This window comes from Dromaius novaehollandiae, chromosome 3 (genome assembly GCF_036370855.1).
Source record: "Dromaius novaehollandiae isolate bDroNov1 chromosome 3, bDroNov1.hap1, whole genome shotgun sequence".
In the NCBI taxonomy this organism is placed as follows: Eukaryota; Metazoa; Chordata; class Aves; order Casuariiformes; family Dromaiidae; genus Dromaius; species Dromaius novaehollandiae.
The window spans coordinates 39,060,484-39,204,662 of NC_088100.1; the positions used below are offsets into that span (position 1 = coordinate 39,060,484).

At 39.9% G+C, this 144,179-nt stretch overlaps 2 protein-coding genes across 9 annotated transcripts in view; one reads left to right on the forward strand and one right to left on the reverse strand.

Annotated features, from left to right (window-relative positions):
- MRAP2 (melanocortin 2 receptor accessory protein 2) overlaps positions 1-10,739 on the forward strand; it is a 23,668-nt gene extending 12,929 nt beyond the window's left edge. For both annotated transcript variants that reach the window (XM_064508740.1, XM_064508739.1), the window contains 2 exons: positions 3,500-3,599; positions 8,799-10,739. In XM_064508740.1, coding sequence (XP_064364810.1) covers positions 3,500-3,599; positions 8,799-9,192 — 494 coding nt within the window. In that variant the 3' untranslated portion in view covers positions 9,193-10,739. The remainder of the gene's footprint in view (positions 1-3,499; positions 3,600-8,798) is intronic.
- A 3,935-nt stretch (positions 10,740-14,674) lies between these two features.
- CEP162 (centrosomal protein 162) lies at positions 14,675-62,020 on the reverse strand. 7 transcript variants are annotated; one of them, XM_026121117.2, is made up of 28 exons: positions 61,955-62,020; positions 60,782-60,861; positions 59,851-59,953; positions 54,584-54,722; positions 45,868-46,020; positions 45,416-45,602; positions 44,434-44,486; positions 42,691-42,758; positions 42,053-42,080; positions 41,588-41,710; positions 40,848-41,039; positions 40,268-40,349; positions 39,097-39,364; positions 37,698-37,965; positions 35,971-36,113; positions 34,881-35,123; positions 34,080-34,217; positions 33,011-33,123; positions 32,071-32,176; positions 29,300-29,426; positions 28,246-28,409; positions 26,579-26,683; positions 25,072-25,296; positions 23,217-23,887; positions 22,269-22,410; positions 21,770-21,868; positions 19,009-19,143; positions 14,675-17,062 (listed from the first exon to the last, which is right to left on the reverse strand). In XM_026121117.2, exons 3-28 carry the CDS (start codon positions 59,908-59,910, stop codon positions 16,844-16,846), a joined length of 4,251 nt encoding a protein of 1,416 aa, XP_025976902.2. In that variant the 5' UTR covers positions 59,911-59,953; positions 60,782-60,861; positions 61,955-62,020; the 3' UTR covers positions 14,675-16,843. The 7 variants fall into 7 exon arrangements, with proteins under 7 accessions (XP_025976902.2, XP_025976901.2, XP_025976900.2 ...); XM_026121116.2 differs by lacking the exon at positions 61,955-62,020 and adding an exon at positions 61,723-61,948; XM_026121115.2 differs by lacking the exon at positions 61,955-62,020 and adding an exon at positions 61,612-61,948.
- Between the last annotated feature and the right edge of the window lie 82,159 nt (positions 62,021-144,179).

Sequence of the window (144,179 nt, forward strand, 5' to 3'; positions counted from 1 at the left end):
GGAAAGGAGATTGGATTGGGATTCCTTTGTAATGGAGACTTTCTGAATATTGACAGGTCTCCTTTTTTTTTTTTTTTTTTTTAAATCCATGTAAGACGTCTTTAATCTCATAGTCTTTGGCACAGCTGTAGCTAGACTGATTTTCAGCTTTTTTTAGCAAAAAGAATTTAAAGTTTTATAGAGACAAACATTGCAAATTGTAAGGTTGGGGCTTCGTATACTTATTCCCACTTAAAATTACTTTGTCCTCCTCAGCTGTGCTATTGTAATTGTTTTGTAGTAATGGCATAATTCAAATTAGTGACATGAACTGAGGCAAAAGCAATGAGAAGGGGTCTGTTTCAATGGTCTAGTTTATAGCATAAAGTTAAGGTGCCATTGGCTTGACTGTGCATTGTACAGTGAACTGTAATGACACAACATGGGGGAGCACTGTTTTGAACCATGAGGTAAGATGAATTCTGCAAGAGAAAGTTGGAGGCCACTTTGGGATGAATGCTGATTTAATTAACTATAGGCAAATGGAGATTCCTAGTAGTTTAACATATATACAAAGGAATTCAGAAGCCTGTCTTAGAAGCTGAAAAAAACTTATGCAAATTGATCTCTGAAGAAAAATTTTGACAAAACAATCCAATACACAACAATACACATTTAAAAAAAAAAAAAAAAGGCAGAGGGATGGGAGGGCCAGGTGTTTGAGTGCCATAGTGTCTCTTCTAATATATGACTGGAAAAAAAAAAAGTTGACTTTAAAGCCTGTTCTCCCAGAGGAGAAGTGATGGCAGGAACTAGAAATCGGAAAATCCAGAAAGGCAGACATTGGCTATTTTGTAAATTAAAACTTTAGAAAGTAAATAAACAAAGACAGTCAGGAAATATCTGTGATTGGCAGAGATATGAACGTGGATTAGAAACAGAAGAAACCCTGGTAACATTAAGGAAAGGTAAAATAGGTATGAATGACGAGGGGAGTCAGAAGTGTTGACAGGACGTTACAGGTCTGCGATAGGAAGGAAAGGGTGGCTGATGTTCTTGCAGCTTGGGAAAGTGAAGAAATACTTTCCCAGTACATTTGTAACTTGGGACAGTATTGTAAATGTCGTATGTATTATTTAGTTTGAATAAATGTAGTCTTACATATCATTTATTTTGAATACATGTTTGGGAATTGGTAGGTTTGGATAATTTGCACCTAAATGGATGAGGCCTAAATGAAATACTGAAGAGGTCTCTGGCCTACTGCTTTAGGTTTAAAGAAATCCCAAGAATGTCATTGATGTAGCAGACAGTTGGAAGTGTGTCAGCAGCCACAATAAGGCAAAGAAGGTGTAGTTTTAGGCCAAGTGAATGTAAGAGTCCTCAGTTAAGGGGGGGGAGGGGGAGACGGGACCCAAACCCCAACTCTGTGGCAGGCTTGTTATCCATGAATTATGTAACTGTACTTAATGCCAGCAGATGTGAGTTTATGGGGAGCAGTGATTTATCAGGCAGTCTTGGTTCCTCTTAATTGATGAGTTTACAGATTTTGTTGAAAGATGTAACCTGATATCTGTGTGCATATTTTGTATGTTTTAAAACATCTTACTTGATCAGACTGCATGTTCTGATTAGCACAGTTGCATATTATTGAAGCATGTCAGGCTAGTTGACAGGTAATAGTAATCGTAAGGGGCATATTTCTTCCTAGATAAAATTTGTAGGTAATGCAAAGTGGTAGGATGGTAAAAATGATGATCTGTTGTGTATTAATAAAGCTAAATGCACGATGCATCTTGAAACACTGAGTACAGGCTATGCTTACAGAACAAAGAATTGTGTTTTAGGAAGACAGTGATTCTGAAAAGAATTTAGGGCTCATAAGGCACAGAATTATAGGCATACACTCTTACCACTGTGCTTTAAGGAAAAGGGAGCGTTATGAAGTTTGGCCATATATGAGCGAGAGTAATTAGTCTCAACATTCCCCCCCCCCCCCCCCCCCCATCTTGGAGACCTCTGCTTGAACCCCCTATTTTTTTATAAAGGATGTTGAGATGTGGAAATGTGGTGGAAGAGAGAGAGAAAAAACCTTGCAGTGGGAGACCTGAAACTTAACCTCCTTAGCTCACCAGAAAAGGGATTAAAGAGTGACTTGATTGTGATAAAGGATTTTCACAGGGAGAAAATGTCAAGTTGCAGTAGGTACTTTGACTTCACAGAGAAAGAGCAAATGGTTTGAATTGATTTCCAGCTTCCAGATCTGCCTTTAATGTGGAAGATATTTCACAGCAGGAGTGTGATTAACCATTGGTGCCAAGTACCAGGCAGGATAGTTGATTCCTTGTTTTCTGGCATCTTTAGTCCTGTGCAAGACTGTGTGTTCAACATACTGGCCAAAGTCCTGCTCTCTGTCTGCCACAGAAGTCTGAGGGTCAGACAGATCATCAAGTAGCTTTAAAGCCAGTGAGGGTCTTTGAGGTTCAGGGGTGGCTGTGTAATGAGAGATTGAGAGTGTGAGGGTAGATTAGATACCTGTCCTGACCAAGACTTCCCCTTGCATGTTTGTCTATTAGCTATTTGAAATTCTACAGTGCAATTTTTGAGGATTTGCTTAAAAAATAATTAACTAAGAGGACTGATGAAAAAGCAGCTGTAAACTCTGGATCCTGGACCAGACAATGTGTTGGGCTGGTGTTCTGAAACTGGGGCATTCTTGTCAATTGGTCATTGTCTGGAAATATGTTTGTATCTCTTGTTTTTGTATTCTTACACCATCTCTTGTATTCTTATTCCATCTTTGGCCATTGCATTTGTGTGTTTTTATTTTAATTAGTTTTTTTTGTCAGAAATCATTTGGCTCCTGATACAGAAAACCACAACACAATAGTATGCAAAGTGTAAACCCTGATTAAAAATGAATTGAAAACATTTTACAGATGTTGGTTGTTGATATTTGTTGCAATAGCAAATGTTTTTTTCCTCTGGTTCCATCTATTTCAGAACCTTCTGTCTTACAATTGAAAACAAGCTAAATCTTTCCAAGCCTGCAGTGTCAAAGAAATCGATCAAAAACCAGAAACCTAATGAGCTCAGATAGAAATCATTCGCAATAATAGTTCAGTTCTGTAGTGACAGGGGTTTCTGCTAAACCAAATAACCCTCTCTTCCGAGTTCTGCTATTTCAGTTGTTTCCAAAGCAATTTGGACATAGATCAGGCATCATAGAGAGCTCCTCTCGTTTTACTAATCAAGAACATTTTGTCCGTTCCCTCCTTCAGTTAGTTTCTGGTTTGTCCATGCATCAGCAAAACTAGGATTGAAACTAACCACTCCTTCAATGGCAGCTGTTTAAAAACAGATGAGGATAAATCTGATCATTCTTACTCTTTGCCGTCTGTATTTTTGCCGTGAATAAGAGGCAGAGTCTTTAGGAGTTTGTAGTCATGCCGCATGTGGAAGGGAACTTCTTGCAGGTGCATGTGAAATACTGATCAGTTTGTTTGCTCTTTTTCACCAGATTCCATTGTGATTGGATTTTGGGTCGGTCTTGCAGTTTTTGTCATCTTCATGTTTTTTGTCCTGACCCTGCTGACAAAGACAGGAGCACCACATCAAGAGTGAGTCTGAAAACTATGCCATAACAAATCCAGCTTGCGAAGTTGAGCGTGTGTTGTTCTTCTCCAGCCCCTAAACAAGCAGTGACAGTGCTGATGCTGTATTGGCTCAGCGCTGTCTGCTCTACACTGTTCTTGTGAAAGGCTGCTGTGTGTCTTTATTTCAAATAATCTTTGTTCCAAGTGTTTCTAGGAAAGCAGTTTTGTCAAGTGTATATTAATGTGATCCCCATTCAGCAAACTGTCAGCAGGCATGCAGAAAGAAAAAGGACTGGCCAGTATGTACATGCTTTCATGCTAGAGGAAGTTGGCAGGTAGATCACCAAACACCAAATGGCTTTAGATTACTATTTCTTCAAATAAATGGGGTCGTGCTGGGCTCAGCTTATGATGGAATAGATCAGAGAAATGTGGGTGTTGACAAAGTAGATACAAATGCAAATAAAATTCAATGCAGAAATTAAGGTAAGGAAGTTGCAGTCGAGGGTTTTGGCAGTCTTTGCATGTTTATGTGTTCAAGTCCAAAATGTAGGTATCATAGTATTTAGAAAGTCCTCCCTTAACCCTGTAGTTTCACTAGTTTCTGCTGAGAAATTCCTGTTGGTGCACAAGTCCGTATCAGCTCCACACTTGATTAATATCAGAGTCCCCTGAGGGTCATAAAATAAGTCTTTCTCTGCTTCTGTCTGGCTGAGAAGTATGTACAGGCCATGCCTTGCCTCAGCCTTTTATGTGCAAGTATGGGAGTTAAACCATTGGCATAGCATGCAGGCTGTCGGGGTCTCTCCTCTGAGGGAGTTTGAACCCACTTCTCCTTTCAGGCTTGCTTCTCACAAACCAGAAGTGTAAAGATCCTCTCTGGGAGGTGAGATTGCTGTCTGCCTGCAAGCAATGATAAGAAGCTAATGGCAAAAGGCAATTGTTTGTGCTTATCGCTTCCTAAAGCAGCTTGCCTGTCTCTGCCTACTGCCTGCCCTTTACTAATTAGTCACATGTAAACCATGTCTGAAATTTCATGTAATAGCACATCCCTAGAGGCAGGGCTGTGTTAAGGCAAGACCTGCATATGTCATGAGCCCTTTCTTTGCTCCTAAGTTTTTGCTTCTATGGAAGCTTGTAAAGCTTCCAGTCTGTGGAATGCTTGTAACGGTGTACTTTTGCAGAGCGGAGGGCTGCCAGATACTTCCCGCTGTGTTCTTCATTAATATTCTTGGAACAGGTTGCTTAAAGGGTTTGTGAAACCTTCATCTTTGGACATGCAAGTCAACCAGACAAGGCTCATCTGACCTCATGTATCTTTGAAGTTGGCCTTGGTTTGAGCAGTGCATTGGACTAGAGACCTCCAGAGATCCCTTTTAACCTAAATTTTAATATGATTTTTCTTCAGGTGCTGAACAGACCTCAGTCATTTTTTTCTGTATTTATTTTAAACTTCCTTTGCAGCTTTGGGAACTGTGTCCTTGAATACCTGTTATGTATGCAGAATTGGCACATTTAACACATTTGAGTACTATTTTTTGATGTTTAATAACCCACTGGTTACACTACTGGAAATAGTGTATTCCTGGATGTTCTCTAAGGGCAGTGAAAACCATTGTTTCCTCTTATTTTTGATACATGTTTAAGAAACTGGAGAAGATCAATACCTACCTGTAAGAACAAGGCAGACTGTGGATTTAGTTTGCCTGTATCTTTTTTCTCTTTATGCCTGACTGGATTCTTCATGACTCATGGTTTCGTTAGCGCTGCAGCCCTCCTTTAGAAACAGATGTCTGTGTCCCCTAAGTCTTAGGAGAAAGCCAGCCTGATTGATAGACACATTTTTGACTTCAGTGAGCCAATTAGGCTGTTCTTCAAGGTGCCACTAATGTGACGGGGAAATGTAACTGGATTCCGAAGTAGAGTACTCTGATTTTTCTGATAGTATGTTCTTCTTTGCTCAATAGAAAGGGGTATGATGGCATGTTTTTTTTCTAAAATTGTACAAGATGTTCAGATCTCTGTACATCCTCACCATGGAAGAAAAGGGTCAGGATGTGGATGGGGAGAGGCGGAATTTTCATCATTTATGGAAATGATGTCTGTTGCACTTTTTCTTTTGTTTGCTTGCATATTAGTGTGTATAGAACATTAGCTTATGGATCAAAAAATATTGTTTACTTTTTTTCTGTATTTATGCTTGAAAATTATTTTGGCTTCTCATTCAGGAGAAGACGGGATGCTGGTTTTGTTTGTGCCTTTAAAAATGGCCTTAGGAAAACTGTATGTGCAACCCATGAGTCTGTTCATGTCGCCTATCTGTACAAAATGTTGGCCGATGTAATTACAAAGCTTCACAAAGCTATTGAGGCAGGTTAAATGAGTAAGTGCAGTAAAGGCGAAGTAACCTTTTTTTTTTTTTTTCTTTTTTCTTAATTAAATCATTGATTAAGGATTCTGGGGTGAAATCCACTTAGAAAAATGATGATTCACTGAAGCAGAAACTTCTACTACAGAGATATGGTTGTGTTTACTGAAAGCTTACTCAAGAAGGTTTCTCAGCTTCGAGGTAGAGTTTCTGGATTAATACTAAGGATTCGTCTACATCCCCAAGTTCCCTTTGGGATGCCAAACCCTGCTCGTCTTGGAGGGCTGTCTACTTATTCCCTTTCATGGTTTGCCTCTGTGCCCAACGTCACCCAAGGGAGTGCTAAGAGGAGGAGTGTTTAAGCTCTAGAGGAAACTGAAGTGTCAGCCCCAAACCAGTACGCCCCTCTTACAGGGTATACTGTGCAAAATGGTCTGTACCTCCACAATGCACCCAAGTCCAGTCGGCAGAGTCCAGAACTTAATATACAGTCTAGCAGACTGCAACCCAACATTGTAGTCTGGAAAACTCTGGTAAAAGGAAGCTTAGGTTAGTTCATTGGCAACTGTTTGTTTTGAGTAGTTTTCAGTATGTATGATGCTTTACAAGCAGGTTTTGGCTTCCTGCTCTTGTTGGAGGCTTCTAGGACTCTGAGAGTCCTGTTTGTCCAAGTATTGCAAAAGGGATTTGGTTGTCCAGGTAGCTGTGCTCCCTAGAGCAGTTCTCCAAATGTAGAACTGGGATTTCTGAGGCTGCTTTTCTTGTTTTATGGGTGTTGTGAAAAGATATAAACTGAGGTGTACCTGGATACAGTAATGAGCAAGACTATGCACATTTATAGTCCAGTTTAAAAAAGAAAAAAGCCTCCCCAAAACTCAGAAAGGTACTGTTTGTGAGTTTGAGTCTGAGAATATTACTGTGTGCTAGATCACGTGTTCCATACTCATCAACGCAGGAATATGCTCTGTCATACATCCTCAAAATCTTGGCGGTCATATCATTTCTTTGTATCTTCTATTCCATTTAAATTAGGTTGCCATTGTCAGTGTTCTGTGCCAATCTGGAAGATCTCCCATGCAGTAAGCCTTTGCTCCTTCATCGCTCCAGTTAGCACACAGTGGCTTATAAAGCACTTCACATACCCATGAACTAGTTTTATTTCTCTAATGGATACATTTTAAACTTTTTTCTTAAGTCATTCCTCCTAGACTTTTAATGGTTGTTTTTTATTTCCACGCTCATTCATCAGCTCCACTGTCCGTGCCACAATACTGTATAGAAACTCCTGATGACAGGTTTGTGAAACCATATACGCAACTTGCACTGGGTGGTGCTTTCTGTTGCAGTATAAATACGTAAATATGTCAGTCATCTGTTCTGAAGATTACCGTGGTAGTAGTCCATTCTGTTTGTCTTTTGGTGTATATACAGTAGATTATTACTTAGGTACTGGTCTGTCTTGCATCAGTTTAAATGTTGTGCTTCTACATGCTCCAATTCGAAATGCAGAACGAGCTGAATGTTGGCTGCGTTCCACCTTTTTTTACCTGCAGGGCTCTATGTAACAGGCATTAGCATTTGACATACTAGAGGCCTGTTATAATTTGAAGGCTATATGTCAGTAGCGTAACTGATTTTGTTAGGATATAGTCTTCGTATAATGTAATGAAAGTCAATTAGCATTTGAAAAGCAGAGATCATTATGATTAAAGATGGACTGAAAGACTGTAATTGTAAGTATCCTCTGAACTCAAAGCTTTTAGGGATTGATTTCTTTCAAAAGGCTTGTAGGCCCAAGAGTCATTGCCATTGCAGACGCATCTGAAAGGCAGTAAAGGCATTCTGAGATAAGTAGTGAAAAATGTGAACATACTTTCAGAATATAATAGTTTTGTTAGAGTAACTCACTCATACAATTTAAATGTGAACATGTAGCAAATGACTCTTGGGCCAGATATTGGACTCCTAAAGGCGCATACAACACCTACAGAGATTTGAGAGATGCATTATAACTTTGTTCCCTACAGCCTGCAATAGGAGTTAAGTGCCTACAAGTCTTTATATGCTGTCATCACAAAGCCAGCCTGACAAAGAATGCATTAGTACCTGTAAAACTTCTGTTGAGCTGGTTCTTGTCTCACCCCTAGTTGTTCATGCTTCATGCATGAGTCTGGGTAGACTGGGGCTCTTTTGAGCTAAGAGCTCTAGGAACCTCCAAAAATGTGTGTCAAGATGTCATTCCTGGGCTATGTTCCTGAATTCTTAATCCTCTCTGTCTTTATAGCAATTTTTTGTTCCAGCTCTCCTAACTTGGAAAAATGTTTGTCAGTGGAAAGGATGGCTTGATGTCTGGACAGCCAACCACTCAGACTATGCTTTTAGTGACAGCAGTGCTGCCCTGTGCCTTTAAAAGTTTTCTTCTATGAAAGATTTTTTTCAAAGTGTTCTACAAGCCTTTTTTTTTTTTTTTTTTTAACATTTTACTACTCTCTACGAGGAAATGCTGAACAATATTTCTGAGCTCATTCAGTGAGCTAAGGTGATTATTATTTTAAGGATACTGATTACTAGAAATCCCATTTAAGAGTGCTGGCATTGATAACTTATTCCCATGGCAAATTATCACTACGAATCTTGACTTATAATAGTTTCTAATAGTTCCAGCAGAAAATCTAAAATAGTATAGGCTTTTTAAGCCTATTGTAGATAAACTGTTGGTTTTCCTTTCTTCCTGACTATACTGGTCGCTAAAACTCTATTTGCTGTTAAGAACGCCAATAATTCTACTTTCATGCTTACTGTACATTTTTTTTTCTTTTTTTCTTTTTTTCTTTTCTTTTTTTTTTCCTGCCTAGCAATACAGAACCTTCTGAAAAAAGATTTCGTATGAATAGCTTTGTGGCAGATTTTGGAAGACCTCTAGAGTCAGAAAGAGTCTTTTCTCATCAAATAGCTGAAGAATCTCGGTCACTTTTCCATTTCTGCATTAATGAAGTGGAACATTTGGACAAAGGAAAACAAAGTCACAGAGGTATGGGCCTGGAGAGTAATACTCACTTCCAGGAAGTTCCCAGGAGCAGTGGAAGATTTGAGGAGGACCTGAACTGTCTCACGAAATTTAACATTCCTAATTTTGTAAATACTGAGCAGAACTCTTCACTAGGTGAGGATGAGCTTCTCATCTCGGAACGACCTATCATTTTAGAAAGCAAATCTGTCATGCAATCTTCCCATCGGATCCTTGACTGAGAAGTCTTTTACTTTAACATAAAAATTCCCATTATTGTCCAGTTGAAAGCCCTTCTCAGCCTTTTGGCTATTTGACAGAAGGTATTTCAGACCTGTGCTCTTTATTGTGAATACTGGCTGTGCTGACAGAACTCAGCTTAGACCAGAAGTAAAATACTGAATGCTTTATTCTGATGTCTTCTGTGGTTGGAGCCCCTTTCTCAGCATTGTTTTTGCTTCCTGTTTTTTGTTTTGAAATGACTGCTTATATCCAGCTTTCTTAATATCATAATGATTTGTGGTGACTGTGAAAGCTGGAGCCTGGCTCTGGGAGGGATGTGAAAACTCTCCTTGGCCAAGAAAGACTGAAGCAAGGAATAAACAGGCAGCCCTTGGGGGTGTTCTGCACCTTCTGCCACCCCCAAAAAGGATGACTGAAACTGTGAGCAGCACGGTGGTATCTGCCTGGCATTAATTTCTACTTCTGTTTCCTAACTGTTTTTAGATGCAGCTGAAACTCGGTTTACAAAGCATCCAAAGAGACTACCTTGCATATTAAATTGTACAGTTAGTGTTCACAAAATGCTACCACCATCTGCTGCTGAATAAAAGCAGATTGATGCCTGTAGTTATGGTACTTCAGATTGACATTCTGACAGTTGCACAGTGATGACCAGGAATTAGTGTTTTACACAAACATTAATTTGATTTTATTGCCTATATGAATGTCTGAGTTGGTAAGTGCAGGATTCAGTAGCAAAGTCATAGGAAATCAGATGAAAACTATTCTTTTTTTGCCAGTAGAATTACTGTATGCAAATAGTAGTGGTGTGTTAAGCTGTCATTACACTTTGCTTATGGACTGGGCCTCTGTATGCTTTTTGGCTCTAGAAACTGCCCTCTTTTGACCAGTGGTCCAGTGAAGGGCTATCAGGCCTTTGAGTTGTTTTGAGAGAGCCAGCTCCAAGAATGTGGTTGAGCTGTGCTTGCTCCGTCATCATCTTGTACTCAGTTGGGATGGTATTGCAAACACAGCTGCTCTCCTAGGGAGAGGTTTGCTAAGGAAATGAAGAAGTGGGTTTTTTTTAGTTCTTTTTGTTTGTTGTTTTTTGGGTATGTTTTTAAGACTAAAGTTCTGAACCTTAGCCAGTACTTAAAAGTACTTTTCAGCTTTTTGCTGAGCTGCATAGCTGATGCCCAAATGGTTTTACAGCAACTGCATGGGATGCAGAAAAACCAGGTTCAAAGCCTTTGCTGGATTTGGAGTAAGTGTGCTGCGGGAAGCTCCTAAAAAAACTCAAACTAGTGGATTCAAGATACTGTGCCTAATCTGGTTTTCTTGAAAGTAATCTGCTTTGTACGTAACATGTTTTGTGTTAGAGTGAAAATGTAGCAGTGACCTGCTGGTATGTGCTTTAGACACTTGTGAATTCTTCCTTATCCTTCACCTGACAAATAGAAGAAATAGCAAATGAGTTGTGTGTTTAAGGAATACAGGGGTGAGGAAAGAGTAACTCCTCACTTGTTTTAATGTCCTATGTCTTTATTATAAATGACTTATACCTACATTTTCTGTTTTCAAATGTAATTTCTTGCACCGCTTCCTTGTATTTAAAGTAATGGGATTATGGTTAAAGGAAAGCAGAGGCTATTTAAAAAGAGCAAATTACTGTTGAAAATACAGTTCCTGGGAGAAGGCTGAAGTGAAGCTTCATGGATTGCAATGCATGGCTCTGTATCCTTCTTAGAGTACAGAAAAGTTCCTCTTTAACAGTAAATAGTTAACAATGAGTAGAAAGGCTGTAGCTGCAGACTTTCCTTTTCTCTTCCCAGATTAATCCCTGTCTCTTTCCTTAGCACTTTCTTATCCTGTGTTTTGGCTTTTGTAAAACCTGTTGCAACACTTGCTCCCTTGGGCACTGTACTGAGAGCCTTAGTGCTTCCCTGGAGAGTCCGGAAAGCATCATGGCACTGGAATCATCTGTGCAGTCAAAAATCCATCTCACGCACCTACTCTTAAATAGTGTTTTCTGATGAAGTCAGAAAGTCTTCATCCTCCCCTTTGTGACATTCAGCAGATTATAGTTCTTTCACTCCCAAGCATTTTAAAATGCACTTTTGGAACAGACCGAAACTTTTTATTATAGCCTGTATGTGTTGTGTGAGGGGGAGTGATGACTCAACTTGCCACAACCATCTTAAAACCTAGGGCAGTTGTCTTTGTTGCTCCACAACAGTCCTAGGTGGCTCCAGCAGGTAACTCATCTTTGCTCAAGTGTTCAACTCGAGAGAAAAACATTGCCTTCTGAACATGGCAGCTGCTTCCTACCAAGGGTGCTCAAACAACTGTTAGTTGTCTCATGGTTAACCTTTTGCCTGAATTGAAGGTTGTGTGTGATAAATACTGTTCTCACACACAAGCTCTCTGTTACTTCTGCTAAATGCTGCTTTTACAGCCAGCTTCTGTGCAAGCAATGTGCATGCTGTGATGTTTGATTCCCCCCCCCCCCTTTCCTGTGGTTGAAAACAGAAATACTGCTTAAGTTGGAGAAAACATGTGCAGAACAACATCACTGGCTGTCTTTTGATATCAGGGAATGAAGCTTTTCATTTTTAAAGCATTCTTCCCTGTAGTCTAACCAAAAGCTTTGTTCCCCCATATTAAATCTTGATGGTTTTTCTTTAGGTGCATAACTACTACTTTTGGGGAGAATGCTGGTCACACTTAATGCCTAGATGAAAAGTACTTAAAATCATCAAGGGATAATACAAATTCAACTTACAACACATTCAAATTGCATTCTTAGTGTTCTTCTGAAGCCTGTGCTAAGCCTGCAATGGTACTTAAGTGTTCAATACCTGCTTCTTTTCTTCTCCCATGGATCTTAATTTCCTTTTTCATCTCTTCTCCTTTTTATCTTTACAAATTCCTTCAAGCTGTTTTTCGAAGAAAAATAACCTGGCAACCCCCACTTCCACACAGGTCCCCCAACACTTCAGAAGCCCTGTACCAGCAATACAGTCAAATTCAGATTTTGCTCTTCCTCTGCATTAGAACAGTAGTCAAAGGCAAATGCAGAAACTTTCTGCAATTTTCAAGAGCAGTTATATTTTAAAGCTGTACTTACCTCTTAGATTTTGTTCTTTATGCAAACTAAGATGCTTTGTCTTACAGGGGAGGGGGGCTGGTGGTTTGTATGACATAATTAAAAAAAACTTAAGCATCTTTTCCAAAGAAGCCACCAAGAGGCAAAGTAATGAAAAATGTTTTGACTGGGGTAATCCTTTAAAAGTAATAGTCAGAATTTAATAGTGTTCGTATCTTCACCCTTGAAAATGGAATTACTGCAAGTTTTCTTACAGTTTGGGCTGTCTGCTTCATAGTCTCTTCTCAGAATTCACTAGTTAATTATAAATACATCACCAGTGATAGATTTAATGCATTTAATACATAACTGCAACACCTGTGCCAGATTTAACTTCTGGGGGAGTTCCCCTTGTTCAGACTACAGCATGCTACTAAATTCAGCATATAGGATACCTAGTAATGTTTGTTTCCACAGGCATGTACTGCATTCCTTAGGTCAAGTTGTGTATTCCAGTTTTCAAAGATTTATATTTATTAAATGCTACTCTGTGTGAACAAGTTTTACCTGTGTACCTTAAAAGAAAAAAAAAAAAAGGGGAAGAGCCTGTAGAAGAGACAGGAAAGGGAATGGTTAAACTGTGAGCTTCTCTGTTAAAGGCTGGAGATGCATAGTCTGTGAGGTTAAAATGCAAAGTGATGTGTATTTATCATGCTATTTAGTATTTATGCATCTGAGCTGTAGAGCTTGAAGTGTTTTAATACTGACATTTTTTTCTACAGTGTGGTTAAAAACTTCACATAAAACCATACACCTGTGCCACAAGACAGTGGCAAAGGGAGAATTAAAGTGTGCTCTTCCTCCTTCTCCACTCAGCCCTAGCCCCTGGCAATGAAAGAGGACTAAGCTCAATAAATCAGCTAAATGGCATTGCAATCTCAGACTGAATTTACTCTGTAGCTGTGGTACTGACAAGCAGGAAGGACAGCACAGAGCTGGTGCCTTTCACCACGCACTCTGCAACAAGAGCAGGAATTTAAGGCCTGTGCTTTGTTTTTGATAGATATCTTTATGAAAGGCTAAACAATGTTACCATTCAAAGTTACTGGAGGAACTTTCTAAAATCTGTTAAGAGTCAATGCAGTGTTTGACCTATACCCCTTCCCTGCAAAATCTGAGCAACACTGGACTGGCACAGTTAGTACTGATATACAAAGCTCATCTCCTTTTTCAAGACAGTTAAATACTGGATTTAATGGCAAGCTTCAAAATGTAGTATATACTATCAAATAAAGCTTTCGTCTATGTTAACCTATTTAATTTGTTACATGAATAATTTTGATTGATAGGCATTTTGGCAAACCGGAAAGAGAGCACTGCCTCTGCTTCTCTGCCACAACTTCCATCATGAGGTCTGATGCTGTTCTGCAGACCCTGTTTTCCTCTTGAAGCAAATGCCTTCTCTGTAATCTAGGTCAATGAGTCACCACACTAGTGGTTGCTAGATTTCCTAAAAGCTTCAGATATGACAAATCAAATCATTACACCCCTAATGCTTATGATACTGTGTTTTAAACAAATGACTTCCAGCAAAATGCAGTAAGGCTGTGATTCAAAGGAATGATTTTTTTTTTTTTTAGTGTTCACAGTAATGCTCACTGGAAATGTATAATGGAATAGTACGGCATGACACAAGGGAAAAAAAAATTATGGATTTATAATAAAATGTATGCTTGTAAACACAACTGAATTTCAAGAGGGAATCTTCTGAAGAATCACACTGAAATCCTCAGTGGGGCAGAGTAAAAACCAGTGACCTGTTTTGTCAGCTTTTGCTCTGTTCCAGGCTATTTTCCCCTTTCTGTGCTCTTAAGATTGCTGTAGAGTCAAGGACTAATAATTCCCTTCTTTAGCAGCTAAGTTAAAATTAGGACTTTACTCTCTAAAAAGGATGTGCTGTTATTACTGCTGTTCCAAACAACTACAGTGACTCTATCATTGTGTAGAATGGCTACTTCATGGTGAGTGGCTTTTTAAAAAGCATGCCTCAGTGAATGTACAACTAAAAATGTGAGACACGGTATAGACCACATTCTGTATTCTTACAGTAAAGGTAAATTAGACATTATCCCTACTCAGTAAAATAGACTCAGAGAAAAAAATTCAGACTGTAAAATGTACCAGCATTTGCTGAGAACTGAATACAAGAATTGTAAAGAGTGTGCAAATGGAATATGCAAGCGGTAACACAACACTCTCTTGACTTAGGGATTAGCACACTTGAGAGACTTTAGAAATGACAGTTTGGAAGGATGAGAGTTTCCAGCACCCAGAAATGCTTCCACCAGGGCTAGACACTGCCCTAGCATACCTGCATCCAGGCCCTGCCTCCCTAAAGCCACACAATGTTGCAGTGGTTTAAAAAAATACAGCTTTTATTTCCACACTTTTATTAAATAAAGTGATGCATATACTGCAAACTGTAGAGGAAATAAATAAGTTGAAATCATGCAATTTTTACCTTTTCATTTGCAAAACAGTCCCAAATCTTTGTTCATTAAGAAAATACAGCATACTTGCTAATCGCTGATACTTCATATACAAAATATAATTGCATTTACATGCTTTATGAATATAGACTAATACTTCATTATTTGTGAACAGTCATCAAGCATACTGAAAATACCTGAATATGAAGCAACCACGATTACTCTATTAATCCCAAATTTACCATCATTTTATATATACACTATTCATATTTGTACATTTACTCTCAAAAAAAACCAAAACAAAACAAAACAAAAAAACCCTTGCAGTTAGCTACTCTCTGTACCTATATGGTATAATTTGGTATATTTTGTCCTTCATGCATGCTCAGTCACATGCTTATACATATATAAGCTAAAATGCATTTTTACTGCTGTTCCTTGAAGAGGCATGGCATATAGCTACATGTACACAGACCTGAACTGTAGTTCACTTTTGACTTAAATCTAAGCATCAAGTACAACAAATGATATAAAATATAGCGTAAACTGTACAAAATTGCAAGAAGAGAGGACCTCAGGAGTACATCTGTGCTTTATCTTTGCTTTATATAAGTATAGTTGATTGTGCTACAACATCAATATATGTTTTTCTGTAATTTTTAAGGCCATGCAGTGCCGAGACTTCAATCTAGTATTTGAGCTTAGTGTTTGTTAGAAAACCTGTCCTTTCAGCCACCAAATAGCTATACTGAATGTTCCCTACTATAATTTGACTTGTCCTCCTTCTGTCCTCTTAGCAGCAGGTTTTTCATGTAAGAAAACTAATTAATAGCCATCTTTTAATCTTCCTTCCCCAGTCTAGTCACTACAGCCGGGCAGCCCCAGTGTGTCCATATCCTTTTGAAACAAGGAAACAAATGCTTACCACACAGAGCTGCACCTTAGTGATCCATGAGCAATTCTTCCCAGGCTATTTAGTATTTTGCAGGCTATACTTAGGTGTATATGCACCAACAGAATATAGGAGGGGAGAGAGAAAACACGGTATCTCTAACATTCAGCTTAGCTGCTGTGATGCTAATCAATTCCTCAGCAGAAAGTTACATCCACATTCCAAGTCTGTGCAGTAGATTATTCCTGCTTAAGCACAGTAATTTCCCTTGCCCCTCCTGAAGCCTATCCTCTTTTTTTTTTTCCACACCCCTTCTTCAGTTTGCCCAGTATTTTAACTCTAAGTTTGCCCACCAATAAATATAGCCCTGCAGTCTGAGCTTCAACACAGTCTTCACATTTGATTGGCCTCTTCATTCTATCAGGATACTTTATGGAGATACTACTACTTGATCAGACCTAGAATTGCCAGTTGAAAGAAAAGAAAATACTCAATACATCCTTCTAATTTAAAAGGGTACTGATAACTGCTCTCACACTGTATTTTACAAACTTTTTTGTATCCATCCCATAACAGTTCAGCTAGACTGCTCTCCCATCATTCTTACCAGCAGAGTTGGGAATATCTACAGAGTAAACAAAAAATTGTTTGGCTTTGAACATCACCAGAGAACACCTGCTCTGCTCAAGCCCTTCAAGCATTTACAAACTTGAAGGGGATCTTTCTTTAAGATAAGGGAAGGAAAGTTTTATGAATTAGAGGGAGAGAAGCAAAATATTGGTAGAAAGAGGATTTCATGCCCTACAAAATGAAAAATACTGATAACACAATATATTAAAAATATTACCCAAACAGATCATATTACTTATATCATTCATAAAGGAACTAATACAACACAAAACTATAAAGAAAAGTTAAAAATATTCAAGCATGTTCTACAGTGTCTGAAAAGCATAAAATGGAATTTTTCAATGGTAATTGAGTTGGAGTAACTTCAATACTCATAATGTTTAAAATATATTTTTGCGCAGAACTTCATTACTAACAAAATAAAAGACATACAGTCTGACTTTGGACAAACAAGATTTCAGATGAAATTGGCATGTAATTCAATTTACAAGTATTATATAAAAGACTTTCAATAATATTTTCTATACATAACTTTGTATATTGAAATTCTGCTTCTCTAATCAACTCATATCTAATCATGTCTTCCAACAGCTGTCTATCATGCTGAATCCATTGGAATTAGGCGCTGGAATAACAACCCCTTGTCTCTGCAGTTCTCGTAAAACATCTAATATTGAATCCAATTCCACTCGAAATTTCTCCAGTTCTTGATTCTTCCGCTGTGCAAGTCTTCGCCACTTCTCAACTTCATGGGTTTGCCTTGCATCAGTAATATGTTGTGTTAGTTGTGTTGCCTGCAAATTACAAGCAAGTCAGTAAACAGCAGTATGCAACTTTTTAACCAATTATTCGCTCTTTAGTCAATGCAGTCCCCTTGCAAAAATATACCACTTCATTATATTTAATGCTCAGTCTCAAAAGCCCAGTGCTGATGTTAAATGGGAACAATTTGTTCAGAATTAGGAAAAAAAATTGTTTTGATAGTAGCTATAAATCTCTTTAAATATTTGCAGTAATGACAGCAGGGTAGAATTCATTACTAAGGAGCCTCAGGACAATTTGATTTATTCTTTCCAAAGCAGCAGTTAAAAGTTTGAATATGTAAGACAAAGTGGAGCATGTAACATGAAACCCTCTGTATTCAAATTTTGAATTTGCATTTAAATGTGTGAATTAAAAGAATACTCTGCAGCAGAAACAAACCAAATCTGAACTATATGTTCATGTGCAAAGGTCCTGTGCTATTACTGTGCTTTTAAAAACCACATGAATTCTATGAATGATCAGAAAATACCCTGTTGTGACAAAGGTCCTGGAGATATTGCTCATTCTAAATTGTTCTGTTCATTATCATTAATTTTGGGGAGTATTCAGTGCCCCACTGCAAATAATTAAAGATGAAAACTAGAACAAACAAAACCCAAAGCTTAATGCATAACAAAGCTACTATAACATCAGAAAGATGAAATTACTTAGTAGTAATTCTGTTGCTTAGAATTCTTTTTTTTTTTTTTTTTTTTTTAATACTTTACAAATCATCTTAGTAAATACAAGTCAGGCATAGATTTCAGTGGAGTTAGATCACAGGCTAGGCAGCTGCAGACACTTGATGGAAATGTTAAATCATCACATTATGCAAATGCAAATTAATAGCAAAAAAAGAGCAACTGTTTTACAGTTGTTTTAGCAGGACAGAATACTAACAAAGATAAAATCATCCATGGCAGCAGGGATTCATTCCTAATCCACAGACTTGTTTTATTCCCAGTTCTTTTGGGGGAAAAAATTAAATGTCTTATGTAAAAAGTTATTTCTGTATTAGAGTAAAACCTACTACCATCAATAACAATTCTGTGCAGAAAACTGAACTTCCTTGTGATTTAGTTCAAAACTGCAGAACAAGCTCCACAAACTAAGAATTGCTACAGGTTTGATCATCTCCCAGTCCGCTGCCCTTTTTTGACTTCTTCTATTTAAGTAAAACAGGAATTAAAACACAAATGGAAGACACTCAAATATTTGAGTGATGAAAGCCTTGAGAAAACCTGCTTGGAATACAAAACTGTCTCTAGATGATAGAAACTCCCCAGAGAAAAAAAATCAGGATGGAAGCTGCAGCAGAAGACATAAGAATTAATACAAAACTGTTTTACCCATTCAAGTGATACAACTGCTAGATACAAGAAGCTGCATCAAAATCCAACTCTCAAACAACCATTAGACAATTTTCTTATCCAAAATTTTTAGTTTATATGGGATAAAGCAGTTATTTTGTTTAGAGTGTTAAAAACAGCATGTGGCAAACTGCTGCAAGATGTCTGTCTAAATTTGATGCAGCTTTTCTGAATGGAGTTTCTAGGACTAGAAATTAAAATACAACTTAGGAAATTTACCATAGCTTAACAAAATAAGGTTAGAAGGGACTTCTAAAGGTCATCTAGTCCAATCCCCTGCTTAAAGCACAGCTTCTGTAGATCAGGGTGTGAGGGAAGTTGCAAGTTTGTAAACACCTGATCTGCAAGTCATGCACAAGTGATCTTAATTGCCACAGCAGGGAAGTGTTGATTAGGGCTGCATCTACATTCATTTGCATCAGAGAGCACCAAAAGAAAAGTGTGGCTTTATCAAAAAGTCTCTGGCCTCAAGTGTGGGCTGAATGAATCTGTGAAACGTACTGTAAAACTACAGTTCAGCCACTAAGTCATACTTGAGAAGTAAACGCACACGTGCTCTGGTTTACCTTCTGAAGTTCTTGTTCTCTTTCTGCATGTCTGGTCTCTATATGCTTGATTTTCTTTTCTAGGCACAAGAAGTGTTTCATTTCAGGACTCTGGCTCTCCTTAGCCTCTCTCAACTCTTCCAACAGCTTTGCCACCTAAAATTTGAGATAATTTATGAAAATACTGATTGTTATGTTAAGCAATGTATAAAACAGACTCCTTTCAAAGCATGTTTGTATTGTTCAATCATTCCATTCAGAAGCTACAGAAAGGGAGATGTAAAATGGAAACCTCCTATTTAAAAGCTTAACCAGGGGCTCATGGATTTGGATTAGGAACTTTCATTTGTAAAGAGTGACCTAACCTCTTATTTTCACCAGGTAACGAAGATACAAAAATCTAGTCCTTTTTATTAAATCTAATCCTGTTCATAATATATTATGAAGTGATTATTCATAGTCAATTTGTATACTTCTAAAACATACTCTAACTCATTGAGAATATTATAACTGATTGTTCTTAAACAATCTCTTCAAACACTGGATAAAGATCATCAAAAATGCGTCAGTGAGGCTCATTTCTAAGGAATAAATTAAGAAAAACATACTGCTAACACACATGATTACAAACTCCTTCAGTCTAATAATTTGCAGGTCAAATCAACTCAACAAGTGAATTATAATTGATTTTGTAATCCTCCAGAAATTCTTATAAAGTTCTACTGGTTTATTCTTATTCTTTGCATTTTTTAAATAAGATTTTAAATGAAGAAATATCAAGTTAACTCTTTTTTGACCAATTTCTTAGTGTGTATAAGTAAATTACATCAAAAGCTTTGGAATCTTTAATCCTTTACCACAGCCCTTGGCTCTCAAAATCCAGTATCTGATTACAGCTAACCCTCTTCAAGTCCTTAGCCATCCTTGGCTCTTTGCTGCTGAATTCAAGTAGCTGGAAGCATTGAGTCTTTGTAAGATGCTCTCACTTTTACTCAGAAATGACCCCAAGCTGGCTTACTATTATTTCCACTTTTAAACTTTGTTTTCTAAAATAATAAGGCCTGTGTTATTACGTTTTTGCCTCTTTGTTTCTCCAGCAGCTTTGAGCCCGTGGGCCAGTTCCAGTCACATTAGTCAAAGGAGCAGAAGTCTTAAGTCTTAATACTTGAAGTTTTGTGAGTTCAGTGAAAATAACTCACTGCTCCTTCTCTGCTAAGCTGCCCCACTGAAGGAAGAGACTACTGCATGAGCTCAACAACATAACTAGACACAAGAAAAATGTAAGACAGACATTATGAAGGAAAAAAGCCTCAGGAGAAACTGTGCTTCATATGTTCTGTTACCAACAGAATACAAAGCTGTCCTATGTGCAAGCTGAGATCTGTTATGTAAGTGTATAGTTAATGAAACACATCCATGAACAGCAGTTCTGAGATTAGTATTCAAATAACTGACCTCCAGTGAGCCACCCAAAAAAGTTTGCCTGTGCCATCATTAATAATCTGTAAAGCAAACAGGCATAGAAGAAACAGATCTGTTGAATAACACGTGTCTCATACTCTCACCCTGTTACCCCAGAAGGAAGTATACATACATAAAAGAATATACAAAGATCACTGGAGTGAAACAAGTTTTTTATGGAAAGGCAGCAGCATCTATCATTAGATTCATAATTTGAGTCTTTATTCAGCAAATACAGAGCTTATTTATTAAAAGATCTTCCTTCTCTCCTTGCAAACCCTGACTTTTCTGTAATGAATTTTCGCAGAGTTGGAATTTTGCATGGGTAAGAATAATACTGAATGGGCTTACTGAAATTCAGCTTAATGATATTAAGTATGTACTGAATGCATGCTGATGCCTCCTTCATTTGTTCTAAAGTTTTCTCATCTGAAGTTTTCTCAGTTGCTTACAGATAATAAGAATTCATTTTAGCAACACTGGGAGGTTAACCACTAAATTATAAAAATGAAGTTAAATTAGCAATATTCAGACATCAAGGAGATGGTAGATGAAACATGTACAATGCTAGTACAAGCTGTATGGTCCTCCTGAACAGCAAGCAATAAAAGTAAGATTGGCAGCACCTCAAGAATGAAACAAGCATAACCAATAGGTCAAAAAGCTTGAGCTAAAGACTCAGGAAATTTAATCAATATTAACCGCAAAATGAAAACATGAACAAGTGTAATTTTTAGATTATACACTATCAAAAGAGGAAGTAGAAAAATAGGAAAAAAAATAGATACCTGTTTTGAAAACAATAGAAGTGAATTTCAGAAGAACTGTGGCAATTAGCTTCTCTTCTTAAAAGACCAAGTTCCATAGACAAAGGACACAACCAAGAATATACTCACCCATATCAGTTTTGTAGCAATGAGGGATGGAAAAAAAAAAGATGACTTTGTTCTGAGTCTTTATGTTCAAATAATAATGAAATAAAATATCCTTTTATTAAAAGTCCTATGGTCTGTTTCCTACCCATCACAGCTCTCAAAGAGGCTGTGAATGTTTGAATTAACCTACTGATCAATTTTCACACATCAGATACTTTCATGAAAAATCAAAGGAGATCAAAGTACAATCTTTTGTGATCTGTGTTGCTTTCCTGTTCACAGTAGAAAAATATATTGCATTTTCATATTTAACTGATCTAGGAACAACTGGAAAAGATACTGTTTTTAAGACTTGTTTTACTGTGCAGTATTTGAAACTTTAAAAGGAAAAAAATGAAGAGGATTTCTGGCAGTATAAGGTACCCCCAACCCAAATTTTAATATACCTCTTTTTGTAGGAGTTCCTCTCTCATTTGTGAAACTAGAAGGGCTTCCTGATGTCTCTGTTGCTCACTGATTTGTTCTTGGAGATGTTTTATTAATATCTACAAGATTAAAAATATTCTTCATTAACAGAATACTCATGATAACATTTGGAAACCTATTCAGGAAAAATACACCAAAATATAATCAGTGCTGTAGGACTGCAGATATAAGCTGCGTATATATTAACAGCGCTACCTCTAAAGTTACCTGAATTGTTAAATAGCACACATTTATACATATAATATCTGTAGACAAGTCTCAACCTTCAATTTACTTTCCTCAGTTAAAGAACAAAAAAAGAAGAATCTGAATCCAGTAGCTCTCACAAACTTCATACTGTGCACATTTTCTCTCAAAATTCTAATGCACAAATATACAGTGGCACAAGCTCGTTTTTGAAACAATGCATTCTACTTTTAAGGATACCAGAGTATACTGAGTGTCATTACTGTATTTTACCTCTTGTGTTGAAATTCTGCTGTGTAGCTCAGCTACTTTAGAAGTAGAATGCTCCATTGCATGCTGACAAAGAATCTTCTCTATTTCCCTCTGATGGGAAGCTTTCAGAGATGCAATGTATTCTGCTGTGTCTTCCTGCATCCTGGACAGGAGGAGAAGAAAATAACATACAGTAAAGCAGGTACAGACAGTTCAGAAATGGCGAGAAGTTTCTCACCTGAACACATAAAATATCAGAAATGTTAAAGGTGCCGTATCTTGAAAATTTCATAACCACACCTTGCAAAATAACACTATCATTAGTTTTACTGCACTGGAGGGTCAACAGGGTGGGAAGACCACACTGGATTTGCATCTCACTTAACTAGAGGCAGCTAGCATACAGGTAACTCTGAGCCAATCACCTTTTTAGGCTCTCATTATGAAAATCAACAGAGATAAAATAGGTGCTTTTAAATCATAATTCAGCAGTTGTATTTCAGGTATCTATTTTAGGATAAAATGTGTTGCAGTCTGAAGATGTCCATTTCCTCTGCTTTGACTATAAGGGGAGTTACTAGAGACTAGGTGAAACAGAATTTCTACGTTTGGTCAAGTACATTCCAGGAAAGAACGTCCTTGTTTGAAAGAAGTTATGGATACCAAATATTAACGCCATATAACATGAACATAAAGCATCTAAGATGCATTATTTATACTGAGATCCTTTTACTCAAAACCATGACAATTTGTAGCATTGATAAAAAGGATTCATATAGGTCTGCCTGGGGGAAGAATTGTGATGGCACACTGCACTGAAAAGGGAAAGAGCAAAACCAAAGTTTATGGAGGCCACTGGCCACGTATAAGCTAGCTTCACACATGACTGATAGGTTAACATGTCTCATTACAATCCTGTATCAGCCAAAACTTCAACAAAGTTTTTAAAAGAACCCATCAAGCATTTACCTTCTTATATTATTTTCGGAATAAGCCAGTGTTGCTTGAGACTTTACCCTCTGCTGGCTCATTTCTAGAGACAATCTTTCCAGGTCATCTTTTAACTGTTTATTTTCTTGCAGAACTTCTGCGATATTAGTATCAGAAAAGGTATGTGGCTGGTATTCTTTATCGTCATTGAAAATGCCTGGCAACGGTTCTCTCTTGCTGGAATTCCTTGTATCTCTTGCTAAGGTATTCTTTTTCAAGATCTCTGTAGAGTTTTCCTTATTATCAGTTTTATTTCTGAAATTATCATCAGACAACATCATCATCCTTTCTTTTTGAAGTTTCTCTACAGTTTTTGTAAGGTTTTGTATTTCTCTATTTTTGGTGACCAGTTCTTGATTTAGTTTTAACAATCTCTCTTTTGTGTTAGCTTGTTTCACTTGAGAGTCTGCTGATTGCAAGTCTTTAGTATCCTTTTTACTTCCAAGCGTTAACTGTGAATTTTGACTTTTAAGGTTTTCAATTTCTGTCTGGAGGTTTTTAACAGTGATCTGATGGATCTCCTTTAGATTTTGAAGTTCCTGTTCCAGTTCTGTAAAACTGGCTTTATCACTGTTCAGTTTTGGTGATTCACTCATCAATTTATAGGCAAGTAGTTGCTCAAGCTCTACAAGTCTTTGTTCATACTGTACCTGGGAGAATGGAGAAGAAAGCACTTTCCTCAGCTGTACATTTATTACTACCTCTTTTTATTATTCTTTAAAGGCACTGCACACCTGAAGTAAGGTTTTATAACACAAGATACCTATCAGTATTACTAGCAACACTATGCTCAATCAGTTCAGAAACTAGTGAGTTTTAGTGAATAAATTACATTAAACAAACGTAAGTCAGCTGTAAAACAGAATTACTCAACACATTTACTATAAATTCATCCTCCACTCACAATGAAAACAGTAGCTATAGGAATGAAAATTAAATTAACAAGAAACCTTCCATTTCAATTTTTATATAATTTTGTCTGTTCAGATGTTAACAACTTAGGCATGCAAATTAGCATCTCATTTTAATATCAAAAGAAATATCAAAAGAAATCTTTGTTTAAAAGTGCCATTTTGTATTTGCCATGTGCCAGTTTTCAAATATTACTGTCACATGCTTCAAAATTACATTTTCTTTTTTAAAATCATCACAATAAGTTTTAACAGGACAGTTGGCTTTTTTTTCCTCCAAAAACAGAAGTATGAGTTCAGAGAGAAACAATCTTTCTCCCTAATGAGCTGAGGAAAAGCTAACAGGATTTTAACCTCTTATTAGCCTGGATAGCCTCTGGGGAAGGCATGGTAAGTTATTCACTTGGAAAGAAAAGAAAAACTCACCAATGCTTTCCTCTCCCGTTCATTACACACCTGTGTGGTTTACCTTTCCATAAAGTAAAATGCCAAATTTCAAGGCTTCACAACACAAATTTTAAGACCCGCTGTCATATAATTTTTGAATAGAACGATTAGTGCTCCTAGGCATTCCCCAGAGAAAAGTAAAGTCAGATGGCTTTTGAAATTACAACCTTTGATACAGCAAGGAATTAAGCAAGCAGCTTCTCTGATCCACAGGATGAAATCCATATGCCCTACTTGTAAGAATTAATGCCCCAGGAACATGTCCTCTCAGTTTCAATACTAAACTAACAATTTCAGTGCTATTTATATTTCAGATGCCCAAGCCATTAATATTCTGTTCATAAAATTTTTGAGCATTTTTCCCTTGCTATGGTCTTTGCCTTCAGTTTTCACCACTGTTCTGTGTTAGACTCCAGCAGCCTTACACCATTACTTGCGGAGTAGAGTATGCTACTCAACAAGCATCCAGTTTTTACCTTTATTTTCTGAAACTGTTGTTCCATAGCACGGAGACTTTTTTTAGCTTCATCATCTTTACCCTCAAGTTCTGTTTCTAACTTTTTTATTCTTTTCTCCAAAAAATCAACTGTGTTTGTTTTAGCTGAAAGATCATTACTTTTCTCAGCAGCAGCAGCAGCATAAATCAAAGCAGGCAAAGAATTTGGATACCTTCTTTTTAGAATCCCTTCCATTTCTTTGATCTATCAAAAAGAAAATTCTGATGAAAAGTGAACTGAAGTACAGTGACAGAATGTTAACAAATGTAATCCATTTAAAAACTAGGTGAAGAATGAGAAATAGAGATGCATATTTTAAGGCTTTTCTATATAATGCTTTTTCACATTGCTTACATTTACATTGTAAGAAGAGGACTTTAAGATTAACTTTTTAAACTAAAGTAAATGAAGGTTCAGAAGAGAGTGGTAAGACTAATCAGAGTTTCAGAAAGTGTCTTATGAACATAAGATTGAACAATCTGAGTTTGATCAACATAAAATAGACAAGTAAGAATTGCTATTTCTTACTGACTTTTACATCATCATCTATTTAAACAGAATATCGCTCTACTCTCTAGATTGTGTTACATCAAATGGTTCTTTTATTTACTTTTTTAGCATTAACAATATCAAGGGCCAAATAAGACTTGAAACATTTGCTGTTTCCTGGACTTACATTCACACTTCCACATTCCACTCTACTTTTCAACTATGTTACAGAGATTTTGTAACATTAATGTTTTGTTTTTTATTTCACTGAATGCTTTAAAATAAACAAGCATCCTGAGTGCAAGACTAAGAAAAGCTCTTTTATCTATGAATAAGATGTTTTCTACACTCTCCAGGTTAAAATACTGCAGAGGATCTTTCCCATTTGTCCTGCACCCCCACATCTCTCCCAACATAGCTCCCTGCTCATACTTGCTAACCATCCGATTAGGCAAGAATCAGTATGGATAATGAGAAGTTTGGAGTCAAGCTTTAACTGGCTGCCCTCTCTTGAAAATTCAGAATAGCACAGTTCCTCATCTTTTCATCAATAGCAACACAGATTTTAAGTTCTCTACTCTTCCAGTTTTCATGACTCTTGTAGGAACTCAGTGTAATTTAGACCCCTTACTCTTGAATCACACTTGGTTGAAGCTGACCATAAGGTTGAAGGGTTACTGAATACAGAGAGGGAAGGAGACTCAGAAGATAAACAGCAAGCTTCTGTGTGCTTTCTCCCTCACGCCTTCCAAGAAACTATATTTTACAGTATTTTAACATTCAATTAATTTAAAAGGGATAACAGTAAACATCTTATTAGAACACGGTAGCAGGAGGACCTTCGTAAAATAAATAATTGGCAAAAGTGTCCATAGTATAAAAGTTATTTTATCAGGGGGCTCCATTCAATGTCTCATCCTTACAAGAGATCTAGTAAATGTTGAGAGAATTTATCTGAAATAAAGGTTAAGCCATACAGAGTTATATTATTGCATACTTGTCGCTCAAGATCCTGAATTCTTTTAGCATCTGCTGCTCTGTCCCCCAAACTTTTCTTCTGTTGCACACACTGATTTCCGGCTTCAGTTCTGAGCTTCTCGACCTATCCAATTTATGAGAAAATACACAGAAATATATATTCAGAGACATTTTCCTGTAGTACAAAAGTTTCAAATAAACACAGTATAATGGAAGCATTCTACAACTTAAGAACTGGTAATAGTAATTTCTACGTTTATTTTTTCTTCAGGTTCCTAAACTAAGTTACAGCTTCTTAAGATCAAAGAAGCTGAAACTAGCCACAGGAACCCAGAAGGGAACTTCAGCTCAGGGGCACTCTTGTCTGAAAAACAAGAAGTCTTGTGGTTCTTTCTCCCATCCTCCCAGTACACAGGTTTGGTTAATACGAAATAATATAATGGACTACATTGGTCTTACATGAATACAGCATCGAGCAAGGAAACAGTTTGTGTTTTACAGGGCTATGCTCCATGATGAGATACAGAAACAGCCAAAAAACGACATTATGTTGTGCCTAAATAAATGCTGACTCTCAGGATTAGAGGAAGAAACTGGATAGCTGATGTTTCTGCTCTCCCATAAAATCTGGCCATGAAGACTCAAAGTTTGAATCTGAAATTGGATTTCCTACCTTTACCAGCCACTACTACTTTCGTTGTACAGGTATGTTACAGCTTTTATAATTGCAAGTATTCCTATCTTGGTTTCTCTCTGACCAATGCTATATTGGAAATGTGGGTATGAGCAACACTTTTATGCCAGCATAGAGTTTTTGACTCTTTTGATAGTTTCTATGAGAGTAAAGCTCTTTACTGTTTTTGAACACCAGTCCATCCCAGGAAAAATGCAACTATTTTCTCTCACACCAATGATATATTGTTAAGAGTTTAATGTGCACCAATCATATGCTGATAAAGAGATTGATGTGGTGGCCTTTAGTGATATCTTCTCCCTGGCTTCTCTTTCAGAAGCACCTCCTTTAATCTGATTTCACTAATAACATGCCATTAAGAAGCTTCCAAGATCAGTGATATTTTATCACTAGGTAAGATTCTTTATTTCTGTGAGCCTTAAGTCAACTCTACTAAACAGGCAATTCAAATCTCAGAACTATTAAAGATTAATGCACTAGTTTCACTTGCTTTGTATGTTGAGTGTTTTCTTCTTCTCCTCCCTCAACCAGAGATTGTTTACATTAGAAGGAACTTAGGACTGATACTTGAGAGAAGAAGAAATGTTGCCTATGCTATGATGAGTAAAGAGGAGGAAAGAATGACAAGAAGAGGGATGTTTGAAATTCTTAATGTAAAAGTGTACTTGCTCTTCTTGGCCAATGAATTTGCAAGCCGTAAGGAATCACATTACAGTTGTTTCCAGAAGCATCATCAAAACACCCAATGCAAGCAAAACAGTTCTAGGCATTGTGCACTTGCAATTCTGACTGCATATGCAATGAATATCCATTTTGAATATAAGGCCATGCATGCTTGATTTAAAGGTTATGAAGAATTCACATGCTTATTCTTGAAAAAGATGGGAGCATTGTCAAAGTTAAATTATACTCATCAATAGAACAGAAATAATTTTAAGTTCCAACTTCTAAAAAAAGAAAAAAAAGAAGAAAAAGAAGCTTGATATTATCACCTCTAGTTTTAGTTTCTCAATTTCTTCTCTCGCATCTTTAAGACGGGCTGCATCTTTATCCAAAAGATCCTGATTCTCTGCGTACCACTGAAGTCTTCTTTTTAAATGAGCAATTTCCTGTTTGTATGAGTCTTCCATAATTTTAAATTCATATGACTTCTCACCTACAAGATAAAGACACCGTCAGTATTGTTCTATTGAAGAATTTTTAGAAGCAATTAGTCAACACTATCCTTCTCAGGTACTTTTCATATATTTATTACTTTGACAATTCTATTAATAACATTTTAAGACCAGAGCAAAATTAGAATTTTTATGCAAGTGTATTTCAAAAAAACTTTTTCTCTCATATGTAATAGTATTCAGTGGTTCACAGTTTACCATAGAAGATATTTAAAACAGCATCCCAGATGAACTTATCCTTGATCAAGTTTTAGTAAACAAATTTTCATTAACAACATGGATGACAGAATACACACATAAGTATTAACCAGACTCCTTCCAGTTTAGGATCAAGCATTTTGAAAAAAGACAGGGAGGAAATCAATGCAACTTTTAGCACTTGTGATGCCTGATACTGGAAGCTGAAGGAGTCCAATTTCTGGCCGCCCTCTCATTAAGAAAGCTAAAGTCAAACTGGAGAGAGTTCAGAGAAAAACATCAAGAAGAGTTAGAAGGCATAAATTATAGGTAAAAACAGATAAAGTTGTGATGAGTAGATCTAAAGAGAAGGCTAACATGCAGAGTAAGTCTTCGTGTATGAATAAAGTTGTCATGTATATTGAATGGTCCACTGGGAGATGGGCAATAAATCAAACTCAGTAAGCAACAAAGAATTTGGCTAGTTACCAGAAAACGTTTTCTAACAGATTGCCGAGGATATACTATGGCATCTCCTTCGCCATATGTTTTTTAGAGGTGTAGACAGCATTTGGAAGTAGTCTAGATATATTTGCTCCTGGGTCATATTTTAATAAAAAGCAAGTTTTAATTACATATTATTTAAAGAAACACAGATGAGGCACAATTATTCAGCAAAATAAGGGTCCTTTACCTGCTTTGGAAGCAATCTGGACTTTGGCTAGATCTCTCTCTTTCTTTGCTTGTCCCAAGTCTACCTCGAGAGCTTGTTTGTCTTGTTTAAGCCGTTTTATCTCTTCGTGTAGTTTAGTTTCTTCCTTCTTAATTTTAGAGAAAATTTTAAGACAACAAAAACTAAACACATGGTTTTCATACAAAAAAATGAACATGCTTTTTCTCCATAAAAAAATTAAATCACAACTGTTGTGTTGGACCACGGCAGCAATGAGGTTTCAAGGTTTGGCATTATTCTCAGTGCTGGCTACAGTAGAGCACAGGAAAATTCAAGTTAGACACAGAAAAACCTGTCATCTCTTATACGTAAAGTCTTACATACCTCTTAGAAGTGGAAAACATTCCAGATCTCCCCTTTGAAAAGGTCAGTATAGAAGAAGTTTTGCTTATTTCTAGTACGAAAGACTACAACTTAAATGGTTGGATATACAGTCCACATTTATTGACAACATACAGTTCATCCCATCTGTCCAAGTTAATATATCAGTACTATCTTTTCACAAAGCTACAAATTAGATTAAAATGAAGCTTCTCTTTCCAAACTTTTTAATCTTTCCAAGACTATACAGAACAAATAAGTCTCAGAAGAGCTGTTGTCTTAACAGATTTCTGTCTGCTTGTCTTCTCCTACATCCACCACTATTCTTCGACTTTAAGTGATCCTTCTCACAAAATGAGAAGGTTTTGCCTTTAGAAATATGTGACCTTCTGAGCACAAGGCTCAGTTTTGTTCTTTTAACCGCTTAGCCCTGTAAAGACAGCCTAACTTAGCTTCTACAATTTCAAAGTGTAAGGAGAGATACCTCCTCACCTCTACCTTTATTTTAGGGAGAATATCTTTACCAGGCGATCAGGAGTGGCACTCCCACTGCGCACTACAGAAATAATTCCAGCTATTGATATGTAAAAATATCCTTACTCAGTTTACCAGGGAAGAACCATGAAAACAATCAGAGTAAGAAGGGAGTAAATAATGTCCATGCGAGATAAAAACAGGCACAATGTGAAGGTGTGCAGGCAGATGACCAGGTCTTGGCCTGAGCTTTAGCTAACAGAACAGAAAAGGACAGACTGGACATATAAAGTTAACAGTGAGAAGCTGACAAGGATACAGATAGCACCATAACCACCTGTAAAATCTAGTCATTTGTTAAGGAGAGCTATGTGAGAAAAAGCCAAACCTGCAGATAATTGGAGGGGATCTTCGGGACCTTTTGGGGAGTACAACCTTGCAAGGACAGCAGTACCTAGGTAACTGTGCTAGCAACAGTATACAAGACCAAGATGACCTAGGTAACATTATCAGAAATACCAAACTTGGGTATAGACATAGCAAAAGTGGAACCAATGGGAAAAAGTAATTTTGGGTGTGTTGTTTATGAGAGGAGATGTGAAAGGGATGAACCAAAGTGGCAGTGGAAGAATAAGCATGGGAAAATAGAGAGAAAGGGTGATAAAGGGGCCTGGTTGAATGCAAGTACACTGTTGGTCAGTATACTTGGCTGAGCCCTGTGCCTGATCACTGCAGTTTATCCTATCTTATTACACTCTATTTCTCAACATTTTTCTGTGCATGCTCTCTGTTCGGTGTATAGATGTATGACTGCTAGCAAACCTCAAGCCAGACTAGCTGGTGAGTAGGACAAGAGATCTGGGTGCGACTGTCTGGAGATAGGGGCCCTGGGTCATAGGAGTCCATAGGTCTAGCGACACTGGTCCTTAGGAAGGGACTGGGAGTTGGGGGCCAGCCACTAGATAGACCAAGTGTGCAGGGCTGGCTGGAGGCTGTGGAGGGATCCACATGTGTGCCTGCCTGCCTGTGACTGCTAGGGAACTCCCATCCCGATTGCTAAACAGGATCAGGCTGTCTGTGCTGTTTGTGCTTCTGCAGGTGTGAGCAAAGGCACTGCTCTCTGTGTTGTCCGATGTTTGACCATGTTAGTGTTGTCTGTGTGCATGTTTGGAATATGCCTCAGCCTCACTACTGGCTAGACCTAAAGACAGGGAATTGCAGCAGCAGCACGTACTGGGGAGGAACTGGGGAAGCCCGGGGGTCTTAGAGCCTAAAGTCAGCTCTTTCAGGCCAGGACAACTCCCCTGATCCCTGAAGCCCACTATATCTGGCTCCCTTTATCACACACCTTACCATTTAGAAACCAGCTTAGTTTCTGGCCTAACCATCAGAGAACCATGTGCCAGAACAGTCCCCGCTTACAGTAAGCAAAATAAAAATCTCCCCAAGCCCTTAATTTTACCACGGAGCTTACTAAACACTTTCCCTCAAAACAAACAACCCACCAACATGTGTAGGACTACAAAAAGAAATGACATGAGTGAACAACGATAGATTCTTTCCACTCCCATGTTCTTATCTAGAACCTATTTGGTAAAGAGTAGCAATAAGTACTCTTCAGGATCTCTCTTATCAGGTGGAAAGTTATAAATACCTGTGGATCATTACTTTTTGCAAGTTCTCACTAGACATTTCAGCACTGCCAATGAACATGGCAACAGCATACTTTCAGTGAATTTGTGACTTAGGGGATTACTTCTGAGAGTCCATTTGACAATAATTAAATATCACAGACGTCTTAAGTGTGGCAAATGATTGATATTGTAAAAATTGCAGTATGCTCCACCACTTTTTAAGTTTACATTATTGGTCTACTGTATTGATGGTTATGCATTGTTTATATGAACAAGTGAACGATGGGCTTGGCATACACCTACCTGTGCTGTTCGAAGCTCTGAAATCAGTTCTGTGAAACTCTGATTTCTGGCTGGTTCAGGACCCTGCACTACCCATGACTGGATATTAGTCGTATTCACCTTTTCTCTAAAAAAACAACAGCAAAGACAGTTATGCAACGTAGCAATTTGGCATACTACAGTTGTATACTAAAAAACAAACAAAAACCAAAATTGGTGCTACAAAGTCAATCTGTGCAGGCTCAAAACAAAGTAAGAAGCAACTTCACAGTACAATTTTAAGCAAACAAAAACCAAAGCATGATCAAAATATGTAAGGTGAAATCTGCTCACCTTACACCAGCTACCAAACTCGTCTGTTGTGACTACTTGAGGGCGGGAACCAAAACCCACTCAGCATCAGCAAAACTCATCTAGGGCTTCTCACAAGCAGAGCTCAATAAATTAGGAATAAAACAGTTGCTAGGGTTTTTTCTTCATCACTGGCATAGAATGCAAATCTTATGAGACCTAGAGCTCTCTGAAGTATCCTTTCATTCTTCAGTGTAGTGAACCTAGTGCTTCCTCCACTACCAGGACCTCTCCTGACTCCTGATCAACCTCATATCTTACAACAATATCAAAACATTTTTACATGTGAGCAGAGCTGTAATACCAGAATGAGTGCAATATACGTACTATACATTCTGATATTAATAGGAATATTTATATTTTGGCACTGGAATATTCTCCCTATGGAAGAACCTAGCCTTCCCACAGGTCTAAGATCAGCAGGAACACTAAGAATTAAGTGCCTGTAATCAACAGAATCATATCTCAAAAGAAAAAACAAACCCACAAAACCAAGAAACACTGAACAACAGCATATATGACAGACTCTGCAGTGATTCTTCATAAACTAACTAAATAAGCATGACTGAGAACTGTAGAGACTTTAGTTCAGATGTTTAAATAAGCCTACCTTAAGGCTATTAATTCAGACATTAAACATTGATTCTCCTTAAACATTTGTTCCTCATTTTTCTTGTTTTGAATTTGTAGCTCTTTCATTTGTTTGTATAACTTCTCATTTTCCTAAGATGAGACAGACAAAGAATGTTCATAAATTATCCTTTTACCCGTTCAAAAACCATCATCTGTGATTTCTACAGTTTGTCTTCTGAAACACTGGAGCAGTAGAAGCAAATACTAAATGTTCTATTACCACATTTCTAAAATGGGTATCTACTTTCATTAGCTTTTTCCTGAAGTACTATAAAGTGACCTCTGCAATCTAGGCTGAGTGTCTGCTCACTGTGGTGCTAAGAATTAGTAACAAGAAGTTGTTCTCCTAGGCCAGCTCTTCTGCAAAGCTATCTAACTATATTCTAAAAGCACATACATGGATGGGCGCAGACAGACCACAGCTCAGCTTGCCCATGCTCCAGTCCTGTGGACAAAAAGCATCACTGTTTTGGGACCTCTGCAGCCAAACTGGCAAGATTTTGTGCCTCTACTACTGAAAGCTGCTGAGCCCTACCCTGAAAGCCGGTTTAAACTAACCAATCTTATTTTACAGCTGCAAGTATTCAGAAGGGTCATTTAAGTTTGCATCGTCTATTTCTATATTTAACTGAATGAGTAATATATTAGGCATACTAATATGGTTCCTTACAATCAACTGCTCATATTATGTGGAATATATCTTAAAAATGGAACCCTCCAGAATTATAATATTGCTAAGAAATACTACATTTTTCTACATTTTGGACAAAAAGGTTTTGGTTCTTTATTGGCCATAAGCATCTTCCTGTTCTCACCTTATTTTCACAGTTTAGAACATTTATATGTAATTGGGGAAAAAAATCACCCCAAATTAGGCGATTGTAAAATATTTCTTAAACGTGCAATATATTTGTGCCCTTTGTACTTAAAATTTGTCAATGGTTACTACATTTCTGTTGAAAGCAGCTATCTTCATATCCACAGAGTGGAAGAAGTTTTGTTTTTGAAATTGGCTAGAACACAGCGCAATACGCTGTATCACATACCTGTTGATAACCTTGAATAATGACCTCTTGATCTTCAATTTCTTTTTTTATTTGTGTCAATTTTTCTTCAGTGATAGGAACTGTTGCTGTATCATGGATCCATCTCTTTCCTTTAGTCAGCTCTTCCATGCTTCTTAACTTTTGGAAAGAAATATACACACAATTAATAAGAAAGTTTTATTACCAATATAGAATTCTCTACAAGATCATACTTTAAATTCAGAGTATGTTATAAATAAGTCAATATACATTAAGGCATGAGCCAATAATAACACTGTCTCTTCGTTCTGCTTTCATGCAAAACAGGAACACGGTATACTAAGGTTGGGAAAAATTAATAAAATTATACCTCCCTCTTTTCTGTTCTTATGTATCTAGACAGGGAGGTATAGTGGAATAACCCTGGGAATGCAATTATGCTATATAGCCGAAACACAACATACAAAAATGCATCAAAATAACAAACTCAGTGTATAGTGCTTATCTACTTCTGTGTAACAAGTGGTATCTCTTAAACTGTTATTCATCTTTTACATAAAAATGTGTTAAATTTTTGCAAAAGCCTGCTGCAGAACTCTCAAAACAGCTAAATAAGAGAATCTGGGATAACACAGCTGTCTCTGTAGAAAAAAAGATCATGTCTTACAGGCAATAAGTGTAATAGTCAGTACACACATACATATTTATACATATATTGCAAGTTTGTATTTTCTTCTCATTACCAACTCATCTAAAATAATATCATTGAATATTCTGGACCAATGCCTCTCTGTTCTACAGTAGTAGAAGACAGCACCTTACTCTGTGATAGAGCACCTTACTCTGAAGAACATAATTTTCTTGACCCAGCTGAGAGCACTCTTTTTCATGCTGTGTTTTTAGTTCTATTATCTTTGTCTCCATTTCTTGCTCCTTTTGTGAAACTGTGCTGGTTAGCTGTTGAATCAAATCATTAGCTGTATTCAGCTCTTCCTCTGCAGCTTGTGCTCGTCTTAGCAAATACAGTTCTCTCTCACAGCTTTTGACAGGAGAAAATGATAAGTCCTGGTAAAGAGAAAATCAGGGAACCATTACACTGAGTGAGCCAAATGTTTACTGAGGATTCCCCCCCCCCCCAAACAATTTTATTTGACTGTCTTGTATGATTCTTGGCAACCACATAATGTGCTTGAGGGGAAAAAAACCCCCACCAAACCAACAAACCAACCAACCCCACCACCAACCATTCTAATAGCAAAATATCTTGCATGTTTTTTCCCTCTACTGAGCTACTTTCCCATTTCCTAAATGTGTGTGTGTGGGGGGGACAAATAACAAGAAATAAACACCCCTTGGAGATTATAGCCACTACACAGCTACCAGAGTTACTCAACTATACATCTTGTCTATTGAAAAGCAGCAATGATCTAGGAATTCATTAAGTAAATGTTTTAAAAATTGGTAAGGCAGAAGGAAAATCCATCACGGTACTGCCAATTCAGTCATCTTGGAGCTGTCAGAAGATTTTTTAAACATTCAGTGCAAAAGAAGCAGAAAAAACAAACAGAAGTACTATTTAACGTCCTTGACAGAATACTTCTACTTACGAGTTTCATTTAAAATTATGCCCCTCTCTATAAAAAGACAATCATTTTTAAGTTGTTAAACAAGCATTACAACTTTAAGTATACAGAACCAATGTAATAGAATTAGGCAAGCAACTGAAAAGCAGTATGATTATACTTGCACATTTTAAAAGCAAAAACCAGTAACTGATTAAAGGAAAGCCTTTGGCAAATGCTTCAGCATTTGCCAATCTTGTAATAATTAATTATTAAAAGATCTTGACAAAACAGGTTTGCAAACCAAGTTCTATGTACTGTAACTAGGAGCAACACTAATTATTACTTACATACTGATACTGTCTGCCAGAGTCCACAGTCTGCTGCACATGATTACTAACACCTGATTTGCCAGACTTAACTTTGTTAATAGCCTCCTTCGAAGTTGGTTCCTTTGTTGCAGATCTCATAATCCTAGCAGCAAATAAGCCTTCTTCATTTAGGCACGAAGTAAAATAGAACAAAATTATATCCAGAACTTTGCTCTTTATAATGTCCTTGTAAAAATATATTCACATGATCCATTCCTGTGATCCCTCCCTTGAGTGTGCAGCTAAAAAGTATTCTACAGCCAGGATTTTGAATTAAATATAGAAATTAAGAGCAATGAGACATCATGAAAAATGTAGCAGCCATCAATTACATACTAAAAACAAAACAAAAACAAATTAAAAGACAAGATAAAAGCAAAACTGAAGTGAGCAGGTGGGTAATAAATCCTTCATGAAACAAGATTCGTCAGCTGTCTGCTCTAAGAATGGCCAACTATTTAAGTATACAGAGACAATGGATTCCAAGCTATGGTGAGGATCAGACAGAGCAATTTTTGCAGTGGACTTTGCAGCGGAGATGGCATACGAAGAGATGGAACATTTACTTGTTGCATCAAGTAGCAACCTGAGTGGAATGTTAAAAAAAAAAAAAAAAAAAAGGGGGGGGGGGGGAGGAAATTCACCTTCAAGAGCAACTAACATACATGTAACTATTCATAGCTTAGTCTTCTGAAATATTCTGAAATAACTACAACTGCCGTTTCACTTCTGCCTGGAGCAATATGAGCTAAGACTTCCTGCTTAGGAATGCCTTACACAGAAAAAGCAGACAAACGATCATTTTCCAGATTTAATACTTTTTATATTTCTTACACTATCACCTCACAAAGGTGCTTCCTTAATACTGCCAGTTAGGACATCAGTTGTTTGCTTCAATCCCATTCCCTTCCTAGCCACAGGGAGTAGTCGTGCCCCTAGTTTGACAGCTGCCACTCTGAAGCATCTCCCTAGGAGGGGCATATAATCCTAAACTGGTTTTCCCAACACTGCTCACATGGCTTTTAAAAGCATTACGTTACACTGAAATGTGCTAAAGCCTCGGCACCTGGAGAGTTATTTTCCCACGCCTCAGAGATAGTAAACATGGTTCATGAATATGCTGAACTGAATTATCAAATACAGGCCTTAAGGCAAGAGGTAAGTAACCAAAAATCAAAAAAATTCATTTACTTGCAATTCAGCTTTCACAAGGCTAAAATGGTATTTTCCTTTCTTACTGTTACAACAACAGACATGAACATAAAGCTTTTTTCCATGCTTTCTTTGTATTCTAGGAAAACAGGTAAAAGGAAAAGGCTGAGAACAGGAATTACAGCATCACACAGAAGTGTTAACGTTATTCGCATTTACTAAAATGAAAAGTGTAATATGTAGATACTTATTCCTGAACAACAGCTTTTACTATTGTTTTGGTCCTACTGGCAAACAGCAAGAAAGTCTCATAGGTAGTGGCAACACACAACCGCAAGTCAAACAAGACTAGAGTGCAACAGCTTTGCTTAAAAAGCCTGCCCTCCAGCAACTTAATGCTGATACACTCACAGAAAAAAATCAATACCTCATTGTGTTTGTTCTTAATTTTCGCCAACATTTTGAATTTTTTATTTTTGTGTGCATAGGAAGCATGAACAGCAAAGATCTCTAGCTCCTAAAAGTAAAACTCAGACTTCTTAAGATAAAGTTACCTTTAGGTCTTGCTTTATCTGATGGACTTTTGGCTTTCACACTGGTCTTTTTGAAAGTTTCTTTCAGTGTTTTCTTTTCACTAGACGGAAAAGGCTGTTTGGAAAGTGAAGTGGGCTTCCCATATCCAGAACTCCTAACCAATCCATGAGGACTGCGTGGACATTTCTTTTTATGTAAAGGTGTTGTACTTCTGATACTCTTGTACAATGTTTCTTTAGTTGTCATTGATTCTAGTCTTTCATCCTTGAAGGAAAGAGACTGAAGCGCCTGTAACAGAGCATACTTTTTTTAACACAAATTTTAGTTTTGGGCGTGGTCCAAAGGTAACTTTCACTAATACAAGAGAATACAGAACCAGTTACTAGGATTACACAACAGTAAGAGCAGAAAAAATGAGGAAAAATTTATTTTTCATCAGATGAGCAATATGTTATTTTGCAGAATTTTTTATCCTTTCAAACTTCAGGAGTATGCATAATACAAACCAATACAAAATACTTGTTCGAATGTTCTGGGAAGCGGCATTCTACTATAGGATCATTAGTTGTCAGGTTACATGACTAAAGGCTAATCACAGTGAATACAGAGACACAGTGATGATCAGAAGAACAGCGAGAGGCAGAAGAAAAAACATCAGTGAAAACAGAGCACACAACTCTTAAGACTATCAAAGAAGGCGGCTTAGCCTGCTGTCCCTGGTGGGAAAGGCACTTAGTTGCATCAACTAAACAAGCATTCTCCCTGCAACGCCTTGCAAACTGACGGGGTGACTGCCTAAAGCGGCGTAGGGCTTATTACAGAATGCAGGGAGAAGAGAATTTGGGTATTGTGCAAGCCTGGTTATGGGTTGCTTTGAGAGGATTGCAGGAACGTGCAAAACTTATGGGACATTTAGGGAAAGGGAGGAACTAAGGCTGATCAGGACGGAACAACTGTGGGGAAACTGAAGGAAAAAGGGGATAAAAGAAACTTTTTACATGTAAATAGGTTGCTGGTCAGTACGCTTATCTGACTGAGCCCTACCCTTGATCGCTGCAGTCTATCCTATATTCGGATTGAATTCCACTGCTAACTATCCTCTGTGTGGGCGTGCTCTCCAGTCTGAGCCTCTGGCTGTTCGCACAAGCCCCTCTGCAATGGGAATACATGCTCAGCCTTGCTGCTGGCCTGAGCTGGGGACACAGAACTGCAGCAGACTCAAATGTACTGGGCTGGGGCAGGATGAATCCCTTTGATCCCACATTCCACTGGATTTGGCTACCTCTAACAGCAGCAAAGGTAACTTGAGGGTTTCAAGAAAAATACAAACAGTTTCTCAACTCCTACACATAGGAGTGTAATCTCCAAATGATAGGTGATCTGAAAATACATTTTAAAAATGTGTTTGACATTATTTACCTGATTATTTTTGCTGCCCTGTTGTGAAAGCAGAGAGTCTTGTACTAGCTTTTCTCTCAGTGAACCAGGCTGTATTTCATTGGTCTCAACTTCTTTCTCAGTCGTCCCCTGAAGGCTATCTTCATTCACAGCCGCCCAAGAAAAGATGCTCTCTTCTCTCTTAAATTTTTCAAGTAAGTTTGTCTCCCAAACTGTGTTATGCTGATACTCTTTAAATGGCAAGTGGTTGACAAGTTCATTTGCTGTGCTGCCTGGCAGTTTCACAGGACTACAAAAGAAAGGAATGAAGTCATGCATAACAAGACTTTCTTCCTTTACATTTCTATCACTCTAGAAAAAAAGGGCAATTTCCCATTGGTATGATCTGTAAAGACTACTTGAATTTGAAAGAGACACTAGCTACTTTTAAGAACAATATTCTATCTGATTCAGTTAAAAAGCAAAAGAGACTAGGCTAAAGATTCACTCCCATGATGCAGAAGGAGAACCATTTCCCAGCAGTGACTGCTTTGGTGGGTAATCAACTGGGTTACAAGGTGAACACCTGCAAGCATAGAATCAACACTAGTGAAACACTAAGTGGTAACTTCTGCTGGGTGCAACTGCATGTTAAACTCCCAAAACTCATTTGCGAAGCATAACCTATTCCTGATGGTTCCAGGGTCTGCACTTCATGCTCTGGACATAAGAGGTGGAGCAAAACAGGAGGGGGTATGGAGCACAGGTTAGCAGAGAGTCACAGTGAGTAGAGTAAGAGAAAGTGATGATTTCTCAGACTGCAGAAGTTGGAGAGCTTGGCTAGGATGTGGCCTGAATTCCAAATATGGGGAATCAGGCCCTGATAATCAGCAGAAGGCTGGGAATGCAGAGATCCTAGCTGCAGTAGGACAGTAGAGATGACACTCTTCCAAACGATTTGACAGACAAGACATTGCTGCCACCGTTGCTGCTTATCACACAAAGCTGTTTGGGAAAATCTGGTCTAGACAAATTAATACCATATATTCATCTTACAAGTCACCACAAGCACCACAATGTCAGTGTAAAATATAATGAAATTTCAGAATTTAGTAAGGTAAGACAGAAGAGTTATTTTCTAAGCTGTTGTTCACAAATAGTTAATGGACTCAAGTTATTACAATCCTTAAAACATATATTCTGAAATAAATACCTTTCAGGCTCCAAATCAAAACCTCTGGCATTACATGAATCTCCTTTAATAGGTTTCATCAATTCTTCTACAGTAGGTAAATCTAGTAAGTGCAAAATAATAAAACAAATTAAAAATCGTATAAAATAAACTTAAAGACTAATATTAAAATATTTAATAAATGGAATATTAAAGATATCACTCCTTCACTCATTTTATATCCTTGTATGATGGATGTCTTCCTTCTAACCATTCTGAGACTGTTATTGCTGAAATGTGCACTTATTTTACATGCTTATAAAATATATGCCATTTTTTTCAATTTTCATGTAATACAGAGAATGGAATCAATGTACTGAATATGAATGATTTGCTTGGTTTACTTTCAAGATTTTTTTGTTTGATACCCATTTCATCATCACACCTCCCCCATGTATAAAAGCTATATATTTTAAGTGAGAAAGCCAGATCTGAGCATGTTCCTACTTCTATCCTGCAGTTCCTTAGTAATCAGAAGTATTAGAGCTCTTTTTAACTTAGACAGAAGAATATCAGAAAATAGCTGGGAAATCACAGCTTTGTCTCCCTTTGAAACATTTACCTGATTCAGTAGTTGACATATTTTTTGAATACATGTCATTATTTTGTGAAACACTTTGCACTAAGCATTCTGAGACTGCCACTGCAGAAGCATGCACTTTTTGCTCATCGGTGTCTCCCAAAGACTGATCAATATGATGATATGCCTGGTGTAATGCTTCAATGTCACTCGTAGTTTGTCCATAGGAAGTGCCTGCAAAAAAATGCAGGCTCATAAGAGATACCACAGAATTTTCTGTTTTGGGAAGTAACCCACTGGAGCCCATATACCAGTTACTAGCTTTGACTATTATCAGGCGAGAAGGGCATTTTCAGTTCTGAGAAAAACAAAAAATCCTAGTTTCCGCCATAAAATTAAGCAGTTGTCTTGTTAATCAGAACATGCTACAGTACCTTAAATAGCCTCATCTACAACTTGTATGCATTTGTTTACAAATACATTCTCATTACTAAAGCTAACAGCATAAGAGACTACTATTTTAATAGATGCCATCAGAGTCATACTCTGGATGTAAATAGGGTACACTCTCAAATTACCAAGGGTAAAAACGCATCTTTCTGGTCGCCTACAGAAATACCGATCTTCCCTGAAGTATTTCCTCCTCAAGATTTGTTACTAAAAACTAAACGCTTCAAGTTCGCTGACAACCTAAAAATAAATGACCTTACTTCACATTGCTAATGCTCCAGAGCCATCTGTTGCTAAAGTACAGGTTTTTTTTCTAAAAAAAGCAACCTTACCCGTTTCATTCATTTCAATTCCAGTAACTTCCTGAGGCAGATAATGTTCACCTAGAGCTTCATCTGATGTTTCAGTGGCCTTTTGAATTTCTGTAGTTGAATCTTGTGAATCAAGTAATACAACTAAATGCAAGAAGAAAAACGTTAAACATTCTCTCATTTATACAGTGGAAGTAGGAACATATCAAAGCTCATCTTGATGCTCTAACCCTGGAAAAATTGTTATATACGTTATTCTGATGCTATTAATGGCAGTAACTCCAGCGGCGAGCATCAAAAACTGAATACTGACTAGATGTAATAAAACAAAAAACTACATTGACAATTACTGCAAAGTGCTGACATGTAGATTTATTTTTAATCACTTCAGTCCAATGGACTTGCAGTAGAACACAATAAAATCAGATAAGAAAGTTTCGATAAGGTACAATTAGTATTCTTCTACTGATTAAAGTTTGCATTTACCTTTAGCCAGCATGCCAGTGTTTGCTTCCTAAAGAAGAAAAAAAAGTAGTATTACTTTCTGAACTTCCAGAAAAAAAAAAAAAGTGCCTTCAACAAACTTTAAAAGTTGGCCCAAAAACTAAGAACTAATGAAGCTTTTAGTGCTCCAAGAATCTGCACTTCTCTAAAAAAACTGCTTGGAATGCCAACAGGTCCTCAACACGCTGTACTCTCACACCCCTCTCTTGATGTCTCTAGTCACCAAGGGGTGTCCACCTTGAAAGACCAGACTAAACTAGTCTGTGGTAATATCCCCAAAGCTCTCACAGTGTAAATATTAGGTCCTCTGCCCAACTCTTTCTCCCTACAAATCTGCTTCTATCAGACTGTATCAGTTTCTGGTACAGACAGCACCTCACTAGCTCCAAGTGAGAGATTAATCAGCCCCATCCCAAGGCTCCAATGAGAGCTCCTTCTTTCTGTGCTACCCTCTCCAGTTCTTAATGCAAAGGGTGAGTAAGCACACAGCCCTGTGAAGAATTTAATCCTTTCACTATCAGATCACCGGAAAGCGTATGCTCCTAATAGAACAATAGAGCCCCAGGAAAGTTATACCTATTTAAATTTAAATCAACTCCTGATTTCATGTTCTGATTTACCTGATTTTCTTCAGTTTTAAAGGCAGGATTAACATCTGTATCCTCTTCAAAATCTTCACTGTAGTTGCCTGAAGAGTAAAGCAAAGCATCAAATAAACTGAATATTTAAAGAAGATAAAGCAGTAAAAGGGAAAGCTACTTCCTCTTGTTCTCCAGTCCCTCCACTAAGAACAGCTACTGTTGCTACTACTCCTTTCACAAAGGCAACAGAAAGGTTTTGAGATTGTGCATGGTACAAAAAAAACCCACAGTAAAAGTCACACACAATATCTCCAAATTCAAATGACATTTGTCTTATGGTCAGATACACTGTACCTCAGAGCTTTCTCATACTGACTGAGACATACATGATGCTTATACCATTCCTGCACATGTATTTTTATTAATTTCACTCATAAATCATGAAATCACGGTTTAGTAAGGAAAAAAAACCCAAACAACCCCCCCTCCCCACCACCACCACACACACACACCCAGACCACACACAAAAACCAAGTTGGTCATTTCAGGTATTTAACAGAAACAAAAAAGTTTTCCTAAAAATCAAGAGTGTCAGTTTCACAGTACTGACTATAACCAACCTCAAGTCATTTCAACTGTTTCATTTAAAAGAAAGTTACTAAACTGTTGTGGTATTTCTGCTACAACTATTGGGATCACTTGTAATCTACACAGTGATCAGACTTTCAAGAAGAAAAGACTTCCTGTGATTAAGGTTTACAAATATAACCTTTTAATGTTCAGGAAATTCAAGACTGACAACAGGATTTCTTGAAAATTCAGCTTAATTTATGATTTTGAAATAATAATTTGTTGCTTAAAATTATAGGAATAAACTCTTTACCATACATTAAGAAGAAGGAGTGGAATAAAGAGATGAGAAATGAAAGACAAAGAAGGAGCATGAGAGGAGGGCAGCATGTGAACAGTACAGTGGAAAAAAAAGGACAAGGAAATTTGGGAAAAGAAGATCAGATAGAGTAATACTGCAGACTACAGAAGTTAAACCCAGGCATCAAAACAGGGAACAAAAATAAGAAAGATGACAGAGTTAAAATACTGGAAAACAGCCAAACATGAAGAGGTATTTCAACAACACGGTAATTTTTCTTCAGTTTTTGTTGGACAGCTTTTTTGCTGTTTGTCTTTTAGACATCAGTCAATAGATTAAAAATCCATTCCACAAAAAACAAAAATACCCCCCAAAACACAACCCTCTGTCTGCACACCAGCTGCACCGTCATAATACAAAAGCAGACAAAAAGTCTGATGTAAAAGCTGCAGATAAATGCAAAGTGAAAAACACATTAGCATTCAGACATGGTTTCACCCTCAATGGCCAAGGTGATATGGGAACAGAAGCCAACTAGTTTAGATACTACTCGGAACAGAAAATTTCAGAGAAATTAGAAGTTCAACAAGGATGCTGTACTGTTTTGTCAATCTGAAACCTAGGAAGAGTCAAGTTTCCAGACTAGTTTCAAAGGCAACATGGAGTAGAGAATAACCTATGAGACCATGGTATGATTTCCCCTTTCCAGGCCTTCATATTACACCCCACCACAGAGTATCCTCTAATGCCCTGCTGTGAAATTTTCTGAAGAGTCTGCACTTTGACTGGAGCACTGCTCCTCAGCTTTCATTTTTGTTATTCTGTTTAATGAAGTTCTTCCAATTCTTAGCATACACATGGTAGAAATAGGCAAGAATTTTCAAATGTATGATTCAGAAAGAGAGTATTACCAGATTTCTCTTCATTTGCAGATTCCTCTTCTCCTTTTTCATTTTTTTCATTTCTGAGAGAAAATAAAATTAAAATGTTAATGTCCCTTCTTAGACAGCAAATAAATATTTTTTAGCCCATAAAATTTGGTATTTCTTACAATTAGCAATAAAATAAAAAATTTGAATTGTTACATTATATCAAATCATAGGAAAAAAGGCAGGTAAACGTCAGCAGTGATTAAAAAAAGTACTGATGTCTTTACAACTGTCCATAGTTAAAATGGTCAAAGCAATTCCTAAAGCCACTCCCTTTTTGTGTTCTCCCTTACATCTACATTAGCTTCTCAAGGAAGCCTTTATCATAGGTTTGCTTCTGACCTTGTCATTCTGTTTCCAAAATCTCTCCTTTATCTCTCCTTTTCTAGAAAAGTTAAAATTTTTGTCCTTATTTAAAACTCTCCAGAACTCTGACCCTCTAAGTACTCTCATGTTGGAAGCTTCCTTTACACTTTTAGCCTTTTTTAGTGATGGCAGCCTGAACTGTCCATTTGTCCATTATTCTTACAGATATTTGAACATATTTACTGATTACACATGGATTGCTCTAGTCTATGAAGACTATTTTATACTGTTCTTCCAGATTCATTTGTTACACCATGCCTTAAGGGATACAGAATTCCTCCTGACCTAGTACCTAGTTATTACCAGTGGATAACTCTTTTATTTAGTTACACCTTATAATTAAAAATAAATGTTAAATCAACTTCACACTATTGAGTTGTGCACAATGCTATGTAGGTATGTACAGAGTCATGCTCTCACCTTACTCCTTTCTCTTATTTATTAAGCTCATTTCTGATCTGTGCTACAGAAAAAGTGGCTTTACCAATTGAAAGTATACAGGATCTCATCCCACAAAATCTCAGTGACCATGATATTCAGATGCCCAAGTCACACATGTCCATTAATGAGTCTATAGCTTTTCTTCTCTCTAAATTACCGTATAAATGGAGCTATTATTACAGAATCATTGGAATCCAGCTCTTTATTTAATCTTGAATAATCAATAGTAGATGATGCTTCTCGTTCAAGTTTGGCAAAGAACATTTCTTTTTCTTCTTGTTCTTCCAAGGTATCCAGTCCGACTCCCATTATACTTTGATTAGGCCCAGAAGCTACAATTGAATCTAAATTTCAAAACACAGAACAAAGTAATCATGACTGTACAGTACATCTACATAGAACAGTCAAAATAATTAACTCAGCTAGATACAGCTCATCATATATTAGTGGTATCAAGCATCACCAGCAAGCATCAGAAGCCATCAATTCACTAGATGGAACTGACAGAACTGAAGAATCCTGACTTGCAGCGTATTAATGAAAATGGTTTGTAATAAGACTTTGCCTAGGTCTAGCTAACCTCATGAAGTGGCTGCTCTCAGTTCTCACCGTTTGTCTCCAGGCTGTCTCGGCTTAAAGAGACAGAAACCCCATTACTTTTCTGAAACAGCATCTTTTCTGCATGCGTATTCTTATCAGCTTCCCCCACAGGCTGTGAAGTCTTCCGTAGCTTGACAAAGCTTCCATTGCTTCCAAACATTCCTAGAAAAACAGGTGCAATAGTGCTGACTGTACATCTTTGCAGCTGCAATATGCGATTAAGACTGAGGGCTCTGCAAGACAACTAAGAGACTGAAGTGTCATACAAATAGTTTTTAGATCACAATCTTACAAATCCCATTTGCCAAACTTTTGTTTCTCTTATGAGACACGTATAACCAGCTTAGCTATAGTCTTTTCAATTACTGTGTTACATACATTTTCTTTTCATCCTTCATATTTGCACACAAGCCTAAAGTTCAGCATGGGGCAAATATAACATTTGGGAAAACTGACTTGAGGACAGTCACACACAGAAACCCTGCACAGAAAATAATATTTCTTATTTGAATGCAAGTTAAATACTCTAAGGAAAAAAAAGTCACCAAAATTACAAACATACAACTTCAGCTCTTCCAAATTACAATGTGCAGCTGCTTCCTTGTTGCAAGAGTTCAATATTACTTTACTAAATAATAACTCTGTTTATGAATTTTACTCTCAATCAGAACACTGCCTTATATACTTCCTTTAGGAAAAACTACAAACCAAGTATTGCGCTAGTTAAATAAACACCACCAAGTCCCTTTTGCTTGCCCCTAAGACACACACTTTCAGGCCTGGATTCTTTAGAGGGGCTCTTAGGAGAATGGCTGGAAGAAAAGCTGTTCATGCATTTTATCCAAAGACTTGTATAAAATGATTTAACAGTTCTCACAGAATGGAGTAGAAACCATGTTTGTCTTCTCCAAGATGAATCTCCAGTCAGTAAAATAAACTCAGACTTGTACTTGCTCTCTGGCCAAGTGATGTTACATTGAAGCTGTGTCCTTGTGCAAAACATATCAGGAGGGGTTAAAGTACTGACAAAAAGCCCATTTCTTGGTGGCAAGGGACTGCAGGAGATGCACACATCAGTAAGCCCTAAGATGAAGAAAACTAACCAGTATTCCACATGCTGGTCAAGTGCTTTACCTCTAAGCTGTTATATACATGGAGCACAACTACTTTCTCTTCTATAATTAAGTCCAACTCAGTTCCTTTAAACAAATGCTTTACTTGCCCATATCTTAACAATGGAGAGCCCTCTCCTTGCAGTACTGAAAAGGTACCCACGGTAAGGGTAAAAGTCACAACACCACTTCTCCTTGTTTTTCTCTAATGGCCAATGCTTAGCATGTGCATTCCAATTTTAAAAGCATCCTTGTTAAGCAGCAGAATAGCTGGTTTCTTAACTTGCAATGCCTAAGTCCCTTACATGTTGTATTGGGAGCCTGGGTGCATAACATTTTACATTTTGTAAATGACTTGCACATTGCTGTATCTAACATTAGCTTCTCTCCCCCCCGCCCCCCACAATACAGAGCTTTTAACTCATCTATTATGCTAGAAGTAAATGTCAAAGACTTAAGTTCAAACTCCACATCTGTACAAAGTTAATGCCTAAACAAAAACACTCTGCTATTACACTGAAAACTATAAAATGAAAAGCTCAAAGTGCTGTATGAAGTGAAAAAGGGGAAGTAATTCATTTCTCTGATAGCTAAATGCACAAAATAATTTATCCAAATGGCACTCAAATCTCATTATTAAGAGAGCAAACAGGAGTCTGTTTTCAGCTGGGTGACACGCTTATTTCAGAACTTCAAATGAGCCAGAATCCTGCTGAACCTTCATCACACTATTTTTAAACAGGAATATATCAGTAGAGTGTAAGATAAGCTGGCACTGCCCTTCTACATAAGATTTACAAGAAAGCAGATGGGAATACAATTCAGTAACGAAGACATCTAGAAGTTCTGATAGAACAAATTTTTTTTTGGGGGGGGAGGAGGAGGGGAAACATTTTCTGAATTATTTTATTTAAATCAGCTCAAGCTCAGTGAGCTTTCTGACACTGGATTTCATTGATCTTGAAGGTTCCATGGGATTTATATGCTATCTAGTATTTTTAAATATTTTTTCCAGTGCAAACCAGACCAGAGCTTTTTAAAAAAAGCATCTCCCACAACAATATGAAAACGAAAAGTTGTTCTGCAGCCAGCTCAACCCAGCCACTCCTAATTCCCAGATACACTCTCCTAAACACACATTACAAGGGATACTACTGTTGCTAATGAAGGCAAGAATGATTTTTACCAGCCTTACTCAATCTGAACTTTGAGAAATCCATCTAACTTGGAAAAAATATCAAATTGGATGGATTGCAGAGTCTATATTTTCACTGTGTTTTTTGGCTATTAGAACAGTCCTACTGACTTGTGAGGGACTTACTAGAGTGGTTTATTTTACTAGGGTATTTGTTATTTGTTATGAAAACAAGTTCTTGAAGCAGCAGTCTCCTCGAGCTCCAAAAATTTCACTGCCCATATCTCCACATTGTCAACTCTTGCAATATTTTGTAAGGCTCAGCATATATGGTATTCTTCCTTAAAGTCCTGCCCCTTGAAATCAGTTAAAATAAGAGCCTGAGTTTCATTTAGAAAGATATTTCTAATCATCACAATTACAGAGAAAAGTTTAAGAATGTGAATACAAGAGAACGCAAACATTTAGATATGATGACAAATATGTATTTAAAAGGTAGCTTTTTTCCCCTTAACTTTACCAGGACCTTTAGAATTAAGCAATTTTCGATTTGTAATACTAAAAGAGACACAGTAAATTTGTTACCCTCAGAATTGTCTGGACTGTCAGAAGTGAGGTTTCCTTCTTCTTTGTTTAAATACGCATCTTTCTTGTCCATATGAAATTTCTCCAACATTTTGAATTTGGACAAAGCCTTGCTGCGAGATGTACTGGAAGAAGGTTTAGGGGGAACTACTTTTAAGTGTACACAAAACATTTATGAGTATTTATATACAATGGACAGGGAATAAAGAGAAAAATGAGATGTGAGAATTCAAATAATCACTTCTGAAAAAGTAATGCAATCCAGTTTCTTGAAAATTGAATTATCTACAATTTTGTAGCTATAACTAAAAATTAAGAGTTAAAAAATTATCCTCTGAAGTGACAATTATTTTTAAAGATAAATTACTTCTTACTCCATAAATACCTTGTGTACCGTGTTCAAATACATTGTTCTAGGAGCTCAATGTATTATCTGAAGACAAAGAAAACTAATACTGATACAACTACTTCGACAATAAAAAATTCTGTACTAAAATTTTTCAAAGAAAGCATCTAGGTCGGTTCAAATAAAATAGCATAAATAAAATAGCATAAATAAAAGCAGAAAAATTTAGGTAGATAAGATGTGAATTACCACTGTCTCTATCACTGTCATTCACAAGAACTGCATATCGCTTGCTTAAACTCTTGTTAGGGCTTGCTTAATTGCCACTGAAATCAAACACAGTCCATTCATATTAGTGGAATTTAATTCCAGATAACAGTACCTCTGCTGAAAACTGCTTTCTCATGGGACCTAGATGGTATTCACAGTATACACCTTACATACATTAGGCCAGCCAGCTGCACTGCATGAGGCTTTTCATTGTTCAAGCTTTAAAGTCAGGAAAAAAAAATGGCTTCTAAATTGGCCAATTCAGAGCAAGCTCTTAGTTATAGACCTTCTGAATTTGCCTTGACATGGGAGAGAGCAAAGGGTGTCCAGGGGACCTAGCCAAGTACTGCTGCTACTTACAAACAGGACAATGGGGAGATATGACCAGAAGCTAACACAGCTCAGAAACACACAAGATGACTAAGGAAGCTGATAAGCATATGGCAGATGCAAGCTGAAAGACAGAAAGAACAGCTATGAAATCCTTCCCAATCCATGTGTGCTTCATTCCCTTGACCAATGTCCAAGTCCACCAGTGAGGCGCTGCTCATGTGGGAGCCTTCTATTCTGCCACGTTTACTGGGAAACTAAAAAGGTTGACAGCTTGCCTTTCATTAAGAATAATGCAAACACCAGATTACCATTTTAAAACGGTAATTTGAAAGGTAATTTCCAAATTCCTCCTATTGCCCATATTCCAAATGTTAAGCCTAATTTGAGAAATAAACACTAAAACTGAATCTGTCTCCCAGACCGAGATGCTCTATTCTATGTGAACGAAGCTTATGAAAACAGGACAGCACATACTCTCTGGAAAGCTAACATAATGGAAATTTCTATAGGCTAAGGAGTCATCAACACTACTCTGAAGACCAAGCGCCAAATATTTCTTTGTCATAGCTCTCCAAAATTATTATTGGACCTACTCGACTTTGCAACCAAAGCCACAGTTAGCCTAATACCTACTAAGTTAGTAACATCAGTGATTAACACAAAAATATTTCATAGAGCATTTATAATTCTTATTTATACCCTGGGGTTTCTCTTCAGATAACAAAAAATGACTTCACCTACAACACTGAATCTAAAGCTGTATTAGCTAAAATCATCCTGCAGATTAGATAAAACAACTTAATTTGTTGTTATTACAAATACTTCATTGTTTCCATTCCAGGGCAGTATGCACAGAGCAACCTACTGCTCAGCACAGAGGGAAGAGAATCATTTCAATAAAATATACATAGAACATCCATCTGACTGGAGCCTTTGAGCTTATACAAATAGAACAAAAAACATTAATACTTCTTGAGTTTGAAATACAGAAAATGTAAGAGATTTTCTGTATAATAGTTTATTAACAATTTAGATTTTCACAGTTTTTCCCCCCACACTGGCTGACATTTAATACAGTCTATCCTCCTGCATCACTATAGGTAATGATGACAGAGCAAAAGTTTACATGGCTATTAGTTTCTTTTGGAAATGACAAATGAAGTAAGTGGCAGCTTGCCTTTGTAAGAACATTAGGGTTAAATGAACTATGTAAAAAGGATTTTCTACAGGAAACAGTAGTAATACCACACTGACATTAAATAAATTGAGCTAAACACATTTAATCAAATACCAGACTGGAAATCTGAATGGCGAATCTTTTGTTTATTATTTCCAACTATTTCACCGTGGCTTCCCATCATTTTCTTCTTTTTTCCCATTTTAACAAATCTCGTTTGACAATCTTGAGGAGTAAGACAAACAGCAAGAACAGATAAATAAGCAAGACAGGACAGGAATTCTTATTATCCAATTTCTTTTTATTATTTAAATGAAAAAAGCAAGTAGAAAGGATATTAGTTAGAGGTCAGTTTTTAACCTATCAAATATGGAAGACACCATCTTGAATCATAATTTACAAATCCTAATTTAACATTGAATAAACAAGAGTTCAAATGTGCCTAGAATGACAAGTTTAGTTATTTTAAAGTGTGCTTTATTCTTCTCAGCCAAATGGATGGAAATAGGCTACGCTGTTTACCATTAATCTACAAAACCAAGTGAAAACTGGCTTTATGTATAAATCTCAACTTTGGCAAGGAGATGCACTGGAAATAAGAATCAGATAACAAATGTATAGTATATATTTAGTCTTCCACTCATCTGTCTTATGCCATTGAAGAAAGCATGATACAGATACCAAAGTAGGTCAAAACGAGAACCTCAAATCAGAAACAACTCATCAGCATAGTGCACTGTTCAAGCTAATCAGCCAGACTTTGTACTGTTTTAATACAAAAACTGAAGTAGTATCTCCATACAGTGCAGTTCAAACACGTCAACTCATCTGGAGCTGGCTCAGGTGTATCTAATGCAGTGCTTCACTGGAGGTAGAGGTAAGACATACATTTACATGAGTTTGATTCATGATGACAAAACAGTTTGAAAATAATAATTCTGTTAGCTGAGAGCCTGCGGCACTAGAGGATTAATGTTGCAGATCTGACGCAGAGAGAGCTTCTGCAGGCTTTAACAAGAATTCTGTCTGCAGCTGACCTGAAGGGCCAGGCCTAGGCAGATAAAGGATCTGCACAGAATTTTAAAGAATGCTGATTTTAAACTTTTTAGAAATAAGTTTCGTTTATTCCCATATTTGTTACCACAGCAATATTATTTATTTTTCAGCAGGACACATTTAATAACCTTACCAAAAGCTACAAAACTAGATCACTTTATTTTTTTAATTCATCCCTACACTATCTTATATTGCAATGATGCCTTCATCCATTATTAACACATCGCAGCAATGTACTACGTAACATATATATGCTGAAGAATATTAGACCTAGCAAACTGTATTTTACAAAGTACTTACAAGCATGCAAAACAGAGAGAGACTCTCAGAGAGAGGAAAAAAGGGCAGTTCCTGAGGTACAGCTACAATGAATTACTTACAGTCACCTGAGCTCTCTTTCTAAAATACTGCAGGTATATCTACATGAACTTATATCATAGCAGTTTGCAGTGTGAAAACATGCATATACATACTCTCTTATGTGTGGGATTCATCATTCTCAATCATAGCCATATAAAAGTTATCTACTTTTATAACTACAGAGGGAAATTCAGTTTATACTGAAGAGACCAAGCTGGCCTCTGCAAATGGCTCTCCTGACTGTAAGTGAAGTTTCTGACAACTATGCTTTAGTTAGTAAAATGGCATTCATCATACTATTGGTGGCCTCTATACTACGTAATTCCTAATCTATCACTGTACAAGTTAATACAACCGGTAATTGCTTCCACTTATGAGTGACAAATACGTCCCTTTCCTCATGGGATCATGCAATCAGGAGCTCTGCTTCATACTGTAGAGTCATTCTCTTCTGCTAAGATTGCACCTGGAAAGCCCTCTGGGAAAACTTAATGGCCTCTCTGCTGTGCAGTTTTAGAGGTACTGGCATAAGATATGGCTCACTGTATATGTCACACAAGCGTGGAAGTCTACGTACATATGGGCAATGAACAGGGAAGCAGGTGAAATAAAACTAAATCTGGCTGGCCAAACAATGCTAGAACTGTGCTCTGAAGTTCTCCCGAGGACATTTGCTACTGACTTATTCTTAATGGTTACGGGTATTCTCAGTTTTATTATGTCAAACTGGCAAGACATAGCAGACATTTGATTCAAAAAGCTTTACACATAGGTTACTTTCAAATAAGTTCTAAAAATTATATCTATGAACAGGTTATCTGCTTTTGCAAGTAAATGGATTTCGATTTGGCAAAACTGAGTAGCCTCACCTCCTAAATACTTTCCAGTTAAAGGAGGAGGTCATTTAAAAAGAGACCTTAAAAAGTTCACTGAAACTGTTCTTATTTTATATGTCAATGAACTGCAGATCAAACATGTTTCACTTCTAATAGCTTTTTCTCTATGTGCCAGTCCTGGAATTTAACTATTCTTAGCTTTAAAAATAAAAGTGTTGGAACTGGTTTGGAAAGGAACAACCTGGAATGTTCACATAAACTCTTCCAATTCAGCTTTGCATTTATACTTAACTCATATGAGCACTGTGCTCTATAGTCTATTTACTCTGTCCTTTAAGTACCTATTTCAGTGTTTCCGGATAAAGTAGCATGAGATGTTTCAAAGGGCTTTATGGGTTGCCTCAAGCATCCCAGAAAAACCACAGAAGGATGCTGAACTTTTGAAATTCCCAGAAAATTTTCCTTGAATTCTCTCAAGCTTCCACCATTTCAAAATAAAATGAACAGAAATGAGGTCAGGCTAACTACTTAATACTCACACTTTGCCCAGCAAGAACATTCCGTCCTTCAGTATTTTGAAAAGCAGTAAGGAAACAGCATCTCATAACTACCTGGTATGTGAGCTGCACTATCTGATATGGACATCATGTCTAATGGAGTTTTCCAGCACCATCTTACAAGCCAGAGACAGATGAGCAGTCCAGACAATACCTAAATACCTTTCAAGTGCATGCCTACACGGCACAACTGCTGATTAAGATTTCACTCCTAACTATGACAACACTGATGGGGCAGAGCATGTCTTAAAGTCAGAGACTACCAGCAGTACCTCTAACGTGATCATATGAAAAGCTGATTTCTGAAACATAAACATGAAGTTTATGTAACTTCAACAAGTCATGAAAATAAGAGGCCACCAATTATTGTAAGAACAAGGGGGGACCACCCTGTGGAAAAAATAGCTGCTAAGTTACTAGCAAATAGGAAAACAGTGAGAAAACGGAGAACTGGAGGTAGAAAGCTTACAACCAATACCATATTTTCTTCCACAACCACACAACCAAGTAAAGTCAGACATATTTTTGAATCAACTGCTGTCGAAAGCGTTTTCTGTGCTTTCCCAACCTATTACAAATATTGTGATTAGCATAAGATTATATAAGTTGTCTCTAAGATTTTTTTTCTCTCCATTTTTTTAAAATGGATAAAACAGAGATTAGTTACAAAATACTTCTAATATTTCACTAGAATTTACAACTTACATTTTCTAAATATCTTATTATTTATAAGGTATTCACTTTAATAGCTTGAAGGCTACAGAAAAAAATAGCAGAAAGCTTGCTTACAGCTTGATCTCTTTTAAAAAAAGAGAACCACATTTGAGTTTTATAATTCACAAACTTGCAAAGCACTTTGCATGGCATTGATTTAACCTGAAAGCAAGTACGTATGAAGCAAAAGAAAGAACTAGTCTGACACCCTGTGGCCAAAAAATTGCAAAACTATAATATTTACCACCATCATCAGAATCTTCCTCAGATATCCACCACGGCACCGAATCTTTTTTCTTTGATTCTTTTTTCCTGGGCTCTCCCAATGTTTCAAGAATGCTGGATTTTTTCTTTGAACTTCCAAGTGAATCATCTGAAAGAGACTGAGTAAATTGCACACGAGATTAAAAACAGCCTTTACATTTTCACATTAACTGTCTTTTAGCCACTCTCTTCCAGACTTCTGAGTGAGAATGCCTGTCTTTATTCCCTACTGTCTGACTTACTTTGTACATTCATGACAAAGTTGTGCAAGAGACAATATCTGTATTTATATAATAATGCATACAATAACTCTGCTGCCTGAAGTTGGATGTGTTAGAAGTTAACCACCCAGTAGAGTGTATGTTCATTTGAAGGTATACTCTATTCTCTCAACTAGTTACAACATGTAACAAGGGATGTAGTCAGGATTTTGTCAAGTTAAAAGCACATAGTTGAGCAGAAACTGTTTTGTTTGGCCTGACTTTGTAGAGGGCAACATTATGAATATTCTAAAAGTAAAGCCTTACAAGCAACATTCTAGCTCCCAGAAAGTCAGAATTCAGAAATCCACTCTATATTTTGTGTTAACGGAAATTAATAGAAATGCCAGAGGCATTCCTCCCTGACTGTGCTTATTAAGCTTTCATATGTATGTTAGTCACCCATGCTTAAGCCATCAGTCAGAATCAACCATGGAGGAAAAAAAAAGTCTACAAGATCCTATCAACTTAAGTCACTGCAGAATAGCAGTAAGGAAAAGACTCATGGACACTTTGCATGACAACAGGGCTGTTTTGAAGCGACAAAAATCTTTTTTAAAAAAAGAACAAACAAAAAGATCGCTACTCCTCTCCTTCAATAAAGTTCTATGTCACTTACAGCAGGCTTAGGAGCAAAATTAGCTGTTCAGACACTGAATAAGGGAATATATTTATGTAGGAAATATATGTTAAGATCAAGGTACACAAGAAGCCTGACATTTCCAGTCCTTTTCTTTCCTTGGCAGGAACCTGCATTTTTTCTCTACCTTCACTACGATCATCCAAGAGACTACAAGTTTCATTATTAAAATTGATAAAGCTGGTGCTGTGCAGTTTTATGTACTACTTAACTTATTTCCTGTGTTTCATCTCAGTAAATATTGAGTTAAGGGGAGCAACTAACTTTTTGTTTTGTCCGAGCTTTTGAGCCATAATTGTTGAAATCAATTGTCCTAAAGCATCTTAAAGAACACGGTAATTAGCGTTAGCAAAAGCCATGAAGTGTAAGACTTTAGAAAGTGTTCACAAATGAGATGCATCATACTGGTAAACTTCAAAAACTTCACTTTTATAATAGCCACAAATAAGAAAATGTAACAGTATAATCAGAATACTAGTAACAACAGAACTGTGCGTACTTACTACGCAAAACCCTAAAGGATGTTTTATTAAAACAATACTCTGTAGTCCACCACCCGATTACTGTTACGTAACAATCATTAACGTAAAAGTCCACCTCTAGTTTTAATCTAAAGCTTAAATTTACATGGGCCTAACAGGAAAGCCCGTAAGTCGAATACGGATGACTGAAATTTACCATTCAGGAAAAGAATAATTCCAGGAAAATAATATTCTTGCTGATAGCTCTGACCAATAACATCTTCAGAGTTTATAGTTACACTTACAAAACTAAATCCCTCTGTCATAGAGCCTCAGAAAGAAAATTTAAGTGCTCTAAGCCTTTGAATTTAATAAAGCATAATTTTAGTAAATTATGAAGCTGCTAAACAACAGGATATACTGCAAGTTCTTTCTTCTAAGTTGGCTCACTAACACAGAAGAAAACAGTTTTACGTTTTTAATACACATTTGATAAATAACAATTTCCTCACTCTGCCTCTAGCTAGCTAAGAGTACTGACAGGTGCTTGACGCAAGTTCTGCTATCACTTGCTGCGCCTGTTATGACTAACGGCATCCCCTACTCAGCAAGCAGAACTTAGATGAGGCTCATACTCCTTAGAGTATCATAACTAAAGAAACTGAAACTCCCAGATGTTGCTCTCGAGTTCTGGAAACTTTTTACATCCAGCCATCTTGTCAACTGCAAACAATAAAGTTGCAGCAGCTGGGAAAAGAAATGCTGACACAAAAATACAAGCATGTTTTTCCAACAGGTCAATTGTCTCAACAGTAAAACTTGGATTTTTTTTTCTTAAAAAAATTTTATATTTTTGGCTTTTCAATGCCAGTAAGTGCCTCTTATTTCTTCCTTTCTCTCCCCCAGACAAGAGTCAGTCTTGCCTTTCAGGAATAGACAAAAATAAGGTGTCAATTATTTAATCTCCATTTAAACAAAAGCAAAAAGAGTCAGTTTTAAGGACTGAGACACCAACATGGCGCATAACCAGCCTACCATCTCCTATACATGAGAGAAGTCAAGGAAGTATATTAGCAAATGCAGGCCTGGATCTAAAACACAAAGACTTTCATGAATGGTTGTCCAAATCATTACATGAAACTACTAAATCTTTTTCAAGAAAACAAGCCTATTCCAAATTAGATCTCTTAGTGTGAAATAATATTTTAATATGCTTTGATCTTTAAATAAAAATAAACCACATTTGAACAATATTCTATTATGTAATATAATTAGAAAATCTGTAGAATAATACTTAAGATGGTATAGCCTTTCTTTTCAAAAGTCTGTCTTCTCACCTGTCCACGCATATCATGGGATAAAAGTCAGCAAGTAGACCAACGGAAGTCAGCCTAGCAGTCTAGAAATAGATAATGGCTTTTTCAAAACTATTTGCTGATTTTTATAGCACTTCACGCAAAGCAATTGGAGCACTGCACAACAGAAAGAACTCCTCACATAGCATCTCTCAAGGGAACTTCACAGCCAACACTCAGAATAATTGTATGAGCTATATAACATGTAAGATGATACTTAAGGGAAATTAATGGGGACAGTAGGGGAAGTACACCATGTTAAGTAGATTTGGGGGGTGGGAGTGGAAGGATCACAGCTATAAGGACAATAGAACAGGAAGAGAATTATGGATGACAACAGACTGTACTGGCAAGTGTTGGGGAGTAAGTGTAACCAGGTAGAATCATTAGAAGACCTAGTTTGTAGGTAGTAAGTGTTTCTACACAGAAGGAAACTCAGATTAGTAACAAGTAAGAGCTTAGAAAATCCTTTTCACTGACAGCTTCTAAAGTTCAACGCATATGTCAAAAGACTTCTTCCCTTTCATCCTCATACTAGACATCTAGTCTTTCATTTAACTTCATGTTTTCACCTCAAACATACATACAACCACCCCTCCCAAGCAACAGCAGTTTCACTAACAACAAGAATGACTTATTTAGAAGGAAAAACCACTCTGCTCCTTTTCTTCTCTAAAAGATTCACTTAAACAATAATAAGTGTTTCTCAAGTTATTAAAAAATGGTTTTTGCTAGCTTCCCCCATTATAGTCTCAACACAATCACGACCTACACAGTTATGCATTTCAAATAACAGAGCACACCAACTTGTCATCTTTCTAATGTTAAAAGGCTGCATAATTTCTATTAAAAACGAAAGCAAAAGGAGGGATATAATGGAAGATGGATGCATATAATGCAACATTGAGTAGATAATGTCATCATTATTTGGGTCTGTATCTAACCAGGAAATCAATTTCTTGAATTTTTTAAATGACCGGACTGACAGTATAAGCATTTACGTAAATTTAAGCACTTTACAAACAGTTTTTGTTTCAAATGATTTAAAAAAACCCCAACACATGGGTTATTAAAGCTACATTCTCTGAAACATGCCAAATGCTCCTTAGGATATTTCAGTATGGCTAATTTGATTACCCCCCCCTCCCCCAACTCAAGCGTTCTCAATTTGGCGACAATTGAGGAGGGAGCAGAGCATATCAAATGAAAACACAATACTAGAAGTGATCACATGCAGAGTTTTGTCAAATGCAAAAACTAAGTAAGTCAAAAGAATAGACCTCTCTTCTCCTCCCCAAAGCAACTGCCTTCAGAATAAGTAAAACACTTTGAGAGAAATGCAGAGCCAAGTGTTCCATTTTCACTTACATTAATAATTCCTGTGAATTCAACAACATTCTAATCAAGTACATCATCAACTTTAAGGCCTACCTCTACCTTTAAGTTATCAGTGTATCTTAAGTTTCATATGACATTGTTATTCTGTTCTCTCAGTTTAATATTGCTCAATGAAATTAGTTCTTCCATATCTGTAAAAACATCTCACTAGGTACATGTTCAAGGCAAAGATACAAACCTACCTGGGAAAGCTAAAAACTTCATAAAAAAGAAGCTTCAGGTTACCACAGTTCTCTACTACACAGTCGCAAACACAAAATGTTTATAAGAGTGCCTCTTGCACAAGTAATGAAATTGTAGTATAGTCTTCATAACCCCAAACTTTTAGCATGCATTAATACAGCAGAGACCCACCTATACTCTTTGGTATCTTTAGCTACACTTATACACCATAACAGCATCCAGTAAAGGTCCTAAATATGTGGTATTTATATCTTAGTCTTACTACACTGTGTATCTGATAGACCAGAGAGCAAATTCCAAAGTTACAGGTCTATATGCAAAGAAAAAAAAATTATGGCATTCTGGCCATTTCTGATAATTGCTAGCTTAAGTTTTCAGCCACTTATTTGGATGACTTTGCCTTTACACAAAAACATCATGCACCATCAGCAATAAAAACATTCAAATTAAATTTTTCCAATCATTACAGCAGACTCCATTTTGTTAAAATTAAAAGAAGAATTTTTACATAACAATTAAATTAGGTATTTCACAGAAAAATATGGAAGCTCTTAATGCAACTTGCAGCTACATAAGAAAAATGTTTTGATATCATTACTTCTGTTTTCAGTTATTAACTCAATTTGAAGTCTCTGCTACTGTTCCTAAGAAAAATACACATGCAGTTAAAACAAAATCAAGACAAAAGTGGTCTTCCTGAAGATGTAACCTAGCAGTAACAAAATATTCATATTTAATCACAGAACTGTCCTCCGGATTTCAATACAGCTAAAACTTACGTTTAGCAATTAAGTCATGACCTTGCAAAGACCCACACAGAAGTCAACTGTGTGAATTACATGACAAAAGCACAGCTTCATCTTCTATTTCATACTCTCCCATAGCCAATTTCTTCCTGTATTTTAATGAAGAAAAAGGGTGAGAAAACGTGACTTTCTTCTGAAACATACCTCTTTCAGAAACTGTTCAAACTGCTCATCTAATTCTTCTTTTGAAAGTTGATGGGCCATGATCTGTAACTGGATTTTACTTTCTGAACAACTGGTTTAAACACTGAGATTTAAAATAAAAACAAAGTTAATTAAAAGCATTCTGAAACTGGAGGCAGCCTAGAGATTTCCAGCTTCCACATACAAAACTATAAGAAAGATGCCAAATTTCAGCCCGTTCCCTGACCCCCCCCCCCCCCCAATCTATATTATTTATTGAAGGAGACAGTCAGTGTCTGTATTGTCTAGATTCCTTAGAATCAAAATACTAAATTCCAAAACAATAGTTTCAGCATTTAAACTTTTGGGGATAAGAACAGTATGAGTCTATTTACCATCTTTACATTTTCCATCAAAAGACAGCTCTTTCACCCATTAACAATTAAGAGTTTTGTCAATAATCAAACAAGAATACTGTAGTAATACTTCTGATTTATTTTATGGGCTCTTAATTCCTTTCTGTTTCTTCTCCTAAACTGTGAACATCTGGCACTATAAGTTTTGTCTCATTTTCTGTTGTGCTTAGGACTCAAAAACAGTGCATTAAAGTCTTTAGGAGTATAGAATTGTATTCAGGTTTGATCTGCACTGACAGAGAAAAAAGCCAATGGCCCTTGCCTTCTTCCCATTCCCAAAAGTCTGTATTGGTTATTCAGGTATAAAACACACCCCACATTCACAGTGGTACATGGCTTTTGCATATCACAGTGCTCAGCACATATGGCTACTTTCAAAAATGCATATGTACAGCAGCATTAAACTACTCCAGGATCTTCCAGGCTAAGAAGTGTTACATAAATATAAAAGGGCTAAACATTTACAGAAAGTTTTTACCATTAAATAAAACTTCTCCCAATATGGAGCCCTCTCAGTACATAGGACTGTTACCTACCTAGTAAATTGATTTTGATGGGCGAGTTGTGACAACTGCTTCCTGTTTTCACTCCTTACTCATCCACAAACCACTAGACACTTTGGCAGTACAAAAAAAAGAGAAAGAAAAGGTTATAGTAGACTACCTAGACTTTGAATTAAATAAGATATCCTTAGGTAAGTACTTGGAAAATATCTCAGAAAACATGGTAAGAAGATTAAGAATGTTACCTCTCATGACACATGTAATCCAATATCCTTTTATATTTTTACAATCAAAGAACACTGTAAGCACTGATAGGTTAAGGGTTTACTAGCCATGCCAACTACTTAAACAAATGGAGACCACTAATTCCAGGCTTGCCAGGAAAACAAAACTGATTTTCTTCTTACACACTTTTACTTAAATGTCTACTTCATAATCACAGCTCTTATAAAAATTAATAATATAAAGCTTTACATCTTTTCTTCAGAATAACAAGTGCATGTCATCTTATTTCTATAATAAAAGACCATGTATAAAGTCATCATTAATAAATATACTTTACAGGCACACCTTTAAAACAGAAAGCTTGCAAAAGACTTTTTAAGCTGTAAAATGAAGTCAGTTGCCTGAGTATATACATGCTATCATAGCGCAGAAAGCAGCAGTTTTGGAAAGGCTTGGCTAAACCATGGCAGTTAAGGCCAACTTATGCGGCCTTGCTGCAGTGTGGAACAGCTGGCATCTTTCGCGTGAGCTCTGAATCACCCCCGCCTCACGCACCAGCCCTAGGACCGGCCGTGACTCACCGCTCCGGCTAAACCACCACAGGGCTCGCACAAGGCGGCCGAGAGGGGCCGACCCACCTCAGCCACCACCACCGGGCTCCCCCGGGCCGCGGCGCCGGGTCCTGCCCTCCCGCCCCAGGCGTCCCTCTCCCCTGCGGGGGGAGAGGAGAGGCAACACCAACAGGGTACCGCGAGCCCGGCCTTGTCGGCAGGGCTCAGCTCCGGGGCCCCACGGGGCGGCGTCCTCGCTCCTACAGCCTCGGGGCACCGGGACGTACCCGGGCCGGGCCGGGCCTGGCTCAGCCGCCGTCTCGCCCGCACCCAGCAGCCGCGGTAGGTTGCCTAGCAAACCCGCGCGGCCACCGTACCGCCCGCCAAACAGTGACCGCTGGGGGGGGGTGGGGGGGAGGAGGGAAACCACCGCTGTCACGTGACGCCGCCAAACCCGCCGGCTCTTTACTCTCCTCCCCCGCTGCAGCCGACACGCGTGAAAGACACGTGACGGGGGGGCGGGGAAACGCTCTCCAGCGGCCATTGCTACCGTGGCAAAGGTCGCCCGGTTGGAGGCGGAAGGCCCCGCGGGGTCACGTGGGGCCGAGGCGCGGGCCACCGAGGCGGAGCGCCGGGTGCGTGCGCAGCGGCGCCACCTGCTGGGCGGCGGCGGCGGTGGCGGCGCGGCCCGAGGCGGTGGGCGCGGCCGCCGGAGGGCGCCGCTGCGCGCCGCCTCGCGCCGCCGCCGGGGCAGGTCACGCCGGGAGAGCGCCGCGGCTTCCCCCGCGGCTTAGCGGGGCAGCCCGCTTCGGCGCCGGGCCCTGCCGCGGGGAGGCCGGGGGTCCCGGTGCGAGGCCGCGGAGGCAGCTCGGCCGTTAGGCTGCCTCGGGGAGCGGGAGCCGAGCAGCGGGGACGCCGATACGCGGCGTCGGCTTCGCGTGTCGCTCCCCTAAGTAAAGAAACTTCCCTATTCTCTTCCCTATTCCCTATTTCTTCTTTTTTTGTTTTCTAGAGCCTCTGGGTAAAGGAGAGGAGCTGAAACGCACCGGCTGGTTTTCCCTCTGGTGGCAATGGCAGGTCCTCACCGGGGACCATCTTTGCTCCTGTTCACCTCGGCTTTTGGGGCTGCCAGGACTGCCGCCCCAAGCTGCCAGCCGGATTTCTGCGTTAGGTGAATTTTCTTCAGAAATCGTTCAGCCGATCGTGTGTGAAAGCAACATGGGAAGAGTTAGGAGTGTAACACAAATTCTGCAAAGGAAAGGACAAAACCAAACTATCCAGTCTCCCCCCCGCAGACAACCCCCCTTCCAGCCCTTTTTTGATGTTCCTGCTTTAGCTGCTGGCTGCTGCTGTGCTTTTAATGCATTTTAGCACATCTCTGGAAGTGGTTAAAATATGCAGAGAAATTAATGACCCCTGTTTCCCTGACCACTGTCTCTGCAAGAACCACAGAACAACTGCAGCCTGTGCTTGCATGTGCTCTCCAGCTAGGGGCTGTCGGTTGTGTGTGTTGTGAGAGTCACGTCGCTCCAGGAATTTTTATGCCAGCATTTAGTAAATGGCAAAATAAAACAAGCTCACTTAAGAATACAAATGAACATTGTTCACACACACGCATTGCCATTCTCTGTTGAGCAGACTTGGAGTGAAAAGATTTTGAAAGGAAGTTTTCTTCGGTGGGTATTGGATACTCATCGCAAGTGAGAAACTAGTTAAAATTCTGTTACTGTCTCTCATTTCCTGTTAGTTTGAGAGATAAAGACTGTGCTTCCAATATGGCCTTTATATATCCCAGATTGTTTTATATGAGAATAAATTACAGTTTAAATTAGAAGAAGCAAAGAAATATGGGCTCTCTGTAGTTTCCATTGAAGTCTATAGAAATTACTTTGCTAGAGGTGCTGCTGTACATCTTTGAATCAGCCCTTTTGTCTGCACATGGAGTATTATATTTCCATTTGCAAAGTGAGGGTCATTTATTTCATTTTATCTTTGTGTGTAACTCCTGCTGCTGTCTCTGGGAAATGTGGGAGCTGATCAAGGCCAGGATGCCCATATAAACTTATATACTAGAACAATTTGTTAAGCATGACAGCCTAATGCTGGTGAAAACATCATTTTCCAGCATTTGCTCTTTTCTCTTGTCTCATGAAAGAGCACAGAGTGAGACGTGAGCTTTTAAAGAGAAAAATGGAAATTAATTATGAGATGTCATTCTAATGCTGCATGCCTTGATCCTGTTCAGATTTAAGCCAATGCAAATTTTGCTATTAACTTCAAAGTGAAAACCATGACATCATTCATTGATCATGAGAATTGCTTCATATATGATCAAATGATCACATCAAGGGCTCGGTCCTGCAAGCTGCTAAAACGCTGTTGCAGATTGAAGCCTTTCTGTTTGCAGAAATACGTTCAAAGAGATTTGTACAAAATATAGAAAAACGTGCAGAGGGATCAATGCTGTTGGAAAGCTACATGCCCATATGGGGGGGAAGAAAACCCAAACCACTCTGGATGATTGTGGTGGAGAGAAGGCATTGCCTAGTGTTGAAATATCATCCAGTGCCTTCAGATGACATGCACAATAGCCACTTAAAAGATTTTCATTTCCTTCTAATGCCAACCAGTTGTAGCAGTTTTCTCAAGAGCTCCTAACAGTGGAATTTAAAAAAACTGAGAGCAGGGATAGCCATGAAGTTCAGCCAGGAGCGCGGCAATTGGTGTGTGGGTGCTAATGAACCAGAAGTGTCATTATAAATTCTGAAATAAATCCTGCTGAGTAGAGACCTTAATTTGAAGGTGAAATTCTGGCCCTACTGACATCAGTGGGAAGTCTTTCTTGACTTCTATGAAATCAGATTTTGCCACTGTAGACACTGGTTTCTTATTTAAATGTGTGGCATGTACATACTTAGACTTTTTTTTTTCTCCAGCTAGGGGAAAATAGAAAGCTTCACATATTAGTATAATTATTTCAAACTATTAATGGTAAAATTAAAAAGGATAAAATATCCATACTTTTGTTTTTGCATGTCTTATTTCAGATTCATGTTGTCCATAAATGTCATTGGGGAAAAAGACATCAAATAAAAAAGAAACAAAACGTCTGCCACATCCACTTTGGCTGAGGCATTGCATTAGATAGTATTTCAGTACTGAACTTGCAAATATGTGAAATATGAGATTATGATAATAAATATTTAGCCATATTCTTGGTTGTGTTTTTTAAAAGGTTAACAGTTTCATACTGAATGAAAAGCAAACAAACAGTGGTGAATTAAGAAGTTTCTTTAAACTGCATTCTCTGTTCATGCCCACTGTGATAATACTTCCTTACAAGACTATGCAATAAAAATACTGTTCAGTATATTCACCAAAAAAAGAAAAAGCCTTCCATAAAAGCACGAGTTACATAGAAAACAGAAAAATTACATGGAACTCTATTCTTGTGAGAGAAAAAGAGTCTAGCTTTATTAAATTAGGATTAGTTGTAAAATAGTTGACCTGGCTATAACTTCAGTTTAAAAGATCATTTTTAATGCTTACGCTTTTGTTTCACTGCAGATCTTATTTTACTCCACTGCTAATTAACCCTAGTCCTCATATCCCAAGGGCCAGATTTACGGAGGACTGCATTATTGTGGCTAGGCTGAACTCAGCTTAGTATCGCACCCACCAGATCTTTGCCATCATGCAGTTTCCCCACTAGTTAAGAAATAAATTCTATATGGTGTTTTTAAATTATTCTAGAAGCTTGGACTGACACTTAATCTTGTTCCTGCTTCATCCACACATCCCCTGAACTGAGTGACAAGTTCAGATGCTAATCCGTCATCTTGCCGGCTGTTAGGGACTTCTGTATATTGGCCATTTGTGGGTTCCCAAGTTTCTGAAAGTTAGCAGACATGGTCTACTGCACGGTTTCACAGACTTTTTGAAAGTGAATTGCCTTCTCAGATTATCTGTCTAAATGCTTAATTCCCTTAACACTGTGCGCTGCACTGCCAACATTGCGGTTCCTCTGGACCAGGGGGAGCGCAAAGCGCCTGCAATCACTGGCTGCAGGAATCAACATTTCCCCATCATGGAGGAAACAACACTACTGCCAGCAGTTATAAGCAGCTAAAAGTTCCTTCAGGAGACTAAACGTTTGCAGTCAGTAAAGATAGCTGCTTTTCACTCTCTCAACTTAAAAGAAGTGCATTTGCCAGCCTCTAACACTGCTTTTTCTACCATTTCCTGATTCTCCATAAGCCTGCTGGGAAACTTTGCTCTACTGGGTAATCTGGCCAACGGAGCGAGATCCCTCCTCCGTGAAAGCTTTCACTTTCAACAAATCCTGGGAAAATTATTTTACAAGGAGAGATAGAAACATGGTTCATTTGACCAACTGTAGCACCTTTAAACTAGGCTAACAATCCTGTCCTGTGCCTATTGCAGCTCCCTCTGCCAGTGAAAATTTTCAGTACTCAGCATCAGGCAAAACACCTAAGACTTATTATCCATGGGAACTAGAGAAACAACTTGTGTTATCTTCCCCGCAAAGTTGTTTGAACTGGGAACCCTCATCTATCATGAATATTCTCCTTTGTATACAGAAAGCTATAATAAATTCTTCCTTTTGCATGAAGACACACCACATATCTTTGGTTCAGTAAAAATTAAGGTAAATATTTTTATAATAAATTCTTAGTGGCTTAGCAAAGATTAAACTCAGAAAACTCAGTGAGGAAAAATTAAGTGTGCTCACTTATTCAAATTATTCAGATCTGCAAAATCTCTCGTTAATCCTGACAACATCTTGTCTTAGCACTGGCAAGACTATTAGCTTTGCATTTCAGATTTTCACTTGGTTATTTTTAGTTCTTCTGAAGCCTGGGAAATAAAGAAATGTAACCGCTTTGAACAGGCTGAAAGAGCCAACTCTAGCAGGGCCTCTGAATCTGATTAGATAAAACAACAAAGAGGTTCTGTTAGGGCAGCGGCAGGAAGAACTAAGGTGGGTGGCAATATCTGTCATAACTCAGGGGAAATGTAGCCTCAAAGCACTCAAAAGTGGGTGAAAAAATAACATAAGCAATAGACAACTTTCCCACATCTTAGGTCAGTCTCCAAATGCAGTTTGAAGAATTTTCTCCGTGCTCAACTTTTTTTGTGTTTTTAAAGTACAATAAACAGCACATGCATATGTGTTTATCTTAAAAAAGCTTATTTAGGGAACATCACTTCTCTGCAGATAAATATCTGAAAAGGCCCAACATGGCAAGTGCAACTACATTTATCAGTACAGAGACAGCATAAAATCTTAAGTGATATGTTGCAATTTTAAACATTCTCCTTTCAAAATAAGGTTGCTTTAGGATTACCACAGTAGATTTCTCCACAAAATATAACTCCTAATAATGTTACATTTTATCCTACTGCCTGAATAATGAGGAAACCATTGTGTTTAATGCAACTGGGAGGTCTTCAGGTTTTTCAGGCTTGATTTAAAAATGATCTGTTATTAGAGTGGTGGGAACCTGGAACACCCACTTGGCCAAGGAACTTATTTTCCTAGTTTCTACATGGGATGGTTATTTTAGGTCACCAGCTCTGCTGAGAGTCGGGTGCATCTTCTCAGTAAGATCAATCAAAACGTTTCCAAAGTCACTGAGCATCCACAACGGAGAGGTTTGTGTCAGCGAGGGGCCGGCACTGCTTCCCGTAGGCAAGCTGTGGTGGAGCATGCCTAGTGCCGTCAGCGACTTCAGCCAAAAAATATGGGGTTTTGCTCGGACCTGTTCTCTGCCTACTTGTAACTTCTGGCATTTCTGCCGTGACTCCAGGCCTATGTTTCCTGGAGCAGACGTGGAGCATGGTGGCAGGTGCAGATGTGCATAATAATTAATGCTACGGTGGCACCAGTTTGCCCTGTTCCAGTGGCTCTGCCCTGGCTGGGGATGTGCAGATATTGTGAGGCAAAGAGCTGCCACCCTGTGCAGAGCTTCCCCGACAGCGCGGCGGTCTCCCACGGCCAGCCCGTGTCTGGTCTTGAAAGGCCGGGTGGCGCTTTTGGATTGCCTGTGAGATAGAGTTAACGCTTTTTATTCCTTTTATAATGCTTCAAAGAAAATATCTCATTTGAAGGGCTGAATTTCAGAGCGCAGGGTACTTAGCGCCTTTCAGGTCCCTGTGCCTGGCTGAGGATTTTCAACACACTTGCGTGACTTTTTGTACTGATAGGGAAGAAGGTGAGCTGTGAGCACTGGAGTTCAAGCTTGGCTTCATTTGCCATTGAATCTAGTGGGTTGGCTGGCCTCGTGCAATCTGTGGCAAAAGGCTTGTTGAAACTACCCTAATGAGTTATTAATTTCATTATGCAGTTAGTTACTGGATGAGATTCTCTTCCGGATGGAAAGGTCGTTACTTTGTTAATGGATCGCTTGCTTTGCCGTGTGCTAGCATAGATTTTTAGGAAGAAAATTTGGAATGAACATGAATTTCTTTGCCAGGAGTTCGATTTAACTTTTTATGTATTCTGCAGTTTTCCTGACTTCGTGCCTGTTATAAACAGTATCTCTGTGAACAAACAGCTTGTTAGTGGTATTTCTATGTATTGGACAGGAGAGCTGAAGCATAAAAGTGATTCCAGCTCCCTTTTTGCTCAAGCTTTTTTTCTCATTATAATCCCGCCCTAAGTTAATCTGCTCCGCATATTTATTTGCTTTTAAACTATGCTGTGAGGTTCAATCTTGGGTTCCTGCACAGGGGATTTGGTATGAGTCTTAGAAGCTAAGGGCACAAAACCGGACCTTCGCAAGGAATCCTTGCCAGTCCAGGGTTGGCTCCACCAGCTCATGCCAGGCTGCCAATGTGAACGTGTAGGAGGCACTTGCCTCCAGTGAATGAGAAAAGGTGGATGAGTGCGTATGGATACCCCTTCTTTGCGGCCAGGGAAAGGGTGTAACAACCCCTTTGCATGTAATAACAAAAACCCTGCAATGTGTTTTTCAATATATATTGGGGAAAATGGTGACTGTGACAAGTCTGCTTGCTATAGAAAACAAGTTTAAGTGGTTGTCCGGGGAAGGTAACCACCTCACTAGATGTCCTGTCTGTCACGGGGATAGAGGCTGCATTTGTTTTCTCTCTTTTTTTTCTTTCTCCACACCTGAAAAAAAAATCTAAATTGAAATTCTATGTATGTTTTCTGTGTACAGAAAACAAAAGCCAGCCAAACGCATACTACTGAAAGAAAGCTCTCCATACTCTGAAACTCTCAAATATGGCCAGGCAAAAGATTTTTTTTTTCCCCTTAAACAGTGCTTTAGGTAGGGATATGACCTGTCATTCCTTAGAGATTTTGGGCAGCTGAACATTTCATGTCTGTCTGCCACCCACCTAGTACCAAAAATGCCACCAAGAAATCAGCTTGTTGAAGTGCTAAAATAGGCCTTAAAGCTTAGGCTCAAAGGACTATGACACCTGCTTTCCTGCATCTTTTCTTTCTCTCCATATCTATCCCACTAATCACCTCTCAGCTTGTAAGGTACAAGAAATAAACACCAGCAGCCCCGAGGTTCAGACAGTGTATATTAAGGCCTGTGAAAACTGCCTTTTGCAAGCATTTGTCTTGAAAATAATACCTAGCTTAAGGATTTAAAACCCAGTGAAGTTCTTTGTTGTTTCAGGCTTTTGGAAAGTGGTCGTTTTCTTAATGCGATAAGAAACTGAAATGTTTTCAAAGAAAGAAGAAATTTAGCTGTGTAGCCAGCATGGATTAGTAAGACTGGAAGCTGCTGTTACATGAATCCCTTAATTATGACAAACTTTCTCTGTTGAGCTGCTATATTTACTTAATAAAATATTAAGCTACTATTTTTACACGTATCATAAAGGTATTTAGGTGCCACTGTTTTCTTGCAGTCTAATAATATTTGATTTAATTTGATTTAATTCAAGTTTGGATGGGTTTGGACTTGCTGTTAATTTCCTCAATGCTGAGGGATAAAATAATGGGGCGCTAAAGCTTGTTGAGATTCACCAATATTGTTAAGTGTGGCATCTGCAACTAATAATAAGGACTACAAAACTCTGAATGAAAATATGTCTAATTATCATAGCACTAGGAGGATGGTTGACTCATCTTCAGCAGTTTGGGTTACATGTGTGGGATTGTGTTTTGGATGGAGCACTCCAGAATAGCAACACTACATCAAAAACACAGTCGTGCACCTGTACTCCAAATGGCTGAATAAGGCAAAACACATGTCCTGAGAGCACTGTGAATCAAATTAAAAAAAAAAAAAAAAAAAAAAAAGAAAGCTGGAAGAGAAATAAAGACAAGGACCATAACATTGGTGTGTGTGAAGACTTATTTCTCTAAAGCTCCCTGAGTGATTTATTTATCGCTAAACCTCTGTTCGCAAGCCATGTTTGATTTTGCTTGATGCTGATATAGACACTGCAACCGGATCTTATGGAAAGGGCTGCCAGCAGCGGTTTGATCCTGATAAATTACAATAACAGGCACAATTTACAATAAGAAGCTATAGCTGCTTCTGGCCCTAGTGCCTGATGAGGTTTAAAACATGGTGGACCAAAACGCTCTTACCCTGTGGCCCCCTCAGACCACTTACAGAAGAGCGTAAGAGAGCCACAGAGCAGGAGAAAATTACAGTCCCAACAGGAGTCAGGCGTTATTTTATATCTAAGGTGTGCATGCCTGTGTGCGTGTATGTACGTGGAGTGTATGTCTGTATGTATGTGGAGTGGAAGAGATGTTGCAGGGAAAAAAAAAGGTACAAGAAGAGTCTATAAGCCACGTGTTTGGAAACTTGTGTGTTAACCGAGCAGTCCATTCCCCTGGTTCCTTCTACACATGTGCTTGCACACACACACACACACACACACACACACACACACACACACACTCACACTCACACTCACATTCACACTCACACACAGCCATTTAGGCCTGCAAGACATATGTGTTGTGAATATTGAAGTTTTCTCTTTGGAAAATTAATTGGTGACTGGCTGCTTATTTGATCTTTGCAGTGTCGAGTTCAAAATGTAATAAGCTATAAAAAACACCCAGCAGTTGAACATGTAAGAGGTGCAAATTCAGAAAGGGATGTGAAGTGATATAAATTAGGCCCCTCTGTGTATTTTCTTTGCAGTAGCATTCCAGGACACCTGTCCCTGATTTCAGAAATGTATACAAGCCACAGCCCACGCCCGCAACAGTATGGCCAGATTTCTTAAGATATTGCATTGCCTAGAAGCTTTCGATAATCCCCCTAGATATTTCTCTGCCTTTTTCAGGGGCTTTGAGTCTAATTAGACTAAAATACACATCCTTACTGACGTGCTAAGAATTTGTTGTCTCGGAGGTCAATTGTTAATAACCCAAAAAGATGCAAATTAAAGAATGAAGTGGAATGAAGGGATGTCGCAGGGAAAAAAGGTACAAAAAAAAAGAGATATAATCTACATGTGTAGAAATTTGTGTGTTACCTGAGTGGTTCATTGTGCTGGTTCCTCCTATAGGAAAGTATACAAAGGCAGAAGTGACAATTTCATACATTTTTGTTAACAAGATGCCAAGAAGAACTGTACCGCTGGAAATTTGCTGAGAGAGGCTTCAGAGTCTCTAAAAGTGGTGGCAAAATCAGGAGTGGCTCAGGAATTATTTACTATTGCTTCTGAAAGACTGCCATGCACTTCTCCCACCACTGGATTTTAGCTTCCAGGAAGCGTTAAATGAACGAAGCACCTATAATAGCTCTTGCCTGACCTTCTGCTGATCGTCTCATCCAGCTGCTGCCAGTCTCATACAGACTGTGTCCAGAAAGCACCAGGAGAAGATTTCCTCTATTTCCAGCATGATTTTCCCTCACTTCCACATATATGCACACTTGTACATGAACAGCGGAAGCTGTCCCAATTTCTCCTGTACGAGAACATCCCCAGACTCAGTTAATAGGTGCCCTGTGCCCTATGCAGCATTTGAAAATTAGCCTTGCCACTCCTTTGCTTCTGCTCCCTCGTTCCCCATTTAAAAGTATGCATATATTGCACTAACCCTGCCTCTTCTCCTCTGAAGAAATGTAGATATACTTGCACCCACCACCCCATGTCTCTGTCTCTGCTCTTTTTTATAGTATCAGGATCTCCTGAGTGATCTGTTGGAGAGAGGGGTCGTGTGGGCAGGCACAGCTGCTGTCTGTGTGTGAAATGTGAGTGCCTGTGCATGCACATGCGTGTATCGGTGCGCCCCATTGCTGGGAGTGCATAGGGAGAAGGGAGCATGGAGCTGTGCCTCGGCAGCGCGTAGGCTGAGTGGAAGATCTTGGTGAGTATAAAATATAGGTCTTGAATGCCTAGAGAGGGGGTAGAGAGAAAAAAGATATATGTTTATGTAATTTTAAATGTAGACAAACATTTTATGCCAATGTCTGCCTTCTTCACGTGAAGAGGCAGATTATCTGAACAAAAAAGAGGGAGGACTATGAAAAAGGAGCGGAGAATCATTTCTTGAGAGCTGCTCATTTGTATTAACTGCTCTGTAGGAAACTGGAAAGCCAAAAATTAGGTTGGATAATTCCAGGCCAGATGCCTACTAAGAAGGCATATATTAGAAACTGGATTTAGCCATGACAAATAAATCATAGGGGAAAAAAGACTTGAAGTGAAAACTCTCTGACAGAGGAATTGGCCTGAAGTTGTGTTACTGGATGTAGAGAGTGGCTCAATTGGAAATGCCTTAAATGGGTCTTGTTTTCTGACAATGGCTACTCAAATTGCAGAAAATTAGCCTGATTTGAGATGGGTTTAGTTGGAAATTGTAAAACCAAAGTATTTCAACTAGCCACTTTTGCAACTGTATTCTAGAATTTTTTATTCTGCAGGCTTCTCCTGCACTTACACCAGGGAAGCGCTCAAGTTTCGTGATCACATGTAACTAGAAAGCCTAGGAAAATGCTCCTTTTCCTCCCCACAGAACAGCGTGGGAGTTCCTCACATCCTGCGGTGGGAGAGCAACCGTGATTGCCATCTTTCGACACTTTTGTGGAGCATAAGTGACATATCCCCAGGTCTGTGGATTGCCAGAATATAAGTGGTGAAGGATGACAGACTGTGTAGTCTGATCCGCTGTCAGCCAGAAGCCATTACTTTTATCCCTTATTGTGGCACTGGGACTGGTAACTTGTTTGACTGTGACCTGCCTTCAGGAAGGCAGCCACAAAGACATCACTTCCTCTGGTAACTAGCTCCACTCAGCAATAATGGTTAATCCTTTTGTTAAAAAACATCTAATTTATCATGGAAATGTGTTTGGCTTGAGCCTTCCACTGGTTAGACCTTCCTCTGCTAGATTAAGGAGCCCTGGAGTGCACTCGATTTTGTCTTAGTGAAAGTACTAATACGCTGAGGCCAAACCACTTCTTAATCTTCTTTTTGACCAGTTTTTGACGAAGCAAGCAGACATGCTTCATAAGACTACTCATTTCTGTTCAGCATTTTAAAACAGCATTTATGACAATATAAGAGCAGGATGTGCAAGGAAATGAAGTTTACATTTCCACCTGTTTGTTCTGACTCCAGGCAGCAAATACCAAGGATGAGAAAGCTGATGATCAGAGACAGTAGAGTTGGCCACATGCAGCCTCCCTTACATCAGCTTTGCTTCAGCTGCACTGGCATTGCTACGTGGGATTTCAGAAGTTTTAAGAGAGGTTTTCACATGTCCCTTCTGCCTTTTCTGTTCAGCTGAAAAAACCTCTACCTTGCATAGTTCAAATTTCATAGTGATTCATGTTTACTGAGTTGTCAAAGATAAATCCAGCTCTTTAGGCAAATGTTAGCACGAGGAACAGAAATGCCAGCAGTGAGCACATATGGCACTGTTTTTACTCTTAAGTTTGAAAGAACTAAACAAGTTAACAAATACAGATGTTTAAAATCAGTAAGTGTTTAATGAAAACAAACAAAATACTGTAGTCTATAAAGGAAAACCTGTTTTTCTTTTGCTCCTTTTGGCCAGCTGGGATTAGTGTTTTCTGAGCCTATACCCTTCTTTGACATATGGGACATTTTCAGGGGACGTTAGTCTCAGCAGATGCTGGGTGGCGCTTGGTGGATGCCTCTGATTTTTAGTTAGTTAATAAACCAGCTTTTACAACCATGTGTATCCTATGATTTAACAGATGCATAACAATAATACTGGATTAGGAAAAACAAACTGTTTCACTGCAAAGGATATTTTATTTCTTAGCAATATTGCATACAGTATGAGTTTTTCTGTAAAATAAACAAAGGATTCATGCTATTTTTTCATTTAGCCAATGCCCTTCATCCCCTTGAGTCAAATTGTGCTCAGAATTGCATTAGTACAAATGCAGAGTGCCTCTGCTGAGTTCAGTAGAGCTCTTTCCATTCGCTTCAAAGGGTACTGCTTCAAACTGCATGTAGACTGCTTTCTTTAAGCATCAGGAGCCGCTTCCTGCCTAATAAACTCCTTAAGTGATGTTCCTTCAATTAAAGAGATTGCGTAATACTTTACCTAATCAGAAGGTTAAATACAGTGTCATGTTGGTTTCCTACAGAAATCTGTTTTCCTATGTATCCTGGGCTGTTGTTTTAGCTAGTAAGACTTTATTTTTAATCTTCAACCTCCCACTTTAGATACGTGCTAAACTACTAGAATAAATGACATCATCCTTGGCTCTAGCCTTTGAAAGTGAAATGGTATTTAAAAATATGAAATTCTGGTAGCAATGTCACACCCGACGTTGAAGTTTAAAACAAAACTGACAATAAAATCAATGGCCAGGAAACTGACTATTTTTCAAATTAGACATCTATCATGTCAGCTTTGGGTTAATCTTTGGAGCCAGCTCAAGGATGGATGAGGTAATATTTGCACATGTTATGGATAAGATAGAATGGAAATGGATTTCTTTTTTCTTTCGGGTGATGTGCTACAAAGATTATGAGCCTGATGGTTGGAGTCAGTACGAGCTGTGATTGAGGGGTTATGTGTGAAGCAGCAGATTAGAATGGTTTTAATACATGGCATGATGGCCTCTCAAAGTCCTGGGCTGCATACAACGTGGTGTGAATAGGGGCATTTGCAGCAGGTAGGAAGATAAGTTGCAAGTGGAGGGTTGACACAATTCTAGAAAAAGCTCTCAGAGCCAACACGTTTAGTGGATAAGTTTAAGGACTTGGCCTCATTGCTTTAGTTAGGAGTGTCAGAGATCGAGGCTTCAACGGGGAGTAACAATTCAGTGATAGAGCCAGCTAAAAGATGGCTGCAGGTAAGTTATAATGCATAAAAGAAAATGAAACATTGAATCACAACCTGCTATAATGGCAACCACTTTTGCTATTACAGAAACTATCTGAGAATTTGTTTCTGTCTGTGTTGATAGTGCTTAAAACACACACGAATTACAGCTGGAGAAAGGATTCCTTTAATTCCAACCCTGTGTGCTTTTTGTGAAAGTTTTTCTTAGCTTTGTCCATGTAGTCTCTAAAGCATATTCCTGGCAAAGGCCAACATTTGATCAGCATTTGCACCAAACTGCATGTGAAAAGTTGACACGTGCTGAAACTCTTAAGAGGCATAGCTTAGAGAGTGTGGGTCTCAGGTGGCTTCAATCTATGCTGTTCCTCCTTTTTCAGTGGCCTCAGTGGTTGGTTGCACAATCTTGGCGGTTCTGGAGGCCCAGTTAAGTTTCATAAGTCTTTTCTAAAGCTGCCCAGAGTTGCAGTGTTGGTACCCGCAAACTCCCTTTCACTCCTTGGAGTCTGTTAAGGGTTCTTTGGAGCATGGCCCACAATTCGGGTAAGGAAATGGTTCTTCTTTGGGTACACCAAAAGCTTTTGGAGGCACCTTCTGTTTCTGTTACTGCTTCTGCTGGCATAAAGGGGTCCAAGTGGGAGTGGGAATGTCAGTTGTTTCTAATACATTTCCACATTTTAACCTGCATGCCCCTGAATTTTAATGAACAACTATGAATTGTTGGTCCTTTTGGTCTGGTCCCCCACTCCACTGGAGCCATTTTGCACCTCCTAAAAGTGCAAAGGAGCAGGAGGCAGAAGAGAACTTCAGGGTAAGGCAAAGAAAAGAGTTTTGCTGTGAGGCAAAGAAAAGAGTTTTATTGGGTCTTTTGTGCTCATTCTTCTCATGTCCTCTGGTGGAAGAGGGCTGGAGGAAATAGAGGGCAAGGAAAAAAACCATGAGTTACCTCCAGAAGATGAGTGTCAGAGGAATAAGTGAGATGGGCATTGCTCTCTGAATCAAAGAATGAAGGGTCTCCCACAACGATTTCTGTTCCTTTTGAGAGTTATGTGGACAGAAGGCAGAGTAAAGCCTGTAATATCAGGTCTGCAGGTGTAAGAATTGAACTTTCTCCCAGGTTTTTTCACCATGGGCAGTCACAAGTTGAATTTGTTACAAACTTCTTGTAATTCAATAGTCAGGAGGGGAGGGCTGTAGTCTCTGTATGTGACTAACAATTAGATATCCAAATACAGTATTAATATAGGTAGTGTTGTATGTTTGTCCATGAAAGACACTAGTGCTGTGATATATTATTCGAAAAAAGACAGAATGATGCAAACATTGACTTTCTTGTACCTCCTACCCTACTGTCTTTATTTCAATCTCTCAACTACAAGGAAATTAGAAGAGTTTCCTTTTAGAGTTATACTTGTATGTTATAAGATTATCATCATCATCACAAGAGATTGCCGAAAATCCCCCATAGGGCATGGAAAAGCAAGAGTTACCCCAGACAACAGCAGGGCTAAATCCTGCATTTTAATGTCAAGAATATGACTTCTAAGAATCATATGTTTTCTCCATCCAGCTGAGCAAAGGTCTGAAAAGCAGTTACTTGTGCTTGGGGCAAAGGCATGGAGCTACACGATGGCCATGACACCGTCTTCACTGGGCAGAAATTCTTCCAGGAAGCACAGTAGGACTTGTGTCCCACAGGTGAGGAGGGGCTGTGGCTGTTCCCATGGATATTAGTATCCTCTTCTCTCAGCCTCATGAGGATATCCTGAGGAATCAGTGCTAGCAGAGGTGATGATACTGCCAGTTCCCTTGCTGAGATGGTGCCTCTTGTCTCCTTGCTGGGGGGCATTCACACGTGTGGATGGAGAAACCGCTGTCTGAAGGATTTGTGCTGCTTAAAAATGTCAGAGGATGTTCAGGTGAGAGCCCGGAAAGGGTAAAAAGGCTTATGCAAGCCTTGGCTGCAGACACCGCTCAATCGAAGAGCTCAGCTTTCCCCTGAAAAGAACACATTGCTAAGAAATAAAAACTTCTTATAGGACCACACAGAACAGGACATGACACAGACCACTTTTACAGCCAGCAGCAACTCTGCAAATGGGTAGAAAAGTAAAATGATAAACGGAAAAGTCAGTTGTTGTGAAGTTGTTGGGCTTTTCAATAGAATATAAAATCAGTACACAATATTGCAAAGCACTATTTCCAAAAAGAGAGTAATTTCAGAAAACGTGGAGTAGTCACTATTGGGATGGGTGGTGGATTTTAAAAAACACTCTTCTCTATGTTTTACTTTCTGAAGAGTCTCAGCTTTTTCTGCATTCATTTTGACTCATGGAAAGCTGTTTACATGTTATTTATGCTGTATACCTCTCTATGAAAAAAGTTATACACAATGTGCTATCAAGCACATCATGTATAGAAATGGCAGAACAATTTTACTGACAATAGCATGAGAATTATTATGAAACAGATGTGAAACAAAGCAAATATTAGCAAAAAGAATACTTTCCATCTAACCGAGCATGACAAATCTTCATAAAACACTTTGATACTGATTGGCTATGTAATGAAAATAAGTGTGTGATGCTCTGGTTGGAAGTTGTAGGCTGAAGTTCTGGATGAGCAATAGCTCACTAGTGACACGTCATCTGTATTAACACTAACCAAATGTCAGTCATCCTTTCAATCAGGTTTGAACTTTCCTTACAACTCCAGAATGACCCAAGTGGGGAAGAAGAGATGGCATCCAACTAGGGGGAAAGATGTCATCAAACCCTCAACTATTTTCTGCTCCACAATCACAGCTCTCTAATGCATGTGTATGGAGCCTGATCCCAAAGTGGTTTAGCAGGTTTATACAGCAGACAAAGAGGATTTGATTAATTTGTTCAAACTTTGGTGTCTGGGACCATCCGCGATGCCGCAGGATGTCCTCCAGCCGGCCAGTTGCCACTGTGGAAGGGCACGGTCCCTGGCCACACGAGGACGTGGGGTGCCGTAGATCATGTGTCACATCTGTCAGCCCCTCAAGGATGTTGCAGGCACTTGGGCAGCGATGCCTAATTTTATGGAGCTGAATCACATCCTAAGTGTTTCACACACCAATAAAATGCAGCCAGCTCTGATGTGAATATGAACAGCAACACTGCGCTGTGGGTTATAGCAGAAGGTAGAAAATAGTGTAACCATGGCATTTCAGAAACAGAAGATAAGTTTTCAGTTTGGAATTTACCAGGATCCCTGGTGCTAACGTATATAATGTATTACGCAGAATAATCACACTTTATCTATATAACTAAGGTTAGATCTCTTTTTTATCAACAAATGAAGTATTTACCAACTGACCAGGTTTCTGTTGAGAATGGGCAAGGGTAAACTGGTCTGATTACGATCTGACACTTTTTTATTTCTCACTTCATATGAGAAATTCAACAGTCCATCTGGCCTCAGTTGGTGGTTTTCTAACTTACCAGCTTTGCTTAAGTGTATTGTGAGAATATTATTTCAAAAGAGCCACATCATCGAGTATCTTTCAAAATGTTAAAAGTTTATAAAAGTATATTCCCTTGTTTCAGTTTATAGAAACCCTGCCATCCCTTAACTAGCAAAATTGTGGCATGAAGCTTTTATTCCATTATTAAAACGGAGATGTAAAGTCATGTGGCCATACTATCACAAGCCTCTGCCAGCTGTAAACCTCATCACTGTTCCTGTAAAGTACATTTCCACAGATCAAGTTACTGCCAGGGAAGACTTTAACAATCTTCTACCCTACTTTCAACCAGCAACAATTAGTATGAGCAAATGGTCCAGGCCACTGCCTGGAATCACATATGATTTCTATTCAAGAAAGACAAACTTTTATTCAAACCAGACCCATAAGCTAAACACGTGAGTTTCCCCGCTTAAAATAATGAATCTGAAGTAGTTTCTATCATTCATTTTAAAAATCACTCTCACATTTGAAATCAAGTTGGCTATTTTCCCTTGTCTGTATTAGCCATCTGGTAAGGGTGACTTTTCTAACACTGATGTCTAGGGCTAGGATTTATTCTTTTTTTAAAAATACCTTCTCCTTCCCACTTTTTTTTTTTTTTTTTTCCACTTTCGGAGCTTGTCCTTCCAATATGGGCAAAATTTATCCTATCTTTGAAAACAGAAAAAACCACACATGGCATAACTTCCTCTATAAGATTCTTAATATATTTTGCAGTCAAAATGTAGTTTTGTATGTGATGATTTAAGAAGGCACACACATGCTTTCAGGTCATTAAAGCTCATTGTAAAAATAATAGAGACACAAAGGGCTTATTCTCAAGTAACGATGCATACCCTCTTCTCAATGGAATATTGAAGATCTGTTTCATTTTTCAATATAAGGCAAGTTCAAGATGCTGTTTCCTAACCACATACCTCAGCAGTGCATGACCCCCAAAAATAAAAAGTGAGTGGATTTATACGCAAAAGAAAAATCTTGGCATTTCTTAACATTTTACTCCTCTTCCTAAATAAAAGACCTTGAGAACATATCCTTTTTCTGCTGCCGTTACTAGTAAGGGGCTTATCGTATCTTACAGCATATGCCTTATCTTCTGTGGTTGCCAAACTGAATGAGCCAGGGAGTTTAAATGTTGGATGCTTCTTTGCAACAAGCAACAGAGATTCAATATGTAGTGTAAAACTGCACTTTATCCATAACCGATAACCAATTATCCACCATGAGGATGAACATCAAGCAAACACGAGTGAACAGTTGCTGATCCCAAAACTCATGTAAATGTGAAGTATGAGCCTCCAAGGTATGAGGCACCTAGAAGACAAAACTGAAACCAGTATGAGGTGGAAGCACCTGGCATCTCCCAGAAAAAAAAAACATTTCAAGTGAAAAAAACCTCCCACTGATTTTACCTACAGATAGACTTGGCCCACAGCTGTGCCAAAGCAGCCAAGCAAAAGAGAGGGATGGAAGGTGCTGTGTGCAGTCGTGTGCAACTGGTGGACCATCGAGGTCCCTGAGGTTGCTGCTGGCGTTTTTTGTTTTTCATGAGCGGAAGCGAGAGGTCTGACTAACACCCCCACGGCACAGTGGTTTCGCTGGAACATGGTCCACCCTGTGTCATTACAGCCACCAGCTTAAGGCTGGTGTGTTGCAGAGCCAAGCTAATGGCATATCATGAATGACTGTACATCTTGGAGAAAAATCCTGTTGCCTATTGAAAGGAGGAGAAAATACAGATATCAAAATGAAAATAGACCAAAGGAGGCCACTAAGAAGAAACTGACACAGCTGCAAAGCTGTGGAAGAGAGATGTTACCTGTTTTATTGATGGACTAACTGTAAAAGAATTAGAAGTAAAATCCAAAAGCCTGTTGAATCAGAATATTGTTCCAATTAAATATACTGCAAGATCTCTCACAAGGCACATTTTGGCAGGAGGAGGCTGTCTGTATTTTTTGACCTCCTTTAAAAGATATGAAATGTCTTGATACACAGAAATGGGGACCAATAAATTTCTTCTCTGCTACAGTGTATCTTGCATGGTATTTCTGAGAGCTGTTGGTCTTGGTTTATTATCTGTCCTTGCAATGGTTCAGGTCTGCGTTCTGTGAAGGTGTTGGTTCTCCCTTGAAACAGAGCTCGGAAAGAATGGAAAAGAATTCAGTTTATACCACATTACACATCACCTCTGCCTTTACTCCTCACCTGTTAACAGCCGATTGGCAACATAAATTATATGTCATATGATAATCCGAAAAAGAAGAACGTGATGAAACTTGGTAACAGCAACTCTCAGAGGCGTTCCTGGAATTGCAGCAGACTGTGAAGACAGTTGGCCATTAGCTCGGATGAGGACCTGAGCTGTGCGTGTGAAGGTGTCTGCGGTGGCCCTCTCCTCTGCATGACTGGAGGCAAAGCAGCTTCAGCGTCTCTGGCCCCTTGGCCAGCCCCCCCAGTAACGCCTCCTGTTATCGATTAACCAGCAACCTCTCCAATGATGAGGAAAGCCAGAAAAGGCAGTCTGGGGCTCACAAGTACCAGCACTCTCCAGATGAGAGAGGAAGGGAGGAATGGGTGACCCGACACCTTTGGTGTGCTTGGTGAAAGGGCAGCTGGAGCCTCAGCTGGGGCAGAAGAACAACGTGTCAGTGGCCTCCAGCGTGCTGTAAAAAGGATTGGGCACAGAGCCTCTAATGGCCATCCACATCTCCAGCTGGTGCAAAACTGGGCTCCCTGTGCCACAGACCTGAGACAGGAAGTTAAAAGTTTCAGGCAGGAGAGTGTCACTTTGGTTTCCAACTAACGACAACATCCCTCTACGGGAGGTTTCAAAACCTGCCCTTCTAATCTGAATTATAAAGTACTGCTGGAAAGAACATTTGCAACATTGTGGTCAGTTAACGAGGCAAAGTTTGTAAGGGGAGGCAATATCTTTTATTACACTAGTCTGAGAAAACAGGCAAGCTTTCAGCACACAAGCTCTTCCTCAAGTCAGTAAAGGCAAGCCTGGAGAGCCATGAAAGTTTTGTTTCTGTAATCACTTTTCTGGTAAAAAGATGGCCTGAGGCATAAGCAAAATTCAAAGCAAGATGATCTTGCACAGTGCCCTGAGAAGCTTTTCTGAAGCATTTATACCATCTACTGCATTTCTAGAATCCAAAGTAATCACCATTTTTAAACCTTTCAAAAATCTCTGGTTATGTGGAGTTATGTTAACTCATAGTGACTATCTAAAAAATGTTCAGAAATATTTAAAAGTACTTAAAAATTGTCAAATAGTAAATAGATTTAATGCTCATAAAAATAGATGTGGTAAGAGTAGGAAGGACAAGCACTTTCTGTTAGTGTTCTTGAGCTACACAGCGCTTCTTTACTCAGGAGCCATTGCTAGTTATTTCAAATTGTTTGTTTGTTTATGATGATATAGTCAATATATCCCTACAGGAAGTTACCTTACTACTATTTTCACCATGATGTCTAGAAGTTCAAGATCCAGAGGTGTCACAGACTGGGAGAGAGTTGAAGAAGATCTATCCAGCGCATATTCCTCTTAGACAAGACCCTTCTCAGACGGTGACTAGTGGTCTGTAACATCAATACCATATGTAGGGAGCTATCTTTGACAATGCAGATGTATGTGCCCACATCCGCTCCTGTGGTCCAGTCGTACCTGAGGTGAATTAGGAGGAGGGGGAGAACTCCGTTGCACACAGTGGCCTATTTTCAGGTGTAGCTGTCTAGACGATTTCCTCGTGGCTTTGGCTCACAAAGAGTCTTTTTAGTGTGATTGCTGGAACATGCACGCAAAAAAGCTGCGCTTGCTTCGAGCGATGCTCTGCACACCAGCGGTGCGCACAGGGGTGTCGAGGATTAGGCGATGTCCACCCGAGTCCCTTTGCTTTGTGCATTGCTGGGATCATGAAGCTATTTGCTGTCAACCAACTGGCTGAATTGTTCCAGTATTGCCCCCATGCCGGAGAAGCTGGGGAGCCAGATCCCCGCAGGCCATCACCCCGCCTCGGGGCGGCCGTGCACACTCTCTCAGGAGGAGTCAGCAGAGGGTGCTCCTGCAGCGAGGCAGCCTGCTCCCTCCCACATGCACACACCAGTATTTTAAGCAATATGCCCAATAGGAAGTATTGGTTTATAAATTATTAACTGCGGTTCTCAGACACACTAGCAGGCTCACATCTGTGCACATTTTATGTAAAAGACAAGTAATGGGAGAAGGTGAGATCTTCAAAGTGTCTTGTAACTCAAGAAGGCCTGTGTTATATAAGCGCAGAAGGCAGCGAGGGATTAGAAGAAGCTGTGTTTGGGCTACGGTGCAGAGCCTCCGCTTTGAGCGCCGCTGTTTGATTCCTGGGGCCGGCGATGCCCTTGCGAGCAGCGAGCTTCCTGATCTCGGTGCTTAAGGGAAACCCCCGGAGGGGATATTTCCATCGCTTTCTCTTCCTTCAGGTGGGCAGGCTGAGTCAAGCCATCGCCTACTCACTGGCACGGCCAGAGGCTGCGGGACGTGATGGGAAGGGAGGTGCATGTGGATGGAGGAGGAGAAGGGTCGCTCTGTGCAGAAGCATGGACAGGCCTGTCGCCAACAAGAGAGGGAGGGAAAAGCAGGGGGAAAACCCAAAAGAATAAAGGGAGGAAATGTGCAGCGTCTCCAAACACCTGCTGGCTTTGCCACATTTTTGGTTTCATACTATGATTATTTTTCTGGGCATTTTAGAAACTAAGTAAGTGCCTTGCGTATATGTGCAAAGAGGAGGTTGTGTTGACCCTTTGCAATGTGGATCCCAGAGCCTGGCATATTGACTTGGCTACTTCGATTAATCCTGCCTTGACTACCTGGAAGATTCATTTTAGGAAGCTGCACTCTAGGTACTTTGTCATCTCATTAGAGCAAGTTAACGTGCCTGCTGGATCATAGATGATTCTTTCTGGGTGAGGTTTTCTCTTTAATTATTTGCAGGTGTCATGTCCAAGAGATTGGGAGCTGAGGAAAACAAAATTTTTGCTTCTTAAATAATTTTTCCCATTAAAATTCTCACTCAGCATGTCCTCCTCTTGTGATGTTGAGAAAATCTAGTACAATTACCAAGTTTTTGGGTGTAGGCAATAAAATAAAGTAAAACGAAAGCATTTTTGTACTATGTCCCACTGTTAGCTCCCAAGGGATACTCTCATAACAATGAGGCAGAAAACACATAAATTAGGTTGTAACTACAGCTGACTAAATAATGGTCAGAGTTTTTTGTCAAGTAAGTTGTTCAATTAATATTTTTGCTATCCTCAGCAGGAAGAAATTATTTGACCAACGTAGCTGATGTTTTTTTCCTGGTATTAAAACAACTTTGATAAATACGGTCTCCTTTGTCCAGAGTGACTGGCCTGCTCTGCCTTCATATTCTTTTCTTGCAACCACTTCCTTAACATGCACTTATCCTAAATGGTTTATATGTCTTCTTTTCCAAGAGGCATTTACAGGTCAGAGGAAAATATACTCTGAAAACATGCAAACCAGCTTCCAGGCTCCTGTGCTGAGCAAGGCCCATTCCAGTGCACTCCTATTTCCTCTTCTTTCAACCTGTGTCTCTTATGGAGGGTCCGGCTACACCTTTTTCTGCTCCGTACAGGTACATCTGTCTCCTCTTGCTGGAGACACCTGACTTTCAGGGATGCTGGGGTGTGTGTGAGAACATGCATCTGCCTTTGCAGACAGGGCCTGCCGTCTGAAAGCTATTTTGGCAGTGACTTTTCCTTCTGCTTGACGGTAAAGCCTCCAGCCTGCTATCAGGGCTCTGTAAACAGCAATAGCCACATGCACTCAAACTGGGGTAGGTCAGCACTGTGTGGAGAAGTAGCTGCAAGTCCAAGAATATACGATAGTTTGGTAAAAATCAGAATTGCCTGGTGGATATGAGGAGCCTCAAGCCTGCTATATCCATTGCTGTGCACATTGTAAGTGCAGACTTTTTAAAAAAATAACAAGGTGTAACATCAGATATCCATTAAGCCAGGAACATTTCAGCCCCTTTTACCTCTGAAAATCCTTCAATTACCTTCACCTGTGACGCTATTAACTTGTCCGGCTTTCAAACAGCGGCAAATCAGAGCATTTCCCCAGATCTAATTCCTCTGGATATTTCATTAACCAAATGAGCCAAACTGTGTGAAGTGGCTTTTTGTTCCCTGGATCCATAGGATTAAATAGGAGGATGTGTATTGTGTGGAGTTAAGAGAAAAAGGCATTTTAAGCCTTTGCAAACATGCGACACCTTTAACTTAAATTATTTCAGTTTTTACCCAGTGAGTCACTTTTGTAGTGGATAATTTAAAACAAATATACGTTTGCTCTGAAAGTATTTTCACAGCAACTAAGGCATATCGCAGGTCTGTGCTCCCTGTAGGCCTGTGACGATGGAATAGGGAAGAACCGTCTCATTGTCAAAAATGCTAGCAAAATGATGCTGGGCCATTCTCACATAGTGGTGTTCGGTACCTTAAAAATTAGCGTACCTTCTTCAAGAATTGCAAAGAAGCAGAAAGACCGTAGTTGTAACATTACCGCATGCAAATACAGATTTTGCATGTGGATAACTTCTCTGTAGCAGAACAGCAATGACATGAAAAAGCATTTTTTTCCTCCAGACTGTTACAGGATCCTCCTGATGCTGGTCTACCCTTCCCTCCTCCCAGCTAGTGGAATTTGATGGCAAAATTCCCACATACCTCAGCAGGATGGGACTCGTGAAACCCAAACTGCTCCATCACTCAAGCAGTCGCACTGAATCCAAGGACTACTCGCACGCATCCAGGTTTGTCTGACGGGCTACATTAAAGGGCTACCATGTGCGCTCAACAAATTGCAGGATCAAACCGCCTGCCAAATGACTAATGGGGGGTTGCAGCTGCTCCCCTTGGCCAAATTTAGAGTGGACCGAGATAGCTTCCTACAAAATGGCGATTCCACCCCGGGAGCCTTCGGGCTCTGACTCACGTGCAGCAGGGGCTTGTTACCGGATGGCTGAGACGGTGCCTGCCCCCGGCCCTCTGCTCCAGCCGCCGATGGTGGCTGCTGCCCCGGTCACCCAACAGCTGATGAAACAGCTCCCGCCCGGCCCTGGCTTTCGGCTCGGCGCATTGAGGTGGACCCAAATTCGGGCTAGTTTACTCTCGTTGTGTCCTGCTGTGCAGTGGCCTTGGTTGCGGGAGACACGCTGGGACAGGACGGCTCGCTGGCGGTGGGCTTCTGCCGCCTGATTTTAATCTACGACTTAGTAGGGGCCAGGCCAATGTGGAGAGAGATGAAAGGGACTGAACTTCTGTGTTGCTTTGCTCGGGGGAGCTGGTTAAAAGTCACCTCCGTCACAGATGCATGAAATGGCTTTGGCTTGTGACTGCTTTCGCTCTGGAGTTTGCGACTGTTTTGTCTTCCAGCTGAGCTAATCCAGGGTGGCTGGTTCGCTTGCAACCCAGGAAAAGAAAGAAAAAAAATCAAGCTCACCCAAAACTACAGCATTCCAAGATTTTTGGTGGATAGCACAGTTAAAATCCTAAAACATTAGGGATAAATTGCACCTATAGGTCTGAGCACATTTTTACAGTTTTTTAAATAAAATAAAGCAGAAGGACATTTCCCGAATGAAACCCCCCCCCCCCCCCAGTCTTAACTAGGAAAAGTCAAAATATTCATTTTAAAATGTCGATGTGAACATTTAGTTTTTTTTTCCTAAGTTTCTAACATAGGCAATTTGGTAAAAGCAGAATATATTCATAAACTATTTTGACATTTTCTGCATTTATGCCTCCCAAAACCTCCACATAATTAAAGAAAAAAATCCTCTTCTTAACTGAAAGCAAAAAAGAATGCTAAAGAACTTTTTAATATTCTCCCTGTGATGAGTCCCTGATCCAGCAACAAACTTAGCTGCATGTTTAACTTATAAAATCAGGCATATGCGTAAATGCAATGGCATTATGTAGTTAAATTTAAGCATGTAAATGCAAGCTAGGTCTTTGTGTACTGCTTTATCAGTGGTGACCCCAGATCTTAGCTCAAATCTTAGACTTGATACTTGCAGTGAACACTGTGTGACCATTCAGCTGTTAGTGAATTTTGCCTCTTGACAGTTGCAATCCTGAATGTTTGCATGCTCTACATGAAACTGGCTATTTTACAAAAGAGTTATACACATCCTAGGATTCCTGGCTTGCAAATGGACTGGAATGAATTTATGACCTTTTCCATAATAACGTGTCTTCCTATTTGTTGTGTGTAAAATTAACGAAAACCCTGACTACAGGGAAATTCCTTCAGCCAACTCTTTTCTGTTACTAGACTCTTTCTAAGATTGCTTGTTGAATTAACTATTTTAGTTCCCTGAACTTCCAAAAAAGTGTTGTGCCTGGCAAAGATTAACCCGTTCTCTGATTAATAGAAAAGCTTTGGTTTTATGAAACTGGGATCCCTTTGTTTTAGGAAAACAATAGAAAGGCTTCGATTTTGTTGCATTTTTAACGGAAAGATTCTCCTGGGCGAGGACCTGCTGCCTGTGAAGTTACACTGAGGTCAGCACAGCTCAGCAAAGTGAAAGGATTTGGGTCTATTCCAATTATAATTATTGCTGGGATGGTTGCATGGAGCCCCCACACATCAGGAGAACTGAATGATTGCCATGAGGCCTATGTGGCAGAAATGAAGATTAGGATTCTTGTGTCAGATCACAGAAGAAAATCCCGTATTTGGAGACAGATGAGAACTAAACAGAAAGTTGAATAACTAAACATCATTAGATGCACCAAATAGATCAAATCTGTATTCCGGGGAATGGTTCTTACCACAACAAGAGATTCTGTCTTTATTCCTTAGAGACTGGGGGGGAGAACTAGGGATTATGTATCACTTAAATGTGCCACACACACTGTGTCTGAACACTCCTGTAAGGAGAAAAGCACTTTTTAAGGTCATGGCTTCCCCTCTCTTAGCTGGATAGCTTTCAAGGAAAAAAAAAAAGAATGAAAAATTAATAAAGCAGGAGAATTTTTCCATGTTTCACATTACCTTTGTTTTTTAAGTTGGAGTATGATGTGTGGAAAAATTTTAAATCTTTAAGGCATCTTTTAATATTTTAGTTACCTGAAATATTAACTGATTTATTAGGTTCTATGATATTGGATCCAGGTCAGTACAGGAAATACTCAGCTGCAGTGAGTCTCTACCAAAAAATAGGTCAGACTATCCATATATCTTATATTATTGGGAAATTGCTTCCCAGATAGGACTGTAAGTAGAAATGTGAGGGTTTTTTTTGCCTCTCTCCATATTCCCAGTGGTTGAACTGTGACTTCCTGCACATACTGTTCCAACGCCCCTCTGTCCTACTCCATAAAAAAGCTCACTTTGTATTCCCCAGAATATCGTGAAATATGGAGACAGCTGATATTTTCCAATTTAGGAGCAGAGCAAAGCATGTTGTGGCATTCTAGGAAAAAACAATGGCCAAACCTTTTGGATATACATTTGTGGAGCCTCACCATCTCAGAAGCAAAACAGCAGCAAAAGCTAGAGATAAACTGTAATATTTTCACGGAAAAATAAAATTATTTTGAAAACACTATATATTCTTTGTACTAACAAAATGCAGCTTGAATTCTATTACATCTTTAGGGGTTTGTCTGAATTATTATACAAAACCATACTCTACAATTGGCTGCAGAACTTTGTTCCATTTTGTTGTATACACACACATGCACACACATATATACAAAAAATTAAGAGGATAAGTGAAAAATCTGCAGTGTAAGAGAGAAACTGCTGTGAAGTTGCAGGCAAGATCTGCTCATTTAGATACAGAATTTTGGAAGTCTGTCTACATACCCTTAACTCTTGTCACAACACGTGACAAAAACATCTCTGGGTACTTGTCCCATTGCACTCAGCTGAGGCTACAGCTTTCTGCCCCTTTGTTGCAGCCATAATTGACAACCAACAGCTGAATCCAGAGCGCTAGAGGCAAAAGCCCTATTGAGAAATTGGGCATATTTGTTTGCAGCAGGCTGTCATGTAATCTGATCTCAACGTAGACACTTTTCCACCTGTCTTTGCCCTCCTGCAGAATAAAACACATGCAAAAAGCCTCTAGGAGTGAAAACCTACAGACCTAGGTTCAGTCAGCCCTACTTTCCGCTGAAAACCTTTTTTTAGTGTTTTGTGTTGCCTAGGTCTGAAGGCCTAGAGCCAGCTACAGGAAACCCTAAGCACGGGGATTTAGGTGGAATTAGGCTGCCTGAACCTGGACCAAGGAACTTTAGGCAGCTCCTCCACCTTAAGGATGTGCAGGAAAATTGGATTTCCACTGAATTATGAATCAAGTTTAAGGTCTTGATTCTTGTTTTCAAAGCATGCCACAAGCTGAGCTCAGACTATCTAAAGGTTGATCTAAGGCATCTGGGAAGAAAAACAGTGAATGACAGTTTGGCTTTACCTTAAAGGCCCTGGCAGAGGCAGGGAGAGCCCATGCCCATGGAATAAATCGTTATGGGAACGGAAGACCAGCCACACCTGCTCGATGTGCTCCTCCAAGTGCCAGGTGTGCTTCTGTGACCTGTCCTCTCTAAGACAGCTGTGGTTACCCAAAAAGCAAAATACTAACAAAAGAGAAAACCCAAACAAAACAAAACACTACAACCACGTGGCTCATGCCCAAGAGAACCAGCAGATGCCATGACAGATGCCACGTTAATGCAGGAGACTTAGATACTCTCGTGATGATCAAAATTACATGGAGTACAACAGGCAAAGCAATTTCTCTGGCCTCCAGATCCAGTGGGATATCAGAAACCCTGCATTTTCGGGGAGCCACTTTTGCTCACACCCTCACTGTGACCCAGGAAACTCTGCCTTCCCATTATATTTGCACACTGGGATGATCTGGCTCACTGCTGTTTACGCATCTCTATCTGAAACACTTGTTTATACAGTTTTAGTCACCATATCACAGGAAGAGGATATAATTTGTCTATTGCTAACAGTGCAGCATGCAGGAATCTGAGGAACAGTGGGTCTCAAGGTGACCTGGTGATAAGGAAGGGTTATAGAAGCTAGATTTGTTTCTCAAAGGCAAAGGAAAATCTTTGAAGTGACCTTCTGTAATCTCGCAAAATGACAAGAAAACCTAAAACTCAGGTGACCTGGTCTACCACATTAAACCCAGAAGTAGCTCCTTAAAAAGAAGTAGTTATTGTAATGTCCAGGTTTTAGACATTATCTAATACAGATATTAAGATTGGTGCTTATGCAGTGCATGGATCAAGTACCTAAGAATGGGAATGACAAAATCCAATAGGCTGAACCGGAGCCATATAAGCTAAGCTGAAAGAAATGGTGGAGAGGTTTATCTTAAAAACCTACCCTACTCTGGGACTTTAGATTATTAAGCCTGGACTCATTGAGATTCATAGTCTTGAATTTCCTTTAGGAATGAGATAGTCTTTCACCCTTTTTAAACAACTCCAGTTCAGTTCGTGTTTACTGTCTTCCACTGTGGACTTGAACCCTGAGGTATTTCTCGTACTCTCTCGCTAGAAAACACATTTGTAGCAATGGGCAAGACACTTAATCACACCTTTTTTGCTTTGCTAAAGTGATTTTTTGTAACTTTGGAGAGATTTCTGTTTGCCCCATTATGGCTAATGTCTTTTAGGTGAGAAAGAGGACGCTGTGGTGTGGTAGATTGGTGAGGTCTGGAGGATGTGGAGACGACTGTACAGGCTGTATGTGTGAGGTGTTCTTTTTATTCCATTATTTACTGATTTATTCAGCATGTGAAACCAGCTGCTGAAGTTGTTCAGTCCTTTGCCTCTCCACCTTTCCTCTTTCAGTAGAAAAAGCCTGTGTCTTCCTTTATCTCAGTGCTCTGTTAGATGCCTTTTTGCACTAAAAGCTCAAATGAGATGACTAGTAGATGTCCTTGAAAATCTTTTCTTGCCAGCCTTTGGTTTTCATTCCATACTCAGTTCACCACTTCAAAGGTGCCTAGGTTTTTGCATATTGTCCTTTTGAATGCTGTGCCTGGCTCATTACAGCTGAACCTTTAACACCTCAACTGATACAGCACTGGTTACCTCATTGGGACAGGGTATAATGGTGCTGCTTTGTACTGCAGCAAGGGAGAAATGCAAGCAAAAAAAGGGTTTGTCTCCTTCTTAGGGGGGGCAATGGAAAGTTTGCCCATTTGACATATGCAACAAATTGAGGAGTTAGCCATTGCCGTTACTCCACCAGTGCTCCATGCAGTGGACTGCTACACTGCGGGTGCTCCCTCCTGGCACGTCTCCAGCGCCGGGATACGTCTTCAGTGCCGTGTCCAAGTCTCACACCTGCAAAGCAGCAACAGCCTTGTTCACCTTTTGTCTGGTGGAGAATTGGATTCCTTGCTGGCTCCTTACTCGCTTCGTGAGCCTGCCAAAGGCCATAGATGCTTTCTGGATGTGAGAGACTACCTCTCTGTCAATACTGGCATGATTATTTGCAGCATTTCCAAGGTAAGTGAGAACCTATGGCTGTTAATAAGGAGCCTTTCCCCACAGACTAGTTCTTCAGCATCAGATGGCTTTCTTTTCCAATCCATATATCTCCTTTTAAAATGTTGTCTCTGAATCAGTCACCAAGAACATAAAAGGGTTATTTCTATCTTTGGATGGACACATAATGAATTTTTATGAATGAAAAGCCTCTGTTTTCTTCCTTTCACATTGCCAGTCCTCCTGCTGTTTTATTCCTCGTGGAACAGAACAGCTGTCAGGAGCATGCATATGTTTCGCTGCAGTTGCATCCACAGTGACAACCAAAAATAATACAGGAGGGAGATAATTAACATATTGCTACTTTCCCCTTTGTACTGTGCTGCTTACACATATATTTACTAACATGTTGCTCTATCATGGCTCCCATTAGAGTTATAAAGTTTTCCTACATATGGGCTTTAGGCTTTTCTAAGCACAAATTTGACTTTTATTAGAGAAACTTGATATAAGACAGTAATTTCAAAACCGACTTATTATACACTTATTGGCTCAATTTGTGAAGTTTTATAAGATGCCATTATTTAATTCCCAGAGCCTGCTTACAGCTGCTGCTGCTCTTCTTGGAACACCTTTTTGCCTTGGCAAAGTCGCATGCTACAGTCCCCTTCAGTTGGTAAACACACAAACAGACCATTGAGTGCTGAAACAAAGTGGGCTGTATGCTTCTGTAAGTACTTGTAATGCCTGTTTGAAGGGTTGAGTCAACACTTTTGGAAACTAGAGTTTTCTGTGCATAACCTCTCAAGCAATTGGTTATCTCTAGAGCCAGGATTGCCTACGGTGTTGTTGGGACAGTGAGTGCAGCTGGAAGTACAGCATGGTGCAGATATACTTACCCTAGTTTTAAATAAGGTGGTGGAGGTACTGGGAGCAGGCCAGCAGCCCAGGCTATGAAACCCAGCTGAGAGGCTGGCTAGATACCCAGGCAGTCCACCACCCCACGCTCTGTGCTGCCACGGCTGTTTTGCACGTAGCACTGTACCTGAGCTGCTCGGCCCTGCCCCTCACCACTGCTATGGCAAGGAGGAAGAGGAGGAGGAGGAGGACCAGGGCTATGCCACAGAAGGGCTCAGCAGCAGGCACTGTCCTGCGTGTCCTTCCCTCGGGGACAGCAGATGCTGAGCAGAGCAGACATCAGGGCCATGGGCTTTTTCCACAACCCACACGGCTCTTTCCAGCTGGTGGATGAGATTAAAGCTAGTCTGAGTGTGTTTACATTACCTTTCAGTCTCAGTTGTGCTCCCAGAAGGACAAGGGTGAGGAGCTAATAACACATAGTAAGGCTGGGGTAAACTGAGGAGACCCTGCTAGATTGTGAACCAGGAGTAAGCAGATCCTCCTGTCCTACATCCAAGTTTTCCCTTAGTATGGAAACATCTTAAAACTACCCTGTGATGTTTGTCCTGTGTGACATCTCTCAGGCTAGAGTGCTCATAAGGGACAGGTCAGTTTAATCTTGCTAGTTGTTCAGTGAAGAGACCTAAACCGGACTATGAAGGAGGCTTAAGAATTTCTTAATTGCCATCATCTTCCAACAGTTGCAACATGAGCTTTAATTATTGAGTGTCATCATGGGATTTTTTGGGAATGAGCAAGTATGGCCCAGCATTACACTGTTTTGGGCCGAGGGAGGTGATAGGGAAAGCAGAAGTGTTAGCGGTTCTCTAAGTCATTCTGACAGTGATCATCATTGTCTTTAATATTATTCACCTATCTCTGAGGAACCTGCAGTAATGACTGGTAGCTCATTCTTGATGTAGCTGGTTTTCTGCCTCCCTGTGTTTCAGCATTCCTACATCTGCTGTAAGAAATCAACAAAGCAAGCAAAACCGTCACGTTGCAAAAAACAAATGTGAAATGTTCTCGTGTACACTGTGTATGTGTGTATTTTAAAATGTGGCCATTTAGAGAGAAAACAGCCAGACTCATTTCAGCAGACATATGGAAAAGTGTGTTAGTTTGGAGGCTAGTCCAAGGTGCTCACATGCTCTCTAACCACTGAGAGGTACCAGCTCCTCCAGAGGGATAAGGAGAGCAGGAGTCTGGAGCTCTGATTCAGGGGCTCTAAATGTAGGTGCACCATCTGGCACGGCCTCTCTAAGACAATCCTAGGCACGGACGTTTTTACTTGACCAAATGTATGCTCAGAATACACTTTGAAACTTACCCACTAAATGGAATTTTAGAACAAAGGTGCTGATATAACTTTACTTGCACTTATATTAATGAGAGTGATGCAGCTTTATTGAAACATACAAAATTATTTCATTAAATATACCCATTTATAGAGTGTACGATCAGGGTAACCTGAATGTTTTGCTGCCCTAAGGGGATCATGCCTTATTTTCGGAAGCTCAGAGTAATTTCCTCTGTAGACTTGCCACCCTTCTACCGGCTAATAAGTAAAATATGCTGGAGATTAAAAATACTATTCACAACACCAGGCGATAATTTGGCAATCCTGCAATGGGAGCACGAGTTATCATTGCTTATTCATTTGTTTGATTTTATAGTGTTTCAGTATATAACTTCTGCATTTGAATTGACTGTCTGGCGAGACATCCTATTAAGGTTAAGCTCTTTGGAGAATGTAAGCATGTGCTTGTCATTGCTTGAAGATCACTCAAACCCAATACCTTGTTGCTAACAGTGGTCAGTAGCAGGCGAGTAGTGGCAGAGTATTAAAATAAGGTGTATATAGTTTGACTCATCTTCCCAGCCTCCAGAAATCAGTGGCTTAGTGATGCCCTCCAGTGACATCCACCATGATTAATATCCTGAGATGGACCTACCTTACATACATCTATCTGATTCTTTTTGGCTTCCTCATCATCCTTTAGCAATGAGTTCCACAACTTAACTGCACACTGTGTGAAAAAGTTCTTCCTTTTCAATATTTTAATCATCTGAAAATTTCACAGGGTCCACAGAGAACCTTGTGCATAAGGTAAGACTAAAGACAGTGGATCTACCCCTAACCCCCCCAAAGTAAATACTCCCCTTCTCCATGCCACTCACAATACAGTAGATTGCTCCCTAATATCACTCTTCCGTTGTCACATTTATGAACTGAAAATTCCTAATCTAATTATTCTCTTCTTGACTGGAAGGTGCTGTTTAGGTGTGATTTGTGATTGTCCTTTCGTCTGTCTTTGTATTTTCTCTAATTCTAGCATGCAGCTTCATACCAGCTTAGGAGCTGGTCCACATACCTGTACTTAACTGTACATTTAATATTAATGGGCAGGACCAATACCTCAGTTTTTTATTTGACTTTATTCCATTGATTTATTGGGCTCTAGGCCTACCTAATGACTGATTTAACGCTCTAGCGGATAGTTTATGTACAATGAAGGCAATAAGAATGAAACACATTTAAGAGCATAGCCAAAAATCCAAACCTTCTTCTCAGACAATAGAATCTCAAATGCCCTTATCTCTCTTCAGCTTGCCTAGTTACTTGGTATCAACTTTTTTTTGGCCTGAGTCATTTCAGCTGCGTCTCTAAATTTCATATCCTGTTCCCCTCCAGAGGTAGTCCAAGTGTGTAAACCTTCTGCCACAGGGAAGGACTGGATCTTCACTTTATTTGTCTTATTATGAACACCCTGGCCGCTTTCAGAGGCGAGCTCTGGGACTTTTCAAGCCTCTTTGCTGATGAGCCTCTCTGATCTGACATCAAGAGCTTCCTTGGCCACTGCCTTCATTCTCTTCCTTCAGCCACCTCTCTGTGGGCAGGTGAGTATGTTATGAAAGGGAAGCTCATTTCCTAAGTGAACTCAAACCCTCTCCAGGACTTGTACTGCAGTGCTCTCTGTACTAGACCATCGTATTAGACCACTGTCAAGAACTGCACTTATTTTTCCTTCCTAGTGGTAGTATATTTTGGCACTTGAATATCTACAACACAAAACCACCATCCTTAGATCTGCCCTCAGTGCATACTGTTTTCTGCATCTATTACATTTCCATGTCAAAGTTATCTGAAAATTCAGAAAAGGATAAACCTGGTGAGAGTACTATTCGGACCACAGTTTCATGTAGGAAAGGCTGGTTCCCCCTAGAGCTTTTTGGGACCTGCACCACTGGCCTTCTCTGTGCTTAATGAGGCCTGTGGGCATATAGCTGATTTAGTGGAAACTAACAGTCAGAGTTTAAATATGCTCTGATGACAGCTGACTTTACTTGCTAGAGCTGTTGCACAAGGCTTTTGCTAATGATTAAAGCAGATGGACAGAAGGAAGAAAGCAAAATGCTAGAATGTGTGAGAGGTGAAAGGGCAAGAGGAATTAGCCCAGAGATTTCCTGTGGTCTGTGGGTGTTTTGTGTTGTGTGCTAAATCAAAGAATTGTTTCTCATGAATGAAATTGCTATACTTCAGCAGCTTAATTAAAGCTACCCTTTTCTGCCTCCACATTGGGAATGCATAGTATTATTAGACATGCTTGTGGCAGAGTACAAAGGTGATCTTGCTTTATGTTGCCAAGTGTGTTATTCTGCAAACATTTAATTTGGGGCCAACCTCTGAAAGGCCAGGCTGCGAAATGTCACTCATGTTGAATGGCATGAGGAGCCTGGTGAAAACCAGGGGGAGACGCCTGGCTGGGTTCGGTGTTAGCCGGCAGCAGTCCTCAGAGCAGAGCAGAAGACAGGCCTCCAGGTGCTCGGTTGTTTCATCTGCTTTTTGGAAACGCTGTATGATTTTCCTTTCTGTTGTCCTTCATGTAGCCCTGCTACTGTCCTATTGTCTTTAATTTATTGGCACTAAGCAGCCATTAGCTGGGGTCACCCTTGGCGCCCACCCACCCCAGCGGTGAGCCTCACCTGTGCCTCCCCTCGGACGCGTGGGAGCGAAGCGCAAGGACCGTCACAGCCATCCCAAACACATGGGGCTGCTCTGGTTGTGGGTAATGAGAGGAATAAATAAGCCAACGATTAAACTCCAAGGGGCAAGTTTCTTACCAGCTCTTTCCTAAGCACGAGCCATTGCATTTCCTGATAGTCACATTATCTAAATAAACACCCAATTTAGTTCTAAATCTTACTTTCTCGCCTTCAGCAGTGTCGGGCGCTGATGAATTCTGCACTCTCCTTTTTTGTCCTGCTCGGACGTGAACATCTCCTTTGGATTTCCTTCAATGACTAATCAAAAAAGAGCCTGATCCTACTTTCAGTTTGTTGGGTGTCTGTTTAACTCAAGTCATAACTACGTCATATTCTGCTTTGCATGGCCACAGGGATATGTTCTCCTTTAGTCTCCAGTGATAAAAATATTTTATACTTTTTATTTCCCTTTTAAGACAAATTACAGTAAAATTGCTGCAACCTTTACTCTAGTAGCAACTGCGTTACGAATTAAATTAAATGCAGTCTTCTGTCAGGGAAGACATCTGCAAATCAAGGAAGAAGTGCGCTTGCTTTGGTGAATTTTATAATTCAAACCTGTAAGGAAACAATGTTTTCTAACCATATGAGCAAAAAGTTCAGTATTACCTGCCCAAATTCTTTCAATTTATTATTTAATATCCATTTTTGGATATATATCTCTATAGTCAGCCATACCTCTGCATTAGCCTCAGGATAAGAATATATTTAATTTTCAAATGAATTATTTCATTAAGTAATAATTAAGTGTGCATAAAAATATCAATGAAGCAATGAGAAAAACTGTTTACAACTTACATTCTCCAAAACTCTTCTGGCTGGAAAAAAACACTCTACTTGAGGGCTTCAGGTAATAACAATGATTATGTTGATACAAGGAAGCACTATAAATTTTGCAATGGACAGGAATTCCAGAATATCAAAATTAGCCTCTCTTTTCTGCAGTTTTTATGCTGACATTTTATTGTTGCTTTCACTTTCCTATTCCCTATAATTTAACATTTGGAATAGTAATTTGCCTTAACCTCTGAAATAAATCCATGAGAGTTTCTCTCTCTCTTTTTGGTTGAGATTCCCAGAATTTTCTAGGCAAAAAAAGTTCCCTTGTCTGGAAGAATCTACTTGTTGTGAAGAAATCCACCTGGAGAAAACTGTCAGGACTTTTATATTCTGGTGACCATAGAAGACAGGAAATGATCAGAGAAAACCTTGTACCAAAAACATGACTTTTCATTCATATCTGTGCTGGCGCACTACAGGCCCAGTTATATTTTATGGAGTTTGGATCAAGATGAAAAAAGAATGAAACCAAAACAACTTTTGTTCCTTTAAAAAAAATGATGAAAACCCCAACAACTTTTGTTCCAGTAATATCTCTCTAGCTTTGATTTAAGGTCTAGTTTCATTCAAATGAAACCACTTAGTTTTGTCTGGTTCGAGAATCATAATCATATGAAAGAACCACATTTTGCCAAACACAATAAATCAGCCCAAGGTCAGTCTAAATTTGTCTCACATTTTTTCCAAATTCAATAAATATTTAGCAGGTTTGACCAAGGTTTGAGGTTTCTAATGGATTCCCTGAATGTATTTGGCTTCCTTTGATGGTTTGATACAGAAAGAAAACACAGTTCTACTGAAATCTAGAAGGTGATGATCAAGCAAAGCAGATGGAGATCTGCATGAACATATATGTCCCGTCCCCTGGATCTAGTCCCCAAAAGCATTTATCATGTGAGAATCCTTAGATAAGGGAGCGCTCTAGTGATAATCAGCAATGCATGTGCTCACAGGCATGATGAAGTTTAGATTGAATCCCCCATCCCCAATCACTCAGCTGAATGAATGGTTCTACTCTGATTTATGCCAGGTAAGGTCAAGGCCATTGATTTCAGATAATGATTTTTTTTTTTTGACTGCATGGTGCTGTGTAAAATTATGAGACTGCATAGGACACTTTTAGTCTTTTTTTATACATAGGATCTTCTTGATAATATGGTATTTTTGTAACTGGATAAGTATTTACTCAGCCTGGAGACAATTTTCCTTATCAATGAAAAGATTAGTAGTTCGATGAATATCCTTAATTACTAGAATATCCTCAATTACTAGAGGAAATAGGGAACCATGATGATCATGTGCCTCAGAAATTGAAAAATCCTCATTTATAATTAACTGGGAATGATGTTGTGAAGTTTGCCGCACCATATTTCATTTTATGAATCATCCAGGCATCCCAGCCCAGTCATCCATGCATTTCAGAATTGCTTCATTTCAGCCTCCAGATAAAAATGTCATGTGTGAAGTAACATTGTCAACTATCCTTGAGTACACAGAATTGTGAATTTTTCCTTATGTCAAATTTGGGATTAGGGAGTGTTAAAAACAAAATGAACGAACACTATAGCAAATAGGTATTGGCAGTAAAGTGTGGAATAATGTAAGACAAATTATATACATAGATTGTGTTTCATGTTAATCAGTTTTTAATTTAAATAGTGTGTTATTTGTTCTGACATTAATTTAATATTACTGCTATCTCTGAGGAAAAAAAAAAGAAGTGGTATTTTAAAGTGTCATATAGTCTACTTTTGTTTTATCCAACCTCTTGTTAAAGAGAGAGGTATAATTAGAACATGGAAAAAAAAATCTGCATGTAATATTAGTAGAGGCAGAGAGTTGACTTTAGCTACTTTCCATCACAAAACACATAACTAAAATATTCTTATTAGTGAAAATGAGTCCAGGCTACTGATTGTACTTGTTTATGGCAACTTTGATCCTGACTTTTGTGCAATTGTGAGAGACTCCCACTATATACTCTGATGCAACATAAGCAAACAGTGAAACGGAAATAAAGCAATCTTTCAGTAACATTGCACATAGTAACAGATGATGGCAATTATGAAAGACAATGAGCTTGGACAAGGCAATATGCACAGGTACTTCAGCTATACTGGGCTGGCTCCAATGCTCCTGGTTTTGTTTAAAGCCCGTGCCCCACCCTGTGCTGGGGATGCCAGAGGGACCTCGAGATGGGGGTGAGAGGATGCTGGGCACCAAGTCTGACTTACATTAAAGTTCACCTGTGTTTGGAGCTGCGCTTGAGTTCCTGGTTTGAGTTTATCTCTTGGTATAACAACAGGGCAACTTGAGCCAGTGAAATAAAAAAACCACTGTCTTTGCAGCTGTCTTTTGCAGCTGTCTTTGGAAGCAAAAGCAAAAAAAAAAAAAAAAAAAAAAAAAAAGGAAAGCATTTTCTTTCATTTCTGTTTAAAAGCGTGTGCTATTATTTTTCTCAAATGATCAGTTTTCTCACTTGATCACTGTTGCCCAGGTATTCATTTATCTCAGGTGTGTGTTCCTCATTTGTACCTTGGGTAACAGTCTATCTGCAGAAGGGTGGGCAGTGTCTATAAGATACATCATATAGACAAAGGTGAGAGAACACAGTCAAAAATTGTGAAGCCAAGAGGAGAATCAAGAAAAATGAGATTCAGACATTAAAAGAGAGCACTGTCACTTCAGATTCTGAGTAAGGAAGCTGGTGAAAGCAGGAAGCAAGGCAAAGATGCATTGTATATTGCATATTTTATTTTACTTTTGAAATGGCATAAAGAGGAGTTATGGATTAGATTAAAGGAGTATCAAAAGTGCCAGGACTGAAGAGGGATCAATGCATAAACCCCCATCAAGAGGAAGGAAATGATTTTTTACTTTGTTTTTCTATCTTTTGCTCTGGAAAGGAGGAGGGTGAGGATGTGTGATAGCAGAGTAGCCGGTGTGGCGGGTCGGCACTGCCAGGGATTTCTTCCCATGGTGCTCAAGTGTGTCAGTGCTGAAGTGTTTCAGGGCACAGCGAAGGCAAGAGGAGCTTCTGAGCCAAAGATAAAGGGTGGCAGAGCACAAAAAGAGTGCAGAAAGTCAAAAGGTGGAAGTAAAGGTTGAATGAAAAGTCAGGACCTGTCAGTTCATGCTGGAAAGCTAATTTACGGAGAGGGGGAAGGAAGTGAACGAAAAAGAAATAAAATATGTTGAAGACTAGAAAGTAATTTAGAAGCAGGCTCTTGCAGAAAGGGGACAGTATTTGCTGCATGTAGGTTGGAAGAATAACTAAGGCTTGATGTGTGGGAGTCAGTCCAAGGCTGTAAGTTAAAAAAGGGTAAGAAAACATACCAGCAGGAGTGCTGAATTGAGATCGAGAGTAAGCATCCTTACAGGTCACTGGAAAATCTGCATTTGCCAGTCATTACCTCACTGTGACCACAGATATCTTCTAGCTGAAGTGTAATGAAAAAACATGTTAAGCTCAGATATCTGTGTGTGTTAATTGTAGATCTGTAATGATATGCCAATGATATTGAGAGAGGTCCTTAGATCTGATTGGCTTCAGCAGAGAGGTGAAGTTTGAACAGTGATTTTTGAAATAACTTGCATCTACTTATTCTGCCATTTCGTCACATGGGTGTCCGCCCCAGCCCTGTGGGCCCAGCTCCCAGTGGAAAAACAGCATTTGTCCTGTGTAACTAAGTACAGTAGAATGCCATTAGCTCCACAAAGAAAATGAAATACGGAGTTTGAGAAGAGACAGTTCATTTCAGTGTGGCAGTGGCTGTTTAGGTAACTCCCTGTAGAGCCTGCTGGTGGGTGCTAGTGGTAGAGTCAGCCACTGTCTTCGTGCATCATGACAAAATTGCAACAGCAAATAACAAGCCTGGGACAAGCTGAAAATGAAACAGAGGCCTGGGCTCCAAATGTTCTTTGTTTCACGGGGTGCAGTAAAACAATGGTAGAAGCAGCTGGCAGGTCCTATTTTAATGACTGAACTTTTCCATTGTTTCATATTGATTTTCATAAATATTCATTAATGTGGCACACTGAGTTGACTTGTGTAACAGTTTGCAATATCTGAGGCCATTCTGTTTGTCTGATTATTTTACTGCTTGCCCATCTAATAGTGACAAGTGGGACAAGCTCAAAGTGTTTATCCTGAATGTCAGTCTGTTTTATTCCTCCAGCTCATTCAGTAACTCCTCTCTTTTACTCCCTTTATTTCTCCAGTATTTCATCCCTGCTGGGCCGTCTGGTTGAAGGATACTCACACTGTACCCTCGCTTCAGTCTTTGTAATTATCATAAACCTCTCATGTGTGCCACCTTCTTTCCATATTAAACACACTGCTCTTCATTCATCAAAGGATCAGGAAGCCTAATGTATCATGCAACACTCTAACTTGCAGAAGAAGATACAGATATATTTACTAAGCAAGTCACCTCTAGCTTCCTTTTCCCAACATTTCTTGCAAGTGTGTGCCTCCCAATTCATGTTATTTCTCTGAGATATGAAGTCTTAAGGATTTGTTATTCTTATTGTCACTGTTACTATTATTTACAGAATAGTAGTCATTTAGAGCAGTGTTGTCCCAAGCACTGTACAAATGAGCGACAGAATCAAAAGGAAGCCTCTCTATGGTAGACAAATTAAAATTTCAGTAAATAAGAAGAGGAAGTGCCCTGATTAAATAAACAAAAAGATGAGGAAAGTGAAGAAGAAAAGTATATTTTCTTTGAAAAGTTGTGACTAAGTTTTGCTAATAGGTAGAAAAGGGAGTATGAAATACCTTGGAGAGCTGCGAGCCAGGGCTGCAGGCAGGTGGCTGGTGTCCCAGCTGCTGGAGACAAGCACTTGCAGGCCATGGCCAGTGTTAGCAGGAAAGGCAGCAGAAGCCTCAACTTCCAGCATCGTTCTGTGTGCAAATCTGAGAAGGGACTGACTGGGACCAAAACATGTGGATACTAACCTGGGCTTTTCCTCAGCTCTTTTGTTGGCCATTGCCTTATTCAATGACCAAAAAAAGAGAAAGGCAGCAGCTGTTTCTCACATATATCACATTGTGACTGACATGCAGCAGGACTGGTTGCCTGAAGGTAGGAACCACAGTATCATAAAAGGGGTGTCTGTGAGGGGCACCAGCTCCCAGCTACTGCCCTCACTAGTCCTGAACCCGGTAGGAGCCCAGAGGCAGATGCTGCTCAGCAACTGCTAGCAGCACCTTGCTTCTCTAATGGGCAGCATCTCAATATGTTTCTACTAACACACTTAATCTCTAAGTTGGGAAGGAAGAAGAGACTGCCTCATCTCCCTTGAAAATTTGCCTGCTGCTGGCCTAAGCAATCTATGTCCACTCAATCGAGTCTTTCATTATGCATGTCCAATGAAAACCTCATTGATGTATACTAACCTCCCTGCCACTAAATAAAGCAGGAGTCTCACAGTGCAATTTCATACTGTACATGGCACATCCATCTGAGGAGCAGAGAGTCTGCAGTTGGGCTTTATATCACATACACAGAATAGGATCATTTTGCTATCAGACCAATCCCAGCAAAGACTCTTGGCTTGATTTCCAAAGTTGCTGAACATCTGCTGTTCTTGCTGACTTTGGTGCATAGTGCAAAAGCTCAGCAAGAGCTTGGCAGCTCTGAATGTCAGACTGGCTGCGTGACATCCTGAAGTCTCCTGCAGTATAGGGAAGCTCCACAGCGGGTATGATGCTCGCATGGGACAGGTTGTTTCACTCTGCTGGAAGAAAGAAGCAATCATGCTGTATGGCTGAACAAGCAATTGATGAGGGAAATGCAGCAGTGACACAAAAAATGTGGTGCAAGCTGAGGCAATCATCGCTCCTGCAAACACAATGAACACCTTCTGGCTACATACATGGCTACATGTGTTATGCATTAGAGTTACACATGTTAAATATACCCATATATTTTTTCCTTCTGCAGAGATAGCCAAACTCTGGTACTAAAGGCTGATTGACTGACAGACATAACATGGTTCACTGGATTCACAAGTACATGGGCACAGGAGGCCTGAGATCACTGCCAAGCTACTGACCAGCCGCTTGGCCTTAAGTGACTTTGCTTCTCTGCTACTGCAGTTGGTCCTCTGTTCTCTGCCTCCCTTGCAGTTGTAAGTTGCTGTAAGCAAACACCGACAGGAGTTCGGGGAACACAGGTAGCTGCTTTCAGTGAGTGCCATTGCCTGCTGATGATTAAATTTGCCTTAAGAGAGGCTGTGGGATTGAGTGGGATTTCTTAGGAGGACGGACAGGTCTGTCGCTATGGAGTTAGTCAGGAAGAGAGGCTGGATCCAATACTGTTTAACCTCTTCATTAATGACCTGGAGGATGGGGCAGATTAAGTGCAACCTCAGCAAGGTTGCTCGTAATACAGAACTGGCAGGAGTGGCTGATACCCCAGAGGGTTGTGCTGCCATTCAGAGGGACCTTGACAGGCTGGAGAAATGGGCCAACAGGAGTCTCATGAAGTTCAAAAAAGGGAAGTGCAAAGTCCTGGCCCTGGGGAGGAATGACCCCAGGCACTGGCACAGGCTGGGGGCCAGCCACATAGAGAGCAGCTTGGCAAAAAAGGACCTGGAGACAAATTAACATGAACAAGCAACACACCTTTCATGCCAGAGAAGGCGAATAGCATCCTGGGCTGCATTAGGCAGAATTGCCTGCAGGTGGAGGGAGATGATCCTTCTCCTTTACTCAGCACTGATGAGGCCACATCTGGATGCTGGGTCCAGAGCCCAGCACTGGACATGGGCCTGCTGGAGCGAGTCCAGCAAAGAGCCACAAAGGTAATTAAGGGACTGGGGCGTCCCTCATACAAGGGGAGGCTGAGGGAGCTGGGACTGTTTAGCCTTGAGGAGAGAAGGCTCTGGGAGGATCTTATTAATGTGTATAAATACCTTAAGGAAGGAAGTAAAAAAGACAGAGCCAGACTCTTCTTCATGGTGCCTGGTGACAAGACAAAAGGCAATGGGCACACACTGAAACACAGAAAATCCCATTTGAACATAATAAAATACTCCTTCACTGTGACTGACCTTTACTATGATTGAGGTGGTCAAACACTGGGGCAGGTTGCCCAGAGAGGTTGTGGAGTCTCCATCCTTGGAGATATTCAAAACTCGACTACACACGGTCCTGGACAACCTGCTGTAGCTGACCCTGCTTTGAGCAGGGGATTAGACTAGACAGTCTCCAGAGCTTCCTTCCAACCTCAGCGACGCTGTGATTCTGTGTGGTTCTGAGATGCAAAGACCAAGCATAGTATCACAGATAATCAGTCTGCGAGGAGCTATGGGAGGTCATTACCCATACCCTTGCCTCAAGAGAGGATCAGCTGTGCCCGAACCATTTCTGACAGATGCATTTCTTCTTAAGAAGGCCTCCAGTACTAGAACTTCCACTAGAATCTCTCTCAGAAGCGTTTTCCAGGGATTAAGTATCCTTATCGTTAAAGGGTTCCTAATGCCTAAGTTCATTCTTCTCTGCTCCAATTTAAGTAAGTTACTTGCATGTTACATCTACAGAGAGATGAGAAGAGCAAGAACAGGTCCTTCCCATTTGGCAGCTATCGTTCAGGGCATTCAAAGCTTATTACCATTTCTCATCTTGGTTTTGTTTTTTTCTAAGCTAAGCAGTATCAAACTTTTTATCTCTCCTTGTTTCCTAGATTTCTGCTTGTTCTTATTGTCTGTCTCTGACTCCCTTCTTTAGCATCATTTTTGAAGTTCAGCAGCCAACATCAGACTCAATACTTCAGCAGAAGCCTTCCAAGCGAGCCCAAGGATGTCTCATGAACATCACTACTGTTTATACACCCCAGCATTCACGTTCTCTGCAGCTCCCCGTGTGGCACTGGTCACCCACATTCGACATCTAAGTCAGGGTCACCCACAGGTCCTTTTCTGTGGGACTGCTGTGTAACAAGCTCTTTCTCCTGAGGAATTCAGGCTGCTGATTGTCGAGGAATAAAACAGTGTCAGGACAAATGAGAAAGCCAGTGCTTTGACACGTGGATCATTTTGAAATGAACCATTGCTTACCAAGCAAAAACCAGAGAACTCAGCACAGATAAAACTGTTCTCCCAAGCTCACAGAGAGCTGTCTGCCCCAAGGCCAGTTTGCTTTAACCTACCCTGCCACAACCATCGTCATTGTAGCAAAGAAAGCCGGTGGAACAATAGTAACAGCCGCAGCAGTAAGGAAAACAGAAGCAGCGCGATTTGCAGGAACTGGATGCCGGCCATACATCTGGGCTAGCCCACTGCACACAGCCTGTGATGCAAGCCCTGCTCAATGTGAGCAGACGTGCAGTTAAGCCCAGCCTCCTCGTAAGCTTTGAGCAACTGGAGGATCCCCTGGAGTGCCCCCCTTCAGCATTAAAGGACCATTTATTTCCATGCTGGAACATCCTGGAGAAGGGCATGGCTAGAGCAGAAGGGAACTGTCGCAGGATCTGCTCACCAGAAGGTTTCTCTTTGGCCTTCTAGCAGAAACTGATGCCTTTCCCCCTCACTCTTTATATTCTCTTCTTTGGGCATTAGGTTCAATTATAGAAAATCGATACTAGCAAAAAACTCCCCCTCAAAGTAATAAGTAATTTGAAGCAATATTTAACTTTCACTCAGAGTCTTTGCAATATCCAAGTCAATGGAAGGATTTGAGTTGCTCTCGGTTTGAAAAAACAGTTTCCAAAAGGTACTGCATTTCTCTATATAAAGTTCATCGGTTAAAGGTTACTCTCTTCTCAGCCACTTTTAGAAAAAACAATGTCTTGATATGACTGTGGGTTAAGAGTACTGTGTATGTGCATGTGTGTGTGAGAGTGTGCGGGAGAGAGAGAAGCACACAGTGGTTTTTATTTTGTTACTTTTAATGGGGCTATTTTGTGAGGCTGAAAAAAAATTGTTAAACTTGCCTTAATTGATTATTTAAAGTACCATGGTGGATTTGTCTTTTAAACATAGCCCGTGGTTAAAGTTCCCGTTGCATTGTATTTGAAGTAGGTCCTTTGTGCTTTAAAATGAAAACTGTAAAACTTTTGGTGTTTAAGGCTTTCTGACTCCAAGTTAATTGTTTTCCTTTAATATGAGCAGAATTAAAGATATTAAAAATCGACTGTTGGAGCACATAATTGTGGCCTCCCATCTATTCTTCTTGTGGAAATGAAAGGAATATTGAAAGAGTTTCTATTTTACAATACCAGAGGTGGCCAAGCATTTACAACTCTATATATTCTTTTAGTTGAATTCTTCTAAACCTCACGCCTGGCTAGTAGTTTTCTCCCAGACGATTTTCATTTTCAAAACATTCACATCCAATAAACTACATGAAACATAGTGTGAGAGAAAAAAGGGGACAGGAAATGGCTCTGTTGCATGGTTATTACATCCTATTGCCTGTGGGTTGCTTTGTTATGAGTTTTAACTATGTAAATATGACGTATATGACATCAGAATTTAATCTAAAGCTACTAGGTGGGAGATAGAGTGTGACTTTATTGTTAAGGCTAAAATCAACTGGGTGTTGACAGGTCTCAAAAGTCACTGAGTATAAGCTTGAAAAGGAAAAGCTCAGACTGATAAGCTGTTCCTTGATCGACAGCTTCAGGCTTGACTGCAAGTATTGAAAACAGTTGAGCAAATGGAGGGAAAAAAGTTTTATTTCATAAGAAACTATACTGGGAAATACAGGAGGATTTATAGGCTGATGTAGCACAAAAACCTAAGAAAAACAGGTGTGAGGTTTATAAAATCTGGAAACTGGGAAATGACATTGTCCGTGAATGATTTCCCCATTATGGTTTAATTAACCTTGTAAAAGCCCCTATGCAAAAATAATGCCATGATGGGGGGAAAGAATAAAACACTGGTGTCCATTAGCTTCAACTTTCAACAAATCATATGTCAACAGCTCATGGCAAAAGAGGTGCACTGAAAAAAATGAGAAGAAAGAAAACAAGAGGGAAGGATTTCGGTGGGAAATAAATGCACCAGGGAAAACAACACACTGATTTTTCATCTTTCTAGTGAAGTCAGACCAATTTTTGGCACTGTAAAATCCATTATGGAGACAATAAAATAAATACAGTTTAAAGTAAATACAGTTTAAAGTAGCAATCGTGAGTTGATTGAAATGTTATGATAGCTACACATGCTATATCTTATCAAATATTATCCATAAGGAAGCATTCAATTCATATTGTGCCAATTATCATACTCTGTGCATCATAAACTTTTATTGCTTGTTATGGAATGCCACTCAGCCAACTTTTTCTTCAGATATTGCATCATCACATTCAGATGGAAAACATATTCTAATGTGGCAAAGTGTTAAAGGAATCTAATACTCTGGGGCTGAATGAAAATGTTAAGGTTCATCTCCTGGATAAGAAAAACAATTTATGAATGCAATATTCATTTCCTGAGGTGGGCATAAGCAAAAGCCTCATCTGAAACTTAAAACCAAGATGTTGGCCTTTACTAGTTTCCTTAGTTTAACTCATTCATGTCATGTATTATGGACCACTGCTATGCCCACATCTGGGAAGAACTCACTTTTTTTTCAGCTCTCCAGATCACTTTTACAGGGAACCCCTTGTATAATTGCCTGTGCGGAGACTGAACCTCAAGGGCCAACAGATCATGTTTCACTTTTAATATATTACTGAAGAATATCAAAATAATCTACTTGTTTAATCTTGATCATGCCAGCCGATTAACACTTTGACACCTTGAATCACAGATGTTAAGTAGTACAGGGTAAGGTTTCAGTGAAGCATACAAACTATAATGAGGCTTTGTGAAGTTACAGATCTGAGGTTAATATATTTTCTTAAGCATTCGCAGTATGCAAAGCAGCGCTGTAGCTATCAAAAGATGACTTGGACAACATCCATAAAAAGCACCCATTGTATGTGGAGGTAGGTGCCAGAATCAGCAGCAGCTCTGGGCCTGCCTGGAATGGGGTGGAAATATTCCTCCTGGAGGTGGTGACAGGGGGCTTCTGACTTCTCTTTCAGGGGCTTCCCAAGTGAAGCAGGAAGGATACGGTAATAGGAATTCAGTCCAAAGGACTCATGAGTAAGCGACTTACAATGGAACGTCAGACCACGTCTTGTGCACCTCTTCTGTGGAAACAACAATACCAGCAAACAGCAAAACTTCCCACACCTGCAGGGGACACTCTGAAGCAGCTGAGCTTCATGGGAGCATCACAAGTAATGCCCCCATCTATAGTGGGTATGTGGAGGACTGAATCAAATTCTGTTCTCTGTCTTGATTTATGGGATCAGCCAGCACAATTCGTTCCACCAAAAGCCCCACTGATTTCAGTGACAATTCACAAAGGCAAGATAACTTCTTAACACAGCACTAGAAGAAAGCCTTTCTGAAGGAGGTAGATTTTCATTCTTTTCTTTTCAAATCACCATGTCATTCACTTTGTAGTTCACTGACAGAAATTACCTGGTTTGGTAAAAGCATCCTTTGCAAGATATATGGCAATATATCAAGGAGTAAGATGGTATGCTTGACTCTGTCATTCCATATTGGTCCAAATATCTGTTCCAGGCTTTACTCATCCAAGTATACAAGACCAAGCTTGTTTGAGAGGTAAGTGATCAGAGATAGGAGGCAGTAGGTTACAGTCAAATTATCTAATATGTATGAGAGAGTGGGGAAGGACCTATACTTAATTTCTTCCAAGCACTTCCATGAGCTTCTCTGTCAACCCTGTGCTTGGAGACCAGCTCAGGTATCCTACTGTAGCAGCCCTCTCTTGTAAAACTGAAGAATATAGAACTTCAGGGGTAAAGTCTACTCTTCTGTCATGAATACTTCTCTCCTTGTGTGGAAATCTTGTATTATCACAAGCCTTGCCTCTGACGAAGCATCTGTATCAGTGTAAAGTGAGTAGAGCAGGAGCTACAATCTTTGTAGCTTCCCCATAGCAAACGGGGAACCAGAAGAATTGTTACTGTGTTTGCTGCTTCCAAAATGCAAGTGGATTTATAACAAATAGGAGTCACCGACAACTCCTGACCTCACTCTAAGTATATAAAGCTATTCACCTAATTGAAAAGCCCAATACAGATACCACATACCTCAAAAAAAACAAGAGGAGGAAGAACACTGCAAGATGGCAGCAGCTCCTCAGGTGTCTGACAGCTCCACTGCGAAAGATGCTGGGGCTGGGGAAGCAACTAGGATCCCAGAACACTTGATGACCACCGGCCTCTGTAGCCTCTGACGAGCCCCTTGTTTCTATCCCTGAGTATCCCTGCTGTCCACCAAAATGTTGCTGCTGGTCATATGGAGTGGTATCAGCTTAGGAAACAACTCCTGTGCTGCTTGTGAGCTACACATGCTTCAAGAGTCATAGGCTGGCCACTCCTATTTCTTTTTCAGCTTTGTTACTTAGATGCCTAAAGTAAGAAAAAAGAAGCCTGCTGCTCCCAGACGTGCATATTTCCATTCCATGAAATACGACCTGCTCCTGAGTCCTTGATCTCTCTCTCAAATAAGAAATCTTTGCTAGTCCCAGTTTACCCTGGCAGAGAATTAACTGGCATCTATAATGTGTACATGGTACCAGGTTTCGCTGCTCTAATGCCTCTGACTCCCTGTTGTATCTGAGTCATTTCTAAATGAAAAACTAGGAGTCCAGAGGTCCTCCATTAATACCTCTTTATGTGACCCATTGCCTCTTCTAGGCTACGTTTTTCCTTATTGCATAAGAATTAAGAGTGAGGTTTGCAAAAGAACTCATCAGCGGATTATTTCTGTTCTTTTTGAAGTCAGTGGGATCACAGTTAAGCCAAAAAGTCCTGATCCTAAAAATGGATAGACAAAAATAAATAGTTTCTTGAATGTGCTGTGGAACCTGAGAGTTGCTGAAGGTCCTTCTGCACTGAGAGCATATGGGAAAACTACTGTGCTTTCTGTATACAGAGAAGTAGTCTGCCTCCCTTCTTTCCGCTGTAGTGTAGTACTGACAGAGTCCATGTATTAAAAATGACTTTTTTTTAAAATCAGCTACTCCTGGCCACAAATACAGCGAAACGCCACAGTCTTAATCACTAAAGGGAGGAGAAAGGATGCAATCACATGGCCAGGGCTGTTTGCCATTCCATGGGCCATGGCAAATGAGAGTTATTTAGGGGGAAAAAAAGAAAGCACCCCCATTGCATCTCTCTAACTCATGTTAGGCCTTCTGTTATTCACTTATTGAATGCACTTATTTCCCTTTTTATTAGGCTGCAGTGCCAGAACTCCTACCTCACACCTATGGACTCCATTGGCAATGTCATAAAAGTAGATCCATCAGCCATCACCAAATGTGGTCCAACAAAACAGTGACAAAAGAAATGTGAATATAACTGAAGCTGATTCCTTGAGCAACAAAAGAGAGCAAATAGTTTTGCCACATACTGAACATTTTCTTTAAACTCTTTTTGGAATAAGACTATTTTCCCATCCAGTTATCCTTCAAGACTGACACACTATACAGGAACATTTGTCAATGAATTTCATAATCCTTCTGACAGAATTTACCACTAAATTGCTGCTGTTGTTACAGCTGCAGGAAAACTAGGGGCCTTGATCCAAAACTCAGCACTAAAAAAGATGTGGGAACTCAGTGCTAGAAACGATGTGGGAACATCAGCCATGCAGCAAAGCCAAAGGGGTGAAAGAAGGGCATAGGTGTACCTCTATTTGTTTCTTTCCTGGGGAGTTGGAGGAACACCATAGTCAAAGCAACAGGCCAAAAAAGCCCAACACTTCAAGCTAATGTGAGTTTTATCTTGGAATAAATGTCCTGTCAAGCCATTTACTCCAGTAGCAAATTCATGTTCTTGAAACAAGTACTCCTGGGTGTTCAAGCAATGAATCCAACCTGTAATCAACTGGACACGTGTGCACACGGTTCTCAGGAAACAGGGAGTGTTAATCCCAAGGATGTGTGCCTCTAGCACCAGGGGCAAGAGAGAGCTGCTTTGGCTGTTAGAGCAGCTGAGGCAGTTGTAGTTACAGGGCCAACCATCTAGGGGGAAGCATGGACACGTTCGCAGAGGTTATTAGCAGTTGCATGGTGACTACATTTTTAGCACAACCGTTCATCCTCATTCTTCTTTGTGCATAAGTAGTGTTCCGTTACAACCATATCTCATCTTTGCCAGTAAAAACAGCTCTGCCTAATCCTTCTGCCAGGAGTTGTACAGTAGTAGCAGGGGCAAGGTTCAAACAGTTGGAGTAGTTTGGAGTGGGTGTTATGGCCCCATCAGTTTTACTCCTACACTGTTTTAACTCCAGTGCCACTGTGTACTTGGTAGTTTGTTCTGGAGCTTAATTCTGGAATAAACCAAATCGTTTCCTCCAAGAAAAAATCAAAATACAGAGGGGAGGATAGTTTATTCCAAGGTTTCTCTCTTTAGATTGGCAGTATGGATGTAAGCCAGTTTGCCTGGAGATCTGGCAGGGATCCCCAAAACAGTTTTGATGTGCCCTCCAGAAACCAGCCAGCCACGTCAACCAGAATAGCTGAGGACATGGAGTGACTTTCATTGGCACTCATGCAAAGTGTTAGCTCTCCATTTACATGCACTGATTCTGGTGCAAAATGAAAAGATTTTACTAGGGAAGGAGAGGACCCAGCAATGATGTTTGCATATAACAGCCCTCCACAGCGAACAAGAGTGAACTTCATTCCCCATCTTGCAGCACTGAATTAATAGGCAAAAACATCTTGGTACTTGTCCCTTGGCCCCTGAAGCCCTACTCACAGCTGGTTGCCAGCAAGTAGCCTAGTCCCAAACTACACCGATACCAGTGAATTAAATAGATTGTTCTCTGGTGCTGAAGAAACTGGCATGGAGAAGACCATGTTCATACTATTCTTGCAGTCTCCAGAAGAAAGAGGCTACATGCAAACTGCCTGTTGTCTCAGGGTCACAGTAATTTCTGTACTGTGCCTGTGAATTTCTTGGGAGGGTGTGAGTTGGTCCAGGCCAGGACCTGCCCCTTGGTAGGCCCACCTACAGGACTTCCAGAAGGGCTGCCTAGTCCCCAGGTTTAATCTTCTTCCATTCTGGGTAGTATTTTGTAGGAAGGCCTTCATGGAGTGCAGTCAGGCTGCTGCTGCTCTCTGCAACGTCAGAAAGGATCCATGACTGGATTGCACCCCTCATATCTTGCAGAGCTCTGCCAGGAATGCAAGGTCTGTGCTGCAAGGAAGCCAGTTATCTACAGCTCATTTGGGTAATTCATTTAGTCATCAGCAAGGCAAGAAAGAAACCCTGCTCTTCTTCTCGGCATCCTGTTCTGAGCCGGCATAAAGTTGTGATGTCTACGCTGTCAAACCACTATGGCATATTACTGAGGGAATTTGGGTAGAAATCTCATATTTCCTTTTTATCAGTATGTATAAGCAGAAAATGTCTTCCTCCCTTGAGTTCCATGTAAGAGAAATTCCAGATAAATTATCATATTCCAGTGAAGCTGAGCCGTGTCCCACTTCCTACTATTCCCCAACATATAGAGGCAGAGATCTCCTTACCTCTGCAGCGTCAGGATTTACACTTCTAAATAATCACGAGAAAGATACTATGGCAGTCTCATGAAAGATAGACTTTTTTGGCATTATACTTTGTTTCTGTGCCTTGGGCTTGGAGACATCAGGCCTGCACACACACATCTTGCTTTTAAACTTTTTGCTGTACCCTGTGATATAGGAAGTGAAATCAATCTACATTAGCTTGGTTTCTGCACTGAAACGCATAAACACACAAGCTGCAAGAGCGTCAGCTGTGTTTGCTTAATGATGTTAAATGCAGTTCACTTTCTAAGGACAGAGATATCTACTAGAGTCCATCTTCTGTCTTCTTATAGACGGCTGGCAAATCTAGTAGAGTTTAGACTATGTGAAGGAAAAGAACATAGGACACAAAAATCAAGAAAGAGAGGAGGTCTGAGGATATATTACTTTTCCTAAGCTGTGTGTTTTTTTCAGCATGAGGTGCCTCATGACTCTTTAAAAGTTGGCGTCAGAAATGTAAATGGGAAAAACAGTGGTCTATTCAAGAAAGTTTAAGTCTATGGGAAATAGCAGCTGTAAATAGACTAACTTGTTTACTTGCTGGCTAAAACTTTGGTAAAATTCTGCTTGGAGTTACATCAGTGTAAATCTGGAGTAATTCCATCCATTTTCAATGAGAGCAACATTTCTCACTTCCAAAAGATCATTAGGTTCCTTCAACACTTATTCTTTATTTTGCCAAGATAAAGATTCAGACGTTTTGATTTTTCAGTTCCATTTCTAGAATGTAGTTGTTCTATGTTCTGACAACATATGGCATGAATATGTTCTTTTTTTATTTAATACAGGAAAATTAGCCAGAAGTTCAGTCTTGCTTTAATGCTTTTCATTCCCTTGTAAATGCTTTAATTTTTTTTGATTGCCTTCTGAACCATGTCAAAAGCCAGGACTAAAAAAATTGCCATTTCACTGAAGTGTCTTCCTACTGAAGTTCTGGCATGCCCAGTAAAGCAAAAATTTAGGAAAGGAGCATTTTCAATGTGCACTTTGTTGGACAACTTGCCTGTCTTGGTAGAGGTTTCAACAATGAAATTATTGTACACATATTTGCTGTAATGCCTCTGTTGTTACCATGTTTTTTTAGCAGCGGTGTTCGTTGTTGCCAGATGTTCTGTTCAACAATGCTTAAGAACACATGGGAATGTTTGTGATGTCCAATCAAGTGGGCTGGCAAAATAGAAACAGATGGCCATGTATGCGTCCCCTAACACATCTTTAATGAAATGGAGCCTTTGCATAGATTATTACATTGCACTAATCGCCATTTGCCTATCTTAAAGTTCCTGCATCTCCAGTTTTATACCCCCTAGTGACCTAGTTTTGAATTACAACTTGTTTATTCAGCTATTTTAGATTCCACTGCATTGGACCATAGCGAAACATGGTCCAGTGCAGGGAAAATGACATGAAAACTGCTGGTTTAACAAAAGCACATGTAAAATCTACAGCATGGCTGAAGAAGCACACAAAATGGAGTAGAAATGTGCTAATGATTTATTTTCTGTTTTTTACCTTTCAGTGGTTTTCATTAAATAACTTAAGGGCTGTGCATCTTAGAGTTATAGTTCAAATCTTAATCCAAAGCCACTTGTGGTCCATTGCTAGAGTGAGTGTCAAACTTTAATAGATGCTCTGTGATAGCAGAGATGTGTGCCAAGCCGAATCCTAGCTGTACAGTTTCCCTCAGTTTTCCTGGGGCTTTCTAGCTAAATGGTAACTGTTTTCAGATGCAATCGGATGGGCCCAGGATGGCAGAAGTCTTGCAAGGAAATCCAATAACTTGGTACCTCTCCCATTTCTGAGGAAATTGCATGATCTTTCAATGCTTTCGGCATTGAACCCCAAATCAATTGCTAAACCCAGGAGATTCTAGGATGAATAATATGCTTTCTCCCATCTGTGCTGAAGCTGTAAGTGTATGCTTATATATAAAATAATCTTACTGACTCTAATGTTTTTTAAAAATAACTCTCAAATCAAATATTCTAAATCATTAAATTAAGAAAATCATGGAACTGGAAAGGAGTAATAACCATGCAGCTCTTGTATAGGCTTCCAAAAGTGAGATTCTTGTTTTCAGGCTTTTCCTTGCAGCTACAAGAGCTAAACCTTGTTTTTTTAGAAAGCAAGCTGAGATTCGAATGCTTAAGAGCTCCAAGGAAGCCCCCAGGAGGCTCACAACGGGCATGGTGAATGCTAGCATTTCTGTACCCACAAGTACAACTCTGCTGTGTCCAGAACTGTGTGCCCACTTGGTGAGGGAAGAGTAAATAAGAGAGAGAAAAAAAAGCTGTATTGTTTTTTTTCTCTAGTGCATCTGCTTCTGTTATGGAGGACTTTGAGGAACCCGGGCAGCTGTTGGCTCTACCTTTGTAAAGGCGACAAAGTATTTCAGTATTGCATCCAGAAGATTAAATTTGGAGAGGATTTGCAAGAGACTGTTAATATAAGGGGTGGGAAAGGTCTTCCTCGGTTCAGTGTGGACCTGCGCAAGCAGGGGGAGTGTGATCAGAGGAGCAGAGCGGGCATTGCGGGGGGACACAGGGAGCACGACCTGGCCCCACGCCGAGACTACCTGCCACTCGCTCCCTCCTGACCGCTGCCACTGTACCAAGACACCGCTCTTTAAGCTCTTGCATTGCGCTTAATGTAGCCTTAATGGGTACAGCTCAGCGTCTTCATCTCTCACTGTGCCCATCAGAGGACACCAGCCACTTCCTTTTAGTGTTTAAATTACCAACAGATACTTTTGCTCTCCTGCTTAATGTATTCTAGGGATTTTTTTCATGTATTCAGTGGTAAGTGTTATTCAAGGGACCCATGTGTTATTTTAAACTCTTTTCAGTTACTTTTTTTCTCTTTCCTTCGTATCTTAGAAAGAAGAGGAAAAAACCCTTGAAGTCCCACAGAAAAATTTATTTTCAGATTATGTTTGGTATAAACTTATTTTGAGCCAATTGTAAACTGACGGTATTTCTTTAAAATGTCTTCTCAAACCCTCTTTGCACTTTTCAAGTAAAAAGGGTTCATGTATTTTTGGAAGATTGCAAACAATGGAATGTCAGATTTCAGTTACTGCTCTTAATATATTTAACCATTCAGCATACTGTAATTGGTTCAATCAAAAGTTATTTCCCTAAGTAATACAAACAAGACCCAAAGGATGATGAAATAATTCTGAAATGTCAATCTTTCAAGATTCAGATATGTTCTAATAACATCACAGAAATTCCAAAGGTCTCGATTTGGAAGTAACAATAATAGCACCAAGTATAGACAAATTTTTAAGGCAGGAACTAACAAAGTGATTTGCTCTCTTAAATCCCATTTTGGACTAAATCTTCCTATTTTCAGGCTAAAATAATTCCAAAATATCGTTCTATCTAACCTCACAAGGAGGAAGCATGGTCACTAGTTCTACATATACAGAATCGTATTTATACTCTGACTTTTCACACTTAAGAGCATGACAAAATCTGCTCTAATGTTCCATTGAATTCTTTGATGTCCAATTCTGTTGAAACAAAGCTTTTTTTCCATTCCTACAAATATTGTTACACTAGGTAATTCAACTTAGTCCTGTTCATTAGACTTTTAAACCACGAATATATTGAGTCAATACAGAATATTACCATCTGTGGGTGATGATAATGCCCTATTCTCTGTAGCTGCCAGTGATAATATTTGTTTTACCTTTGCTATTCTAACACCTCCTAAAATAAATTAAATGATTACACAGCTTTTTCATAAGCATTTTGGAAGCAGCAGCCCAGTACTTTGGCAGGGCTTGATTCTGGTAGGTGGTGGATGAATGCATTTTTCATGCTTTGTGCTCAGCACGACGCAGGGCAGATTTAAATTTACTTATGAAAATACATGAATACCACTGAACAGAGCCAAGAGATAGCAGAAATCCAGGAAAATACAAAGGATTTGATTCTGTATATTCCAAACTCTGCCACACAGCTACAGATAGCAGAAATCAAATTCACCTCTCAACTGCACTTTTGCAATCAGAGCCAAGATTAGAGTCTGAGTCAATGTAGTTCTAAAACACTACTGCAGCTCATCCAGGTATTTTCTTTCTAGTCCTTATACTCCTCTCTAGACACATGTTCAAATTGTGACTGATGAGAGCATCTTCTTATTTATTTCACTGAATGTGGGGGGGGGAAAAAAAAAAGAAAAATTGGGAATGCCTCAACCTCCCATTTCCCAGTGCTAATTTATCTTTCTTCTGGACATAGTGCTAGTCTGGAATCTGATGGTATAGCAGTTTAATTTTTAGATTTGACTTCACACACCCACAAGACAGGGGCACGGGCTCAATCATGATGAATTTGTGATGTGTGACAAACTACCACTCAGACACAGCCGACGAGTGGTAATCCTTTACAGTGACGTAACCTGATCAAGCCTGATCATATCTCTGTTCTCATAGACTAAATCCTGGGAGAGAGGAAGAATGAAAAATACCAAGTTCTTTATGTCAGTGGTTGTGCATTCAGATGAGACAGTGTTGGGTGGAAATGGAACTCCTCTGTCATTCGTTCAAAAAAAGAAGTTTGCTAATTTAATCAAAATTCTTGTTTGGTACGAATTGTTGGCTTTGTTGTTTGCTGTCACAACGTGTTGCTGACCTGCAGTTCTGTTACACTGAGGAAATAGTTGCACTACGGTGTGATTACAAATACAATATTTATAATAAATGCTGGATCCCTCACTCTGCCTTCAGGGGGATTCTTTTTAAAGTAGCTAATTCAGGAAAAAGCCCTAACATGATAGGCAATAAAAAAAGATATAGAAAGATGAACCGACAAGACATTTGCACAATAAATATATACTCACAGCTAAATTATGTAGCAAGAGTGAGTGCTATCATAACCCGGCTGAGAAACTATCACTCAAAACTTCTTGGGTAAAACTGAGATGTGTGTTATGGGAAGAGGGAAATACTTCAAATAGTGACCATGGTAACATCAGCATAGAATGAGAATATCAGTGCCTAGCTCATTACTCTGTCTTGGGTAGCCTGTAGCTCACAAGCACTGATGCCCGAGTAGCTACAGCTGTACCAGAGGCTCCATGCTGGGCTCCAAGGTAGCATGTCTGGCTTTGACATGGTCACACTGACCCTCTTATTCACAGCCTCTAGCTTCAGTTACTAAAATGCAATCAACTGAAAGGCTAAATTTCCCACTTTAAACAAATGGGACTTCATTCAACTTACTAGCCCATCCATCAAATAACAGACTCCCCAAGTTACACTCCTTGTATAGGCTAGTCAGAAAATTACTAGGTTTATAGAATTATCCAGGTGCATGTGCCAAAGCTGAACTTCAGCTTTTTACATGGACATGGCTGAAGCTGCCATGACTGCTGGACTCTCAATATGGTTGACTACTTACTGCCACTGCCACCAATGTGTCACTCCCGAGAATGAGAGCAGGAAAGTACTTAAGCTTCATCACTTGACTCAGTACTGTACAGGATACAGAATAAGCTGTGACCATATTATGCTTTCAGAACCTAAAAACCACAGGTATTTTTGGTGTTGTCATTCAGAGATAGAAAGAACAGATATATGATCTCCATGGCTATACTATTAAGCATATCTGATCAGCTGGCTCTAGCCATGCTTGGGTGTGCTTTCTGGACTATCATATACTGAAAGGAGACTTGAAATGCTTATCAGTCACAAGTAATATGGGCACTGGCCACCTCCCAGGGGCTCAGATCCTGGAGTTCACTGGCCACAGAGGAGGCTGAGCTCCAAATTCCTCATTCATGGAAGTCATGAAAAATGGAGGTCCTAGGGGTATGCAGCCTTAGCAAAGCTTCTCAGACATGAGCTGCTGAGTGGCACCACACATTTGCACATATTTCAAGCTAGTGTTGTTTGTGTTGTTTTTATAAATTGCAGCTTCCATTATTATAATGTATTATTGTGCCACCACACCACTTTGGAGCTCTAGTGATGGATCAGGACTCTAATGCACTTGGCAGAAGAAAAACTATGCCAACAGCTAATGGGTGCAGAAGAAAACTCATTTTGAAGAGTTAAATGGTTTACTTTAAAACTCTGTTATGGTTGCCTTCCTTATAACACCACCACCTCATAACACCTTAGATGCCCAGGATAGTGTTATGATGAGAGCAAACTAAAGTATATTTATAACAAGAATAGGTCAATGGTCCAGAGGGTAGTTTCCTATTATGGGAGGGATAAAATAACTAAAATCAATAAATCTCCAGATCATAAATGTAGCTACAGTCTGGGCAAGGTTGAGAAAATTATTAGCAGAGCCTCATGATGTCTGGATATTGTAGCTTGTAAATTTATACATACATATGTGTGTGGTTATGTACAAGCTTGCTATTCATCCCCCACAGAATTCATTGAAATGCTAAGAGGAATGTGCATTTGGTGCTCCTTCCAGTTCTGGTTAAAAAAAAAAAAAAAAAAAAAAGGAAAAGAAAAGAAAGAAGGAGAAGGCGGCAAGGGAAAGAGAAAAACAATAATTCCCAGAGAATGCACATGGCTTTACTGCATTCGCCTTTCAGCTTGTCTAGATGGTGCAGTTTTTCATAGAACTATGACTGTAAAGAGGCATGACAAAATGGCTGTATGTACTATCCAGGGGTCTGTGAACTGTTGCACCAGGTTTAAAATATATTCGAACTCTTCTTGATCATTTCCTTTACCTACACTTTTATTGTGAGCTATCACTCTGTTCCATTATTTCCTAAAAACTTATTAGAAAAAAAATGTGGACTTCATCTTTTCAAACTTCAGCTGTCTAAAGGTCTGTTGTCTAAGTCTAATGTATTCACTTAGACTCCCTTTGCTGCCCACTGAGAGAAGAGGTAGCTCCATAGAGTGTTTCATCTCAAGTGTCTAAGACTGTTTTGTCCCTAGATGTGCCTGTTTCCTTCCATATAGGTCACACAAGAAGCCTTTGACTAATCAGTTATTAGTCTTTAATATTAGATAGGATAAATCTCACCCACTGGGTCTAAATTGAGTCCTGTTCCTGCATAATTGTAATAAATAAGAGTTTCAAACTCACATAAATATGTGAAACATAACTGAAATACTATATTCATGCTTTAGTTACCATTAGTAGCTAGGTAATCTCTGTCCATGCACTACTCAGTGATATGGTGTAAGAGTGTAATGAGAAAGAAACTAATAGCCTCAGATGCTAGATCATTTAAAAATATGAGGTGTTTGAGCTGTGTTTTCTACAAGCTGTTTGATGTATTTTCTAGAGATGAGCTCAATCTTAGGCTTGACTGAATCCAAGTACTCACTAATTTGAGAAAAGTATGAGCCTTGTACTCAAATGTGAGCTTTGCTCCCCAGGCAGCTTCAAGATTGAACTGATTAGGCTTTCAAAAGACATGACTTCGGTTTGGAAAGCATTAAAAAAAAAGGAAAAACTCTGGAGAAAGTCATGATGCTCTGAGGTAGCTGGTGATTTCAAGACCGTGGTCACCCATGTTTTTATTGATTTCGCTTTTACTAACCCCATTATTTTGCTCATTTCTGTTTTAGATTAAGAAGTTGTTTGGCGAGAGCCAAAATAACAAAGCCTAGTTTCCTGTGTGTTTGTGCCTACCGTCCCCACATGTTCTCTCTGCAGTAAGAACAGCACCCTCATGTTCCTCTTCCTCTTGCTGGTGGCTATTCCGTATACCAAAGGCCTCCCTCGTCACGCTGTTAACTCTTTCCTGTATATCCATGTCCCTTCCTCTGGCGATGCTTCCCATTCTTCCCCAATCCCTGATCAGCTTGCACCTCCTCAGCTCCTTCTGGTACCCCAGTGCCCATAGAGCAAAGTCCTTGGGTCAGCCCCAGCCCCTTCCCAAGCGCTAGGGTATGGGGCAGAATGGCCCTTGCCTGGCCACCGAGCTGTGAGAGGAGCTGAGCAGTCAGGTCTTTTCCTTGACCCATTGCCAAAGCAAACTGGCCCGTGTAAAGTTACTGGGACACTGATGAACAGGCAGATGGACAGGACCCATCATCAGATGTATTCGATGTTCTGCATTGATTGTGATAAATATCGCTCTTCGAAACAACACCAAGGTATGGTAAAAACTCACTGAGAGAAGATATTGGGAGCAGCATCTCATAAGCATGAAATGTGCTCTTCTGTTCACAGGATATTATTTGTTATAAAAAAACATTTAAAAGATCAGTGATTTTTAAAAAGGCTTTAGGTATTTGTCCTAACAAACTGTTAGCAGTTATAAATAAGGAATGTGTTAAAACTCTTGCCAATTAGCCTGACTGATGTGAAACTGTGTATGAGCCTGGAGAGGCAAGAATTTCTCTAGCTGAGCCATTTTAAAAGAACTTAGTTTAACAAGGGTGTAGAAGAAAGCATGGAAAAGGAGCCAGAAAACTTATGAGTAAATGAAATACCTCAATGTTCAGAGCCTAAGTTGGTGTTTTTAGGAGCTGTCAGAAGATTTATTAAGTCTTTTAACTTTACTACATGCAACAGAGAAATTTAAAAACTATAGACCAAACCAGAGGCTGTAGGGGACTCAAAAGAACCAACAGGCTGCAGAAATTGCATAGCACTGACCAATCAGTTCTCAGACAATCAAAAATTATCTTGGGAAAGTTATGGGACTTCTCAGAACGGCAGTAATAAGCTCATATAAATGGGTGCTTTATAGAAATCCTGTTCCCATCCATCCCCATCTGTTAGGGCTGTGGTGATTTCAGCCAGGAGGAACAATCAGATCCTTGGGTGTGGGGAGAAGGCTATTCAGATGGCTGGCACCAGGCACATTACGTTTATGAGAAGCTGGAGCTAAGCATGCCAAAATCACCAGGGATCCTCCAGTGGGGAGCCTGGGCAAAGGCTGACCACCAGAGACAGACAGCCTGCCCTGAGCATCCATCAGCCCCTCTGTGATAAGTAGCTGTTTTTCCTTTTCTTTCCTAAAATGTAGGCATCTATTTAGAACTAGCCACCCAAGCCCATTCTTCATCAGTGACAGATACCCTCAGGAGTGAGTCTTCCCACTTATTTTAGGGACTTGCTTGTAGAATACCCTTTGGGCTGCTTCTTTCTTTCTGTTGACTTCAGAAGGAGGCTAGATGATGCCAAATTTCTTCAAAGTTAAAGGTGAGATAAACTCCACAACATGATGTAATGGTAGTTTCTAAATAGAAATTGTGTGGAAAAAAAAATGAATTGGAGATAATAGGCTGAGACCTTGTTAAGGTATCACAGTGGCCTGGCCTATCAGTTCCGGCAAGTAAGGAGCTTATCCTGAAGTTAAAAATAACTTCTAAAGTCAACGGGATACAAAGCCTGTGTGACTCTCCTGTCCCCACAAAAACCTTCTAAGGGCTGCATATGCACAAGAAATGAAAGATGTTTTCCATTTTGAAGAAACATCAGGAGAGTTTGAAAGGCCACCAAAACCACCAGGAAAGCCAAAGGATGCAAATGGCAGGAGACTCAGAAACAAGGGGGATGAAGCATAAACAAATGGAATGATAAAGCAATATAGGACAGAAAAGCAGTCTCATTTGCCTACAGAAGTCATTAGATGAAAGAGGGAATATTTTCAATAAAATAATAGGGCAATATCTGCAAATAATAGCATTCTTGTATTCAAATGTTTCCTGGCTGTGTATGTATTTTATCTTCAATGAGAGCCCGCTGTTGTGTTTGGTTACAGTGCAGGAGGTCTCTGTTGTGGGGTGAGATGATGGGGAAGCTCTGGGCACACAAACACTGGTGTAAGGAGGGCTTCAGGGAGTGAGATGGATAGTGCTGTCCTGTGGGATACATGCTGGCACACTAGGGCAATGCTGGAGATGTGCTCCTGGGGTGGGGTGGGGGTGTCATCCAAATGCCTGGCGCTGCCTTAGGAGGGGCTGAAACTTCCTCACAGCACTCTCAATAGATTGCATAAATATGCCACAGGAGCACCAGAGCCGAGACAGTGTGGAAGGGCTCAAGCCAGCCTCAAGAACTGCAGCTGTAGGTCCCATAAGAGGTCACTGTGGACACAGATGTCAAAGCTCTCTCCTGTTAGCCAGGATGTATTCCCACTGCAGCAGCACACCCTATGACGCTGCCAAACTGGAGAAGACCTCAACCAATAATTGTCCCTCTTGTAATCTATTAAACTTAATCCTTTTATTAGTAAGTAATGTTGAATACCCAAGGAAGCAGCTGGCATTCAGTCTGTTCTGTGGGTTGTAGCTGTTTTGTAAGGATGTAAACTAGGAGCTTTTCTGAGTTCTGCTCTGCCACTATTTCTGAATGCTTCCTGGGGAGAAAGAAGCTCAAAAGAGAGACCTTGCTGGTTTGGGAGAGATACTACATTATGTTGAGAATGAACAGACACTCTTACCTCAACCTGGCTGACACCAGTCCTGAGACTCATACTTCCCTAATTTCTCTTGTTCCAGATAGGACTTCTTCCTATTTGACTGTCCCATGTCTGGCTCCCACCTTCTCCTTCACTGTGCACTCAGAATGGTAGCTGTTTTCTGCACCACCTGCCTTCACAGTAGAATCCAATAGTAAACTTGGCAATACATTTAATAGACTATTTGGAAAAGTGGGCACCATCCATTTGTGTTTACCCCATAGCTAGATCAATGCTCTGGTTGAAATTATAAGATTTCCTAATATGCTATAGGTGTATTATACACAGGCACTGCACCAGAAAATGAAATGCTGCGGAGTACTAGTCTATCACAACATTTCAAGAGGTAGAACTCAGTGTCTCACCTAGTAGATAGCACACTTCCCAAATAAGCAAGCTCTTTTGTAAGGAGTTTCACAGAAAGCCTATATAATCATGAAAGTGGATCAAGACAATAAGTAAGGCACCAATAGAGCAAGAACCAGAACATTTTGCTTGCGACCTTATGAAACAAGACTTGTTGCAAAACTCTGTTTTACAGTAGGCTATGCCTGTCTGCCTGAGGGATAAAATGAAGTTCAAGTTACAGAAAATACTTGATCACAGTTCTAACATGATGGTGGTGGCTTTCCTCAAAATAGAGGCTTTGCCATTCCAGATGTTGGCCCTTCATGGTCAACAATACTGGCAAATAACAGAACTGCAGCAGCTGGTCTGAGGTGGCCTTGACCTGCCTTGACTTAGAAAACTACTGAAAGGAAGAGGAAGACATGCCCCATGGACACCTTTAAAACACAGAAAGTTCCTCAAGCTCCTGGGAAAGCCCTGCATACTGGGAAAAGCAGTCTATTCCCTAGGTACTCACCATGGCTTCCCTCACCCCTGCCCAGCAACAGCAATGTCCAAGGACCCATTTCTCACCCTGAGACCTGCGCTGGGGGATACCTGTGGTGTTATACTGTCCACTCACTACTGCAGTGACAGGGCAGAAATCTAGTTAGAAGAAGCCAGCCCACGTATGCAGAGGTAATGCAAGGAAGCATGGGCATGGTGGAATTTCGTGCCCTGCTCTTGCAGAGGGATGTAGGAGTAGAAGTGGAGAAGGAAGAATGAACTAGGGACGGGGTGTGTGGGGAGACTGGGAGAGAAGAGCCTGGGAAAGACTCGTCTCTCCTTAAAGGGGTGGCAGTAGGGGTGGTTGCTTCTGAGAGGAACTGCCTCTCTCCAGCAGTAGCTGTCAAACTGTGCAGTCCATTCCCCTCTCAAGCCTCGCTCCTCAGAGGTCTTACAAAGGTGGGTTAATAGCAGAATTAGGGATATTTTGCTGCCTCCAGCTATCTGCTCCTGTTGCAAGTGTTTGTGCATTTGCACTTTTGAGAGAACATGTGCTCTTGAAATTGCCTGGCATGCTCATACTGCTGCCGTATTTGTTTCAGACTCCCAGCTATTCATTGCTCTTGGGTCAAATATTTGTATTTTTTTCACATTTTCATGCAGTGAATAGCTTTTGGAGGCAAATATTTACATATTTTTGACTAGAAATTCTGGTGTTGCTGCAAGATGATTACTGCTTGTTTAACAAAATCTGAAAAACAGAAGTACTGCAACATAAAAGCCTGGATAGGAGAGTGCAGTTACAATTCTTAAAAATATTTGTAGGATGCAGTAAGCTTTACATATGTGGAATAAGTTTGATAATATATACCATGAAATCCTTATGTAATACTTTTGACATTTGCATGGAATATTGCACATACCGTTAAGAAAATATTACAACCACAATTTTAACAACACCTCTGTTTAAAATCACATGCAACAACACATGCAAAACAGTACAGTTAACTCTCCACTATCAGGAGTGATGAAGAGTTGGGATACCACATTAGACCCAGATAATAGTGGAAAGAATCATTCAGAGATACCCACATGGTGCCAGTTTGAACTTGAGCTGATTATGTTGCCTGGACAGATGTTTTCTGCAGGGTGTCTGGAGTGTCTGCCCACTACAGGCCCCAGCGTTCCTGTTGCAGTGACCATTCACTAGCTGCATGCTACACCTGGCTCAACCTGACCGTGTGCGTGATACGCCTGCATTCTCGGCAGGACTGCTTTAGCGCAATCCTCTCTCAAATTTTATTTCAGCAGCCCAGAAACAGCCCTGCACTGAACAGAGCTAGTCAAAGAGACAAGCGGCTCACAAGCTCCTGGTCAATGGTTGCCTCCTTCTCCCATGGCTGTTGCAGCTGATGGAGAAGGCCCTATTGAGGTAGACACAGTCGCGCTGCTGCTTATCCTTCCTGTGACGTAAAAACATATGCCATGCTATTATGAACATTTGGGCTTTGGAAAATAAGGTGTTCTTGTAGATCAGGAAGTAAACTGAACTAAAGAAATTAAGGCAATTTTAATTCTAAATGTTTTCCATGCAATGATTGCTGCACTTTAATTCACCTACACAAAATTTAGACTTTTTGTTAATTCAGAATAACTTTCTCCTATATTCACTTGTAAACTCTAAACTCACAAACAAGTTTAGAGAAAGTTCAACAAATGACAGTCAGAATGTGGAAGAAACAGAAATGGGGGCATTAGAAGTCAGAATTACGGATGGCATACCATTGATGAATTATTGTAAATGATTATTTTTACTGGTTTTGTGATAAGATCCAGAGGCCTCAGTGAGAGCTAGAGCACCATTGTGCGTAAATACACATGCTTCATATGCGCAAATACAAATACAGATAGGATAAAGTCTGTTCTTCCTAGAAGATCAAAAATGGTTAAAGCTTCCAATTATTCCATGTTCAGATCAGCTTTATACAATTTTTTTTTTTTTTAGTTAAAATCATAGCAAAGATGAAGCTTCAAGGAAGACAGAGGAGAAGAGAAAGAGAAAGAAATCAGTAACCATCGCTTACAGATCACAGAGCCCGGAGAAGTGAGCATGAAAAATTACTGAATTGACTCTTGAGGTACTTAAAAACAACAAATACTGAACCTTTTAGAGCAATTTAACTACCCAGATCATTATTTAGTAAAAAATTTAGCCAAAGCGTGCATAATCAGAGAGTTCCCTAAATTGCATGGAGACAGCTTTATGGTATTTGGCTTATACATCTGAGCACTGGCCTGTCGCCTATAGATGCATTTGAGACATTTGGCAAAATAAATAACAAATAATAAATACTCAAACATCTGATGTAGGGTTTTATAAGACCTTACTTGAAAATTAGTTCAGAATTGCCTGGGATAGGAAAGACAGCTTTCAAAATATTCATGAAAGAATTCAAAAATATTTACCGTTCTTTGCTTTAAAACAACATCATCTGGAGACGGAGAAACCTGGAAAGTGTTAATATTGCACAGGGCTGGACGCAGCCATGATGTGGGTGAGAGGTTTGCGCAGGAACATGGCTGATCCCGAGACCCAGAGCATTTGTGCTAGGGAGTGCTGAAGAAGCCCAAAAGGCGGTGGGGAGGGCTACAGCTTGCCTTAGCTCCTGTGATAGGTCCATGCCAGCTGAAAAAAAACTTGAGAAGGAGCTAATTAAAATGGCACTTCTGGCGTAGCAAGGCAGCAAACTCAGCTCATGGAAAAGCTGACCTCATATTTTATATAGGGAGGGACCTCATACTCTCCTTGGAACTGCACCCAGATTTGTTGGGCACATTTCTAGGTCACTTGTTGAACAAATGTACTGCATGTTGCAAGGCATCAGAGAAGAGCAATGGAAGGGATTGAGCTAAGATGGAGGTATGCCAGTAACTCACCAGTGTTTGCACCTGAATGATGGGGTCAGACAAGGTGGTTTGGAAGACACGAGAAGACAATAAAGTGATTTGGGCTGCACTGCAAGGTTGCAGCTAGGACAAGGGCCCAAAACTCGACAGGGAAAACTTGAGGCGGAAAATAAGGACAATTTCCCAACTGAGAAGTTTATGAATGCATGAAGTAGCGTCAGAAAAAAATGATGGAAGTTCTGCTTGGAGATTACTTGAACTAGAGAGGACAAGGAGCAAAGTAAATTGCTGGAGACACTCTGTACTGCTGCGGAAGTGGTCGGGTGTCCCAACAGATCTTTCATGCATGTATCTCTTATTTCTGTCTGCTAAGAGCAGCAACTGTGGTAATTAGCCCGATCATGTGAAAGGAAGGGGAAAATTTGTCTCTACCTCCAAACGCTACTGGAGGTGACAGCTCAGGCACATTCAGTTTCTACCTTTCGATAATGCTGGTGTGCATCTGGAAAGGGCCAGAGAAGGCACTGGTGCACATTTTGAGGCCAATGCATCCATTTTGTGCTAGCAAAGGCAGGCGTGTGGGTGCGCGGGGAGATGGGGGGCGGCGGATGTTCTGGCTTGTGTAAATTTGGCTGCATGCCTCATGCTCACACGTGCAGATCATCGCAGACTGCTGCATAAATCCTCCTCCGGCTTATTTATAAATGTTTCCACTTAAGCAAATTAAAAAATATATATATGTTGAAATTACAATTGGTTTCTATCTTTTCCGGCTTCAGCCTTTTCTTTAGGGGAGGGGGATGTGTGAAGACAAAGGGATGGGGACCCTCCGCTGCCCCACAAGCGCTCCCCATCGCCCCCCACCATCCTGGTGCTCGCTGCTCTTCCCCCTGCACACGGGGAAGCGATGATTTTGGCCATGCTCGGAGGCAGCCAAGGGCTGAGTGCTGCCTCTAGCCCCCTTGTGCCATTGGGGCGAGGAACGGGGGGGCAGTTTCTGCCCCGAGCCAGGGCACAGCGAGCCAGGGCTCGCAGCCTGCCCCGCGCTGAAAATCCCAGGGCTGCGCGTGACGTGCAGGTTATTAAAGATTCTGCTTACTTTACAATGGTCTGTTAACAGCTCTAATGTCTTTAACATGTGCAGTCCATTGACTTTTAAGTAACGTTTTATTGAAGTAACTGCCGTGGTTATTAGGCAGTAAGATTTACGCTTCATTTTCAGTCCTGAATCTGGAAATCTGGAGAAGAGAAAAAAAAATGCTGGGGGAGGAGGAGAAGTGCAGGGATGACATCTACCAAGAAACAGGGAAGGTGCTGCTTGAGGCAGGCGCCGCCGCTGAGCACCTGTGAGACATTGGTCCCACGTTTGCCAGGAAATGATTCCCACAAACCAGGGGGTGCTGAACAAATTGCTAATAGGAGAGACAGATACAGCACCCTCCTCACCAGTGGAAATTCAGTATGAGTTGCTTTCTTCCCTCCTTGGTATGAATTAATATTTGCAGATGTGAACTGGGGGAGAGATTTGTGGCACATTTACACTGCAATGCGGTTTGCATTAAAGAACTGGCACTTGACTTTTGCTCGCTGAAGAATTAACATAAATCTTAAACCTTCATAATTCACTGGCACTGGCATTGAATGGGGTATTCGAATGCGATGCTGCATGTTTCTACTGGCTTGGTGTTTTGAAGTCTCACGCGCTGCATAAATCTCTTTTCAATATGAAATGAAACTTTTAAAATAACTTTTTAAGCAGTGATGGTCCGTTATTTTTTCCTAAGCAGAATTTTATGAGGTGCATTTTTTCATTCCCCAGACCACTTCTTTTAATCTTGTCATTTTTCTGAGCCACCACTTAGAACTGGCTGGTGCACCCAAGAGTTGCGACTGCTCTCACAGAACTTTGTAAAACCAGAGATAAGGCATTTTTGTACATTTATGGTAAAACGGAGATTACAGCCCACTGGCTGGTCTTGGCCTGCATTAGTTCCTTTGTTTTCAGAGATGTAATCTTTTCTTTTTCATCCCATCACCCATGTCTGAACTGATGGAAGATGATTGTCTGTCATACTCTAGGCTTAAGTTACTAGCCTTTCAGCTGTACCGAGGCCTTGAGAAATGCACTAATATATTCACAACAGGAGGAAACTGCCAACAGAAACAGATCCTGAACTGGTTCCCAAACAGGATGACAAAAAATGTCCACTCGGACCACACACAATTCCTCTGCTTTGCATGTGGGTCCCGTTGCACGCGCTTGCCTTGCCTTTGCTGTATGAACAGCAGACAACTGAACTCTTTATGATGGCACACAAAAACTTCTCAGTTTTAGCGAAATTTTGCACTTAACTCAGTACCTCAGAACTTGTCCTGGTAAAAATCGATGTTTCTCATGAAGATGTCCTGTGCCGTTTTGAAAATACCACTCCAGCCTTCTTTCAACAAAGTCCCCAAATTCCAGAGCAGAGCAAGGCACCTGCACACACATTACATTTCCTACAGCTCTAAGGAAATCTTTGATCTCAAGATATTCTTATTTATATTACTGTAGCTAAAACAAAGCATAAACAAAAGCGAACTTCATATTGAAGCTATACAATGAGCCCAAATTGGTCTCTTTAAAGCAATGATTAATCAGGCTGTTTCTGAAAATATGGCTTTGATGATACCACACATTTAAGTCAGACATACAGCTATTTGGAAGGAGGATTTTCCAGCTCTGAGTGCTTTCTTCAGCAGGAGAGATAAAAATCTTGGGAAAGCAAAGCCAAATCTTTGTCAAAAGGGGTGATGAAATCTAAGTCACCCAGGCACAACTGTAAAAGTCTAGAGCCAGAAGTACCTGCAGAGCATCATTCTGTTTCAGACTAATTGTAAAAGTGCTCCATCATGTACCATGCAAAGAAAGTTTATTACGGGCTGAAAATGCTTGGCCTTTCTAAATTCCAAACCTAATATAAAGCCTCTATAGGGAACTTTTCCAATGCTGGATAATAGCCTAGCCCAACACCTTTAATAAAATCAAGGTGACAGACCATGAAAACATTTAGTTCAGCACTATAAGCAAATCTGATACTGTTGCTGAAAGATGCCTCAAGGCATCTGTACAAGTCTTCAAGAGACATGGCGGTGGTGCGAGTATGTGGGGGGGCTTCACATCAGCGAAGCCAGGGCTCCTTACGGACAACGGGGCTAACTTTGATATTTTAGACTGGCTAGAAACACAAAGAGCTGAGCTCAAATCCTATACAAAGGTCATGTGGCAGAAATTGTCATTTAAAGGCAAAATTTATTTTCCCATTAGAGTATTATTAATGCTTGATCATGTGAGAGATGTGGTTTCATAAATTAACACTGGTAGGACATGAAGGAGTCTAAGAAATAGGCATGAAATTATTTCACACAGCGGTTCGCAGCTCACACTTTGTCAAACCTGACACTGAAACTGTAAGATATGCAACTTCACATCTAAGCAAAATAAAAATGATGACTAAATACAGCTCACTTTTGTTACTTTGAATGCTGTTTACTGTATAAACAACACGAGCCAGTTTTGTAAAGCCCTGGACAGGAAGCAAGCATTCATAAACCCTAAGTTGAGTTCAGAGTTTTTTTGGTATCAGAGAGTTCTGTTCAGGTAAGTCTTTATTTTTCTGTGTGAAAATATAAGTCAGATTTATTTTAAACAGCTTCGCTATTTTCCCTCCTTTCTTTTTTACCTACACAGCCAACTTCAGGTATTTTACATAATTTTACCAAGAGTTTTCAGAAAGCTCTCTCCCCAGTTAATTTCTTCTTATGTCATTTCAATGCACGTCTGCCATCAGATAATATCACAGCTAGAGCCACGTTATGTAATAGCGAGGAGACTGGAAGGGCAAAAGGTACATGGAAGCAATTGAAGCACAACATGAAAAAAATCCTTCTAAAGTCTATTTTACTTTTAAGCAAATTAGCAGTCAAACTTGCACTGATTTGTCAATATGAGCTGGACACAGTTTTGCCTAGCTCTTGCCTTGGATGCTTGTAAAAGTCTGATGCTCACGAAGTACGTATTTAAAAGACAGTCTCAAGAGGAGAATAGAGGAGTGAGGGAAGGGAGGATGGTGGACTGCTAGAATTGGTCTTGAATTGTAATTTTGCTTAATCAAACCAATCTTCTATACTTTCTTTTCCAGTGAGACAAACAATTAAAAAAACCACATTGTGACTGAAAAAAAAAAGAGAGCAAAATAAATAGTACTCTTGTGTGCCAAGTGCTAGATATGTAACATGCAGTATGCAGAAAGGGGTATGAAAAATGCTAGAGCAGAATGGCGTTTTTCACTTCATTATTCCAAGGCTTGTTAAAAATGGAGTGGAGAATAGAATTATTTAAAAAGATCTAAAAGAAGGCTGAACTTTCTGTCTCGAGGCAACTATGAGCTTAAAATTCAGCCATGTGTAGCAAGGTCCCGCAAGACCTATAAACTAGTTAACTCCCTCTTAATCAGTTTTTTGGGGAAGTTTTAAGAATTGCTTAAATCTTGGGCTGCTCCTCTGCACAGGGATAACGTGCCCCAGGCAGAAGGTGAACTGTAGTAGATGCACTTCCCAATCCCGAGAGAATTCATGTGCAAGATGAAAAATTAGGAACACAGAAACAGATTCCTGCCTGAATCATGTGACATATCAATATTACCCATTTATTTCCAGTTTCTGGAATTCCCCTCTTTCTTTGTGCTTTGAGAACCAAAAGCAGTATAATGAATTTATGCAGGAATAGTTTGTGCGATGGTAAGGAGCCGTGACAATATCAGATCATCTTTCAGTTTTGGTTAGAATAACCCTGGATCATCTTTTTTGCAGAAAGCCACCTCATGCGCACAGAGTCTCCCGGTGACTGCTGGGGTCTGGTGTCACCAGCTGGAGGGAAGCGGGGTGCCTCCTCCAGCATTTGGGGCACTGCCTGGCTCTACAAGACCACCTCCCTCCCTGAAGAGCCTGGCCGTGGCATGGGCCACTGTGCCACTGGGTTTTCCTGCTGCTGGTATGAAATTACAGATGTGGAAGGGGTTAAGCCATATTTCCGGCTGCCTAGAGCGTGCCAAGCACTTACCACGGCCAAGCCGGTAGGTGCTCTTGTGCTATATACTGGGGCTGGGGCTCAGAGATTTCGGGATGTCTGGTATTTCGAAACAGGGCTGGAGAGGGGTGAAGCAGTTCCCTAAACCCATCTCTCCCCAATCTGTGTCACAGATATGCTTAGCTGTAACCTCTCCCGCTTCCGAAACGGGAAGCACAGTATGGCCTTTAATAGCTAAGATACAGCTCTTCTGCTGTGGATTTAATTTAAAACATCATTCAAATATTCTGTTTGGACACTGTGTATTAGAAGTGCATGCGCCTCTTTTTACCCTTAGAGCTCCAGTTACTTCTACTCTCGCTCCATTTTCGGCAAACAAGAAGATGAAAAGAAACATTACACTTTTATATGGAAAAAAACAAGTTCAAGTGTTTGAGCAGCCATGCCCCTTCACTTACTTTCAGGAAGAGGCATTTTATTTTTGCCTTCCATCTCTTCGTGGAATCATAAGGCTGCCCCTTGATCTGAACGTCATGAGATTTGGTGGCAAGGGGCCATCGAGATTTTCATTATTTTAATTCCTCATTAAAATTTTATTCTGGATTGAAATGAGACAAAAAGGCTCCTGGACCTCATTTTATCCCTTCGTCTCCTTGTTTGTTATTTTGCTTAGCTTTGAAAATACACTATTGAAGCTGAGGCATGGCAGGGTTACTGTCTATCTATCTATTTATTTATTTTTAACTTTCATTTAACTCCTTTGCAACGCTGTGATGTTTAATGGCAAACAGTTCAGATCAGTGCCTAATGCAGATTAGGGGAAAAGAATAAAATAAAAATCACAGCTTTTTAATGTTTAGAAACACCTCGAGTCAAACATGCTCTTTCTTGTATTTTTTCAATCAAAGCTGCCTGTGGATTTTCACGTGTGAAAAGCTCAGCACTCAGGAATAGCTGAAAAATGTTGAGATTTAAGTGTCTCAGTGTACTCACTGACATTACCGATTGTAATAGGTCCTTGAACATCAGGTCAGAACTTGGCTTTTAAAAACTCCCCAAATACATGTTTATACGTATGATGCTTTAAAATTCAGAATGTGACTTCATGGTCTATCAGAAAAACATGCGCTGTGCAATCTACTTAAATGCCTGTTTATAGGTGTGGGCACAAGGGCTAGAGGAGCAGTTTAGAAAAATCCTCATCTCTGTCAGTACTGACATTATTTTGCAATATACTTGAGTAAAGGAAAGGGACAAAAGGGAATGGAAATATTCCTTCAATTTGGGGCATTTCTGTCAAATGATTTATTGTTTCTAAAGCTACTATTACCAATCAAATGTTGCTCATAACCAATTATGTTGCAGTAGTGAACGGTCTAGGTCTAATGTAAAGTATTTTAAATGGTGGATATAATGAATAATTTTCTCTCTTTTCCTCAAAAACATGCGTGTTGTATGTCCTTAAAATACAAAATGCAAAGGAGTGTAGCACATGATTTTCATCTCACTCATTTGATACATATTTTAAAGAAAACGCATAAAGTGGATTTACTCCACAGTTACACTGGCATAAATGAGTTGAGGAGCAGTTTTTTGGAGTAACAGAGGTGAGGTGTAGCTTTGAGTCAAATACTAATTTCGAGTTATTTGAGTTTTTATTTGAGTTAGTTTCCAGTTAGTGCAGTTATTTGCATTTATACTGCTGCAAAAAGCAGAGTTCAGCCCTAAATGAAGTTCTTCATGCAATGGTATTTCCAAAAAAAGTGTGATCCCCTGTTAGGGTTGTTCTGTGTCTCCCCTGGAGACAGAGGGAGATTTTACCACACTTCTCCCCACGGAGCCAGGACGGACACTGCTGAGGGGAGGGAGCACCGCTACGAAACGCAGGGAGCTGCTGAGAGCTGAACTGTGGCACGAACTTGCTTTAAGCTTACAGACAAAACTAATTCTTGATTCCTGTTACCAAGTACTAAAAGGCCAGTGAAATTCATGAAATTTTTCAAATGTCTCACACGTATTAGTCTCGGCACTAAGCGATTGTTTACAGATTGGAATTTGGCTGCCCTGCATCCCTAAAAATCATCCCCGCACTTTCAATCAAGGGAAAAAAATCTCTTCACTTCATATCTAAATAGGTTTAACATTATAGCACTTCTAGAGAAACAATAATAGGCTTTATATCATACAAATAATTCTATAGAAAATCCACATTAAAAATTGAAATGTTAGCACCTTGAAAATGTTCTTTTAAAGACCATCTCCTTTTTGTTTGCACAGTAACAACATTTACAAAGGAAAAGTCATGTTAGTATTGAAGATTCCTCTTTATTTTCTAGTTTGTTCATGCAAGCTAAGAAATGTTGGCTGGGACTTGGACCAGCACACAAAAATCATAACACAGGGGCAGGGAAGCCAAGTGAATCTGCAAAATCGTTGTATTAGAGTTGTTTCTGCCCCGGTTCTTTTCAGTAGCTTGACATAACAAAATCTTACCATGCAAGGAATTAAACAAAAAAAATGCCACGAGGAAGTTTTGTGAGAGGTGAGTTTACAGCTAATAAAACCAGTACAATGGCTCACGCATTACTTCTCAAGTCAGATTTGCAGAGAAGTTACTTTCAGAAAAATATAAGGGAAGATCACGCCAGGGAGACTGCAGATAAACCAGCTATTTGCATTCATTCACCGGGCTCACCAGGTGGGGGCAGCCTAAGGCATGTGTTCGCCAGGCACTATCGTCTGTAACTGCGGCCAGAAATAAATATCCTGCTCTCCCAAATGTCACTGTACTGGTGCTTTCCCATTGCAGGCGGCAAGGAACTCGGTCGTAAAAATAATGAGCAGTATGCCTTATCTATAGAAATGCTGACAAATCTCCTTTAAAGAAAGGTGAGACAGAAATTGAGAGGCAATTTCAACATGTTCACAGCATCAAAAAGCCCAAGAGAATCTGCTTAAGTCATTTTGAAACATCACTGATACAATGCCTTCATTTTCTGTTGCGGTTTGGTTGAATGCTGACTGAAATCGTTGTAAAAATTGCATGAGCAGTTTGCTGTCTCCCTCCCCACCACACCCTGCCTTTTTCTCTTTCTTCTATTTGCATGTGTATTTTTTTCCCAAATATTCTAGTTCAGTCCCAAGCTACAAACAAGCTCACAGCCTCTTGAACGGCAAAGACCTGCTTCGTGCAGTGGTCTGTTCTCGTGCCGCTGCAAAGCATTCTCTATGATAAATTTATTACTGCTCTGTTTATTTTAGTGTTTTATCCCTTAAGAAAACATTTCATGGAATTTAACAAAAACAAAAATGAGAATCTCTCTTCATTTTTTTTTAACATCAAAAGAAATGTGTACCGTATTGCTTTAGATCTCGAACATGTAGAGAAAGAGCAACTATTTTTAATGGAATCTACTCATGGTACGTTCATTTTAGAGCTTTAGTGTGTGTCACTCCCGCAATATTGTTCGCTCCTGATATTCAGTTTACCCTTTTCCATTTTTCAGCCTTCATGAACAAACTCACTGCCCCCTGTTCATCTTTCCATCTGTGTAGCTTTTCTATATGGGTCCTGGTCTTCACATTGTGTTCTGCTCTGAGGTAAATTTTCCCTTCGCCTAGCATTAGGTTAGCCTGTCAGGACCTAGGTTAAGCATTTCTTAACTAGTTTGTACACATATTTAATTCCTTGAATTCTATTTCTATATTCTTCTAATAAACTCTGCTTTATTCCTTGAATTCTCACCAGTTCTTTGAGGGGCAAAGAAATAAATGCAGTTGCCACTACCAATGTGCTATCACTTAATGCTCTGTTTAACTTCACCTCCTCCTTTCTACTCGTTAATGAAAAGGTTAAGCAACCCAAATTTGCTCAGACTGCTCCGAACACTTCTTCTCCCTGCCCTAATTCAGTACGAGCTGATTTAAACCATCCTCTGATTTTTTGCTTATGGTGCATCAGTCAGTTTCCATTCCACGTGACAGTAATCATAGCCAAACAAAAAAAGAATTAAATAAACGTGACGTTTCGTGACACACTGTATCAGATGCTTTCCTAAATTAGAGGAAACCACCCACAGCTCAGGAACCCCTGCTAGGCACATCACCCCCTTTTTTCTTTGAAGCTGGGAAGAAAGACTCGGTTCCCTAGTGGAAATGCCACGACTCCCAGCCCATCCTTGATTCCGGGGTAGGCATTTCTGGCGTTATCCCTCACCTTCGCATCGGGGGCAGCTAATGTGACCCAGTGAACGCGACACCGTCGGGAAGGGCCCCAGCCGGGGTGCTGCTGGGTGGCCGGAGCGGGGGACCGCCTCCTCTGGGAGCCCCAGGGTTCTCGGAGAGCGAGGAGCCGTGGTCCCACCTTGGCCACCCCAGCCGAAGGGAGCTCGGCGCCCCGCTCTGCCTCGCATGCGTGCGGCTCAGCCCGCTCTGTACTCGCAGTAATTCAATCAGGACAGTCACGTCGCAGCCATGTGGAGTCAGTTACCGAGTCACAGTGAATTACTGAGGAAAGGATTTCATAATTAAAAAGGACAATAAAACGAAGAGCTTTCCACAACAGCGGAGTCCAGAATTATGACAATGACATGTGAGAAACAAGCAAACAACTACATTTGGGCTTGGTTTAAGGCAGAGGAGCACCTCTCCGGAAGAGGGCCCAGGCCTGTTCCCTTGCAGCAGGTCAGGAAGAAGGGCTGCGAAGGCGAAGAGCTGAACAAGGGGCAGCAGAACAAGGACGTCCTCTAACCCTTGGTGGCTCGACAGAGACAGATGGCATTTTGGAGCCATCTGATGGAAAGTAGGGCCCAACACTCCGTATCAGCTGAGGAATCCAGAGAGGAGGAGAGGCATGCTCAGGAGAAAAGACATCTGTGAGGAGACATGAGGAAAAGAAATGTCAGCAGTGAACATTAACATTGCAAGTCTCCTGTTGGCCCAAGTGCCCACAGCACCTTGTGGAGGAACTGTAGAGCCCAGTTTCACACGCTGTTATCTGTCACCCGCTGTCCGAAAGCCTTTGCGCCAGCCTTGGCGTCAAGACACTGAACCAAATGACTTTCCTGGCAGGGTGAACAGCAAGAAAAAAAATGTCACAAACGTGTGGGCTCAGACTCAAACTGTCCTGCAATGATTTGCTTTCTGCCTCGCTCTCCAAATTGCCAAATGATCTGTATTTTCCTGAGGATCCATGCCAATTCCTCACGAATTCCTTGTTCATCTGTCAGACCTGGGCACACATGGTTACAGGACTACCTGAAACTTGATGGTTCAGGGGCTTATCATTTTTTAAAAAAAGCAACTAAGAAGTAGACAAGATGATGCTAGCTGGTTTCTCTGTATGTGATATCCCCAGCTGACTGTCAGTTCATTAGAAGAGTTGTCATTTGAAATGCAAAGTCTTGGATATTTTAAAATTCCTGTGTGTCACAGATGTAGCCATCTGCTGGGGACAGAATTTATAGTTATTCATCTTTGGAAAATATCATAGCTTCCATATGTAGTAGAGAACAGTGTTACATACCTAACTAAGATCAGAAGACCTAAATTTTATCCCCATCTTTTCTAATGATGAAGTCAAAGCCCCTCTGTTCTGTTCTCTAAGATGTGCAGTAAAGATATTTTTGTAAAGTATTCTGAACTTCCACAAACAACAAACATTAATGATTAATTATTACTGTGATGCACCTAGGTAGTCCATAGGGTTCACATACTTACATTTTATGTTATAGTAAGAGTACTAGTTTGACCTGGGAACATCTGTTGTACACTTGTTTCCTAGGCTAAATGAAAGTCCTCATCTGAAATCCAAACCTGGAAGTGATCCTCACTTTTGAGATAAAAAAGAGGCGAGTTGTCTCTCTATCTGACTATTAGTAACTGTGCAAAACAGGTGATTTGGCTCGATTCTTGATTTGCATACCGGAGAATTTCTTACAGGCAGTACTTGTTTTTATACAGTGAGAGACTGTCCCATCGAGTGGAAGAACTTACACGTCAGCCAAGAACATACCAGAAAGAGATGACCTTTGTAAAGTGCTACTAAAAAGTGCTAAAGTGCTAACTTTACACACAGCAGCCTCAGAAATAGCAGGAGGAAGGAGCTCAGGGCTCCGTTATTCTAGCTAGAGCAAGGTCACAAGTTTCAGAAGTTGGTATATCACATTGGAGGCTTTGAACTTAAGCATTTTCAGACCTCATACATTCAGATGAATAGCATATTCTGCTTAAATTTTGCTCATTGGTAAAGTATCACTAACATCTGTGAGGCAATAGTTAATCCAAATACTTATTATCTTCTGCATTTCATAACAATATTGCTTTGTTGACTGTATTTCACTTACAGTCCTTAGCCATGTAAAAGTGAAAACAATTTTTTCCTATGCCCACAGCTGTTTGGTACAGAACCATGTAACGAAAATTATTTAAATCTTTCAAGCAAAAATCAAAACATGCCTGCATTGTGTAAACATGCTTTTACATGTCTAAACATATCAATGTATTGACAAGAAGGCTTGCCTAAGACAAAAGCATTAAAAAGACGAATTAAGGTTAGATTTCTGAACTGAATGCTAAGAATCTTACACAAAGAAATCTCTCCCTAAATTCAGACTTTAACTTGATGACGGTTATTGCAGCCTATGCTGGTGGATAAAGTTCTGATGAAATCACAGCCTGCAGTGTTTCCAAAAAATTTGATTTAATAACAATTAATTGAATAGAGCAGGACCTTCTCCAGCAGAACTTCCTAGTGCTTGCCATTGATGATAGTGGAAGTGGGCTTTCATCCACACACAAGAAACACATTAGACGTATAAAGATGAGGCAAATACAGAAATCGCGTAGAAGTGAGGGTTGATTCAGGTGAAGCTCTGTTTTGCATCTAGCGTAGATCTGCAGCCACTGCATTTTCTTTTGTAGTGTCACAGGTAAATGAAGCCAAAGCGAAACACAATGAAAGGCTTGGGTCTGAACCAAGTTTCACTTTGAAACCATCAATCAGACCTGGCATGCATAAAAGAGATCCCGGCTTCGGGCGTCTTAGTGAACCTTTTCAAACAGCAGCTGAGTTTCACATTTACAATAAAACATGAAACCAGGGGAGTATTGCGTAGCTGTGATGATAAGTCCTATTGTCGCTGGCTATCCACCTGTGGATGCCTGTCACTTTGGTGAAATGAATGATACCATATCGTCCTAAACCATAAGGACAATATTTAGGGGTTTAATTGTACTAGGAGGTATGACATCCATTTCCCTGCCCACCTGGCACAAGCATTCAGGTTGATTCTTGTGCTTTGAGCTGATATCACACCTTAATGCTTGATAGTAATTACTTGTTTTATCGTTCCTTTTCCAGATGCGCTGTGAAACAAGGCAGTACCTTTAAGCTTAGCTTTTAATATCCAGTAATTCTAACATCTAAGTGAGAAAAAGTGTATAGCAACATACATTTTTCTCCTTGATCTCATGGACAAGCATTGTCTGAAGACTCTGAAACATTCGACAATGCATCCTCTCCTTGATCAAAGAAAACTCACATCTGCCTCTCAGCTTGGCACGGTCATTTAAAACATCCCTTCCCTCCCCTGGCTCTAGAAAACAACTTTTACACAAAACCCATGCACAAAACCCACTAGAATTTGTAGAAATTAATTTTCGTTGGCATTTAAAGCAAATTCCATTGAACCAACCACAAATATTTGAAATCTCTCTCTTGGGTAATAGTAGCACAATGGGACTGGAAAGGGAATAGTGCACACCTGGATATACAAACTCCCCAAAACAAAGGGTTAAAAACAAGGGATCATTTGTTCTTAACGGATACAGAAAACACATTCACCAAACAGCTGCTTTGGGACTTGAAACAAAAGCTTGTAAGTGGCAGGTTTTAATGCAAAAATCTGAGAGGGAGGGAACACAAAACATCTCTGATCCTCACATACCTTTCAGCATTAAATCTGTCTTTTTCCAGCACCAGTAACAGCTTAAGAATTCAGTTTGCCTCTTTTTGCCTGACAATTTTGCATCATTCATTCGAATCACTGCAGCTGACAAACAAAACCAGGGCTGAATTATGCCAGCCAGTGTCTGCCATTCCCCCATTGTTCATTACAGATAGGAGGATATTACTGCCTGTTGTGTGACCACTGTAGTTAAACACCTTAAAGCCTGTGAGTAAACTCGCCTGTAAATCAAAAAGGCAGAGAGTTTTCTCATTTCATCAAGTGTAGTTTTACTGTCTGCTGTCACCACAGCTGTCAGCAGGATGCTTAACTGCTCTAATTGTCTAAGGGCTCATTCCCTCACCCTAACTAATTGTTTAGATCTGCTAATCTGCATCCATCATCTGTGAAGGGGCTAAGGCTGCTCTCATCTTCCAGTTTATAGGAATCAGCTATAAGGAGTCTGCAACAGGATCTAGAGGCTTTGCCCACTACTCTGTGATGAGAAGGTTGTTTGCAGTTGGGTGGATGAGCTGGTGAGGATGAGGACAAAACCTTTAGGAGAGAGCATGTCACAGCAGTTTCTCAGATAGTGACTTCACAAGAAATAGTAGCACAGAAGCAGCTACAGCCCTGTAATATTGAACACAGCTAGGAATAGATATAGAGGGGCTGCATCAGAACTGCATATAGTCAAGCTCTTAAGTAGATCTCACAGTATTTGCTCTCTGTGTGTGTGTTTTTAAAGTAAGATATGAAAAGTCAATGGTGCACGTATTGCTTCTATATATCAAATCTTTTTTAAAAATGATTCTTGCATTTCAAAGAATTTTCATCTCAATGTATATGCTACTTCATTTGGTCAAATTTCATTAAAGCCCATTTATTTAAAGATCACTTTGTGCGCATATTGTCTACACGTGGAATGTCATCATTTTCTGTTTTTTTAAAATACCTTTAGAAGTAAGGCTTAAGATTCTTTAGGATTTTGTGGTGATTCTACTTAAGTGCCCTATGGGTTTGCTAAATATTCGTTGTAATTAATAATGAGTTGAAATTATCTAGATTCTGCAAGTAGAATTCTTGCTGAAACCAGGGTCAGTCCCTAATTAGCAAATCCCACATTGTTTCTGTTCCCGGATGCAAGATGCTAGCTGCTGACCCTAAGCTATTCCACTAGTGCAGACAAAAGGTAAGGTACTGTCCAATGACACAAAGTTATTTTTGCAAATATAAATTAGTGTCATTGTTTTTGGCTTTTAAAAATCTGCCCTAGGATGTATCAATCTGCCTGGGCTTTAAACTCCAGTTCTTCACACAGGGCTATTGCATATCTTAGATCTCCATGTGAAATCCGTTGCAAATGTTTACTCCAGTTAATTGTCAAATAATGTATTTTTCCTGGTTTTACTTTTCCCTTTCCTTTTCCTCTCTCTTCTTCAGCCCCATCCTTTGCTGTTGCCTGTCCTTGCTCCCCTCTTTCCCCTTGGCCAGATGCTGCAGCTGCCAGGACAGGCTTCTGAGGATGCTAAGCCACACTGCAGAAGCCACATGCAGCCGAGCACCAGCACAGCCCCTGCTGCTGGCCACAGAAGCTCTAGCTACTGCCTACATGGATGTGGAAGGCTCCTGCTAGGCTGAGGAAACACATGAATGTTATTTAAGGTCTGCGGCCATTGGCACCTTGCAGTTTCTCTGATTAAATATGTGCAAGGCTTCAGGCATGACCACAAGATAGTTATCTTATCTGCTCCTCTTCTTTTACATTCCCCTTCATTACAGCAATTGGAAAGTCCTGCTCTGAGGAGCTTGCAATGTAACATATGTAAATACAGTGAGCTTTATGTGAAGGGGATACTGATCGTTCATGAAATACAGTACTGATAGGTTTTCTCAAAGGGTTAAAGCCTAAATTGAAAAGATAGGCAGAGGGTGGGAAGAAAGAAACAAGATCATTCCCATTTTTGAAATGTAAAAGGTAAACACTTAAACTCCATATTTTAACTCTTGAAGATTAAAGCTATTTATTTAAAGTTAGTCTGCTAAGAGATCCCTCTGTAGACAATGAAAAAAAAACGGTTTGTTACATTCAGATGTTAAGGGAGAAAGACAATGTAGAGTAAGTGGGCTCCTAATCTAGGCACTTCAGCTAAGTTCCTAAAGTGTAGTTGGGTGACTTTTGCCCTAAGAGATTAACTGAATTGGTCTCACACAGGAAATCTATGGCAGAGCGAGGAAGCAAATTTACTGCAGAGCCTTAGTTCCAAGACAGGAGCCCATAAAATCAGTAGCCATCCATAGCCAGGAGATGACCTGTCCTCTCCTGTGTTTACTGTTTCTCAGTACAGTTTTATTTTCAGGAGAAGTGATTATAGCCTGCTCTGTAAGACCTCTTTCCTCCTTTTGTAAATGTTCAAATCTTGATAAGGGTATAATCATGAGAAAGGAGGTTTTAAATGAGCCAGGTCTCTGCCAAATAGATGAAGGAATCTTTGAAGTGATCCCACCTTTGATTTATGTACTGGCTAAACCTTGAGTTTCAATCTAGATTTCCTCAGCAAATCTCTTAAATCAAAAGTTTCATTGCATTGCAGCTCAGGAATTAATCTGACTGTGAGACTAAGGGGAAAAATATTGTACCGCAGAACAGTAAACTGCTGTAACTCTGAAGTTAAACTCAAACTAAAGAAAAACACGCTTTACATTATTAGTATGATAGGGCTTTAGCCAGCCCACAACTTCCTCCTGACTCTTGGGCTGCACCCTTGTTCTCAGGGAGGTTTCTGATCTGGGCCAAATGTTTGCTGAAACATGTCCTTTATTCAGGGCTGGGATCATAGGCTCCAATCAGCCTGACAGGGAGGACAGTACAGTATTTTAGATAGAACTTATCCAAATATTATTGGTTTATTATGTTTCATAATTTTTTTGGACCTTCCTTTTCCTTGCAGTAGAAATGTATTTTCACTGTACAGTTGCATAGTTCTGACACCTCAGATATGATGGTTCTCACGGAGTCATGAGGTGGCTTTTGGGCTCTTTTCTTTATGAACCCAATTTAGCAGAGCATTTAAACAAGTGCTAAAACTCCTCCCTCTTCAGCAAAATACATTGGACAAGGACCCACAATACATAGGACTTTGGGTATATCAGGGCCCCGATCAGTGAGCCCTGTGCTGAGGGCTGTGGTCTAATGAGCTCCTCTTAAGCCATCATGACTCACCTTTTACGTAATTCCTGGAAGGCGAGAGAGAGCTGAGTTTGAGCCCCCTCTAGCAGAGGGAGGACTTGAGCCCTTGTCTTCCCGTTCCTGTGAGGGTGCTCTGATCACTAAAGTATCATGCAAAGCATCATCAGTGCTGTTTGGAGGATGAATCGGAAGGATCACCACAGGACTGACCTACCTTCATAAATCCAGTCAAAAATTTCAAATCTTAAGTCTCTAGCATCTTCATCCGGGATAGAGAGAAGATTTCAGGCACAGCATTTCTTTCGTGGCTCGCACTGTGTTGTGAATGTCTCCAGCTCTTCTTATTTATGCAGCTCTTTTATGTCTCTTTGCTTTGCGAAATTTTGTCCCAGAGCTGGGCTCTGCTGTCCCACGTTGGATCTGATGCTGTGGTGCCCCAGGTAAATGATAAAAATGATAGTGATAACGCTGGTGACGTAGTCCCTCCCTGAGATGAAGACAACCACACAAGAACTGAGCACGGAACTGAATCATTCGGCCGCTAAATTACAACATTTTACATCAGCCATTAAGGTTTCTCCAACTAATAGAGCATAGCTGTTCAATAACTTTTGCAATTGCCTTTAGTAACTAGGTATGTGTGTTTTGACGTCTGCAGTAAAGGTCAAGAAATTTTATTGTTCTAATGACTAGGGCCTCACGCACCCCAGTTCTAACAAACAAAGGGTTTTAAAAACACATTATGAAATGAACAGGGCCGCACTGAAGAACCAGGAGAACAAGCTCCGTCAGGTCTAAGGTCAGCTGAGGGCAGTCACGGGACTATTTCTGAGACAGGGAAAGGGTTGAAATGCTCAGTGAACCAGCTGTTCTCTGCCAGGGCTGGTGGCGGAGAGGGATGTCAGCAGAGGAAAGCAGGCGAGTGTGGGGAGGAAGGCTCTCCGTAGACACCCAGCCAGCCAGGACCAACCTGACTGATGCATGTATGATACATCTGTGAGGGACACGAGAAGGGGGAACAGCAATAAGGTGAGCCTTTTCTTGACGGGGGGAAACTGAGCAGAACATGGCCAGGCGCAGTCATGCTGCTGCACTTGGCAGGAATGCTATGTGCTTTCCCTGGGAGAGAGTGGTTTGAAAGGGCATGTGAAGAAATAGCAACGAAGGGAAGGAATCTGGAGGGGCAGGAGGCCTTTAGGAAAAATGCCTGTATATTACCGCTGTGCAGTCCTTGGTCAGTAGTCAAACCCCAGGAACATTCGTATCATCCAGTTATGGGAACAAATATTAAAGACGTCAAGAGAGACTAGTAACCTCTCTGCAGTATGCAACTTCACCATGCTTCTAGAAGCTTCTCTCTGTTTTATTAAATTCTACTTTCCTGTGAGCAGTCTCTCCTAACAATTCACTATTCCTTAATACTTCGTGCCTCTTAGCATTGTATAAATGCAGTCAGATTTCTTTTCAAGCCATCTCACATATCATGTGTTGCCATCCAAACTGGTCAGTGTCCTCAGCAGTTATTAGTGTGGAAGATGCTATATAAGAAAAATGAAATGTGTAAGAAAAATGAAAAATTTGG

Coding starts and splice junctions, on each gene's coding strand:
- CEP162 (XM_026121117.2), bottom strand. CDS start 59,910: ATGGCCCATCAACTTTCAAAAGAAGAATTAGATGAGCAGTTTGAACAG. Junction 44,487..45,415: donor ATAATAGCTCCATTTATACG/GTAATTTAGAGA, acceptor ATTTTCTCTCAG/AAATGAAAAAAATGAAAAAG. Junction 41,711..42,052: donor CACTGGCATGCTGGCTAAAG/GTAAATGCAAAC, acceptor TCTTGCATTTAG/TTGTATTACTTGATTCACAA.